The 101433-nt window shown below is 51.6% G+C and overlaps 1 protein-coding gene across 2 annotated transcripts; it reads left to right on the forward strand.

The window, feature by feature from the left end:
* Positions 1-494: 494 nt before the first annotated feature.
* Positions 495-89938, forward strand: ADAMTS14 (ADAM metallopeptidase with thrombospondin type 1 motif 14). 2 transcript variants are annotated; one of them, XM_066243632.1, is made up of 22 exons: positions 495-723; positions 2336-2781; positions 26524-26680; positions 35674-35864; positions 54895-54978; positions 55727-55874; positions 57870-57975; positions 59672-59815; positions 60404-60536; positions 61289-61402; positions 64226-64374; positions 66266-66441; positions 69138-69271; positions 69650-69773; positions 70771-70851; positions 75012-75175; positions 77833-78001; positions 78472-78604; positions 81071-81278; positions 84667-84796; positions 84932-84988; positions 88011-89938. In XM_066243632.1, exons 1-22 carry the CDS (start codon positions 642-644, stop codon positions 88505-88507), a joined length of 3627 nt encoding a protein of 1208 aa, XP_066099729.1. In that variant the 5' UTR covers positions 495-641; the 3' UTR covers positions 88508-89938. The 2 variants fall into 2 exon arrangements, with proteins under 2 accessions (XP_066099729.1, XP_066099730.1); XM_066243633.1 differs by having other exon boundaries at positions 518-723; positions 2339-2781; positions 84932-85042.
* The last annotated feature ends 11495 nt before the right edge of the window (positions 89939-101433 follow it).

Consider the following 101433-nt stretch of genomic DNA (forward strand, 5'->3'; position numbering starts at 1 on the left):
TCCCTGGGGAGTACTCACAGTCTCTTCACTCAAACGCAGTCGGACATCCCTCCTGCCTGTGGCTCTGGAGAGCTGCTCTGCGGTCAAGTAAGAGAAGCCGGGGAGCCAAAGAAAGCGGCTACGGGAAGAACCCCTGGGGAACCCAGGCAGCTGCTGGCGCCCGGATCCAGGGCGCTTGGAACCCCAACTGTGGCTCCGCGTGGCACTTCCGATCCAGCGGAGCCGCATGCCGCTGCACTCCCCAGCACCGCGCTGCGCCCCCAGCTCCAACCCGCGCCCGGCCCCGCCCCGCCAGTGTGCCCACCCCCGGCCCGCCCCGCCGCCCCCTCGCCCTGCTCCCGCGCGTCCCGGAGCGTCACGGCGCGGGCGAACGGACCCGCCGACAGTTGGCACCGAGGGCGATGGCACGTCGGCTGCTTCGCTCTCCCGCCAGCAGCCTCGGGCGCCCGGAGCCGGCGGCGGAGTGGCGCCGGGGACCGGGAGCAGGAGGGCGGGAGACGACGAAGCGGGAGGAGGCGGTGGCAGAGAAGGTGGAGGCCGGCCGGCCGGCGCTCGGGCAGTCCCGGGCGCGCCCTAGCCTCTCCCACAGCCCGGAGCTCTGGGCTCCAGCGCCCGCGAGGCCCACTTTCCCGCGCGGCCACATGGCTCCGCTCTGCGCGCTTCTGTCCTGCCTCCTGCCCCTGCACTGTGCGCTTTGCGCCACCGCAGGCAGCCGGACCCCAGGTGCGTGCGGGGCGGGCGCGCGAGAGCTCGTGGGGTCTGGGATGCACGCGGGTCAGGGTGACCCGCGGGTGCCAGAGGCGCGGGGCAGTGTTCTAGCGGGTGGGAGGGGCCGTGCACATGGGCGCTGAGCTTTCTTTTCTTGTGCTACCAACGCGGTCCCGCGATTTCTCTTTCTGTGTGGAGAGAGCCCCCAGGAGAGAATTTGGAGCCTGTTCTTAGGGATTGCGCATCTGTCTGTGGTTTTTGTTTTCTCTGTTTCACTCTCTCTCCTGTGTGTTTTTCTCTTTCAGTGCCTTCTCTGTCTCAAACTTGTATGCATGTGTGTGTACGTATGTTCAAGAGTCTTGTCACACAGAACCAGGTGGCAGGTGGTTACCCTACATCCCAGTGAACACTCCTGCACGGAAACACACATCCCTCTGCCCAGCTTTGTCACTCTATGCAGACACCCTGTCACACAGACCAGACACACTCCATCCTCACCTTACAGTGTAGGATGCCCTACTGGTGGCTCTGAACATGAGGAGGTGGCTCCCCTAATTTCTAGGCAGAGTGACTGCTTGTCTGTGAGCTCTGTTAATGTACCAAATGGATCTAATAGAAGCCTTGGGGTTCCTGTGCTGTGATGGGTAAACCAGGGGAGAGTTTGTATCCCCCCTCCCATAACTGCACTGGACGTGGGAGATTTTCAGGACACATTTTTTTCAGGTTTTATCAGTGCTGTGAAGGGGGTTAGAAAGGCAGGAGATAGAGTTGTGTGGAAATGAAAATTCCTCCCAAACTCATATCCATGAATCACCAGGCCTGGAAGCCAGGGAGCTGTCATTTCTGCCTGGCCTGGCTTGGGCTCAGAAGAGCTATGTGAGGACGGGGCCACTGGCATGCAGCCTGGAGTACGGGGCCATGACCTCACGCTTAATTCAGTCCGAGTGGGCAGGTCACCCTGTGTGTCTTTTTTTATTTTTGAAAATCTATACTTACTGGCTTGGGGCTGGGCCATGTAGAAATCTCAGCAGTCACTGTGCTGCTTTAAGAAAGTTTTCTTTCTAAACTTGGAAGAGTGTAGAACTTGTCCGCCCTCCCTTCCCTCTCCAGCTCCTCCTTTCTCCTTGACACGTGCCCAGGATCCCCTGAGTTTCTAGGTGTGTTTGTTTTGCCAGCTGCGTTCAGGAAGCTTGGCAAGGAGGGCCCTACCCCAGGCTGGTCTGGTGACTTCAGCACAGTGAGAATGTTTGGGCAGACGGTCTATTTGCCCTGGGGGCTTTCGGGGAATTTCAGTGCTCTCCTCGCCAGTGCCCAAGGTTGGAAGGCTTGTTGCTAGAGTGACAGGACTCCTTTTGGCATCGTTTGTTTTCTTATGCTAAGTTGAAAAAGGACCCGGGGACTCATAGGAACAATGTATGTCCACAAAGTACTTGAATACCATTTATCTGTGTGCAGAAATCCATGGGCTTAGGAAGCAAGAGATAGGAAATGGGTGAATTTGGGCTAGGGTGTCCCTTCAAGGTGATGCTAGAATTACAGATCGCACCCGCCCCAATGGGATTTCCGGCTTTCCCTTCCCTTCGCACCGCACCGCCTTGTACTGAAGTACCTCTTTCTTTACCTCCAGCAGAGCTGCGCTTCTCCAGAAGGCTCAGTGACTATGGTGTGACAGTGCCCTGCAACACAGACTTTCGGGGACGCTTCCTCTCCCATGTGGTGTCTGGCCCAGCAGCAGCCTCTGCGGGGAGTGTGGCAGTGGATAGGCCACCTGCACCACCCCCACACTCGGGTCACCTCCGAGTGGCCCGCAGCCCTCTGCTTCCCAAAGGAGCTACCCCGCAGCCTGGCCGGGTGGGCCACTACTCCCTCTACTTCAATGTTACTGTGTTTGGGGAGGAACTGCACTTGCACCTGCGGCCCAAATGGCGGCTGGTGGTGCCTGGAGCCTCTGTGGAGTGGCAGGAGGACTTTCAGGAGCTCTTCCGACAGCCCTTGCAGCAAGAGTGTGTCTATACAGGGAGTGTCACAGGCATGCCGGGAACAGCTGTTGCCATCAGCAACTGTGATGGATTGGTAAGGGAAAAACCTTTCCTCCAGCTGCATTTCGCCCCCTGTCCTCAGCCCTTGGCTACCCCAGTCCCTGAGCTGGGAAGACCTGGTTTCCTCCTTAGCTCCCCTGTGTGTGGGACTCCTGTGGGCACATTGTGCGGTCTGGGCTGTGCTGCTTTCCGGAGAGAACCCCACGTGCCCTGCTGGCACAGGTGTGTGCTCTGCCAGCTGGGTAGCGGCCCAGCTGGGACAATGACTTCTCTTGTCCATCTCTTTACCATCCATGAACACAATGGGACCACAAGTTACCCAGCAGGGATCTCTGAGCCCAGACACACGCAGGGGTGAGGAAGGTAGGGTTTGCTGGGATTGATTCTTGGCTGAGTCACTTACTAGCCACAAAGCTTTGGATAAGTTACTTACCCTGCCTGTGGTTCTTTTCTGGGTGTCAAGTGAGGATTTATTCATTCTGCACGTATTACTGCGTGGGTCTCATGTGCTCAGCTCTGTTCAGGCTCTGGGGCTACAGCAGCGCCTGAGGCAGACATGGTCCCTGCTCTCATGTTGCTGACCTGCTGGGGATGATCATATGACCTGCCTTACCGGGCAGCGCAGCTGGTAGTCAGCACCTGCCTGGCATGTGGTTAGCCTCTGTCAGTGTTAGCCGCTATTATTCTTCCTGTTCTGTCCCCCACTGTCTCTGGTCCCTGAAGCCAGCCTGCTTTGTCCCAGTGCGCCCCTCTGGGCATTCCCTTTCTTAGGACCTGCTCTCTCTACCCAGGCACCACTTTGCAAAACAGAAAGCCCTCAGAGACTTCTCTCGTTCTCACGCTCAATTCCTGCTGGAGCTCAGTCCCCTCACTGCACCTTCCTCAGTGTGTCGGACTCTCGTGAGCCTGTGAGGTGGCCTCAGAGCAGTGAGCACATTTCCTGGCCTCTACTTTGTCAGGTATAAGCTGATGTGTCCCAGGAAAGGACCAGCCTGCTCCCCTGCCCTCCAGCTTTAAGAAAAGGATGAGTCATGTTGAGGGGGAGGGTCTTTCCTAACTGGCAGGTCTGGGAGTGCTTCCTACCGGCTTCCCATCCTTTAGAGGTGTCTTTCTGCTCAGTGTCATGGCTGCCTTTGTCTAGGCCAGCTAATCTCAATCTTTCATTCATCACGTCCCCTCCCCACAAAGAGCCTCTTTAGACATTTTTCTTAATCACCACCACCCATGAAACTTTAATACCACAGATATACTGACTGTATATTTATAAACTGGATGTGTATCTGTGCTTTATAGATAAGGACTAATATTTTTGCCTTCCAAAGAATCAGAGTTTGCCCATTGGAAGTGATGGGGTCCCCACTGAGAGGCGTGGTCTAGGCAGCAGCTGGTTCTCTAAGCTGAGCATGTGCTGAGTCCCCTGGAATGCAAGGGTTCTGTGCAGCAGACTTGGAGAAACCCGGATGTAAGGACAGCTGGAGAAGGCTAAGACCTTGTCCCGATGCCAGGGCGAGCGCTGGCCGCCAGCCTGCCCTGGTTCAGCAGTTCTGTGCAGCAGGAGCCCTTGGTCTGCCTGCTGGCCAGCACTGTGGCCACAGCTTTTGGTTGAAAATCCAAGGTGATGTTTGGAATCACTCAGGGAGGCCGTGTTCGTGCAGATGGAGAGACAGAAAGCACTGGTGGCTTGGCTGCATGACGCAAGAACTCCTTCAACAGTCATCAGCCATGTTGGCTATGTGGTGATGGGGCTGGGTCTCCCAGTTCTTTTACTGCCTCCATAAATGTACACTGGGGACCTAAACGAAGGCGTCAGCGGGTGAGCGTCACCAGTAATAAGTAACTGTCTACCCCCTTTGCACCCTGAGAATTTCCTTATCATTTTACTAGTTCAGCAGCCCATTGATAAGTGGTTACTGACTAGTAGATGATGTAGAAATCAGGGTCACGGAGGACCCTGACCCAGCACCCATGAAGCAAGATTCCACAGCCACAGGCTGTGGTTTACAGTGACAAGCTGCACTCTGGATGTTGGGGTGGGAGGCTGCTCGGTGGGCCTGGGCCCAGGCATTGCTCAGCCGATGTTGCTGACTTTCGGTGGCCTCTGAGTAAATGTTCCCATCAGCTATGTGACCTGGGCAAGTCACATCCCATCTCTGCACTTTACTCTTCTCATTTCTCTGAAGAGGGACTACATTCAACACTCCCTGGCAGATGGAAATCTGAAGTGACATTTGCAGAAGCCATATCAGGTCTCGCAGGCTGTCACCTGGGTGGGCTTCCAGTAGCCTATTCTGCAATAGAACTGAGGCTCGCCTGGGTCCCCCTGTCCTTGGTGAAGGGTCAAAATGGACCTCAGAGGGCTGGGCCTCAGGCTGGGCTCCTGCTTACACCAAGCCACTGCTTGTGCCCTCAGTTGTCTGCACAGGCCTGCCTTCAGTCTGAATCCCAGGGGCCTCCCCATCCAGGTTCCTGACAAGGGCCACAGTCAAGCACTGGGGCCTCCCTGGGGAAGAGACGCCCTTTTGTAGTGCATTCCAGGAGCCTGTGCTGTGAGAGGGAAGGGGTGTTTACAGTGACCCAGCTGAGCCACCTTTGGACTTGAAGGCAGCATTTCGAGGATAAGATTTAACTGCATCTTCTTGTGGTCTCTGGATTTTAACCTCATTTTCTTCAACATCTCAAAGGCCAGAGTTATTCATTCCAAAAATATATGTACTGAGCAGTGGCTGTGAGCAAGGCCACAGTGAGATGTGAGAAAATGAAAGTGACACAGATAATGACAGCAGCAGGACCGAGTCCCTCACATGGCCCAGGCATAGCGGGCACACTGTCCCAGCACAGGGACTGCCATTGCATTTGCTAATGTCATCCATTGTGTAGATGCAGAAACAGCCAGGGGAGGAGATCTGAGGATAATGTAGATAGCTTCCAGTAGCACAGGACTTTATAGTTTGCACAGCCCTCTAGTTGTATGTGCTGTGCGGGCAGATGTTGTTATTACCCTGTTTTGTACAGAGTCAGGTCTCCGCCCTTGAGGAACTTGGGTGCCAGGCAGCAGGGACCCTACAAGTGGATTCAATATTACCTCGTTGGTTTTTCAGAACACAGTGGGATGGGTACTCAGTAAATAGGAGTGAGTGTCATCTATGGCAGTGGTCCCCAACCTTTTTTGGGCCACGGACCGGTTTAATGTCAGAAAATATTTTCATGGACCGGCCTTTAGGGTGGGATGGATAAATGTATCACGTGACTGAGACAAGCGTCAAGAGTGAGTCTTAGACGGATGTAACAAAGGGAATCTGGTCATTTTTAAAAAATAAAACATCATTCAGACTTAAATATAAATAAAACAGAAATAATATAAGTTATTTATTCTTTCTCTGCGGACTGGTACCAAATGGCCCACGGACTGGTACTGGTCCGTGGCCCAGGGGTTGGGGACCACTGATCTATGGTGTCAAAGAAGAGGATATTTGAACTAGGCCTTTAAGGAAGAGTAGAAGTTTGCTGGGTTCAAAGGGTAAGGCAGGCATTCTGGGAAGCCTGGTGAACTTGAGCAAGCGAATGAGGGAGCCCTGTGCTGGATGGGCCAGGGAGGGGACCTGAGAAGGCACGCTGGGCAGTTGGGCCTTGGTCTGACCACGAAGGAAGGGCAGGATGAGAGAGTGGGGCCAGGGCAGGGGTGAGGCAGCCTGCTATCTGAAAAGAATCTGGACTGGGAGTTGGGAGATATGGCTGTGTGACCCTGGGCAAGCTGCCTTCCTCCTCTGGGCCTTACATGCCTCTTCAGTATATTGCAGAGGTGGAAATTGATGGGTGAAGAGCCCCCTCTAGCTCTGGCATTGGCACTTGGTGACATGGGACAGGCCTTACTGGAGGAGTTTGAAGCCAGGACCTTGTAAACCTGTAACTAAGTCCTGCATTCCTAGTCAGTCCTGGGGCCTGGTGTGTGCCAGGCTGGGACCGGAGTGTAGTGCAGAGAGGAAAGACACCAGTCCTGAGCTGAGCAAACCTGCTGTGGTGAGACAGTCTGAACAGAGCTCTCTTGCCAGTGTTTGCAGCCATGTGGCATCTTGGCTGCTCTGGTGAGAAGCACTACATCTAAACTGGTGGCTCGATCCTCATTCCAACTGGAACCTGCAATGGGCAGCAGTGATCACCACCCCCCTTCTAATTCCTCTGCCGTCCACCTGGAGCACCTGGGACGGACGCTGGGAGCACTCTGCACTGCGGTTAGTTCATGCCCAGAACTGAGCAATGGCACTTGGCCTTACTTCCACCTGCTCTTCTGGAAGACCTGGTGTCACAGCTGAGAGAGGGGATAGGTGGGGATTCAGGATTGAGGAAGCTGGGACCCCTGTCCTGGATGAGTTTGTAGGCTAATGGGACCCAGATATCAGCACTGACAAATTAAAATCCTGTGTGAGGCAGCACCAGAAGAACCCATTTGTTTTGGTTAAGGCATCTAGGAAGACTCCCCAGAGGAGGTGGCATTGACTCAAGACTGTTTAAAGATTATGAACAGGGAAGAATGGCCCTGGCCGATTGGCTCAGTAGATGAGTATCAGCCCGGTGTGCGGACATCCTGGGTTTGATTCCCAGTCTGGGCACATGTGAGAAGCCACTATCTTCTTCTCTTCTTCTTCCTCTCCCCCTTCTCTCTCTCTCCCCTTCTGAGCATCAGCCTCAAGTGCTGAGGATAGCTCGGTTGATTTGAGCATCGATCCACTGCGGGGTGGATCCCGGTTAGGACACGTACGGGAGTCTGTCTCTCTATCTCCCCTCCTCTCACTTTAAAATAAATAAATAAAATAAATAAATAAATAAATAAAATCCAAATTAAACATTGTAAATAAGAAAGGAAGTGCGGGGCTCCTGGCCAGCTGAGAGAGCAACTGACTCACACAAGCTTGAGGATGTTTTGGAGAATGACATAAGGGGTGTGGGAGGCCAGGTCCCACTGCAGTGCTTCTCTGGGGCTGGGGGTGGCTGTTGGACCCAAGGGTTCCGGACTAGAAATGTACCCAGGCAACAGCGGCAGTCCGTACTCTTCAGGGCCTCCCTCAGGGAGCCTGACCGGTTGCTGCAGCGCCCTCTCAGTGCTCCTGTGACCACCCCGGACTTCTGGGGCCTGTGGGCAGGGAGAACCTGGGGCACCCCTGGCTGGGGGCCAGGTGCAAACAGCCCTCTGCTGGTGACTGTGCCTCTGAATTCCTGGGAGGAACGTGGAGGCCTGGGGTGGGTCCTACAGGGGTTCTGAGGTCCAGCACAGGGGTGAGTAGAGGGGGGTTCCTGCTTCTTGGAGGGGCTGTGTGTTCACTGTGCCCATCTTGAACCTGGACTGCCAGGCTTCTCTGCCTTCCTGGGTCCTGGGCCTTGCTTGGCCTGCACTGGGGTGGTGGTGGGTTGGCTGTGCCGCCTCTGTGAGTCACAGGCCTGGTGCGGAAGTGGCCGCACGTGTAAGATTTGTCACCATCTGGTTTCATTTTCCACCCTGCAGATGGTGCATTTTTAACGGGTTACACTGAGTAGATCCCTGGCAGATGGTGTGGGGAGGGAAGGAGAGGCGGAGTCCAGCCCTGCTGCTTACCTCTGTCTAATGTGTGCATGGCTCTCCGAGCCTCAGTCCTTTAGTTGTTAATATGGATTACAATAGGGTTGGGGGATTGGGATTAAAAACTAAAAAGATCAGGGGTATTTTTAAGGGGTGGTGACATGTTTTAAAATTGATTGTAGTGGTAATTGCCCAACTCTATGCATATAACTAAAAGCCATTGAATTCTGCACTTTAAATGAGTGAATTGTATGATGTGTGAATTGTATTTCAGTAAAACTGTTATGAAAAGTGCCTGACCCATAGAAAGGTCAATGGCAGTCATTGGTTGCAATGATTAAGAAGCTACAGTCTAGGATGGCAGGAAGCGTGGGGTCTCTGCTCTGATACAGACTGGCTGTGTGAGCTGAATGAGTTTCTAATCTCTCTGTGCTTAGACTCCTCCTCTGTGAGGAGAGGAGAACAGCAGTGATCTCTAGGGCTGTTCAGGGGATTAAACAAAATGTTCTAAAGGAGTGAGTGGCCTGGCATATGGTGGAGCCTTCAAAATGGGGATTATTATTAATAGTAATACTACTTTTTTACAGTAATGACTACAGTAATTATAGTTATTGTTGATAGTGAAAAATGCTGTAAGTATTGTTCGAGTCCCTTGTATTGCAACAGCATGTAGATTATCAGTGTCCTTGATGTGAGAGTGAGGCCCCTGAGGGTCCCAGGTTGGCCAAGGCCTGTTTTCTCGGCTGCAACAGCTTTCTCTGCAGAGTAGGCCAGATAGTGCTTGCTCAGAGCTTGGGAGTGTGAATTTTACAACATGTCTGTAATGCTCCAGATGCTTCCGGACAGGGGGATCCTGAGAGGCGCTAAGTGGGGGCAGTTCATTAACAATCTGCGGGGCCTTGCCTGGCCAGGCGCTTGACTAGGTCCTGGGAGACCAGGGACCAAACTCAACCCTCTCTCCCTGGACTCCAGAAGCCCACAGTTTAAAGAGAAGGCCAACACACAGTAGATATTGTGACACAGGACAGACCACACTAAACTGCAGTGTTTTGTGGAAATGCAGGGGAGCATAGTGCCCTCAGCGGGTGGCCAGAGGGGAATACTGGGAAGCAGTGCTTCCTAACAAGGAAGGCTCCCTGGGGGAGGAGGCATTTGGACCTTTTTTTTTTTTTAAGCATTGGTAGTTTTTAAAGCCAAGAAGAAGGAATTTCGGGCATTCTGCGGGGATGGAGATCCTGTGTCTTCCCAGGCGTCAGGGAATGGCAGGGCATTCCAGCTCTTACGGAAGAGGGGTGGTAATGGAAATGGAGTTTGGAAAATCTCTGCCTCATCATGGAGTCGAGACTTGCCCCTTGGCCATGGGGCGTAGGAGAGGTTTGTAAATAGGAGTCACGTTAGTATTGGGGCAAGTGTCCTTTCTGTTGCAGGCTAGTGGAGTGCTGATGTGACAGATGTGCATGTGGCTCATTGGTGTCCTTGTGCCCACACTGGTCCTTGCTTTGGGGGCTGCTCCATGTTGGCTGGGAGTGAATGGGCTGCCCTGATGGCTCCCTCGGAAACCCCGGCTCAGCTCTGCCCTGTGATCTGACCTTGTGCCTGGGGATATGGATTGTGAGGCCTGGAGTGTAAGTGGTTCCCTCATCGAACCACCTAGCTGACCTGTCCCCATAGCTCTTGGACTGTAGGCAGCCTGTCCTCACACCTCTATGCTGAGAACCCCGTGAGGGGCAGGGGTGTCTGGCTGCATATTAGTGTGGCCTCACCTGCTGACTCCGCCTGCATCTACAGCCTTGACGGTGGTAGGGTGGTGGCTCCCTGCCCCCACCCAACCAGGGCAGAGTGTTCATGCCTCACTTGGTGGCCCCTCTGCCTTTGTTCATTCTGTCCTCACCTCCCTGGGGCCCTTCCCCTGCTCTCTGCTTGCTGTACCCCCACCTTGGCCATTTGGTTTTCAGAAATCAGAGACTGTGTCTTAGATTTCTGCATATCTCTGAGCTCTGTGCACAGGGTTGGGCTTATGGCACATAAGAGGTCATGATTTCAGGTGCTTCCAGGAGCAGGGACTAACGCAAGAAAGAGAAGAGGTCCAGAACTGGCAGGGGGAGGTGGTACAGTGCAAACTGGAGAGGACAGTGCCCTCTCTATAGTGAGTGTCACTTTGGCATCACAAAATCTTTGACCATTTTAATATTTTTTTTTGACAGAGACAGAGAGAGGGACAGCCAGGGACAGACAGATAGGAAGAGAGAGAGAGAGATGAGAAGCATCAATTCTTCGTTGTGCCACCTTAGTTGTTCAATGATTGATTTCTCATACGTGCCTTGACCAGGGGCCTACAGCAGAGCGAGTGACCCCTTGCTTAAGCCAGTGACCTTGTGCTCAAGCCAGCGACCTTAGGCTTTAAGCTAGCAATCTTTGGGCTCAAGCCAGCGACCATGGGGTCCTGTCTATGATACCACGCCCAAGCCAGCGACCTGCGCTCAAGCTGGTGAGCCCGCGCTCAAGCCAGCGACCTCAGGGTTTGGCACCTGGGTCCTCTGTGTCCCAGTCTGATGCTCTATTCACTGTGCCACCACCTGTCAGGCTCTTTGACCATTTTAAGGAGCAATCAGAAATACGGATTTTTAAGCAAAGAATTCTGTTATTATTATTTTTAACATAGTGAGGCTGTTAGCTAGAGGCCTGGATTGCCCACATGAGCCTTGAGTGCCAGGGATGAGCATGGTCCCTGAAAGCAGACCACCAGAGTTGAGAGCCCAGCTCTCTTTTACATGCTCTGTGGCCTTGGGCAATTTCCAAATCTCTCTGTGCCTCGATTTCCTCATCTGTAAGGTGGACATTATAATAGTAGTCCCTTGATAGCACTGTCATGTGGAAAGGGCTGAGCTCAGTACTTGATCAGTTCCACAGCCTCCGTGATTGCCATTCAGTGGTGTGGGTTTACTGGTGGAGGCTGCTGTGCCTGAGGGATGGGTGGCAGGAAAGAACAGTTGGGGACACTGAGTGTGCTGCCACAGTGTCTGGAATAAGTGGTTGCTTTTAGTATTATTGTCGATCTCTTGGGATAAATATGGAAACTGAGGTGGGGCCCATGGTAGGCCTGTTGTTCCTCCTCCCTGCCTCACAGGAGGCCCCGTCCTGTCTAGGGCTCTGTCTGAGCCGACTAGATGGATTTCTGGGGCGAGGATGGTTTTCCAGGCTCGAGGTGGTCTGATCCTGCAGAGTTTCAGCTTCCTGGTCTCCCCACAGCTGTGTCTCGCTGGATTAATAACTTATTCATGATATGGAATAAAAGCCAGACACCACCTCACTGCCACTCCCCCCGAGCATAACCAGCCTTCCATTCCAGCGGGGGCTGGTCTGGGGCACATTCCAGTTCTCTTCCCTGACATCTCTGGGCTGGCTGGAGTGCCAGTGAGCGTGTGGGGGCTGCACTTGCCTCCCGTCTGCTTCCCAGCATCAGTGTCATACAGGCCGGGGCGGCAGGGAGTCTTGGTGAGGACTCGGGGAATCTCTGCATTCCCCAGACCCTGCAGTGGGAGGTTCCCAAACCATCTGCCAGGCCCAGCATTCCAGTTTCAGCATATGGGCCTTGCCCTGCCTTCAAAGCCTTAGAAACAGCAACGGCAACGATAATAGTAATATTTGCAGGCCGCCTCATCCCCGGCGGCTCCAAGGAGCTGCTTGTCAGCACAAATAAGACTCATGTGATCACCTCCAGTGGCGAATCCCAGCTGGCATCATTGCCATAGTTCACCCTGACTTTGGCCGGAGTGTGCACAGCTGCGGCTGGAAGAGGCTGGGGAGGCCTCTCGGTCCCCTCTTCACTCTCCAGACCAGAAAGCCAAGGCTCAGTGAGGGAAAGAGACTCACCCAGGGTCATGGGTAGGAGATTGTCAGGGCCAATGGAGTCTGGGTGCCTGACTCCCAGTCTAGGGCTCCCCATGATCCTATGTGGCATCTCTTGAGTCAGTGGAAAAAGACTGAGTAAATGTGAATAGTAACTCAAAGTCATAAGCCTTGCGACAGCTTGTAGCACAAATGCTAAAGAGATTGGTCCAGTGGTTGCCTGTGGGGCTGTCCTGAGAGTCCTTGGGCCTCGGTCCCAGGTGGAGGTATTTACGAGGCTCTCACTGTGAGGGTCATTGTCTTCCTAAAACTGTGAAGCCAACTAAGAAAAAAACAAATGTCAACAGCAGAGTTAGCAGGATTTGAAGCTCAGAAAGAACCTGGTGTTTCTTAGCCCCAGGTCAGTACTGCTGATGTTTTATCCATTTTCAAAATATTGCAGGGCAGTGGGCTGCTGGTACGCACACGCTACTTGTCATGGAACATTACAAGCTCTGCAGTCTCGTTTTCTTCTGCTTTCTGCAACACAGCTGAATGGCCCCTTTTTAGAGAAGCTTCTGAAGGTGGGAACGTTTGTCAGAACACGGCTGTCTGAATGCAAACCCTGTTCCCAGCAGGCTGCCTCAAGCCCTTTGTCAGCTTCTGCTTCTGGGCTAACCAGACATTTATACCTTTGATCTGTCCAGAAAACACCCATATCCCAAGCCACCCTGGCCCTCAGCAGAGGTTCATTTCTGCCCCTTGAGGCTGGCAGGGGCTCACACTCAAAATTACCTCCTCTAGCCCACAGAGGCCTTGTGTGCTGCAGCCCTGCCGGCTGCTGGCCCGGGAGCGCTGAGTGCTTAATATTTTGTCACCTCATAATTTACAGTCCCTGAATGGGGAGGCTGCAGTTAAAACGTGGGCCCCCTGAGCCATGGCCACATTTTGTGGGAAAGCAGATCTCTCATTAAGGACCATATGCCCAAAAGAGTTTGCGTTGGAGGTTTGGCGCCCAGGATGCCTATTTAATGTGGTTAAGTTGGTCACATGGCATGGGTCAGGACTTGTCCTCCTAAAGCTCATGTCTAGAAGAGGGACCGACAGACATACCTGGACAGGGGTGGAGCACCCACGAAGAGCTACTGGGAGCACGGAGGAGAGAGAGATAAAACGCTGTGACATTTGAGCTGGGCTGGAAGGACATTCCTGGCAGAGCGCACAGCAAGGGCCAAGGCCTGCTGCCCTGTGGACACCTGGGGTTCCAGGTGCAGAACCGGTCCTGTGCGGCTATACTGGAGGCATTTTTTTTGTTGCTATTAATTCCAGACAAACAAACAAACAGGGCTTAAGAAGAATCACAAGTGCTGTGGTGGTCCAAACCACCCTGCCCCCTCCGGGCGGTGGTCATGGCTCCCCAGCTGACCTCCCTGCCTCCGCCCTTCCATCTGTTTGCCAGCAGCAGCCAGAGAGTCTTGTTCAACCCAAGACCTCCCATAATACTTCCCGGGAGCAGCCAAGCAGGCCCTGGGAGTGGCCCCTCCTCACAGTCCTCCCGAGCCCCCCTCTGCTCCTGATGCCCTCTGTGCTGGGACCCCCTCCCCAGCTCTTGCCAGCACCTGCCCCTCATCTTCTTCAGGCCTTTGCTCAGATGTCACCTTCTCAGTGACATGTTCCCTAACCACCTTATTTAAAATTTCAACCCCCTCCTCTGCTTAATTTGTCTGCATGGCTATTTCCATTTGGTGTGCCATATTTTTACCAATTTCACCCTTCGGTAGAACATCAGCTCCAGGTGAGGAAGAATTTTTGGCTGTGTCCCAGCACCTAGAACAGGGCCTGCTAAGTGCATATCTGATGGATGAACGAATGAATGAGTAGATCAACAATATTGCAGACAGAGGTTTAGGAGAGGTAAAACTGCAGAGATAAGTGTGAACATGTAAAGTGGGTTGAGGACCTGGTGAATGGCCAGAGAGCCTGGGATGCGGGCATTGTGTTAATAGTAACTGACGGGGCTTAGCACAGACATGCTTTGATGAAGTGTCTGAGTTCTAAGAAATCTGGAAGACATGCTAATGGTGCTGCCCCCCCACCCCCCCAGCAGGATTATGGACAGTAAGATGCCTCATTTGATGGTGATTTCCAGCTACTTGTGGGCTCCTCCCCACTGTGCAAGGATGTGGTGATGCCTGCAGGGCGTGTGCTGTCAGGAGTTGTTCTGCAGAGCTGGGCCTGTCACAGGAATTCAGGCGGCCAGGTCTACTCCTCTCTGTCCCCCTGTGCACACCACCTTTTGTAGGGAAACTTCACCAGCCCCTCTGTCCCTCATTTATCACTCACTGCAGACCTGCCATGTGTCAGGCTAAGTGGGAAACATTTTACATGCATGATCTTGTGTGGGGGAGACATGGTTTAAAACCAAGTCAGCACTCCTCTGAGCCGGGCTGATGGATTAGAGGAGAGGCCTCGCTGGATCAAGTGACCTGGGACGAGTGACCTCAGCCCTGGGAGTGATGGCTGCATCTTTTCTCTAGAGCTCTCCCCTCATCAGCTGGCTTCCGAGCAGACTGCAAGGCCTCCATGCAGGGGACTGCTTCTCAGCTCCAGGCCTGGCAGCCACCGCCTGCTGGCCCATGAGGACTGCTTCCTGTCTCCCCGTCCTGAAGCCACCACCACTGCTGCCAGGACTCCAGGCCAAGCAGGGGGCCAGGCAGAGCTCCCGGCCCGAGCTTGGTGGGCCGCGGTGGTGATAGAGGGGGAAGCCTCAGAGCCATGTGGCTCCTGGGCACGGGGAATGGAAACTGGGGTGGCTGCCAGCCTGGCAAGGTCTGCCCTTGACTCTGGTTGGGCTCCAGGATGGGGGTTTGCAGCAGAGGGGCGTTGCTGAGACCTGCATTATGAGGCCTTGCCCTGCCCCTGGGCCAGCACCCCTGACACTGGGGGGGAGTCATGAAAACTGAGTTCTTTTCCTTTAAGAACGTTGATCAAACTTTTGAAGATCTAAACAACTGTGTTTTCCATGGGCCAGAGGACAGAATCAATCACCACTTTCAGCAGCAGCAGTATTGTTATAGAGGCACTGACCTGGGGACTCCTAGCTGGGGTTGCCGTGACACCATTGATTGCCATTGGCCACCTGGCAGATCACAGCCTCCCCCCACCAACTCCCCGCCCCCACCATGCTCAGGGAAGTTTGAGCGAATTATTAGTTACTCACAGTAGAGTTGCACCTTGACGGGAGAGGAGGGTTGGGTTCTTAGCGCCCCTGGCACAGGTCACATGTGGCCCAGAGGAGCCTGGGTCGTGTTCAGCCTGGAGAGATGCTCACGGTGGGAGAGGTGCTCAGCAACCCGGCCTTCCAGACTCCCTTCCCCAGGCCTCCGGTCGGGGCACGCCCACTCTCCTCTCGTTCCTGCTCGGCCTTTCTTGCCCATTTCGTGCGTCATGACAGACCCCATGCTACTTCTGCTCTCTTTGTGAAACATGGACGATCACTTCCTCTGAGTACCATTCCATTTTTTGGAAGCTTCCAGAGCTCAGATCATTGGTTCCAGACCTGGCTGCACGTTAGAATCATCCTCGGCAGCTTTGGGAAAATCCTGATGCCTGGACTCCACTCCCTGAGATTTGATTCTTAGGTCTGGGGTGTGGCCTGGGAGTTAGCCAGTTCTCCAGGTGATTCTAATGGACATCTAGGGGTAAGACCCTCTGCCATAGCCTTCTGGGTTTGATGGGAAAGTTGGGGTCAGGTTGTGGGGAACCAGGAGTGGCAGGTTGAAGAAGGAAGGAAAGGAAAAGGCCGCCCCTCCTGCTGCAGGCCAGGCCTCAGGAGGGGCAGTCCTCTTCACTGCTTCATTAAGTCTCCCAGCAACCCCTTGGTTCAGATGTGGAAGCTGAGGCTCAGAGAGGGCCTGTGCCACAACTGGGAAGGACGGGCTGGGTGGGGCCCCGGTGCCTCACTTTCAAGGAGTCTCTACAGCAGTGGTCCCCACCCCCGGGGCCAGGACCGGTACTGGTCCGTGGGCCATTTGGTACTGGTCTGCAGAGAAAGACTAAATAACTTACATTACATTTCCGGTTTATTTATATTTAAGTCTGAATGATATTTTATTTTTTAAAAATGACCAGATTCCCTCTGTTACATCCATCTAAGACTCACTCTTGACGTTTCTCTCGTAAGTTCGACAATTATATTTAAAAATACCGTAGTTTTTATGCCAGTTGCATAATTTTATTTTGTGCATTTATCCGTCCCACCGTAAAGGCTGGTCCGTGAAAATATTTTCTGACATTAAACTGGTCCGTGGCCCAAAAAAGGTTGGGGACCACTGCTCTATACCACTGTGCAGGGGTGTTGGATAACAGAAGGAGAGCTTCATGTTGCTTGTCTCCTTTTTAAAATTTTTTTGTCTAGCCCTGGCTGGTTGGCTCAGTGGTAGAGTGTTGGCCTAGTATGTGGAAGTCCGGGTTTGATTCCTGGCCTGGGAACATAGGAGAAGCAACCATTTGCTTCTTCCCCCACCCCCCTCTCTCTCTTCCCCTCCTGCAGCCATGGCTGGATTGATTTGAGCAAAGTTGGCCCGGGCACTGAGGATGGCTCCCTGGCCACCGCCTCAGGTGCTAAAAAAATGGCTCCATTGCTGAGCAATGGAGCAACGGCCCCATATGGGCAGAGCATCGCCCCCTAGTGGGCTTGCTGGGTGAATCCCAGTCGGTTGGGGTGCTTGGGGCAGTCTGTCTCTGTCTCCCCTCCTCTCATTTAAAAAAATTGTTTAAAAAGAACAGTTATGACCTGCTCACTGTACCAGGCAGACATTCTGGGCAAGACTGGCTTTCCTTTTCAGATAGGGGGATTATAGAAACATTAGCGAATATCTGAAAGTTTAAAGAGAAGGACTTGCGTACAATTCTGCCACCCAAGAGACAACTCTCCAACAAACGGATGCTTCCACCAACCTTTCATCTGTGCGTGTTCTTTCTTACTTTTAAAATTACCCGGAACCAGCCTGTTCTGGTAAAGGCTTTCCCCCTTAAGGATGCTCACTCAACTACTGGTATTATTTTCTCAGAGATTTTTTCCTGTTTACAGGCAGGGGGTATGAGCAGGTCAAAGCCAGGTCACAGTGGAGCCAGCAGTTAAAGACAAACCATCTGTGGTTCCAGAATGCTGCTTCCAACACCCTTTATGAGCCACTGGTGCTCCCAGACCCTCTGTGAACGAGTCACGGCGACCATGCAGCAAACCAGAACACGTGCACGGTCCTTGCCACCAGGTGGGACCATTGTAGGTCTAGGTGCTCTGTGTATATTTCTCAGAGCAACCCCACAAGATAGGTGTGTCGTAATCCTGAAGCACAGGGATGTTAAACGACTTGCCAAGATGACACAGTCTGAGAGTAGCAGAGCCCTGATTCTGGCTCTAGGGTCTTCACATTTACCCTAAGCCCCACCCAGCAGATCACTTCTTCCCCGAGAAGTATTGTTGCTGCAATGGACTGGGCCCAGCAAGACCTTAGTCACCTTTCACCCAGCACCTCCCAGGGTGTGGGGCCTGCAGAGGTCATGATCCCAGGAAGTGAGGCAAAGAGGTCATCCCACATAACTTCTTGCAGTTGGTGGAGGCTCTCTGCTTTGACCCGTTCTGGGAGTTCTAACACTGCTTGTGTGGGCATGGCAGGGTGTGCCAGTTGAAGACAAATAAGCCTGGCGGTTCTCATCTCCATCTTCCAAGAGCTCTTCCTCTTGCCTGTCCCCCAGTCTGCAGCTGGGGATGACTCAGCTTTCAGACTTGCCTCAGTGTGGGCCCAGGACTTGGCAGCCCAGCCTCCAGCAGAGCTCCTGTGGCCAGGGGCTTCCACATCAGGTTTGAATTATATGGAATCTCAGCATCCGCAGGCTTTCATCCCAGCTGTGCCGACTCATGCTTCGTGGGGGCGGACAGCCTGTGCGCCTTGTGTGTGTGTGCTGTCTGCCTGCACACGAGCTGTCTGTGTGTGCATGTTGTCTGTGTGTGTGTATGGGTTGTCTTTGTGTGTGACAACTCCCTGCATGTCGCATCTTTTTTTTTTGTAGCTTGATTGAAATATAATCACATGCCATGCAATTCACCCATTTAAATGGTGAAATACAGTGGATTTTTATCATATGCATGGAGTTGTGTAATTATTACCACATTCAATTTTAGAACTTTTTCCCATCTCAAAAAGAAGCCCTGAACTTGTTAGCTATCACCCCCTTACTCTATCACCCCAGACCCCAGCAACCATGAATCTACTTTCTATCTAGAGATTTTCCCCTATTCTGGACATTTCATATAACTGGAATAAATGGCTTTGGTGACTGGCTCCTTTCATTCCACAGAATGTTTTCATTATGTGATAGCATACGTCAGTACTTCATTCCTTTTTATGGCCAAATTATATTCCATTGTGTGATACACCACATTTTGTTTATGCATTCATCAGTTGACGGACATTTAAGTTGTTGCTACATTTTCGCTCTTGTGAGTAGTGCTGCAGTGAACATTTGTGTAAAAGTTTTTGTGTGTACCCATGTTTTTATTTCTCTTTAGTATATACCAAGGAGTAGAATTATCAGGCCACATGGCAACTCGGTTTAGTATTTGAGGACCTGCCAGACTGTTTTCCAGAGTGGTTGCATCACTTTACATTCCCACCAGCAGTGTGCAGGGGTTCTAATTTCTCCACATCCCTTGGTAAGACTTGTTACCTTTTTGATTCTAGCCATCCTAGTGGGTGTGAAGGGGTATGTCATTGTGGGGTATTTTTTTTCCTTTTCCAAATGAGAGGAGGGGAGTTAGAGAGACAGACTCCTGCATGTGCCCTGACCAGGGTCCACCCAGCAATTTGCATATGGGGCCATGCTTGCAACCCAGCTATTTTTAGCACCCCAAGGCAGAGGCTCCACAGCCATCCTCAGTGCCTGGGGCCAATATGCTCAAACTAATCAAGCCATGGCTGTGGGAGGTGGGCTGGGGGGAGGTGGAGAGAGAAGGGGGAGGGGTGGAGAAGCAGATGGTTGCTTCTCCTGTGTACCCTTACTGAGAATTGAACCCAGGACATCCATACACTGGGCTAACACTTTAACATTGAGCAAATGGCCAGGGCCATCATTGTGGTTTTGATTTGCATTTTCCTAAGGACAAATGATGTTGAACTTCTTTTCACATGCTCATCGGACATTTATGTATATTCCTTGGAGAAACATTTATTTATGATGCTTTTTCTATTTTTAAATTGGGTTCTTTTTCTTTTTAATATTGAATTGTATGCATTCTTTATATGTTCTAAATACAAGTCCCTTATCAGGAGAGCAGAGGCTGGCCTCTCATGTCCTTTGCACATCCCCAACCTTGTCATATTTAGCCTGCAGTAGATGTTTCATGAAGACACAGTACATATGGAGGAAGGAAAGGATCCGGGCCACATCAAAGAGTTTTGGAGGGAGTGGTGGTCCCGGAGTGTATGTGGTGTGAGGCTGGCCCCTCTCACTTGTCCTGACTTAGAGACAATGGCCCAGGATGACCCATCAGAGGGTCTAGTACTAGCAGGTTATACTGGCTGTGGCTTTCAGATGAATTGGCTTCAACAGAATGATGGATGGTGGGAGAGATGGGGGAAGAATTTGAAAAATCTCAATTCCTAGGCCTACTACTCCTCTTGCTTTTAACTTGAGTGGCTGGGAACATTATGGTTCCATTTTCTGGGATGGGGATTACAAAGGAGGAATAGGTCTGCTTTAAAGTTTGAGGTGGCCAGTGGAGGCCCATAGTCTTTATCAAGGAGACTATTGAACAATCCTACATTGAATTCTGGGAGGAGTCAGGGCTGAGGTTGTAATTTCGTTGTTATCCAAACGTACATGGTATTTAAGGCCACATGATCAGGGAAAATTCCCAGGGAGCTCGTGTGGCTGGAGGAGCTGAGTGAGAGCAGGACAAAGACCTGACTGCTGACTCTGGCCACATGAAGTCCCGGTGGCCCTGACAAGAGCAGTTCCTGGGAAGCGGCTCTAGAAGCCCTTGGGGGTGGGTAGATGAGACTTGGAGGTGGAGGTGGTGTGATGAGAGTAGGTAACTCTTTCTGCTTTGGAGGAGAGCAGAGGCCTGGCAATAGCTGGACGGGGCTGGCGGGAGGTTCACAGATGGGAAATCCTTGAGTGCATCTGAGCGTCAACGGGAATGATCAGCAAGAGAGGGAGAGCGGTGGTGCTGGAGAGAGGGTACTGACTGCCAGAGCCATGTCCCGGAGGAGGCGGAGGGAGGAGCTCCTGAGCACAGGGTGGTGGGAGGAGAGGGAGGGCGCAGCTGTGGAAATTCATAGGGTGGTAGGAGGACGGGGGGGAGCCTGCCTGATGGCTCCTGCTTTCTCTTTGAAGATGGGAAGGGGTGAGGGTGGGACAGTGTTGGAAGTCTAAGCCATTGGGAGGACTGGAATGCAGACATAACGGAGAGGTGCAGAGGAGCCCCCAGCCAGCATCACGCTCGCATGAGAGTTGTGATTGCTGACTTCAAGTGAGACCAGTGGGCATTGTGTGCATTTTCTCCATGTGAAGACATGGCACGCATGGCTGGTCAGGTTGAACCAGGGCAGAGGCTTCTCTGGGAAAGCAGGATGGAGGGGAAGGTGGAGAGAGTTGTATGTGTTTGCAGAATTATTATGTATCTAGACCAAGAAGTCCAAGATGGTGAGAAGGAGCGAGAGGACTTGGTGGCAGTGGGGGGGGGGGGGGGTGACAGTGATAAAGTGGCAGGGTCACACATTGGAGGTCTTGATGAATTTTAGTAATCACTAGAGCCAGCATGCTGGAGAGTTAAGTGAGCAGGACAGTGGAGGAAAGGAAAGAGACTGCTGCAATTGAGGTTTCTGAGGTTGGAGCAGGAGATGCTGTCTGGGGAGGGCTCCAGGGACAGAGTGGGGCTGCCCGCAGCTGGGACAGAAGCAGGTTACTGGGTTGGCGTGAACCTAGTGGAAGCCATTTGGATTCTCACGCCAGTCCCGTGTATGCATCCCCGCAGTCCCTACTGCTGGGCTTCCTTTCATTTCCTATAGTGGAACGGTGTCGAGCTGAATTTGCTGGAAGCCTAGAACCTGAGACAGCACAGCTGGCAGTAAAACTCTGGTAATGGAATTTGCAGAACAAGTTCAGGCCCAAGAATACGCTGTCCTTGGGAGGTGGTGGGATGGTTGGATGGGAGAGGCCTGCTCTGCTTCTTTGTCTTCTGAGAGGCCCCCCACACGCCAGTCTTGGAAGGAGAAGGAGGAGATCTGGCCCCACGGGAGCTGCTATCTTTCTGGACCAACAAAGGTTGGTGAATCTGTGATACAGCTTGTGGGTTCAGGATCCCCACGTCCCAGGGCCAAGCTGTCTTCTCAGAGCCCGTCACTTGCCCTGTCCCGACAGACCCCAGGCTGGGTCCTTGCCAGTTGTCTCTGCACTTGACTCAGCACAAAGTTGTCTCTGTACTTGACTCAGCACAAAGAGGGCCTCGCCCTTGTTCAAGCCTGGACTTTTGCACTAAGGACGTGTATTCTAGTCTGTAGGGGTTTCTTCCTAGCGATCTTTTTGTTGGCTTTTTTGTACCCTTGCCTCCCAATTTACGTGCAATTTAAAAATAAATATGTTTATACATAAACACGCACACATATCTACTAATTTCAAAATAATATGGTTTCAGTTATCTGCTAAAATATTTGAGACCTTACCCTGATGATAGCTACCAGTGACAACTGACCTTGGTCAGTTATGACCCAGGGGAACAAGGTGATTTCTAAGCCAGCAGTCACATCTCCTGTCATCATGTGACCCTGTTCCCTTCCTCTGCTCTGGAATTACACTCTGGAGCTGGAAAACCTCAATTAGCACGGCTGGAGGTCTCTGCATGGAGCTCAGTAGCAGGCAACGGAAACAATGTCACAGTTATGCTGGAAAAGTCAAACACATCCCCTCAACCAGCTTGTCACCTCTTAGGAAAGGCCCCTCAGAAAGAGTTCTAGTAAAGGCTCTTGAGCGTGGCTGAGGGGAACCAGGCCTGCCCATTGGAGAGTTTCCATTCAGGGAAATTGCCTGAGGGCCTGAACAGTATGTGGCTCAACCGGGTGTCATCAGCTATTTTCTGTTGTTTTTATTGCATGAAAGGCCTTCTAGTATATATTTGCTACTTGTTTCTTGTTTCCAGAAGAATAAGGTGAGGGTGAGAACAGATATGGCTGACATTTCTTTCCCAACTTAGCAGAGCTCCCCCCCCCTTCTTCTTATACAGAAATCTGATTTGATTTTAGAGCTTTAAAATTAGCTGCCACTTTTCAGAAACATAAACATCTCATAAATGAGAGACAGGGTGATTTGGCAAGGAGGCAGAGAGCCAGAGAGTTCCCGTTGCCAGTCTGTCTGCCCCGTGCGAGGCCTGGTTTCCTGGCCAGGGCAGAGCTGGAGGGGATTGTGGGCCAAATCCCTCGTGGTGGAGACGGGAAAACCGAGTGCCCCGGGGGAGAGACTGGCCCAGCCTGCTGCCTCATCTGGTGGCCGAGCCTGCCTTTCCATCCTCTCTCTAGGAGGAGGGTCTCAGAGGCTGATGAAGTACCCAGGCCTGAACAAGAACTGCCTGTCAAGACCGGACATGATGCACAAAATGGACAAGGAAAATTGTTGGGGAAGTTCTGCCCTTGATTCAGGGTGGGGCTGGCAGAACCCACAGTCACAAAGAGGCTTGAAACTTATTTTCCAGGTTGCATATTAGAGGGCTGTCTTTGCCCTAAACAGTTAAACTGGGGAAATGGGGGTTATTTTAACTCTTCGCTGGGGAGAGGCATGTGGGTGGCATGGGGTCTGGACCAGACTCAGGACTCCCGGGACATCCGCTCCGGTAGAGGAGTGCTGAGGGCGTGATGAGGATGGTGTGAGAGGTGAGAATCCTTTCCGGCCACGGTCAGGTCGTGGGGAAGTGAAGGGCTCTGCTCCTTTCAGGGCTGAAATTTCTCCTCATTCTCACGCCTTGGTGGGAGGAGGATTGCCATAGTGTTTTGTTTCCGGGTTTTTTTTTGCCCAGAGGTGGAAAGTGAACATCTTGCTTACTTTGCAAAGCCAGACCAGACTAGAGGCCCAGGGATTTGCAAATGGGACTATGAAAGAAAAGTTTCTTTGTTTCTAGTGGCCCCCAAGGGTAGAAGCAGGGCCCAGTAATGGCTTGAGGTAAATAGCCTGGTGGTTAAGAGCCACACAGAGCTGTGTTCTTGTTCCAGTCCTGTCACTTATTTGCTGGGTGACTTTGGGTAAGTTACTTAACCATTCTGAGCCTGGATTTCCTCATCCATGAAAAGAGTCTGATATTGAAATAAGATTTATAGATATAAATGGAAGATCCTGCTATTGTAATAAAGCTGTTTATAAAGGGCAGAATGTAGATAAGTGTCTTATGAGTGGCCCTACACACAAAAGATTATATCTTGAGGGAGGGAGCTCTCTGCCACTAGAGTCATCCAAACAAAAGTTAGAGGTTCCCTAAGGGGTGCTCTTGCAGTTTTGAAGAGCCAGATTAGGGCAGGCATGGTAATCTTGACAGGTTGGTGTGGTCCATGCCTCTGAGCTGAGAGGGGTGGGCTGGAAGGCAGTGCCTTGCGTCCTAGCCCTAGGCCATGTGGCTCATTTTGGAACCTGCGTGCCTCATGTGAGGCGCTGAGATCTGGTGGCCAAATCAAGTCACTGGGTGAGGTGGTAGGACATGACAGATTTGGAAGACTACTTCTTGTGCAGTTGGATAACCAAGTCTCAGATGGGGGAAAGGCATGCAAGGTGACCCAGTGTGCAGTGGTCACTGAGTGGGGTTCAGCCCTTGATCTGGAGAATTCTACTGCCAGGTTGCTTCTACAGGTGTGATAGACAAACACATACCTGTAATAAGCAAAGGTTGCAGCCCTCGGTGAGCCTGGTTCATATGACTTTGGCCTGGATGAAGCACAGGCCTTCTGAGTTGTGTTGTGAAGGTCTCTTGCTTTGCTTGGCCTTAAACAGAGCATGAACAGTCCCCTGGGTACCAGAGAGGGGTACAGCAAGAGGGACGAGAGGGGTGTGGGACTTGACTGGGAGTCCCCTCAGAAGCCCTTATAGCAGCAGAGCCGCAGTAGCTTTAGGGGGAATGACCTGGGCCCTCCTGCCTCACAACCCTTGTGTTCCCCGGAACACAGCCTTCCGTTGAGGACCCTGTTGGGCTGCAGTGGCCGAGGCCCTTTGATTTGGCCACACTTGTCCAGATTCTGGCTCAGCTTCTGCCCATGAGCCTGAATGCCTCCTGGGTCCCCACACTGCCCTCCGTGCTTTCACACCTTTGCCCAGGCCCCCACCTGCCGGCCCTTTCCAGCTCAGCTGGGCTTCTGCCACCTTCAGACCTTCTCCCTTCCAGTGCAGGCATGAGCCTTCCACTGGCCATGAGGGTCTAGCAGGAACTGTGAGTCCCGGGGCGCCCACGTGATGTGGGCTTGACCAGTCTCCCTTGGGCTGTTGCATATGGGACTATGTAAAGAAAATCCCTTGTCTCTGGTGTTTGCAAGAAGGGGTTGCCTAGCCTTGTCTGGGAGAGCAAAGCTGGTGCAGAGGGTGCTGAGAGGGGGAGTAGAGAGGGAGCTGAGGGCATGGGGTCCCTCACTTCTGGTGCCTGCCCCTGCCATGATTTGTCGTGGGGCCAATGCACTCCACTTAGGACCAAGCTTGTTGAATGTCTGCCCCTTGCACCCGAGAGCCTGACGGAGAGCTGTCCTTCAAGTATAACTACCGTAGCACCAAGCATGACACGTGGCCACGCTCCGCTCCTCGCGGGCCCTCCCCTCCAGGCAGTGAGCCACTCACAGCCAAAAGCTGGGCTTTATTTATTATGTTTCTCCCTGTCCTAGGCACATAGCAGGTGCAAAAGTAAAAAAGTGAAAGTGCTTTGAATGAAAGGAAGTATACAGAATGTGAAATCTGGTGTTGACATTTTAATAAGCAGACCAGAACTTTTGCAGACAATCGAGTATTGCCTTATAAAATTATTACCTTGGGAAGCCCCAAACCTACTCTAGTATAATGCTGCTATTTTCCGCTAGAACGTTTTTGGCCTCCTGACTGGGTCTGTTTATGAGACCCAAAAGGCAGCCATCTTGGTTTTGATCCAAAATGATGTTTTCAGTTTGAGCAACAGACCTAGCTGGAAAGGATGTGGGAAAGATTGGCCGCTGTTGGGAGTTCCATGGTGAGGGCCCCTCGGTCTTGCAAGGAGTCCCCTCAGAAGCAATCTCAAAACAAACTGAGGTGGGAAAATTGTAAAAATTGATGGGCTTTAGTTTCATACAGAGGCTGCTTATAAAAGAGGCACTCCTTCTGGGATGGGGGGTGGAGGTGAGGTCCGACGGATTTATGACAATGATTCCTTCATTCACTGCCTTCTGTTCATAGCTGTTTTCCCAGGGTCCACAGCAGTGCTGGTATGCAGTAGGCACTCAATAGATGTAGGTGAAGGAGTGAAGGAATTCAACAAATACATAGTTATTAAGGATTGCCTACTATTTTCAGGCACTGTGGTGGGGGGCTTGTCTTACCACTGTTATAGAGCTGACACGTGAGGGTGGGGGTGGAGGAGGGCTGTGCAGACATCCACGTACGTGTAGTTACAGGTTTCATTGCCCCTGGGGTTGCTGCCTTCGTCGGGCCTAAGAACATCTTGGCTGGGTATGGACAAGGTTGTATGTTTTTATTTCCAAGACCAATATCTGATTTTTTAAAGAGAATATTTTGATTCAGACAAAAAGTTAGCTTAAAAACAGAGCCTGTACTCCTGCGGCACTATCCTGGCTCATTTATCATCAGCAAGCAGCTGCTTTTCCTGCTTGGACACATGCACGCGTAAAATCTGAAATAATAGCATTTTGTACTGGAGCGAGGGTCCAGCTCCCACACTGGAGATAATTAAGCTCTACCGATAGGATTTTCCCCTGTCTGCCTGCAGGGACAGGCAAACCCGGGTGAGAGGGGCAGTGCTTTGGGGTGGAGCGTGGTGCCCTTGTGTGTGTGCATGTCCCTCACGGCAGTGCCTCCCCCTCCGTAAGCACTGGAACCCTTTCTTTACATGCAATGTTATGTAGAACCCTGTGAGTGCACAACACGAAGTGGGTCTGCTGTGCTTGAAACGGGCACCAGCTCCCTGGTGCAGCCTCCTTACAAACCCTCCCAGTCGCCTGCTGGGTCCCCAGAGTTCCCCAGACCCTGGGATAAGAGCCTGCACATGTGTGGCCACACATATGTGCTCACATACATGTGCATTCACAAATGCTCCCTTGCCTGTGCCATGTGTTCATGCCTCTTCTCTCTCTCCCTCTCCTTCTGCCCGCGGCGCCCCGGGTTCAGGCAGGCCTCATTCGTACAGCTGTCACCGACTACTTCATTGAGCCCCTGGAGTGGGGGCAGCAGGAGAAGGAGGCGAGTGGGAGGACGCATGTGGTGTACCGCCGGGAAGCCGTCCAGCAGCAGTGGGCAGAGCCTGCAGGGGACCTTCACAATGAAGGTAGGCGGCGGGCAGGGCCCCACGCTGGGCTTCTGGCCATACCTCTGGGGTTTTTTAGGTAACATCAGGCTTTAATCCTCTCAGTATGTAGCCTTATTCTTCTTGTCTGCAAAATGAGATTGGGCCATGTAGACCTACTGCAGCTACTGTACCCAGTGAGTTTCGGAGGTTATTGTAGCTGGCTGTAGGTGGGGGCCAGAGGAGCTACTTGTGCCCCTGAACTGTGGACCTGGGGCTCCAGAAGTCTCTGAGTGACTCAGTGTAGCTTTGCAAGGTTATTTCTCTGCCCGAGTAGTATGTGGAACGGCTGCAGTTAGCTGCTTCCCCTAATGCTCACCTCCACCTCCAGGAGCCACAGGAAGGAGTCCTTCAGGTGCCCGAAGGGAATCTGCCTGGTGTCAGACTGTCGGCTCAGACTGGCGTCCACTAGTTCATTTTAAAATCCTGTCTCCAATGCTGTCTACTGTGTGACCCTAAGCAAGTTATTTAATATCTCTGAGCCTCATTTTCTAATCTGTAAAGTGGGGGGTGATCATCGTTCACCTCTGAGATTATATGTATTAGTGATAGTGTGTGTGAGGGTCCCAGCATAGAGCTTGGCACGTTGGTGCTTGATGAAGAGTTGCTCTTATTCTGGCATTGTTATTAGGCCGACGACTGCCACGTCAGGGTGAGAGTTCCCGAGAGCAGGGCTGTCCCTGCACCCTGGTGACCAGCATAGTACTCAAGACCCATAGCTGAGTGAGTAAAGCAGTAGATGCGATATGTGCTGGTCCTGGGCCCGAGGCCAACTCCATGGTCCAAAGTAGCCTTGTCATGGAGGCTTTGGCCAAGAGGACATGAGAAAACCCCTGGGTGGAATCCCACCATGAGCAACCAAACCCTCCCGCCAGGGCCCTGGAGGGATTGAGCACAGTGTGAAGGAATGCCTGAAAACCAGTTGTCCCCGCACAGTGCCTCCTTTGCAGCTCCGGCTGCTCTCCATGCTGCCTGTAAGGAAAGCTGTGCCTCCTTTGCAGCTCTGGCTGCTCTCCATGCTGCCTGTAAGGAAAGCTGTGCCTCCTTTGCAGCTCCGGCTGCTCTCCATGCTGCCTGTAAGGAAAGCTGTGCCTCCTTTGCAGCTCCGGCTGCTCTCCATGCTGCCTGTAAGGAAAGCTGCAGCACCAAGACTAGCCAAGGGGAGGAGGCTCTGCAGTCCTGGGGTGGGGTGGGCAAGGGATGGGCGGAGCCTTGAGGTCAGGGTGGTGACTGGAATTGCTCTCTTCAGAGTGGCTGGGAAGAATGACAAGGCTTATTGGGCTTCATTTTATTTGAGGCCAATTCTGAATCAAAAGACCATAAATCCCCTTTTGGGGAGAGACCCTGGGGAAGTCCTGCTCACGGCTTTGAGCCTGGAACCAACCCTGAGTGCCGCAGTCTGTGGCTGGGAAGCCGAGACCACTGAGCTGGCGGAGTTGGAGCTCAGGCCCAGGACCCAGTGGGACTCCCTCTTGCACTGCCTGGTGGAACTGCGGTGGGGCTGCGGGCAGTGCCATGCCGTGGGCCCGTCTAGGTTCTTCCTTAGAAAGACAAGGGCAATAGAAGGCTTTCTTGGAAACCTGTGACTCTTTTTTTACTCACTCTATTATTTTGAATGGGTCTGAGCCCAGTGGGGAGAAGCGTTTCTGGGTGTGCCTGTCTCCATTTGACATTCTCGATTGAGACGAAAAGGTTTTACCTCACGCCTTTGAGTATACTTCTTAGTATACGGACAAACGTCTCAGGACCGGGCCAGCTGGTCAGCTCCTGCTGGCTGCAGTAAGTAGGCTTTTGAGGACTCCGCCCCAGTCTGAGCACCTTCTCACATCTCTGTCTGTCCCCATCTGCCCAGGTGTCAGCCCAGTTCAGGTGTCCCCCTCCTCCTGGATGCCTCAGTACCCTGGATTTCTCCTGGGACTGTCCCCTTCTTCTAAACAGGCCAGGTGGGGTTGTCTAAGAGGCCGGATGCCAAGTCAGTGATGTTTGTGTCACTCACATGAGCGGCACTGTTCCTCTTCAAGGAAGGAGAGGAGCTGTCAGAAGAGCCATCAGACTGATTTTCTGGCTGCTCCGCAGTAGAGGTGTCTGAGCTGCGCCAGTGAACTTGGGAGGCAGAGGGGACTCTTCTTGTTGGCACTCAGGGTATGGCCTTGGCTGCTGCTCCGTGCAGAGTGTGTACAGACCCCCCCCCCCAGACACACACCGACACTCACCTAGACACTCGCTCACTCACGTACAGCACAGCACAAGTCGTATACTCACACACTTCACAGTCACAGTATACAGTGTACACAGTCACTCACACTCATTCACATACTAATAGCCACTCACATCCCCACCCCCAGTTACACATCTCACACATTGACACTTGCCCACTCACATACACTCCACAGTTACCTTCACCTCCTCCACTCATACCCTTGCTGGGCTCCAAAGAAGAGTTAAGTGATTCTTTCCCAAGGGCTCTGGTGAGAACTCGAAGCTGTCCCAAGTCCTGGGTAGAAATTCCCTCGGCTAAACCTCCATGCGTGAGCTGGGCCTCTCCAGCCCCTCAGGGACTTACTTCCCTGTGGACCCTGCCTTGGCCTTGGAGGGTGTGCCCTGGACATTCCCACACTGCTAACGCTACCCTTTCCTTCCTCAACCCCTGGCCCTGCCCTCGGTCACCCTCTCCCACCCTCCCCTTCTGCTCTGAGTGCCAGTAGGCCGTGTGCACCCGGGCTGAGTCTCATCTCCTAGGCTGAGGAGGGCTCCAGACGCCTCGGTCACCCTCTCCCACCCTCCCTTCTGCTCTGAGTGCCAGTAGGCCGTGTGCACCCGGGCTGAGTCTCATCTCCTAGGCTGAGGAGGGCTCCAGACGCCTCGGTCACCCTCTCCCACCCTCCCCTTCTGTTCTGAGTGCCAGTAGGCCGTGTGCACCCGGGCTGAGTCTCATCTCCTAGGCTGAGGAGGGCTCCAGACGCCTCGGTCACCCTCTCCCACCCTCCCTTCTGCTCTGAGTGCCAGTAGGCCGTGTGCGCCCAGGCTGAGTCTCATCTCCTAGGCTGAGGAGGGCTCCAGACGCCTCGGTCACCCTCTCCCACCCTCCCTTCTGCTCTGAGTGCCAGTAGGCCGTGTGCGCCCAGGCTGAGTCTCATCTCCTAGGCTGAGGAGGGCTCCAGACGCCTCGGTCACCCTCTCCCACCCTCCCTTCTGCTCTGAGTGCCAGTAGGCCGTGTGCGCCCAGGCTGAGTCTCATCTCCTAGGCTGAGGAGGGCTCCAGACGCCTCGGTCACCCTCTCCCACCCTCCCCTTCTGCTCTGAGTGCCAGTAGGCCGTGTGCGCCCAGGCTGAGTCTCATCTCCTAGGCTGAGGAGGGCTCCAGACGCCTCGGTCACCCTCTCCCACCCTCCCTTCTGCTCTGAGTGCCAGTAGGCCGTGTGCGCCCAGGCTGAGTCTCATCTCCTAGGCTGAGGAGGGCTCCAGACGCCTCGGTCACCCTCTCCCACCCTCCCTTCTGCTCTGAGTGCCAGTAGGCCGTGTGCACCCGGGCTGAGTCTCATCTCCTAGGCTGAGGAGGGCTCCAGACGCCTCGGTCACCCTCTCCCACCCTCCCTTCTGCTCTGAGTGCCAGTAGGCCGTGTGCGCCCAGGCTGAGTCTCATCTCCTAGGCTGAGGAGGGCTCCAGACGCCTCGGTCACCCTCTCCCACCCTCCCTTCTGCTCTGAGTGCCAGTAGGCCGTGTGCGCCCAGGCTGAGTCTCATCTCCTAGGCTGAGGAGGGCTGCCAGACGCCAGGGCAGCCAGCCTGGCTGGGGCTTGGAGCTGCTGGTCTGTTTTTGTTGTTGTTAATTGAAATTAAATCCACCATATAAACCATTTTAAAGTGTACAATTCAGTGGTTTCTTACCATATTCACAATGTTGTGCAACCATCACCACTATCTAATTCTAGAACATTTCCATAATTCTTTTAAAAACTTCTGTACCCGTTAATTAGCATTCACTCCCATTTCCCTCCTCCCCAATTCCCTGCCAATTACTAATCTACCTTCCCTATCTAGATTTGCCTATTCTGGGCGTCTCACGTAAATGGAATTACACAATGTGTGGCCTCTTGTCACTGACTTCTTTCATTGAGCACATAAGTGTCATCTGTGTTGGAGCCTATATCAATGCTCCATTTCTTTTTATGCCAGAGTAATATTCCACTGTATGGATACACCACATTGTGTTTATTCACCAGTTGATGGACATTTAGGTTGTTTCCATAATTGTTTATCATGATCATGCTGCTAAGAACATTTGTATATAAATTCTTGTGGAACATATGTTTTCAATTCCTTTGGGCATATACCTAGGAGTGGAATTTCTGGGTCCTATGCTAATTCTATGTTTAACTTTTTGGGGAACTTCCAAACTGTTTTTCAAAGCAGCTGCATCATTTTATATTTTCATGAAGCTCCTTGGGTGGGCTCACTGAAAGCCTTCCAACAGCCTGCTGTACCTCCTCCACATTTTGAGGGTTACCTATTTTGGTCTGAAGGATAACAGACACATAGAAGAGGTTGTGGTCAGGACAGCTCCAGGGTCTGTGGCTGATGTCAGTAGGCCCTCCCCAGTTCGCCTCACTGTTTTTGCTGAGAGAGAAATTGGGTGGGTCTAACAGGGTGTGTGATAATGGGAGAGTGGCAGATCTGAGTTTACATTTTGGCCTTCTGCCATTAACATGCTGTGTGACCTGGAATGAGTCAGATAACCTCTCTGATCCTCCCTTTGACAGATCTGGCAGGGGGAGCTGTGAAGGTCAAGTTCCACATTTCACTTGCCGTTTGTGAATCTTTGGGAACTGCTCACAAGTTGGGAGTGACTGCTATTTGTTCTCCCCACTCCATGGAGAGAGCCCTAGTCCCTTCTCCCCTGTGGGAGTCTTCCCTCCTCTCTCCCAGGAGTTTGTCTGTGGGTTGCTGTACACACCACTGGGGTCAAGCACCCAGGCTGCCAGGAGGCCTTGTGCAGTGTGACCTGTGAAGAGAACTGGGACAAGCGGCAGCGACCCCAGCCTGAACCTCACTCACCAGGCTGTAGTCACCCAGAGGGCCTGGTGCCCTTTTCTGGCTTCCCCAGAAGTCCAGTGGTCTCACGTTTTTTAGCCCTTATGCCCGTGCTTTTCCCCCTCTGCACGTTAGCTCTCTAAGCAAAGGGAAAATGAAAAGACACTAGCACGAGTCCCACGGTGCCTGCTGCCCTGTCAGATTTCAGTTCCTGAAGAACCCAAATCAATAGAAGCTTAGAGGCACAACTGGGGTCTCTGCAAAGGCACCCTTGGTTCATCCCAACGGTCACCCACACAGTGGATGTGTCTCTACATACTTGCTCACAATGGGTTTTGCAAGTACAGTTTCCTCTGCTCGCCCTCTGTTCTCTATGCTCCCCGTGTGGCCCGGCTTAGATGTCCTCTTCCAGAAGCACCCCTCCCAACTCTCCCATCCTGGTTTGGGACTTGGTGTAAAAGCCTTTCCTAGTCAGTCCTACTGACCCCTTGACATTGCTGTATTGTTACAGTCTGATACCATATCTGTCACCTACACTAGGTGGTGGGCTTGAAGGCAGGGCCCCGCCTTCATCAGCCACCTGCCACCCATTCATAAGTATCGGGGCCCCTCCTGCAGCCACATCCTTGTTTACATGCTGGGAATGTAGTGGTGGCATCTTTACTCTCCTGGGGAAGGGGGGTGTTCTCAAATAACTGGATAAATGAATAGTCCTAAAAATCAATTGTATGAGTATCAGAACTTCAGTGTGGGATGGCAGGAAAATCAGTAAGGCTTTTAAGTTTTCTTGAGAGATCACAGGATTGTCTTGCTTTCTTAGCTTTCCCTATAGTTCCTCATTCTCCTTCACTTCACTGCCCCAACAAATGTTTCTTCAGTTTTCATCCAGGCCATGATATAAATGACTGATAACTAGGGTGGCGCCTTTATAGGTAGCAGTACCTATGGTGATATTTTAAAGCATGGTCTTTTGATTCAGGCAGACCTAGATAAGCTCCTTTGAACCTCAGTTTGTTTACCTGATAGGACAATAACTTGATAGAATTGTTACAAGGATTAGAGTGGATCAGATTAGATTAAATTAGATTGGATTCAAAATCAGAAAACTAAGGCTCATGGACCAGATATGGCCCACCGCTTGTTTTTGTCAGTAAAGTTTTATTGGAACACAGACACACTCATTTGTTTCTGTATTACACTGGGGAACAAAATTTTTGTTGCATCCACAACAACACTTGTTCTTACCTAATTCGAGTGTGCTTATCCCAAATCTGGCATTAGTTTTTCTCTGTAAGCTACAGTCTTGCAATTCAAGATTTTAGGTTTTTGTCTTATTGTAAAATTTTCAACATTTAGTTTAACATAATGAAGTAGAATGTCTTCTTGGGCATCATCTTTGTGAAAATATAATAATTTATATAATGCAGTAAATACACTAATATGCTAAAAGATATGATTGTATCAGAATTTGTCTACAATGTTGAAATAGAACATATTAAAACACTTATTTTAATCATAAAATTTGTGCAAAACTTATTTAAATTCTATTCAGGCAAAAATTGCTTTTGTAGCTCTTGCGTTTGTGTACTTGTTGAGGACAATCTCGTTTGATGCTCCAGCAGTAGTCTGCTCATCACTAACAGCTCCAAGATTTTCGGGAAACTTATCAAGGTGACTGTTCAGGAAGCGAATCTTAATGCTCATGCTACATCCAATGTCGCGGAAAGCCAACAGCATCCTTTGAACCAGAAGTTCATAGTTTTCTGCTTTTTTGTTGCCAAGGAAGTTCTTTGTAACTGCCATAAAAGACTGCCATGCTGCTTTCTCCTCCTTATTCATCTTCCTGGCAAATTCTTCATCACATATGAGGGTTCGAATCTGAGGTCCATTGAATACCTGCTTTTATCTTCTCGAAAGACAATGTAGGAAAAGCAGAAATAATATGTTGAAAGCATTCACTTTCTCTATTTAAAGCCTGAACAAACTGCTTCATTAAGCCAAGTTTGATGTGAAATGGGGGAAAAATGATCCTGTCTCGATTAACTACAGGTTCATTCAAAATATTTTGCATCCCTACTTCCAGAGCTTCATGTTTCAGCCACTCCTTCTGTGTCCAGTGTTTCTCCCAAGCTCGGCTGTCCCACAAACACAGAAAGCAAGGACACTTCGTGAAACCTCTCTGTTGTCCTAGCAGGAAATTTACCATTTTAAGATCCACACAAATGATCCAGTTATGCTCCTCATACTTCAGAAAGTCGAGGACAATTTATATGTCATTCTTACTAAGTCATTCAATTTGGGTTGGCTAAACTGCTGAGGGGTCAATGACTGCTTGGCATCAGAAGAAAACCCTTCAGATTCTACAACCATTTCCTCATGCATCTTATCAAAATACATTTGATCACCATGTTCACTTTTTTCATCCTTAGAAGAAATAAAGTCATTGAAAACTGGAACCAGGAGTGTCTCAGAGTGTGGGATAGGTCGTATTGCTGAAGCAATATTAGGATATGCGCTCATATGCTGTTTTTTTTTTTGCCAATGCCCTTTGTATGGATCAGACAGAAATAACAGCCACTGATGTGGTCCTTAGGTTCACATCAAACCATGGGAATACCAAAAGGCATTCCTTTGCGTTTTCCTTTTGTCCAGTCATGAAGCATTTCCTCACAATTTTGACACACAATATGAGGAGCCCAATTCTTGTCTTGATTGCCAAGGGGAACTTGAAAATAGGCAATATATGCACGTGTCACAAATGATGAAATATTGCACCTTTGATGTTAAAGTGTGTAATAGCCACATATATAACAGAAGGTGTCAGGACTATTCTTACATTTACACCTACTCCAAGAAGTCATGATTCAATCTTAAAACTAAATAAGAGGGTGTTTTTATCAGATAATAATTTTTTACATTTAAAAACAACTACAGGCCCTGGCCGGTTGGCTCAGTGGTAGAGTGTCGGCCTGGCGTGCAGAAGTCCCGGGTTCAATTCCCGGCCAGGGCATACAGGAGAAGCGCCCATCTGCTTCTCCACCCTTCCCCCTCTCCTTCCTCTCTGTCTCTCTCTTCCCCTCCCGCAGCCGAGGCTCCATTGGAGCAAAGATGGCCCGGGCGCTGGGGATGGCTCCTTGGCCTCTGCCCCAGGCGCTAGAGTGGCTCTGGTCGCAGCAGAGCGACGCCCCGGAGGGGCAGAGCATCGCCCCCTGGTGGGCAGAGCGTCGCCCCCTGGTGGGCGTGCCGGGTGGATCCTGGTCGGGCGCATGCGGGAGTCTGACTGTCTCTCCCCGTTTCTAGCTTCAGAAAAATACAAAAAAAAATAATAATAAAAAAATAAAAACAACTACAATTGTGTAAAAGTGATGTTTGTAAAACATTAATTGCCTTGTGATTGATGATGTTCAATCCAAGAGTCGTTGCCCTTTAACTCCAATTTAAAAACCAATGCATGCCATTAACTGTAACAAAAAGAAATTAAAATTGTGTAAAAACTAGAGCATTTCACCAAAAGACGGATTTGGAATCAGCGATGCAGAAATATATAGAAACAGTTCTAAAACCTCATGCAACAGAAAATGAAAAAAAATTGTTCCCCAGTGTTATCCACCCACGTGTCACAGGAGTGGAGATGGAGGTCAGAGAAGGGCAGGGACGGGCTTGGGTTGGGATACACAGTGAGATAGGACCGAGTAGGAACCGGAACTCAGGCCAGTGTTTACTTCTCTGCTGCCCATTGTCTCAAAGATAGCCATGCCCTGGTGCCAGGCAAAGGGTTCATGCTTGTGAATCACTTGGTGTGGAGCAAACCCTCGTGCTACCTTGGTTCACAGAAGCAGGAAAAGGGGATCATGTGACAGGGGCCAGGGGTGGGTTGATGGGCAGTATCACAGTGACAGCCGTTATGTGGATTTGACCTTGGTCTCTTCCCATCTTGGTTCCAGCCTTTGGCCTCGGCAACCTGCCCAACCTGCTGGGCCTGGTGGGGGGCCAGCTGGGAGAACAGGAGCGGAAGCGGCGACACGCCAAGCCGGGCAGTTACAGCATCGAGGTGCTGCTGGCAGTGGACGACTCAGTGGTGCGTTTCCATGGCAAGGAGCACGTGCAGAACTACGTCCTCACCCTCATGAACATTGTGAGTGTCCCCGAGTCTTGGGACTTGGGGGGTTGGGCAAGGGGTGGGGTGGGACCACTGGAATTGTTCTGAATGCACCATTTCTCTTTGTTCTGGTATCTTTTGGGTGGACTTGGGAGAGTCTGTTTGCTCCTTAGTCCAGCTGGACAGCGGGGTCCTTGGAGAAATGAGCCTGAGCTGGCCTGACACCCATCCCAGACTGCAGCCTGGCCTCCGCTGTACAGGCCTGTGCTGGGGTGCCCACAGGCCATCCGTGCTGGTCCCTGGCAAGCTGGAACATCCAGGCAGTGGGCTCTGGGTTTGGACACATAGAACCCAGGTCAGGTGTGGCTGAGACTTGCCTGAGACTTTGCATCTGGAGAGAATGTGCAGTGCCAGACTGGGGTGCCGGCTAGGCGTGCCAGTCTCCTGGGCGGAGGGTGGTTCCAGCCCCCAGTGTGGGTGCTGGTGTTCACCGAGACCATGAGGGTCACAGGCGTGGTGCCTGCCAGGGTGGGGGCGGTGCTCAGCTGCTGCTGCTGGCTGTGCTGCAGACATGCAAGACTCTCGTCACAGACAGGCCCTTTTCAAAAGTCAGAAATACAGTTGTTTTTAAGTGCTTTTTGTTTTTTAAACCTTTTATGGAAAATTTAGATCCAGTTATCTAAGTGAAACTTCCAATTTTTAAATGTTAAAAAAAATTAAAAACCTTTGTGAATGTTGAGCAGAATATCTCTACACACCCTGTTTGGCCCGTGGGCTGCTGGCGGACACCTCTGAGCTAAAGCAGCAGAGACAACAGAGACCAGGACGGGAAGGAGGGGGCTGTGTTAGAGGCAGCCCCGCCCTATTTCTCCTCTGGCAAGAGGCCTTTGTCAGAGGTGCCTGTGGCTATGGCTCTGGGAGGATGAGGACCGGTGTAGGTGGAAGTGGGAACTACGGTGGACACTGTGCGGGCCACCACCAGATGCTGGGGAGGGTGGACTGGACTTAGGTCCTCTCCTAGGAAGCTGGGTAGAGGGGTGACACGTTAGGGTCAGGTCCTGCTGCTGGGGTACTGAGGAGTCCAGGCAGGAGGAAGCAAGCAGTGGAGTGGGTGAGCGATGCCACATCAACAGGACACAATAGGGCAGGGCCTTCACCTCCTATAGATGACTAGACTTTCCCAAGTCCACCCAGGTCTGTAGATGACTCATCGTAGAGGCTCTTCATAAATATTCACCCAGAATACAAGAGCTGAGGAGGAAGATACATATCCCTGGTGTGTCCTGAAGATTTCGAGAGGGGTCTCTCAAAAGCCAAAGTTTCCAGCCCCTGTATGGGCCTCTCCTGGCCTTAAGGTTAGGGGCCTCTCCCTGAGGCCTGTGAGGAAGCTGGCTAGCTGCATTCTCATGCAGAACAAAAGATGACTGCAGGTGGGCCAGGGCTGGGATAGAATCCCCTTACACTCCGTCTGACATGGCAGTTCTTCATGCCTGCAATGGGTGTGCCGCTGATCCCAGGACTGCACGGAGAGGAACTTCAGTGAACTGGCTGAGAGCATGGGTTTGGGGGTCACACTGTCTGTTCTGGCCCTTCCTGTCTTTTGACCTCAGGGGCAAGTTTCTAATCTCAAAAGTCCTTTTCCCGCCCTGGCCGGTTGGCTCAGTGGTAGAGTGTCGGCCTGGCGTGCAGAAGTCCCGGGTTCAATTCCCAGCCAGGGCATACAGGAGAAGCGCCCATCTGCTTCTCCACCCCTCCCCCTCTCCTTCCTCTCTGTCTCTCTCTTCCCCTCCCGCAGCCGAGGCTCCACTGGAGCAAAGATGGCCCGGGCGCTGGGGATGGCTCCTTGGCCTCTGCCCCAGGCGCTAGAGTGGCTCTGGTCGCAACAAAGCGACACCCCGGAGGGGCAGAGCATCGCCCCTGGTGGGCAGAGCGTCACCCCCTGGTGGGCGTGCCGGGTGGATCCCGGTCAGGCGCATGAGGGAGTCTGTCTTACTGTCTTTCCCTGTTTCCGGCTTCAGAAAAATACAAGAAAAAATAAATATATATATATATATATATAAATAAAAAAAGTCCTTTTCCCACTTTTAAATCAGCATTAACAATACTTCTATGCAAGATTTTTGGGAAGATTAAATAGCACACATCATGGTAGCCTGCATAGCACAAGCTTTCAATAAGTGGTTTGTGATAATAACGATATGACTTTAATGAGGGGAATGGTAACACACGTCTGAGAACTCAACAGTTGATGAGCAGAAGGGTCATGCCAGTAACCCTGGAAACATTTGTAGGATAATAACACAGCATGACACTGCCTGTGCTGTCCAGTGTCCATCATCTGGCCACACGGTAGGTGAGGAGGCTGCTAGAAGGGCATGCAGTCAGCTTGTTAGCTGTGTGACCTTGCACAAAGGACCTACCTTGCTTAGGACTCGGTAGGTAGCAAATAGTGGAAAACCAACTCAAACTAGATCGAGAAAAACAGGGTAATTTATTGGCTCAGGGACCAAACTGTGGGAGGGACAGGATGGAGCTGGTTGTAAATGTAATTGGTACTAGAATCTTATGTGAACTCTTTTTAGGTTCCTTTTTCTCTGTGACATGCTAGTTCTCTCTGACTCACTTCTCTGTGTGACAGATTCTGGCCATCAACAGTAGCAGGCTGACTCCTATCTCCATAGCTCTGTGGCCAGAGGAAAAAGAAGTTTTCTCTCCAGTTCCCAGGTAAAAATTCCCAGGGCAGGACTCTGGCTTAACTTTAGGTCACATGAACCCCCTTGGAACCTGTCACTATATATTGGAGAAGGAGTTAGAGTTTCTTAAAGAAAGAGAGGGACTAAACATAGAATGACCCCTGGAAAAATTGTCCTGGGCTGGGAAGACACCCCAGCTTGTGTCAGCTGCAATATTTAACCTCTGAGAGCCTCCGTACTTTCATAATAATATCTGCTATTGGGTTTTTGTTGAAGGTTAACTATATATATAAAGAATTTAGCATATGCCTGGCATATAGTGAGTACTCAAGTAATGTATTCTATTGTTCTTCCAGCCATATTATTTGTCTTTATGTGTGTATATAAACGTTCTTTGTCTAAGTCTCTGAAGCTGAGGTAGGTCCTTGAGGGTGAGGACTTTTCTTCTATTTATTTTAACCCCAAAGGCACACAGCACAGTACCCAACACCTGATAGATGATCAGTAAATATGGAAGTTACTGGTGTCTGTGGGAGAAGCAGGAAGCCAGCATCTACTGAGATAGGGAAAGGGGAAGGCAGCAGAATTCTGTCTGAAATGCCAGCTTTAGGAAGAGGGCAGGGGTAGAAATCAGCTCCAACTACAGGTGCCCCAGGGAGGGGAGGGGCTTCCAGGAAGTTTGCCCCATGCCACCTCTTTATTTGGTTATTTAATTCTATTCCTTACATAGCATGTGGTTTTGGATTCAAAGAACAAAGACAACCATGGGGGCTGTTTGAGAAAGAGAGGGAGGGCAAGAGGGAGCATGATTATGCTATGAACACACCCACCTCACTGGAGCACTGGACCACCCACCCACACTCTATGAATAACTGGCCCAACCTAAGACCACACAGCTGAGTACTAATTGTATTAGTGGGAGCAGAAGGTTGTCCCTGGCAGCCAGCAGGTGGACAAGGTGGAGGAACAGGAGGTAGAGAGGGTAAGGAGGCTCTCTGGTGCTGGGAGCCTGGGTCCAAAGTTGGGGCTGAAGACCCTAAAATAAAAATGAGTGTGTGTTAAAGATTTTGCTCTACTCACTAGCTAATGACAGAGACAGACCGATGTTACAACCTGTTCAAGAGAACCTGAAGAACAGAAACATTTATAGATCAGAAATGTTGAAATGAATGTACAAATAGAGACAGTTTTGGTATTTTTTCAGAGTGGAAGAGAAGATAGAATTTGCATGTCTGCAGACAAGAAGTTTCCATTGCTATTAAATATCCACAGTGCTCTCAGTTGTAAATAAGTTTCCTAGAATCCGATTTAGGTGAGGCCGAAAAGTGTGCTGTGGACAGTGCATTGTTTCCATGGGAAGTGCTAGGCCTGGATAGGGTCCCAGGAAGAGCCCTCTTCATGGACAGCAGGGCAGCTGGCTGCCCATCTGGCCTACAGGCTCCACCCTGCTCCTGGAGCTAGAGGGGCAGCAGCCTCACTCAAGACACACCCCGGATTTTGGCTGCCTGATAGCCCTCAGCAACTGAATGGTGGGACCGTCTTCCTTTTCCTCCCCTCGCAAAGCTAGCCTCACTGTGGCCTCTCTCTGGATTCTGTCTGGGAGTGTGAGTGTGGAGAGAAGACTGGGGGTAGGGTGTGTTAAGCCTAATCCGGAGGGACTCGAAACATTGAAGACACGAACAAAATCCATTGATTCCACACCAAAGCTTTATTGTCTAGCTTGGCCAAGCCGTGGCAACTCCTACAGAAATCTGAGGGAGAGTGCGCCGGCCCTTTGTTCTACTTAGTTTTTATAGTTTTGCAAGTGGGGAAGTATAGAAGCAAAAATTGCAATTAGGTGCCCTTTACCACTATTGGTTATAGTCATATGTCCTTTAACATGATAGGACCATGTTCAATTTGCAAGCCATATATCATTTTGGAGAAGACAAAATTTACAAGTCAACACAATGGTAGAAAGATGTCTCTTTACATATTAAGACATTCCTATATTTTCTAATGTTTATCCGCCATCTCTATGTCCAGAGTCACACACATTAACTATATGCATTCATACGGGAGAGGTAGTTTCCGTGGGGACAAATGCCCGCAAATGGCTCATTGCTATAAGAAAAGGTTTATTTTGACTTTTCTCTTCCTGCACCTGGCTAGCCATTCACCCCTTTCCCCACAGGTGTGGTGGAATGTCAGGGAATCCATGTTTTCCTTCCCTTTGCATTTACAACACAATGCCAAGGGCCATTCTGGTTCTATGCCAATCACACAGTACAGAGATTATTCACAAAATTTCTCTGCACACCTTAACCCAAATTAATAAAATGCTCTTTAAACCTCCTAAAATATTAATATTGATTCTGTAGCTTTTGGTACTTTACAACACCTGCGGGTGAGGTGGCGCAGGGGCTCCTCGGGGCTCCTCAGCTGGTTGAGGGTGGGCAGTGTGAGCAAGGCCAGATTGCCTGGGGCCAGACGCTCCATCTTTCTCACATCTTTTGGAGAAACCAGCTGTCTGAGCCCTTCCATTGAGCACTCTTTGGCTCAGCTTCTCCTTAAATTTCTCTGTTGGTGTGAGAAGGTCTGCACATTCTGGAAGGGTGAACCAGGTCTCCTGGAGCCCCTTCGGCTGGCCTCGCCCCTGACTCGGCTATCATTTACTCACTTCTTCAAAGCTACCAAAGCGCTGCCTGGGTGGGCTCGATGGAGTGGGTGTTGGTCAGGGATCTGCTTCCAAGTGACAGAGACCCAACTCGCACTAGCTTAAGCCGAAGCAGTGATCTATTGGAAGGTGTAGGGCCAGAGGCTGCCGCCATGGCCATGCAGATACAGGTTCACGTTGGATTCAGGCAGACGCTATAGTAACTGTGGGGCCAGAAAATGGTGGGCCATTCCGTTTACTATTAGTCTTGTAATGGTAGATGAGCAAACAGGCAAGGAAGACCACTTCTTTCTATCTCAGCACCCACCAACCTCAGCAATCTCCAGCAAAACAGGCAGGGCAGAAATACCCCTTCTCTGGCAAACAATAGCAAACAGTTGCCCCTCTGGATGGCAGCAGGCAACCCGCAATTTGCAGTCTGCCGCCCCGAGGGTAGGCACCTGCAGCCCTCCATAGACCACACACCTGCAGCCTTCCGTAGACCACACACCTGCAGCCTTCCATAGACCACACACCTGCAGCCTTCCGTAGACCACACACCTGCAGCCTTCCATAGACCACACACCTGCAGCCTTCCGTAGACCACACACCTGCAGCCTTCCGTAGACCACACACCTGCACCCTCCGTAGACCACACACCTGCAGCCTTCCGTAGACCACACACCTGCAGCCTTCCGTAGACCACACACACATGACCCTGCCCTGCCTCAATGCAAAATACAAGTGAGCAAACCTAACACGTTTCACACTTGAAACACATTGGTTTGCCCAACAGAAGGAAGCCTACATGCCCGCAGAAGAGCTGCGGGACAGGGCAGCTTTAGGGACCACGGGGACTAGGGTCTCAGGTCCATTAGGGTACTCTCTCCTCACCCTCCCTTTCCCGTCTGTGCTTGGTGACATAAATGACAGGAGCCAGGCTTTCTCCCATGGTGGGAATTGGGGCTCCTGGCAACCCCAGATTCTGATGCTTCTGCTTTTAGGACCCAAAGGCAAAGGGATCCTTCCCTGCTATCCTAAAGAGGATTGGTCTGTCCTGTGACCATCCTGTGACTGGAGGGTCTGCTCTGGCCACAAGGACGAGGGAGCCTACTGATGTGTGGGGTGGGGGCGAGGCGGAGCGGGAGCTGTTCCCGCAGAGCAGGCAGCAGAAGTCCGTTTAACAGACATCCAAATCCGTAGAGAATTTTTATGAGCTTATTTGAGCCCAACTGATGACAATTGCCAGGAAACAAAATTTCTACGAGTTTGAGAAAATGTTCTGGAGAATGCAGTTCTGCAGCTTATTTTATACATGTCAATCAAAGGAGAGACGTAAAGAGGGCGGCATGAAAGCCACTGGTGGTCGATTCAAGGGAGGGAGGATGCAGCGTTGGGAGATCTCTGGAACTGGATAAAAAGTACATCAGAGAGATACACATACTTCTTTTACACAGGTGGGCACAGGACAGTTAACAGTGAACATTTACAGCAGACAGAGATGGTACGTGGGGAACAAGGTAACACTGAGGGGTTCTGTGGTCTGTGCTCACAGGTGGGCAGAGGACAGTTAACAGTGAACATTTACAGCAGACAGAGGTGGTACGTGGGGACAAGGTAACACCAAGGGGTTCTGTGGTCTGTGCTCACAGGTGGGCAGAGGACAGTTAACAGTGAACATTTACAGCAGACAGAGATGGTACGTGGGGAACAAGGTAACACTGAGGGGTTCTGTGGTCTGTGCTCACAGGTGGGCAGAGGACAGTTAACAGTGAACATTTACAGCAGACAGAGGTGGTACGTGGGGACAAGGTAACACCAAGGAGTTCTGTGGTCTGCGCTCAGCTGTGGTGGGTCTAGAAGGGAGGTTACTCTGACATTTTAAAGGTATGTTATCTTAGAAGCAAAAAGACAATAGGCTCAATTAATAAAGACTGACCTTTGTCAAGGAAGCTGCAGGCCAGGATGTGACCACCCGCCATGACTTACTTTGAGTTAGGAATTTTTATGTTCAGACCATCCTGTGTGGTGACTTCCTGTCTCTGAATTTGTAAGACCTGCCATGCAGGCCTCCCTTGAGCTCATCAGGTTTAGTGTGTGGCCCTGTTTTTCTTCACAGAAGCATGTAGACAGAAGAACAGCTTCCACAGTGGAGGGCTCAGAGTAGTGGAAAATGTGGTCCTTGCCCTTACAACATGTACACTGTATGTCCACAAACTACTGCAGTGGATGACACCACTGTAGAAATCATTGGAATCAATTTTTGAGTAACCACTGGGAGCCAGACTTCTTATAAGCATCACCTCATTTCTCCCCCGTGAGAGGTCTGAGTATCCCAGTGTCTCACGCAGACACTGGGGTGCAGAGAGCTGACTGTAACTTGCTCATCTCCAGTTGGTGAGCGTGGGGCTGGGGTGCAAGTGCTGCTCTGTTGGCTTTAGAGAGCTCACCCTCTTCCCCTTGCCTTTGCACAGAGGTCTGTAGCCTCATGCCAGGTGGTGCTGTCCATGGCTGGTGACTCAGGTGACAGGGAAGAAAAACAACTTTTCCTCTACCCTGTTAGGTTCTGTGTCTGGGGACCTGCTAATTTAACTGACAAAAGACAGATCAGCAAAAGAAAATAAGTTATTTGTGTGCTCAATGTGCATACCCATGGGAATGATCAGTGATGAGTAACTCAAAAGGGTGGTTAGAATTTGGGGCTTATTTATCTAACCTAATAAGGGAGAAAGAAGGGGAGACAAGTCTTCTATGGAAAGGACAAATAGGTTTCTTTGGAAAGACAAATTGTTTTTATGAGAACACACGGGAAATAAGAAAGTTTGTGATAATATTTGTTTATGCAGGTGCAAGTGGTCTTTGTCTCTTTTATGACCATGAACATTTCTTGAGGAAAGGATTTAAGGTAGCTCGTTTCCCAGAATTGGCTGCTTTGTCAGATAAGGGAATGTCTGAGAGAGCTTCTTTCTGCAACTGCTGGATCTGAAATAACTTCAGCTTAAGGTGATCTTTATCTCCACTCCATGGTTCTGAGTGATTCCCCAGATAGACCAGGGTCAGGCCCTCAGGAGCAACCGGGAAATGAGGGATTGTACATGTGCATGTCCCAAAGGGGCCGTGACCCTGGGCCAGTGCCTGAAATTCCTGCTTGTGGTGGAAACTACGTGCTGTACGTTCTGGGCCACTGTGTGCCTTGGTGAGGCCCCCACCAGGCCCACTGACTGGTCTAGTCTGACCCCGTCTAGAGAGGGTTCTGAGAGGTCAGCTCAGATGACCCGCAGGTTGGAGAGCCTTGGTAAAAGGTGAGCCCTGAGGTGTAGGTTTGAAGGCAGTGAAGTTAGGAAGGTAATGGGGAGAGTCAACAAGATCTTGTTCCCCAAGCAGAACATGGGGCCTTCCCTTGGAAACTAGAAGACGTCTTTTGATGGCTCGTACAAGGAGACATTCTTTCTGTAGAGAATTGTACTTTTGGAACTGGGTATTCCACTGCCTTGCCCATATTAAAATGTGATTAATTCAGGAGGTTCAGTTAAATCCCTCAGATCTGGAGCTATAAGGGACCATGTGGACAGTGGTGGGGAGCAGGTGGGAAGTCCTACCAAGTTCTTGAGGTTCGCGGTGTGGGGACCAGTTGCCCTCCAGTCCCTGGTGTCCATCCTCATGTCCTCAGAAATTTACTGTAGGAGAAGGGCGAGCCCATGACCTGTTTCAGTCCTCTCGGCCAAATTAACACGTTCTATTTCCTGACCCTTGAACTCTGACCCATGACTCACAGTGCTGGCCAAGGACTCCTCCATTTTGTCCTCACCAAAGGCTATGCCAGGACGGTGGCCTGTCTTGGGAACTGCTGTTTCCACAGTGTTGGTTGTACCTTCCTTCCTCTCACAATCTACCAGAAAGTAGGCGAGAAGGAGAGTAAATGTCTCCTCAGAGGTTCCAGAAGGGTGTTTGAGGCTGGCGGTACTCATTATTGGCTTGCCCTTGTGAGTATGAGAGCGGAAAGGGCCCTCGGATGTGTGAGGGGTGCAGTTGAGGTGGAGCTTTCCATGAGGGCCGGGTCCCCGGGGAAGAGAGGCTCACAGCGCTGAATGGCCACTCCCAGGGAACTGTTGCCTTGTGGATTTGCTGCTGCCATGGGGAAACGGGGAAAGCTGGTGGGCAGGGTCCGACTCCCCCGGGTTCAGAGGGTAGGCAGGGTCTGACTGCCCCAGGTTCAGAGGGTAGGCAGGGTCCGACTCCCCCAGGTTCAGAGGGTAGGCAGGGTCCGACTCCCCCGGGTTCAGAGGGTAGGCAGGGTCTGACTGCCCCGGGTTCAGAGGGTAGGCAGGGTCTGACTCCCCCGGGTTCAGAGGATAGGCAGGGTCCAACTCCCCCGGGTTCAGAGGGTAGGCAGGGTCTGACTGCCCCAGGTTCAGAGGGTAGGCAGGGTCCGACTCCCCCAGGTTCAGAGGGTAGGCAGCCTGCGAGGTCTGCCGAGGAGACGAGCGGATGGGCAGCCGACGGCCTCTCCTCCCGGGGGGCTGGCAGCTCATCCTGAGCATTGTGTGGGAACTTCTATTTGGCTGGGACGTTTAAAGCACTAATTCCCTTAGGGATTGCATGAAGCCAGTAAAAGGGTTCCCTTTGCTCTCCCCTCGGGATGCCTGGCTGTGACTGTTTCTGATCCTAATTTCTGAGGCCAGGGTTGGCTTGGCAGATCAGAGGGAGGAGATCCTGTTCCCAGGGTGATGGTCCCATTGTTCTAACCCAGGGAAGAGGGGGCAGGAGCTGCCAGTGAAAGGCTCAAGAAGACTACAGGCACTGGTCACTACAGCTCTCGGGGCTGGCCTGCCTCTCACTTTTCTTCTGCTTTAACCTGGACTGTGCTGTAAATATTCACACAACTCCAGATGGTGGGCAAGCACTCTCTCCCCAGCCCTCCCTCATAGCCTTTCTCTGTGCCTTGGTTTACTTGTGTGAAGTGGGTCACTCTCCGTAGGCTTCTTCAAATCTCAGGACTAGGGGACCATTTGAGAGCTTTGAAATATAATGGCAGTTGTGTTCAGCATTTCATGAGTGCCCGGCATGTGCCTAGTATGACACAGACTACTATTCTAGAAGTTTGATCTGGCTACAGAAACAAGCCTCAGTCCCATGGGAAGATTTGAGAACCATTGAAAACAGTATAGGAGCTTAGAGGAGGTGGCGGTCCTTGTGGACTGAGGGGGAGAGGAGAGCTTCCCGGTGGGGTTGGAGCTGATCCAACCTTAGGTGGAGGGGTGTTGGGGGAAGTGAAGAGCAGGCAGGGAGAGTGTGGTGGTGGGGCGGAGGCATGGCAGGTCATGGAAGCAGGAGTGGGAAGTTGTTCTGCGTGTGCAGGAAGGTGATGGGTACAGAGAAACCTCCGGGACTGGCTATGGCAGGACTTCCCATCAGGCAGTAGCATCGGCTCTTGTGTGGAGAAAGCGTATGAGGAACAGTACCTGAGGGTGGCACCCGCGGTGGTTGGGGGCAGAGAGGGGTGGACGCCAGCAGCTAGCAGAAGCTGTGATGGTCCAGCGGGCGAGCATTGAGACCCAGGAAGCAGGGACTCTCCCAGCGGTCTTGGATATCTCAAATGTCACAGGATCATTCCAGTACCTGCTGCATGTCAGGCATAGGGCTGGCCACTTTGCAGACGGGCTTCTTGAATCCTCACTGCAGCCTTACGAAGGAGACATTCCTTGGATCTCTGTGGCTCTGAGAAGCCAAGTGACTTGCTCATAATCTGCACAGCTAAGAGGTGACGGAGCCAGGATTTGATCCCCATATCTGTTCAGTTCCAAAGTCTGTGCTTTCCCCCACGGCTGCTGTGGCAGAACTTGGGGTGAGCAGCTCTGGGAAGCAGGAGGAAGTCCCTGGGCTCCCAGCTCGGGAGTGGAAGAGTGATGCCCCCTAATGGAGGACCCTCTCCCTGAGACGGGTCTCCCTGGCAGAGTTATGATCCTGAAGCTTCAGCTCTTTCCCTGGCAGCTGGGCCTGCCTGCCAGGGGGGACATGGTGAGGATCCCTCCTGTGTGGGCGACACGCTGAACCACTGGAACGGGAACTCCCTTGGACATGAGGCTCTGGGAATCCTCACAGGGCCTAGACCTGGGGCAGAGGGAGGCTGAGAAGAGACAAGAGGCCCTTTTGTCGTTCTTATGGAGCCAGTCTGAGGCCTGACCCCTCTTGGCAGCCCATCTGTCTGGGTGGGGCATCCCTGCCTACCCGTTCCTCACCCCGCCCCGCTAGGCTGACACTACAGAGGTTTTAGATGTGGCTGTCGGGGAGACATTGGCTGGTGCCTCTGTGAGGCTCCTACCAGCTCTGTCGCATCTCAGGGCCCCTTTTGGAGCACTGAGGCCTCCCAGATGTCCTGCCTGGGAAAGCTGGGTACTCCTAGGCCTGGGAGGTTTGGGTGCAGAAGGCTGTCAGACCAGGACCTTGGTGGCCTCAGCCTGGGAAGATAACATACTGGCACATAACATGTGTTAAAAATTCCTCATGAAGGCTACTTAGAAACCCATAGCAACTGCTTTCCTGCTCTCAGAGAATGCTGCTTTGCCAGACCTTTTCCTTTCGGGGCATTGAGCCTCCGAAGCAACTCGTCTCCTCTGCTCACCGGTGGGCGTGTCCTCCTCCTCCCTCTCTTTCTGGTTCTCTCTCTTTGGTTTTTCCCTGAAAAGCTCTCCACTGCTTTTAGGACACTCAGAGCCCCCCCCCCCCCAAAGCAAAAGATTACTTCTTTAAATTTTTTTTTAATTTTTTTTCTTTTTCTTTTTTTTTTTTTTTTTAATTTTTTTTTTTCCATTTTTCTGAAGCTGGAAACAGGGAGAGACAGTCAGACAGACTCCCGCATGCGCCCGACCGGGATCCATATTAATTTTTAGAGAGGAGAGAGAGTGAGTGAGAGAGAGAGAGAAGGGGGAGGGAGGAGCAGGAAGCATCAACTCCCATATGTGCCTTGACCAGGCAAGCCCAGGGTTTTGAACCGGCGACCTCAGTGTTCCAGGTCAACGTTTTATCCACTGCGCCACCACAGGTCAGGCAAGATTATTTCTTTAAGGCAGCAGTTCTTAACCCAGGGCAATTTTGCTGCCCAGGGATTATTCAGGGAGGTTTGGAGATGCTTTAGGGTTATCACAGCTGGAGGGGCGGCTGGTGCTGGCATCTAGTGGAGGAGGCCAGGGATGCTGCTAAACATCCCACAGTGCCCAGGGCAGCCCCCGAACAGAATCCCCAACGTCAAAGTGCCCCTCGTGGCCAGAGAACCCTGCCCTGAGGTGTCAGCTCCAGTTACCACACAGGGTATTGACATTTCCAGAGCAAGCCCACTGGGCAGAGGACAGTGTCTAACAGGAAAGGACGCATGCTGGGGTTCCTGGCAGGAGAGATGTAACAGTGAGTACACCTCATGTGCAAAGAGAGCTTTATGGTTCACAAAGCACTTTCATACCCTGCATCACACTAGACATAGTGGTCAGACTCCCCAAATCCTATTCCTGGGGTTACTCCTCAGCTCTGAAAATGGGAAGCAGCAGTTCCAAACTGACAGATGCTACTGACTGACAATTGCTCAGCTTCTGTTCTCAAGCTTCTGCAAGGTTTGTCTGCCCACACCCAGAAGAGCAAAGCGGGGCCCAATGGGGTGAGGTTACACAGCAGGGCTTGTGTCTTTCCAGGCCTCCACGCTGCCTCTTTTTACACACGGGCAGGCTGATGTGGGCTCTCAGCCTGCTGCCTTTTGGAAATTGGTCATGAGGTATAAATGCTGAGCATTGTGGACTCGTGAAAGGCACTCTGTTGGGCTGGGTGGTCTGTTCCTATGTACTCTGAGACATCAGGAGGGCGAGCCTCTTTTTCTGCCCCTTCTCCTGCTGAGTGGCCTCCTTGCCTGTTGCTTCCTGGCCCCTGGGCAATTCTCTCCTTCCCCATCCCTGACTTAGAAGGTGGTTCCCCCGTGTCACCCCACCCCAGCTCCCCACCCCTCCATAGCCTGCTCTGCTTAAGGTTCACCATCCCTGACTCCTTTGGCCTGCTCTAATCTTACCTCCATTGAACCTCCTCTTCAGATCTCACAGTGTAGCTCATATCTTCTTAGTAAGACTATAAATTATTTGAGGACAAGGCCTCTTTCATATTGCCACCCTAACAAGGGGGACGGCATTTTCTGGAGTACAGATGAGGAAATACGGATTGAAGGGTACAAGTGTGCTGATGGAGACAGAGTGTCTACAATCAGGGCTGCCTGGCGAACCCCAGCCCCCCAGGGGTTCAGTTTCTGTCTCTTGCCCACTGATGCCATGGTTGGCTGAGCCAGGCTTTATGGACTCAGGTGACCAGGGTGTCTGAAGGCCTGCTTTTTTCCTCGGAGTTGTAAATTTCCTCATCTTCTCTCTCGAACCAGAGAAAGTCCACTCCAGCTAGCCTGCCACGGAAGCTGGTTCTGGAGAGCAGCTGCATGTAGTAGCTGAGCCACAGGAACTGAGTTCAGATTCTGATCCTCCTGGTTTCCAGCTGCTGGTTACTTGACCTTTCTGAGCCTCAGATATTTTGCCTATGAAAGGGGAATCATTGCTGTCTCCAAGAGGTTCTCAGGAGATTATATGCCAAGCCCACAGCACAGCAAAACCTGGCACGTAGTAAGTATTCAGTGAATAGTAGCTTGTCCCTCCAACCATAGCACTTTCTAGCCCTCCACTTTTTTATTTTTTATTTTATTCAGTGAGAGAAGAAGAAGCAGAGACAGACTCCTGCATGCACCCTGACTGGGATCTACCCAGCAAGCCCACTAAGGGGTGATGCTCTGCACATTTGGGGCATTGCTCTGTTGCTCAGCAACTGAGCTCTTCTTAGCACCTGAGGCGGAGGCCATGGAGTCATCCTTAGCGCCTGGAGCCAACTTGCTCCAATTGAGCCATAGCTGCAGGAGGGGAAGAGAGAGAGAGAGAGAACCGAGAGGGGAGGGGTGGAGGGCGATTCTCCTGTGTGCCCTAACTGGGAATTGAACCCGAAACATCCACACGCTAGGCCAACGTCCTACCACTGAGCCAATCGGTCAGGGTCTAGCCCTCCACTTTCTTTTCCTGTTTTGTCTCCATTTGGACAGAGAGAGTCCTGGCCTTTGCTTGTTTTTCTGGTACATACCCAGTGGCCATCCCAGGCCAGTATGTGATGCCAAACCCTAACCTGGGGCTTGGCAGACCACTTTGAACTTGGCTGAGGCGTGGCAGCAAGGAGACCAGACATACTGTTCTTTTCTGCCCTGTGGGCGTGTCTTGAGGCTGCCATGCTTGTGCCCACTGCCATGTGAGGCAATTCCTGTTCCCCTTGAGCTGCCTCACTGGCCTCCCTCTGGTGTCGGGAGGCAGAGGCTGACGAAGCCAGCCCCTGGGTGCACAGCCAGGCTGGAGCCCGTCAGGGAGCTGCCTGTGTGTGCGTTCCAGGGCCCAGGGCCTCTCAGGTAGCTGCATTTCTTGGCTGTGGCTCCAGCACCAGTTTGGCACTGTGGGTGGAACCCATGTGCCAGGCAGCTTCTGTGGTTCCAGCTGGGCATGGCAGCCCTGACCAGCCTCCTCCTTGGCCTGTTCAAGGCCTCATGGCAGCTTCAGCTGAATCTAAGTGCTGAGGTCTCTACTGAAGGGTGATAGGGTTGTGTGCCCATGAGCGTGCCAGGGTCCTGAGACAGCCTGGACAAGGGCACTTGGAATGGCAGGGCCAACTCCACCTCTATATTTATTTATTTATTTATTTATTTTTTATTTTATTTTTTTTTTTTCATTTTTCTGAAGCTGGAAACAGGGAGAGACAGTCAGACAGACTCCCGCATGCGCCCGACCGGGATCCACCCGGCACGCCCACCAGGGGCGACGCTCTGCCCACCAGGGGGCGATGCTCTGCCCATCCTGGGCGTCGCCATGTTGCGACCAGAGCCACTCTAGCGCCTGAGGCAGAGGCCACAGAGCCATCCCCAGCGCCCGGGCCATCTTTGCTCCAATGGAGCCTTGGCTGCGGGAGGGGAGGAGAGAGACAGAGAGGAAAGCGCGGCGGAGGGGTGGAGAAGCAAATGGGCGCTTCTCCTGTGTGCCCTGGCCGGAATCGAACCCGGGTCCTCCGCACGCTAGGCCGACGCTCTACCGCTGAGCCAACCGGCCAGGGCTCCACCTCTATATTTATTTATCTATCTATCTATCTATCTATCTATCTATCTATCTATCTATCTATTTATTTATCTATTGAGAGAGGCAGGGAAAGACAAAGACAGGAACATCGAACTGCTCCTGTATGTGCCCTGACCAGGAAATCAAACTGACAACCTTCACGTTCCTGAATGATGCTCCAACCAATTGAAGTATCCGGCTAGGGCTTAATTTTTATTGATTTTTAGAAAGAGATAGAGAAAGAAAGGGAGAGAGAGGAGAAGGGGAAGGGAAGCATTTTCTGTTCCACTCAGTCGTGCATTTTTGTGTGCTTCCTGTGTGTGCCCTGACCAGGGATCGAACCTTCAACCTTGTTTCAGGATAACACTCTTAACTGACTGAGCTCACTGGCCAGGGCCCCCACCTTTATTTTTAATGGAAGAATAGGAAAAAATAATAGATCTACATCACTTTTATTATCCTTATTTAGTATAAGAAAACACCAGACTGTCTCATTGCTGAAACCTGCTTCTACCACAACCTCAAAACTGTTCATCCATTCTTGTACCTTAGAGCCCCTTTTTGGAGTCATTTTTTCTCTTCCTTTCTGCAGACCCTCTAGCGAGATCTGTGTAACTATTTCAGTTTTTTTTTTAATTTGTTTTTTTTTAAAGCATTTCTTTGACATGATTGCACTTATTTTATTTTATTTATTCATTTTTAGAGAGGAGAGAGAGACAGAGAGGGAGAGAGAGGAGAGAGAGACAAAGAGAGAGAAGGGGGAGGAGCTGGAAGCATCAACTCCCCTATGTGCCTTGACCAGGCAAGCCCAGGGTTTCGAATGGGCGACCTCAGCATTTCCAGGTCGACGCTTTATCCACTGCACCACCACAGGTCAGGCCTATTTTTTAATTTGTTAATGCCTTCATTTCATCATGGTTCTTAAAAGATGGTTGGCTGGGACCATGAATTCAGGTCGGTGGTTTCTTTATCTTGGTGTTTTGATGGTGCCGCTTCAGGCTCTCCCCGTGTGACTACTGAAAACTGTCCTCAACCCGCTGGTTGTTTCCTTGGTGAGTAATCTGTCTTCTCTCTCGCTGCTTGTAAGATTTTCTCTTTGACTGATGTGAGCTTGGAGAAAAGTTCCTGAGAGACTGGTCACCATCTGTCCCCAGGAATGGAACAGTTGTGCCCAGTGGAACTTTAAGAGGGAGCCTGCGGCCAGCAGAGGCGGTGGACGGGAAGGCTGAATGGGGCTCGCGGCACAGGGAGCATCCTATCACTGGAAGTGTGTGAGCACGGGCCGGGAAGATATTCCTCGTCACATGGCTCAGTTACCTTGATTGCCAAGGACCCTGGAGGTCTTAGTGGCTCTGCCTTCCCTTCCCCTGCACTAGACCTCGGACCATCTCCTTTGAAGGGACCGTGACCTTTTCAATCCAGGTCATTCCGGCTCCTCCAGCGAGATGTCCCTGATCCCTGACGGCCACACTCCACCATCTCATGTCCCCTCAGCTCCTCGAGTGCGGTGCAGGGTCCCGCTGCAGAGCCTCGCACACCCGTCACTGGCAGCCTTGGGTCCCCAGGGTATTTCCGAGTGCTGAGTGGTCTCCACAGGTGGCGTGTCCTTTTCTGCATTTAGTCCAGATACGGGGAGTCAGAGGCAGTCAGGAGGCCCCACTCCACCTACCACTGGTGTTGGACACTCAGGTTCTGATTCTACCCCCTGCTCAGCTGCTTCCTCCCCAGTCCCACTGTGAGGACCTCCCAGTGTCCTGGGGTAGAGACGGCAACCATTGAAGCAGGGTCACTGGACGCCTTGTAGGTGGACTTGGCCTGCTGAATGTGGGGACAGAACTGAGTAACATAGCAGGATTCTGGCAGCAATTTGCCTGGTCCATTTTGGAAAGAGACAAAGGCAGGAAGGTTCTTCCAAATACCAGAGGCCTTGCAGATGAGCCCCCCTCAAAGTATCCCAGTGACCACTCTCTTCCCCTGCCCCTGGGCAGCTGGTGGGTTTCATGTGTATATGTGGGTACAGATGTGGCTATGTAGAGCATTTGTTGCCCATGACCCTGTCTTTGGTCTGCATGACTACAGGGCATGTCAGGGAGGTGAGATATTGACCCCACCCCTGCGTAGAAGGAAGGTCATGTTCCATACTGTTGGAGGGGTTATTTAAGAGTCATTCTAGTTCAGATCAGTGATCATTTCTACAGATCAGCAAAGAATCCTTAGGGTAGAATTCTGTTAGGGAGAAACTGTGTGTGAGGCTGATTGGGCCCCCATACTCTACTTGGCAGTTCTAGGATAAGTCAGGAGCATGTGGGTTGGGAAGGACATCATCTCTTTATGCATTTGAGCACTTTGCTTTCGTGATGTCTTTGCTCCTGCTGGGGAAAAGAGGAGGGGAGGGGAGGAGCACTGCCAACCACTGGACTTCCTGTCATTCCCTGTGGTGGTGTTTGGGGGGGACCTCCTGTCCCACAGTAGGCAGTGGTCTTTGACCTCAGTTTGGTCCAGACATGAACGCCAGGCAGACCCTGGCGGAAGGCTCATGCTTGCAGCTCTTGAGTCTGCACGCTCACGAGTTGGGGCAGCTGCCAGTTCTGGGCACTGGTAGAGTGGGCGAGGCTCTGCTGCGCCTGTAGCTTTTGCTGCTGCAGCCCTGCACGCACAGCCTAGCTCTGTCCTTGGCTGGCCCTGAAGGGGTGTGTCAGCACAGGAGCAGACCTCCAGTTCCCCTCCTGGTCTTCTCCTCCCTGAGGGACTCTCACATGTAGGGTTGGCCTCGCTGTACCTCTCCACTTGGTGGACAGCAGTCCCTTTGTGGGTTGTAAGCTGGTTACTTTGCTCATAAGCTGAAGGGCATGGAGAGACAGAAGTGGTGAGAAGAGGGGAGTGGAGAGGACTGCGTTTTTTGATCAATTGTGCAAGCACTGCCCCACAGGTCCCCAGGCTATGGGACAAGGCAGCTGTCTGACGCAGTGCTCCTAAACTTGACTGAGCCTGAGAAGCCCTGGGGATCATGTGCACACGCAGGCTTTGACTTGGGAGGTGGGCCTGAGACTCTGTATTTCTGATAAGCTCCAAGTGGTGCTGATGCTGCTGGGCCAGCGTCCTAGAGTGCTCCCCTGGACTGGCCCTGGAGGAGTGCCCAGACACCACGGGCAGACAGGTGATGCCAGTGGCAGTTGGCAAAGTACACAGCATGTGAAAACGAGCGACCTGACCCAGATGACATGTCCTGAAGGGGTCTTCAGAGCTGTGGAAAGATGAGAGTCCTCATCAGAGTGGCTGAGCTTGAGCCCAGATCCCTCCCGCTTTGGTTGGAAGAGAGAGCTCATGGTTGGAATTATTTAGAATTTGAACCCCAGCTCTGCAGCCCATTTTCTGCATGGCCTTGGGCAGGTCATTTTGCCTCTCTTTGCCTCAGTTTCTTCATCTGTAAAGTAAGGATAAAAATGCCTGCCCAAAAGGCCATGATGAGAATGAAATGGGATAAAGAATGTCAGGTGCTTGGCCCGGTACTTGTCACACAGTAGGCCCTCAGTGAACTTTTGCGTCCCCTAACACCGCACACGCTTCTCTCCTTACAGGTGGATGAAATTTACCACGATGAGTCTCTAGGAGCCCACATTAACATTGCCCTTGTCCGCTTGATCATGGTTGGCTACCGACAGGTAACCCCCCCCCCCGCCCCCCATCAGCAGGCAGGCTTCAGAAAGAGGAGCGATGTGGGGCCAGAGAACACTCTGGCTACAGTGGGGGGGGGGCGGAGGAGAGGGACCGCATCTAGGGAACATTTGTCTTCTGAATCAGAACCCTGAGACCATTAACATTGAGGCTTCAGTGGCAGAGGCGTTTGGGAGTGATAAACAGGGACTTCTGGGTTCCCTCCAGTCTGATATATGGACAGTCCTGTCTCCTTACAGCTGAAGGCCCCTCTCCCCGAGGACTGATGGGGAAAGTGGGGCTTAGGGAGGGGCAAGTGACCAGCACAAGTCCTACTAGGGTTGGACCTGGGGCCCTGGGCTCTGCCATCTTAGACCAGTTGCTTTTTGTCCCCCAAAGTGGGTAACAACAAAATTTTCCTCAAGGGTCTATTGTGAAGATTAAACAAGACACCAAAATATTAAAGGAAATGTTCAGAATCACCTTGTGGGTTAGTTGAGGGATGAGAGATAACATGTGTCCAGTTCTTAGCAGACAAGTGTCCCTACACAGGGCTGGACATTCTCTAGAGTAGAAGAGTTATATGTCAGCAGCAACCAGAGTCAGTGACCTTGGGACAGCTAGTGGCCTTGCGACAGGCACTGTAGTCCCCTGGGCCTCCGTGTTCTCCTCTGCCAGTGGGAGGGAGTGTCGGGTGCCCACTGCATCTGGGGGCTCCGACCAACCACTCCGCTTTACTACTCTCCGGCCCTGCAGTCCCTGAGCCTGATTGAGCAGGGGAACCCCTCTCGCAGCCTGGAGCAGGTGTGCCGCTGGGCACACTTTCAGCAGCGCCAGGACCCTGGCCATGCAGAGCACCACGACCACGTCATCTTTCTCACCCGGCAGGACTTTGGGCCCTCAGGTATGCAAGGTACTGTATTTGCCTTGGCCAGGTGTGTGCAGCTGCAGGGCAGAGGCTGAGGCTTGGGGCTGTGCTTGCTCCGGGGCAGCACCCTGAGAGGTGCAGATGCCAGGTTTCCTGTCAGCACAGAAGTCCATGGGACTTCAGAGTCAGGACCTGCATGGACAGGTGGGCAAGCCTTGCAGTGACTTCTTGGGGATCAGGAGGAGGGTCCCTACTCGGGTCCCTGCTGTCCTGGTGGAGACTGCAGGTGGCTCTGTGCTTGCCTTCCCAGAGCCCGGCTGTTTGCAGACCCTCAGTGATCTTTAAGATGCTTCTGCCCACACTGTACTCATCTGCCCTTGTCGCAGATCATGGGCACCAACTGGGGCTTGTGTGGAATTTGGAAAGGAGGTCCATGCTTTACCCACAGCTGCACGCCTCTCTAGCCCAGTGAACCAGCTCACTTCATCTCCCTGGGCTCCCCTAGCTTTCGAATGGGAAAAATTATAGTATTTACCTTCCTCCAATCCAGGGTTGCTACAAGGGCAGGTGCAGGGGGGTGGGTGGAGGTATGTGAAATGTCTGTGGCAGAGTGTGACTGGAAGCATTCTGCAAACACGTGAAGCTTTGACTACCCCCAGTTTTCCACATGGGGAAACTGAGGCACGGTAGTGAAGAGGCTTGCCCATGTCCCACTGTAGAAAGGAGGCAGATCTGATACTCAGCCTAGATGTCTAGGCTTCAAGTTTAGGGCTCTCTTGTTTTTTCTGGTTTGATGCTAGAAGTCAGCCAGCCATGCCTCCAGCCAAGGGTTTCTTGTCAGCATTCCTGAAGCCACAGTGTGGGCTTGCATGCACACCTACAGATACAGATACACACATGTGTGAACACAGCTACACATGCACATGTACACCTACCCCTGTACGTGTGTGTACCTGCACCCCATAGAGAGCACACCTCAGGTCTTGAGGACAGCAGAGTTCCCAGGAGCCTCCTTCCCACCGCAGCCTCTCATTATTTGTCACTAGCCCCATCCACCTCCAATAAGAGAGCATTCCTGCAGTTCCAAGACAGGGCCTTGCTGTCCTGTCAGCTGCGGCCCAGGCAGGGAGCACTCTCACATCACCTCCTCCTCAGAGGCCTTCCCCAGCCAAGTCTGTCCCCCAGCCCATCACTGGGCCCAGGGAGACTGAGAAGCAGGCCCCTCACAACACGGGCCTCACGCACACCTGCAGCTTAGCGGTGCTGGCCTGGCTGTAGCTGGTACTGCCGGCCCCTCTGCGTTGCCGTGGCTCCTGAGGCCGCGCAGCTGTGCTGCACCTTCACTGTGCTCTCCCCACCCCGTGCCCTCTCCCCCGCTCTGGAGCGTTGTCTCACCTGTCCTCTGGGCCCTGCCCTGTGCCACCTGAGTCATTGCTGGTCCCCTCACCCCCCCTCAGCTGCCTCCATTCCCTTCCTCCACGTCACCCCTGTACTGCTCCCTGTACCCCTGGACTCTGGCCCTGCAGCCACGCCTCAGCTGCCCTCTAACCCCAAGTCTCCCTGCAAAGCCTCCGCTCCCTATGTGTGGGTGTCTGGCAGTGAGGGGTAGGGCGTTTGGCCCTGGCTCCTCTGTTTTCCCCATAGAATTTAACACAGTGCCACCCCATCCCTACATTTTTTTAAAAAAGCTTATTTGCTGACTGACCAACTGACTGGCTGGCTGGAGGGATGGGGAAGTTGGGCATGGGCAGGCTTGCCCCTGTTTGGAGAGCCCCTGCCTGGTTTAGAGGAGGGGCCGGCAGGTGCAGGGAGGGGGCAGGCCCGGGAGAAGCGTGCAGCCTTAGGACAGGCGGCAGCTGGGCCCTGGTTGCTCTGCAGCAGGTGTGACTTTACAAGAATCCTTCTTACTCCAAGGCCCCTCCAGCAGTGGCCAGGTCAGGATGTCCCTGTGGGACTGCTGGGCACAGGCCTCGGGTGTCTTACCTCACTGTGTGTTACTGTTCTCTCTGCCCTCTCTCCTCCTCCCCACAGGGTATGCACCTGTCACGGGCATGTGCCACCCCTTGAGGAGCTGTGCCCTTAACCATGAGGACGGCTTCTCTTCAGCCTTCGTGGTGGCCCATGAGACTGGTCATGTGTAAGTGGCACAAGAGGGATGGCTGTGCTGTGAGCTCAGAGGGGTCTGTGGGGGTGGGAGGCTTTGCCCGGATCAGGCTCTAGTCCCAGTGTTTCGGGGGTGCCAAAGGAGCCGCCTTAGTGAGGCTGTACCCTGATAGGTGAGAGCCCAGGGCCCAGCCCCCAAATCCTGGGGAAATGGCGGACCCAATATGGCCCTGTGCTTGGGCAGGCCAGTGGAAGTGTCCCCAGGAGGCAGTGATCAGCATTCTGAGTAGTCTCTGTTTCTTCATCCCATCCACCCCTCGAGACCCCTCTGAGACCCGTTCCACATGGTGCTCAGCACACACGGAGTGCTGCTAGGCCTGCAAACAAGCACACTTAGACTCAGGCCACCAGCCAGGCTGGTGGCCGGCTTGCTTGATCTTTGAGCCTGGATTTTGTATATAGCATACTCATTCATTCATTCATCCAGTATTTTTTGAGTTCCATGAGACAGACCCAGTTCTAAGAATGGGGCCTCGGTGGAGAACAGGACAGAGATGCACCCAGTGGTTACATGCGGAGAGAAAGCCAGAAAGCCTCCATACAGTGTGCCAGATGGTGACACACACATGCCACTGTCATGTCTCCCAGCCTTGTCTGTCCATAAGGACAGAGCTAAGGGACATCCTCTCCTGCCCATACTCAAAGTGAGAGGCATGGGAAGGAGAGGGGTGGGCCATCCTAAGAGGGTGGGCCTGCTGTCCATGGTCTCTGTGCCCCTCTCCGCATCAACCTGTCAGTACAGGAGGCCTGTGCAGATTTCATCCCAGCTCTGCCCCTCACTGGGCAGGTGGCACCTACTCTCTGGCGCTTGGTTTTCTCATCTGCAACATGGAGGCTGACAGTAGATCCACCTCTGCGGTCCCTTCCTCCCCTGGAAACTGATGGTGCCACATTCTGGAACCAGGAGTCTGCCTTCTTTTGGGGGGGGGTAGGAGGCAAGGAATACCCACATTTCTCTGAGCAGAGGCCCCTCCATGTGGAAAAATAAGGTCAAGCTTAGAGGACCATGGGTCTGTCTAGTGGTCAAGGCCACTTAAATACTCCCAAGTGGAAGTATTTAAGAAGTTAGAACTTTGGGCTTTGGCATTAAATAGTAAGTACAAAGAGCAAACGTTAAAATTTAGACTATCATATGGCAGGTATGTGCCATAGGCAAAACTCTGTGCTGAGTATGGTGGGGGGTGGAGCAGCTTGAGCACAGAGGCGCTCAGCAAATGAGGCTGACCTAAACGGAATGAGACCTGGCCTTGTACTCAAAGGCCTCGGGCCTGGTGAGAGCTCATGGCACGCAAGCTGTCCATGGGGTATGGGCGGCTCCTGCTGGGAGAAGTCAGCTCATGGGCTGACAGCCAGGGAGGGTGTTCCGGGGCCAGAATGGGGCTTGCTCTGACCTTGGAAGCTGGAAAGATGTGGGTCGGGTTTGAGGAGGGGCAGAGTGTCTGGGAGTAGAGAACAGCAGGGGTGAGGCTTTCCGGGAAGAATGAGTCTGGCCCTATTGAGGGACAGAGTGGGGCCTCCGCTTCTGTCCAGAGGGGTGGTCTTCCCACTGCACGGTTGGGAAACTACACAGCATGAAGCCTGGTGAGGGCAGGCTTTCCCACTGCTGGCCCACCTGCCTGTGGGGGCCCCCCGGGTGTGACCCGAGGCTCCCCTCTGTCTCCCCCACCCAGGCTCGGCATGGAGCACGACGGTCAGGGGAACGGCTGTGCCGACGAGACCAGCCTGGGCAGCGTCATGGCGCCCCTGGTGCAGGCCGCCTTCCACCGCTTCCACTGGTCCCGCTGCAGCAGGCTGGGGCTCAGCCGCCACCTCCCGTAGGTCACCTCCACCTCTGGGGCCCGCGATGGGGGCGCATGTGGCCTGCCACTTCATCTCCCCCAAGTCGTCTCCCTTCACAATACTGCCTCTGAAGCACTCACTTCAAAGCTTTGCTCATTAGCTCCCGGGCCTCCAGTCCAGGACAGTGTTAGATTCACGGGTGCAGTGCTGAGAATGGGCACAGAGTGGGTTTGGGCGGGGCAGGTGCAGGTGAGATACTGTCACCAACCTGACATGGCCCGGGACCAGCATCCTGCATCCCGCATGGCAGGCTGACTGTTTTCTACCCTCTGTGCAGTGAGCCCTCAGATGGTTCATGAACCAGCCCTTAATCTTACCCACAGCGTGTTCCTCTACCATGGCCCAAACTGGCCTGTACGAGAGTTACAAGCTGAGCCCCTCACCCCGACCTTGGGTGCTCTTGCCCTGGGGCACCCTCACACAGGCGTTGGTGGGCATGAGGCCCTGGATCAGATGACAGACACAGCAAGGGGCAGCAGGGTGGATTTCTGCAAAACTTTCTGCTCCGTAAACCTTGGGAATTCCCGCCTCAGCCTGGTTCACCTCCCTGTCTTCACCGGCAGCTCCTACGACTGCCTCCTTGACGACCCCTTTGCACCCGCCTGGCCCCAGCCCCCGGAGCTGCCTGGCGTTGACTACTCAATGGACGAGCAGTGCCGCTTTGACTTCGGCACTGGGTACCACACCTGCTCTGCGGTGAGTTCCCACGGGCCTCTGTGACCCAGCCTGGTCATTCACAGAGCACCTTCTGCACAGCCAGGCTGGTTCTGGAGGTGGGCCCAAAGGCTGGGTTCCATCAGGGAGATTCAGGGTGACCGAGGCCCAGGCCCTGCCACCTTCTGCCACATACCTGGCTTACTCAGTCCCACCTGGAGGGGTGGGCATGTGCAGTGGCTGGAGAATGCTTTCGCCCTGGGATAAATGGGAACAGTCACTAACCAGAGCCCAGGCAGAGGCCCAGAGAAGGAGACATCCCAGGGCAGGGGGCTTTCTGAGGGATCAGGCCTTGGTGACTCACTGTACTGAGTGCCTCCCCACCCCCATCCAGGACTGTAGCCCCCTCCTCAGTTCTGTGGATCAGGAGGCTCTGTGCAGGGTCAACTTCCCCACTGCCCAGGCCACACTGGGACCTGTGGTCTGTGCTTTGGGGGTGGAGAAACAGCCTGAGATGTGGGATTTCAATGCCGAAATGCTGTATTTGTAAGGAAAGTTGTGTCTGGCGGGGGACGATAGGAGAGAAAAGGAAATTGGGCCTTTCCAGGTAATCTGAAACATAGTCACCAGTGCATGGCTGGGTGAGACTGGAGGGAGACGACAGTCCAACCTTGCCTGGGTGCCGTGGGGTCTGGGCGGGACCAGCAGACTCCTCAATAGCCCCCGCATGCACAGGGCTCAGGGGCCTCCAGGGGCCTAGTCCAGCTGGGTGACCCCATGCCCTTGCCACACAGTTCACGACCTTTGATCCCTGCAAGCAGCTGTGGTGCAGCCACCCAGACAACCCGCACTTCTGCAAGACCAAGAAGGGGCCCCCCCTGGACGGGACTGCGTGTGCGCCAGGCAAGGTACCTGCAGCAAGCGCGACCTTCCTAGGTCAGGCCCCGGGGAACCCCTGCCTTGTCACTAGGTGTGTAATGAATGTGTATGCGGAGGGTGGGGCTAGAGGACAGACACGAGCCCTGTGGTCATGGAGGCCTCCCACAAATTCCCAGCGCTCATGTCCTTCCTCCTCCCGTGCCACAGCCTTTGCTTCCACAGTTGGCAGAATTTGGCATCATCTCATAGCCCATCCAGCAGAAATGCTCACTCCCATTTCACAGACTGGAAGAGTGAGGCCCAGGCAGGTTAAGGAACTTGTGGAGGTCACACAGGGAGTGGTTAGCAGAGCAGGGATGAAGGGAGGAGTCCAGGTGTCCTGCCTACTGCCCCCCACCATGCTGTTTTTTCCACACATGTTCTTCCCCCACAAACCTGACCTTCACATATTTTCCTGGTGGGTGTTTGCTCCCTGATGCACATGTGTGGGCCAAAGCTTTCTTTGTCAGAGGGACCATGTGGTCAGATGTGATAGCCCTGAGCTGGGTTCTGAAACCCACCTCTGCTCTATTGCTGGCCCTGCCCAAATCGTCAGGTGACCTTGGGCCATTTATTGAACTTCTCTGGCCCCCGCTAGCCTGTGACCACATGCACTTCCCACCCTTTATGTGTTTCTGAAGTTACTGAGTCATGTCAAAACGAGTGACAGAGCTCGGAAGAAGCATGGCATCGAGAGGTGTGACGGTGACTCAGCCTCAGCTGTGAGCCCAGCCCCTGGGGGCCACTCCCACCAGCCTGTCCTCTGTCTTCGGTGCTCTGCCCTCGGCCCCAGGCTCTTCCCATCCACACCTGGGGCCTCCTCTACCTTGTACAGGCCCAGTCGGCTCCAAACCGGGCAGGCCTTCATGCTGGAGACCGAGTGCCTGCTGCGCGGTTTCAGTGTTTCCCTCTCCTGTCGCAACTTCATGTAACAGCTCATCAGCGGTTCTCAGTTTTGGCTACATTGGAACCATCTGGGGAGATTTAAAAGTCCCCACCCCCAGAACAGGGAGTGACTGCATATGGGGATGAGCTACCTCTTTAGGGTGATGGAAATGTTCTAAAATTGGATTGTGGTGACGGTTGCACAATGCTGTAAATTTATGAGAATTCATTGAATTGTCCACTTGAAATGAGTGAATTTTATGGTATGTATAATATACATCTTGTTATGGCTTTTTTTATTTTTATTTTTTAATTTTATTTATTTATTTATGTATTTTTTACAGAGACAGAAAGTGAGTCAGACAAGAGGGATAGACAGGGACAGACAGGAACGGAGAGAGATGAGAAGCATCAATCATTAGTTTTTCATTGTGCGTTGCGACACCTTAGTTGTTCATTGATTGCTTTCTCATATGTGCCTTGACTGCAGGCCTTCAGCAGACCGAGTAACCACTTGTTGGACCCAGCGACCTTGGGTTCAAGCTGGTAGGCTTTGGCTCAAACCAGATGAGCCCATGCTCAATCTGGCGACCTCGGGGTCTCGAACCTGGGTCCTCTGCATCCCAGTCCGATGCTCTATCCACTGCGCCACCGCCTGGTCAGGCTTGTTATGGCTTCTTTGAAAATATCCCTTCCCCTAGAGATTCTGATTCAGTTGGTTTGGGGTGAAGCCAAGGCATCTGGGGTTTTGAAAGTTCCCTAGCTCAGTGTTTTTCAACTAACAGCCCATAGACTGGTACTGATCCACCAGAATCATTGGGTCTGTAATCTTCATACAACATCAGGACTGGCACAACATTTCTGGTGGACCGGCAGTTGAAAAAAACACTGCCCTGGGTGACTCCAAGGCTGAGCACCACTGAGTTATCCTTGAAAAAGACTCAAGAGAGCTTTGCTGTATTTCTCTGTAGTTGTCTTAGAGGAGAAGGGCAGGGAGTTATTTTTGGTTGAGCCCTCCTTTGTGCCTGGCCCTGTACTCAGGCCTTTGTAGGTGTTACTGCCTTCAGTTCTTAAAACAGCTTCATGTAACAGGTGACCAAACTGGGGTGTCAAGGTGAAGTTAGGCCAAAGCCACACACAGCCAGCCACGGCCAAGCTGGGATTCCAGCCTGGGCCTCTCAGACCTGGTGCACACGCTCCTTCATCGGCATGGATGGCTGTCTCCGCGGGGTGGGCCTGCACACAGCCAGCCACAGCCAAGCTGGGATTCCAGCCTGCGCCTCTCAGACCTGGTGCACACACTCCTTCATCGGCATGGAGGGCTGTCTCCGCGGGGTGGGCCTGCACACAGCCAGCCACGGCCGAGCTGGGATTCCAGCCTGGGCCTCTCAGACCTGGTGCACACACTCCTTCATTGGCATGGATGGCTCTCTCCACGGGGTGGGCCTGCCTCCCATGAACGCACCTGCTCATGGCCCTGGCTGGTGATTTTCGGGTAGGGACGAGATGGACTCTAGATAATCTAGTGTAGGAAGATGTGTCCTCTCTCCTTTATCAGCCCTTTTTTCCCCCCTGATGGCTGAACAAATAACTGCATAGTTATTATCACCATTAATTGTGCTACCGCCATTTCCAGAGGGCTGTGTGTGCCAGGCGTTATCTCACCGAATGCTCATGGCAGCCCTGTGGGTGGGTGCTGTTACCCACGTGGCACAGCTGAGGAACAGGCCAGAAAGGGGAACCCTTTTGCTGAACATCACTCAGCTCCTGGCAGAGCTGGGATTCTGTGTAACCTGAGGCTTGTGCTCTTAATGACCCTCTCTTTGGTGGTGCCCTGCAGCTGTGCCATGTGCCTAGTTGGGCACTCTCCATGGCAGGGTAGGTGGCAGCGACCCCAGGGTGACCTCATGTCCTCTGCTCCATCCCAGTGGTGCTTCAAAGGTCACTGCATCTGGAAGTCACCAGAGCAGACTTATGGCCAGGATGGTGGCTGGAGCTCCTGGACCAACTTTGGGTCATGTTCACGGTCGTGCGGGGGCGGAGTGCGATCCCGCAGCCGAAACTGCGACAATCCATTGTGAGTATGCTTGGCTGGGGTGGGACCCTCACCTTAGGCCTGAGGGGCTTGTAAGGGAAGGCACTGGGGGGTAGGGCACAAGAAAGAAGGACCCCTGCAGTGGTTGTGCATTCTAGTGGATGAGGACCCAAAATTGTCAGTGGGGGTGGGGTCTGGGGTGGGGGAGGTGGATCACTCCCACCTGGGTCTGACATCTTCCGTTAGGTCTGGCATCTGAGAATGGGTTTGAACCAGTGATTTTCAAACTCGTGTGCAGAAGTTTTCCTGGAGAGTCTGGGGGTCCCAAGATTCTGTTTAACAACCCTTCCTGTGACCCCAATCCTCTGGCTAAACTTTGAGAAAATCTAAATTGCTTGGTAGCCATGTCTTGGAAGAATAAATTCCCCAAGTTTGTTTTCTACCACATGACCACATGAAATAAAACTTTCTTTAATTTTTCTTAACTTACCTCTTCCTGATACCAAATCTCCCTTCTCATCCCCAACCCAACTTCCAGCATTCAGGAGGAGCATCCTGTTTCTCCCTTATTGCCCCCTTGGTGGGGACCCCTCCCGTGGTTTTGGAACTGCTGAGTGCCAGCTCTGCAGGGACTCCTTCTCCCCGTGGGAGCAGCCTGTGCACAACAGCCTTATTCGAGATGGGGGCTGATGTGGGCCCGCTGGCCCAGGAGCCAGGGATTCTGAAGCTTTTCAGGGAAGGCCCTGCCCCACCCCCCACGCAATGAGTGGTGGTGTGAGACTGTAGGACGGCAGGTCTAGCATCGCAGGGGCTCAGCGGCAGTCATCCCCCGCCCCCAGCGGCCTCACGATAGGTCCTACATACGCTGCTGTTTATCTCCGGGGATGGGAAGCTCAGTACCTCCTGGGGCAGCCTGTTCCCTTGTAGGTGGCTGTACTGACCTTTCACACATATGGGCCAAAACAAACTGCCCTGTAACTTCCACCTGCTGGGGGTATGGAAGCTGGGGTGAGAGCAAGGCCCACCGGGCCCACTCTGAGTAACCACCTTCCAGTCATGATGGATAGCTATCCCCTTGATCAAAGCCACCAGTTATTGACTCCTCTGTAATAATAACTTTATTTTACAAGGCTTAAATGAAATAATATGTGTATTCTCAGCACCATACCCAGCACAGATGAAGCATTAATAAACGACAGCTGCTATTATAATTATTACAGTCTATGGAACACTTTCTCTGTGCCAGGTGGGATGCTAAGCGCTCTCCTGCATACACCCCCGTCATTCTCCCAGCACCTCTGAGCAGAGCTCCAGTACCTAGTGCACTCGAATACTTTGTATTCATAACCTTTACTGAACCTGAATTTAATGGAGAAGAGAATACAGATGGCTTTAAAATACCTTTTCTTATTTATTCTTCATGGACACACCAGGAGGTGGGTAAAATAGGAGGTGTTATGGTCCTTCCCTTAAAGGGAAAATTAAGGCATATCAAACTAAGTGACTTACCCAGACTGCACAGTCAGGACTTGGGGTTGTAGGCGTACTTGACTCATTTATTGAGTCCATACTGTCTGACAGGCCCTATGTAATAGCTGAAGGGATGTGGTACAAGATGAAGAGGACTGATTTCTCTTCCAGCCCAGTCGGGAGGGTTAGTTATTCCCCTTTCCCCGGCTTTTGTCCATCTCTTTCCCCTTTTCTACCCCCCGCCCCAGTCAGCAGAATAGGTGGCATGTGCTTGAAGGATGGAGCCTGCCAGTGAACCCACGGGCTCTTAGCTCAGTGGCCTCATGGTGGGGGACTCTCTATGGTTCTCAGTTGTAGACCCCCCTTTTAAGCTAGTCTAAAATGCTGAGCACCAGGTAAGAATCCCAGCCCTCCCCAGCCTCCCCTGCCAGCAAGGTCACCGGTCTCCCTGTGCCTGCCCTAGCCCAGCCTACGGAGGCCGCATGTGCTCAGGGCCCACGTTCCAGTACCAGATCTGCAACGGCGAGGAGTGTCCGGGGCCCTACGAGGACTTCCGGGCCCAGCAGTGTGCCAAGCGCAACTCCTACTACATCCATCAGAATGCCAAGCACAGCTGGGTCCCCCATGAGCCGGAGGACGGTGAGTGGGCCCTGCTCCCTCTCCCCATACCCTTGAGCATCTGCTGCGTCCATGTCTTGCCAGGCAGGGCCTGCCAGGCCTGGGCCCACCAGTGAAGGTAGCGGAACAGTGGGGGCACCAAAGGGACATCGCAGTCGGCAGGCTTGCCACATACATCTGCGTAGACCAGGGGTCCCCAAACTTTTTACACAGGGGGCCAGTTCACTGTCCCTCAGACCATTGGAGGGCTGGACTATAAAAAAAACTATGAACAAATTCCTATGCACACTGCACATATCTTATTTTAAAGTAAAAAAACAAAACGGGAACAAATACAATATTTAAAATAAAGAACAAGTTAATTTAAATGAACAAACTGACCAGTATTTCAATGGGAACTATGCTCCTCTCACTGACCACCAATGAAAGAGGTGCCCTTCCAGAAGTGCGGCGGGGGCCGGAAAAATGGCCTCAGGGGGCCGCATGTGGCCTGCGGGCCGTAGTTTGGGGACCCCTGGCATAGGCCTTTGGTGTTGGGTACCTTTGGGGAGGGGGCACCATCCTCATGTGGTTATCCCTGATTTTTTTAAAAAGACTTTATTTATCGATTTTAGAAAGAGGAGAGAGAGAGATAAAGGTGTGGGGGAGGAGCAAGAAGCATGAACTCATAGTTGCTTCTTGTATGTGCCCAGACCAGGCAAGCCTGGTGTTTCGAACTGGCGACCTTAGCACTCCAGGTCGATGACTTATCCACTGCATCACCACAGGTCAGGCAGTTATCCCTGATTTATATACTTCCGATGACTGCCTCCTGGAGATGCAAGGAAAACGTGTTGAGCAAGGGCACTTCACGCAGAGGCGTGTGAGGCTGGCAGCTGTGCTGGTTGCGGGGTTGGTGCACAGTATAGGTGCAGGCACCCGTGCTTTGCAAAACCAGCGTCCTGAGAAACTCAGCCCCATCACATGCCATGGTTTTAGGTTTTACTGATTGTGCTACGATTTTGGCGGTTAATGAAAATGATTTGAAAGGCAGGCAGAGGGGAAGCTATGGGATCCTCATGCAGACACCCTCCAGGCTGCCCTGGGACAGACACAGGCCTTGGGACTCATGGAGAGAGGACCAAGGCAGTGCAAGTGCCTGCCTGCTGTGGAGCATTGGCGAGGCCAAGGGAAGCCAGCGAGGGGCCGGGATTCACAGGGCTTTAGAGCCAGCAGTCCTCTGAGGCCACCTCCCCTTGCGCTGCTCTCCCTGGTCCTTCCACGGACTGATGCTCGCCCCTGCTGCGCAGCTCTTGGCCTCAGACAGTGCCGATTCGAACAGCCTTTCCTCTCTAAGCCCCGGCTACTGCTTTGTAGGCTTGGTTCCGGAGTATCAGCTGCAGGACCCTCAGCTCTTCAGCTCACATTTAGAAGGAGTCTTCAAGTTGGAAGGGACCTCTGAGGCCTGTTGCCTGCCAGTCAGTACACTTACCCCTCTGGAACATGTTTACAGGGAGTGTCTTCTCCCTGCTTGGAGTTCTGCTCTGGGGAGCTCACTACCCCCTTGCCACGGTAGGCTGGCTTCCCTGGCTGCCCTGGGGCCCACCTGCCTGGGGCCTGGTGCTCAGGGCTATACATCTTTGAGATGGTTGGAGCCCCCACTCTTTGGCTCCCCCGGGCCCCACCTGGAATCTGGCCCCTGTATGTGAAATCCAAGTGGTTTCGGATGTTCTGGCTCTGGACTCAAGTCCTGAGTGCTGGGTTGTGATGTCACTAGGCGCCCTGGGAGCCCAGGGACCAGGGCAGGACCTGATGTTTCCTTAGAAATTTGGATGAGTGAGCAGCTTGCTTTGCAAGTCTTGCAAGTCCAGTCAGAACCAAACAAGCCCCTGTTGCATGGAGGGAGGGGCTTTGAGTTTGGTGAGGCTGCTGGGGCAGCTGGACTTTGGGTTTTCCCAGGATTTTCAGACAAATTCCAGGAAGTTAGCTAAGCCCCAACTTCCCATTTTCTAAGAATCACAGTGAGTGTTTATATGGTCTCTGGGACCTCTTTTTTCAGACATTAATAGCCCAGATAATAGAGCATTTTATTGTTAGAACTAGAAAGGACCCCTTTCCCTTCCTCACTGTTGCTCCACTTACAAACCCAAACGCAGGCCGTAGTTCTGCCTGCCTTTCACGCAGCCCTGTAACGTTTACAAGTGTGTTAAGATACACCAGTGTGACTGGTGAGATGTATGTAAAAGTCAGGGCAGATTGCCTGGGTTAGAATCCTGGCTCTCCCACATATTGTGCGGCTTTGAGCAAATGCCTTAACCTCCCTGGTGCTTAATTTCCTCCTCTATAATGTAAGAACCTACTTCCTTAGGGTATTGAGAGTTTTAAATGAGTTAATTCACAAAAAGCATTTAAAGCTGTATGTCAGGAGTGTGTAAAGTTTTGGAGGTACCTGGTACATTGCAAGTATTCACTACTGAGTTGGTTTATTATTATCGTTGTTACTCTTATCACTTGATTTTTCTCAAGAACCTGATGTGACATTTTACTGATCAAGAATAATAAATAAAACACTGAGGCTCAAATGGGGTCAGATAATTTGCCCAGGTCACATGGCTAATAAATGACTGACAGCCCCTTCTATGGCCCTGGAGCTTCCTGCTCAGGCCTTGTGCTCATGTCCTGGCTTAGCCCACTTTCTCTGAGCCCAGCTGGGCTCAGCATGGCCCCTCTTCCCACAGACACCCAGAAGTGTGAGCTTATCTGCAAGTCAGAGGACACCGGGGATGTGGTCTTCATGAACCAGGTGGTCCACGATGGCACACGCTGCAGCTACCGGGACCCCTACAACGTCTGTGCCCGTGGCGAGTGTGTGGTAGGTTACCCCTTCCGGGCCACCCACTCTGCCAGCCCCAGGGAATTGGAGGGTTCCCCTGCCTGCCCTTCCACTCCCTGCAAAGAGAAGCATTGCTTCACTGTCCCCAGCCATGACACCCTTTGGTGCTCAAAACAGCCCTGGAATGCTGGAAAGGGGTTACTGCCTAGCCCCATTCAAGAGGAGAGGAGTGGGCTAGTTTTAAGACCTTGCCCATGTCACATGTAAGTCTATGACAGAGCCCTGTCCGGGAATGCCTATTGGTTCAGGGTCCTTGTGTCAGGGTCCTGGAGACCAGGGAAGGGGCCACAGGCCACTGGTTCCAGGGTGGTGACGGGTGTGGGGACCTCCTCTCACTGACCCCACCTCTGGCCTCAGCCCGTCGGCTGTGACAAAGAGGTGGGGTCCATGCGGGCAGACGACAAGTGTGGGGTCTGTGGCGGCGACAACTCCCACTGCCGGACTGTGAAGGGGACACTGGGCAAGGCCTCCAAGCAGTCAGGTAAGCAGGCTGGGGCTGGAGGGGTGACCAGGAATGGCTGGGGTTTTAGCCCCGCCAGGGTCCGAGAGCCTGAGCTGTTTCTCAGGTGGGCCCGTCCTCCTTGAGTTTGGGCTACAGTTTGTGGGGGGGAGAGAGAGCCTTAGAGCCTGTGTCCAGACCTTCCCAGGCTGCCCAGGGCTGGAGAGGCAGAAAGTGTAGCTGCTCACCTCATTCCAGGTGACCTGCTGCCTGTATTTGGGGTCTGGAGCTCAGAAGCATTCTCCTGCTAGGCAGTGTGTAGTGATGGGGGGCAGCCAGCTCTTGGCTCTGGGACTGTTGGCGGGAGTGAGGAGTAAGGAGATAGACAGGTATGAAAGTGTGGCCCAGATTGAACTGGTCTTTTTCTTTTCTGTCTCCCATCTCACTTTAAAAACACCTGTGATGCCTCCTCTTTGAACTCCTGGTACTTTTGAGTTTCTTGGCTTCTCTCTCCATCTTCAATCTCACCTAACTTTCTGTTGCGAAGGCCAGATATTCGTTCTTTACATTTTAGTATGAACTAGATTCATTTCCCCTGGGGGTGAGGGGGTGTTACACCTCGGCTCTCCTTGTTGGGCGAAAATTGGTGGCTCTGAGTAAGGTTTGTTCCTAGGCCGAGGGCTGGGAGGGCCCGAGGGCCCCGGGCAGCCAGATCTTCACAGCCTGCTTCATCTAAATCCCCACAGTGGCTTCAGGTGTGAGAAGAAGGTGGGGAGGGAAAATCAGGAGAGGAGGGTCAAGAACGAGGGAAATAATAGCAAGTAGCACACAGAGCTCCTTGGAGTTCACCCAGCATTTTGAGCTGCCGCAGCTCATTTGATCCTGTCACACCTTGTAGGGAAGGGCCCGTGCCTGTTTTACAGATCAGGAAACTGAGGTTCCTGGGTGCCTGCTGGAGTGGGGGCAAGTTGGGGAGCTGAGCTGGGCCGTGGGGCCACAGCTCACAACGCTCACGTCTCTCCTGGATCCTCCCCTGCAGGAGCTCTCAAACTGGTGCAGATCCCAGCGGGTGCCAGGCACATCCAGATCGAGGAGCTGGAGAAGGCCCCCCACCGCATTGGTGAGTGTGGGGTGCTGGGAGAGGGGCTGCTGCGGTGTGGGCAAGCTGGGAGAGCAGAGGGGGTTCTAATGCAGGAGGATTTCACAGATTTGAGTAACAGCAGAGAACCCCTTTCTGTTTTATTTTTCTGTGACCCAGCAGTTTAGGCTGAGCTCACCTGGGTGCTGTTTGTACCACATTGCCTAGCCCCACTCAGGCAAATACAGTCAGCTGGTGGGTCTGTAGGGACCTGGTTGGTACTGGCCATCATGGGGGTCCTGGGGGTAGCAGGGCCATATCCCCAGGGTGCTAGCCCAGGATCATATGATTGTGTCTCTCTGTCACATAGACTTCAGGAGTGGCGAGAGTGAACAAGCCTGGTGTGCAGGAAGGTGCTTTTTAAGTCTTTGCTTGAGTCACGCTTTCTAATGGCCCGTTGGCCAAGCGAGTCTGTGGCCAAGCCCATACTCAAGGTGTAGAAACAGACCATCTCTTGATGGGAAACATGACAGAGTCATAGTGCAAAGGGGCATATGTATAGCAATCAGAGGAATTTGTAGCCATTTTTTCAGTCTACCACATGGACCCTTAAATTGTTCTCATTATAGTGACAAACACAGTCACTAAACTACATGCCTCTCCTTTATAACAGTCATACAACTGTAGCCAAGGAACATTAAAAATTGGAGCCTCCAAGTAAATCAATAAAATTCAAGTGAAAAAACAGTAATGGGAGAGAATTTTTGTTGGTTTGTTTGCTCTATTCTGTTTTTGCTGAAACTAAGTTGGCAGTCAAGAAATGAACGTGTCCAGAAGAGGCGAATCCATAGAGATAGAAGATAGATTAGTGATGGTCAGGGGCTGAGGGAGGGGTGGGGAGTGACTGCTGATGGGTCTCAGATTTCTTCTGGGATGATGAAGATGTTCTGGAATTAGATGATTGCGCAACCTTGCAAATATACTAAAAACCACTAAATCACACACTGAATTGGGTGGTATGTGAGTTATGTTTGAGTTTAAAAAGCATAAGCATGGTTTAGACCAGGGTCCTGACAGGGAGGTGGGCAGCGGGCAGCTGCCTGCACTCTGAGCAATGGCTGGCTCTCTCATACTTCTCTGTGTTCTGACCCGTAACAGAGGCCACACGGGCTACAGTGTCACTTAGGCCCCTCATACATCTGCCCACAAAGTCACACTGCTTGGGCCCAACTCCCATAAACACAAACACAAAACATAGCATCTCTTGGCAGGCTTGTATATCACAAAAATGCTGGCTTTTATATTTTTAGATAGTCCTCAAAGAAATACAAACATTAAAAAAAAATCTCCTGAAGAAGTTATCTCTCCTGGAAAATGCATCCACGTGAGCACAGCTGTAACCGACCTGGAAGGCACCTCGAGGGTGCAGTCCAAACAGGCAATAGGCACAGGGGAGACTGAACCCAGCGTGGGCTGCGGTCCCACTGTGTGCCGTGGTCCACCAGCAGCGTGAGCCCGTCCGGGCCTGGGCCTCCCATCTGCCCGGGCCCTGTCACTCTACATGGGGAGTGCAAGGGTGGAAGGCTTCGGCTTGGCCACGTCCCTGCTCACACACCTGGGGAATCCTGCTGGAACAGGGCAAGGAGAGAAGGGTCGTTTCCTCCGGAAAGAGGATGGCGCTCCCAGGCTACCGTTGCACCCCTGCGGATGATTCTGTAATAGCAGCAGGCCTCCTCGGCCAGCTCCTCTGCCCCTGTCTCCAGAAGTCCAGCACCTTGAGACTCCGTATGTAGGGAGGGGTCCAGGCAGCTTCTGTAGAGGCGGGGTAGAGTTGGTGAGTTTCTGAAGGGCTGGAGCTCTGCCAGAGAAAGGACAAGGCGGAGATTGAAATTTGGCACTGGCACAAGTTTTGCGATTCTACGTGTGTGAGGTACATGGTGGGCCTTCAGTAAAAATGTGTAGACCATGTATGTGTATGTGTGCATGTGTGTGTGTGTGTGTATGTGCACATGCACACGGGCCCCTGTACATACGTGCCTGTGGATGCCTGACAGGGTATGTGCTCTCTGGGGAAGCCCAAGAGAGGTGGCAGCCTTGGCAGTGAAGGTCAAGGCCCTGTCCAAATTCATCAGACTCTCCTGGAATTGGGGATGTGAACTCTTTAAAAGGAAGAGAAATCATGCTGTCATACTGACATGCACTGGGCCTTGGGCTGGCACTCTTCATACGTATCTCGTTTCAGCCTCATGACAAGCCATGAAAGCTCTTATATCCCATTTGTGGTAAGGAAGGAGGCTCTGAGGGGTTAAGAGAGTTGCCTTAGGTATGGAGCGGGTCAGTGGTGGGGACAGGACTCAGAACTAGGCCCGGATGGTAGAGTCCATGCTGAGTCCAGCGCATTGCCCCTGAGAACAAGCCTTGTACAGTAGGGGCGGGGCCAGCGGCTGCTGTGAGCTGTGGGAGCACACTAGGGTGGCAGAAGATTCGAGGCTGGGCCCTGCCTGGGGAGCTGCCCAGCTCTAGCCTGGACTCTGGCGATTCTGAAGGCCGAGAGATATCAGAGATGAGGGAGCATCTCTCTTCCTCCTGCTCAGCAGGGAGGCTGGTCCCCTAAGAACTGGGCCACCAGCCCACTGCCCCTCTCGGAGTCTCTGGTTCCCCATCTGGATTAATAATGACATGAACCTCAGAGTGTGTGTGAGGATTCCACTGAGGCAGTAAGCAGAGTGCCCAGCATGTGGTTAGTGCTCGGGGTTGCTGGCTCTTCTATTGCAGTTACGTTGTATGGCTTTAATCTGCATGGAGGGGCCACCCCAGGGCTCTGGAGCCTTTGCCTGCCCCACCTGGTGAGGGGCTCAGGTCCCAGGTTGCAGCCCTTCCGTCCCCTGCCCATTTCAGGGCAGCTGAGGCTGCAGCTCAGGACTTTGCCAGGGTGACTGCATCTGCACACCCCTCCCTGGCACCTTTAATTAACAAGTTGTGAGTTGCTCACAGACTGGGGCTTTAAGGGGTAGAAATTTACAGATGTTTTATAAACTCCCGCTCTGTGCTGGGCTATGTGCTGAGCCAAGGACACCGAGAAAAAGGAGACGAGCAGGCAGGCTACAGGCGACATGAGACAGCTCTATAATCACCACAGTGCTAAAGGTCAGGTGCTTTTCTGATAATAGTAACACTGCTTACCACTTATTAACTGCCTCCTGCATGCCATGCTCTCTCTTCCTAGTTCTTTTTTTTTTTTTTTTTGTATTTTTCCGAAGCTGGAGACGGGGAGAGACAGTCAGACAGACTCCCACATGCGCCCGACCAGGATCCACCCAGCACGCCCACCAGGGGGCGACGCTCTGCCCACTAGGGGGCGATGCTCTGCCCCTCCGGGGCGTCGCTCTGTTGCGACTAGAGCCACTCTAGCGCCTGGGGCAGAGGCCAAGGAGCCATCCCCAGCGCCCGGGCCATCTTTGCTCCAATGGAGCCTTGCTGCGGGAGGGGAGGAGAGAGACAGAGAGGAAGGAGAGGGGGAGGGGTGGAGAGGCAAATGGGCATCTCTCCTGTGTGCCCTGGCTGGGAATTGAACCCAGGACTTCTGCACGCCAGGCCGACGCTCTACCACTGAGCCAACCGGCCAGGGCTCTCTTCCTAGTTCTTTACATATAAACTCTTTTAACTGTCCCAAGAACTCCATGCGGGGGGGGGGGGGGGGCAGATACTGTGAATATCCTCATTGGGCAGCAGCTCTGTGAGCTAAGTACAGTCATCATTCCCATTTTACAAATGGTGAAACAACACGGGGAGGCTAAGGAACTTCCCCACAATCAATCTGATTTTAGAACCTGTACTCTTAGCTTCTGTGCTCTGCTATAGAAGTCCTAGGTAGGGTAACTCCCTGAAGACTGGACAATCAAAGAAGGCTTTCTGGAGGAGGAAATTGTGCTCGCCTTAAATATGGGTGGAAATGAGTCAGGCAGGAAGAAGGGAAGAGAGTGAGGATGGTAGGAATGAATGATGAGCACCAGGGTCCAGAGGCAGGCACACTGTGGGGCACTGTGGTGACCCGTTTGACTGGGAAAGGCTCAGGTTGGAAGGAGTACTCCGTAGACAGGGAGCCCTAAGAGGTCCACTGGCAAGGTCTGCCCTTGAAGAGGTCTGGCTTGTGCTCCTGTGGAGGGGAACAGAAATCTGTGTGTCTCTCTCTCTCTGGCCAGCGGTGAAGAACCAAGTCACAGGCAGCTTCGTCCTCAACCCCAAGGGCAAGGAAGACACTAGCAGGACCTTCACTGCAATGGGCCTGGAGTGGGAGTACACAGTGGAGGATACCAAAGAAAGCCTCAGGACCAGTGGGCCACTGCCTGAAGCCATCGCTGTCCTGGTGAGTCCCTGCCCTGCACTGGGGCTCCTTCTCAACCCCGTGCTGCCCAGTGGGCCTCCTAGCGCACTGTCTCCATTGCAAAACCAGCACAGCCTGGTGGAAATCTCCCCTTCCACTGTCATCAGGAACCTGAGCAAGGTCAAGGTGCCCTCGGTCCGAGGCCAGCTCTTCACTGGCTGGCAGGACGGCAATGAGGGAAAAAACAAACAGCTGTCACATGTCAGACCAGAGACAGCATGCATAGGGAGTTCGTTCTTCTTAATGTAGAGTCAGAAATGGGGAAGGAGCGGGCGGGAGCTTGCTCGGTTTGTTTCTCTCTTGTCCTCGCATCGTCCAGCAACAGCACAAGTGTGGCATTGCCAAATGAGTTGGCAGTTGACCTGGGGGTGTCGTCTGGCACTGCTGGCTTCCTGAGAAAGGAACAGGGCCACTGTCCTGGCTGTGATCTCTCTGCCCAGCCCTTCTTCCTAGACCACAGGCCAGAGTGTAAGGAGCAGGGATTGTTAACCCAGGAAACCAGAGGGGTTCTGTTCGTAGTGCCGTTGGCTCTGGCTGGTTGCAGGGGACCTTGGCCAGGCTTTGCTCCTGGTGCTGCCCTCCCTGGTCAGAGAAGTCCTGGAGGGAAGGATCTATGGTCTACTGATGCCAGCATATTAATTCAATCCAACATGTATTTTCTATTCACCCTGTATTTATTGACCACCCATATACCTATAGGCAATTAATTTTCAACAAAGGTACCCAGACCACTCAATGGGGAAAGAATAATCTCTTAAACTAGTGGTGCTGGGTCAACTGGATATCCATAGGTAAAAGAATGAAAGTTAGGCCCTGGCCGGTTGGCTCAGTGGTAGAACGTTGGCCTGGCATGCAGAAGTCCCGGATTCGATTCCTGGCCAGGGCACACAGGAGAAGCGCCCATCTGCTTCTCCACCCCTCCCCCTCTCCTTCCTCTCTGTCTCTCTCTTCCCCTCCCACAGCCGAGGCTCCACTGGAGCAAAGATGGCCCGGGCGCTGGGGATGGCTCCTCAGCCTCTGTCCCAGGCACTAGAGTGGCTCTGGTCATGGCAGAGCGACGCCCCGGAGGGGCAGAGCATCGCCCCCTGGTGGGCAGAGCTTCACCCCTGGTGGGCGTGCCGGGTGGATCCTGGTTGGGCGCATGCGGGAGTCTGACTGTCTCTCCCCGTTTCCGGCTTCAGAAAAATACAGGAAAAAAAAAAAATGAAAGTTAGACCCTTACCTGACATCAAGCATAAAAATTAGCTCAAAATAGATTAAAGATCTAAATACAAGAGCTCAAACCATAGAACTCTTATAAACAGAGCTAAATCTCATGAGATTGAATTCTTAGGTATGACACTGAAAGCAGGAGCAACAAAAGAAAAAATAGATAAATTGGTTTTTATGAAAATTGAAAACTTTTATTCATCAAAGAACATTATCAAGAAAATGAAGCTTGCCCTGGCTGGCTGACTGTGGTAGAGCGTCATCCTGGCATGTTGATATCCCAGGTTTGATTCCCAGTCAGGGCACACAGGAGAAGCAACCATCTGCTTCTCTACCCCTCCCCCTCTTGTTTTTTCCCACTCTCTCTCTTTCCCTCCTGCAGCCATAGCTAAATTGGAACAAGTTGGTTCCGGGCACTGAGGAAGGCTCCATGGCCTTCACCTCAGACCCTAAGAAGAGCTCAGTTGTTGAGCAATGGAGCAATACCCAAGATGGGCAGCACATTGCCTCCTAGTGGGCTTGCTGGGTGGATCCCGTTCTGGGCAGGGCACATTTGGGAGTCTGTCTTTGCCTTCTCTCCTCTCACTGAATAAAAAAATAAGAAGAAGAAAGAGAAGCCAGACCAGTGGTGCCTCAGTGGATAGAGTGTTGAACTGGGACAGTGAGGTCCCAGGTTTGAAATCTTGAGATCACCAGCTTTAGCGTGGGCTCACCAGTTTGAGCGCAGGGTCACCAGCTTGAGCATGAGATCATTGACATGATCCCTTGGTTGCTGGCATGAGCCCAAAAAGGCTGCTGACTTGAGCCTAAAGGTCGCTAGCTTGAAGCCCAGGGTCACTGGCTTGAGCAAAGGGTCACTGGTTTGAGCAAAGGGTCACTGGCTCGGCTGGAGGCCCTGGTCAAGGCACATGTGAGAAGCAATCAATGAATAACTAAAATGCCACAACTCTGAGTTGATGCTCATCTTTCTCCCTTCATGTCCCTCTGTCTCTCCTTCTTTCTCTTGCAATAATACCAATAATAATAATAATAAAAAGAAAAGAAAAAAGAAAGTGAAAAGACAACCTATAGAAAAGGAGAAAATATTTGTAATCACACAGCTGGTAAAAGCCCAGTACCCAGTCTATATTTATTTTCCACTAGACTCAGAGTGTGGGTGATCTGGTGAGCAGGGAAGACCAACAGACATGGCTCCGGCCCTTGTTAGAGCTCAGGTCGGCAGGAGAAGGGAGCACACAGGCTGTGCTTGGATCTGCAGGCAGTAGGCGCTTAGCCTGAGTTTGCTGCCTCGCTGCTGGGCTGGTTGGCCTCCCCAGGCCACACTGGGTGCTGTCCTCCTGACTTGCACCAGTTCTGTTTCTGACCCCTCCCCCATGTGACCTTGCTTCTCTGCCCTCCAGTCCTGTGCTATCTCCTCCATTTCCCCTCAGGTTCTCCCCCCAGCTGAGGGTGGCCCCCGCAGCAGCCTGGCCTACAAGTATGTCATCCATGAGGACCTGCTGCCCCTTATTGGGAGCAACAACGTTCTCCTGGAAGAGACGGATACCTACGAATGGGCGCTCAAGAGCTGGGCCCCCTGCACCAAGGCCTGTGGAGGAGGTACTGCCCGCTTGTCCCGGCTGCCCTGGCCGTCCGCTCCCGTGTGGAGGCAGCCCAGCACCTCTCAGAAGGAGGGGAGCAGGCGTGGCAGAGGGCTGACACTGTCTCCACCTGAGGTGTGCCCCGCTCATGCCTCAGTTGCTCTCTGAAGATCTGCAGGGTGTGCAGGCCTGCCTGGGTGGCGTCTTGGGGATGGGCTGGGGTGCTAGAGCAGTATCTAGGGCAGGGTCTCTGTGCAGAGACGTGGCCATCCAAAGCTATGTCCCCACCCATGCTACACCTGGGGTACAAGAGGTAGGCTGACCAAGGAAGGCTTCCTTAGAAAGTGATGTGAGCAGGAGGGAGTACAAAGGGGCAGAGGGAGGTGGGATTGGGCCACTAGGCTCTCCAGAGCTTACTGTCCCCAGAGCCCAGGCAGGGCAGTGGGGGCCTGGCAGGACCAGTCCCGTGGCAGCCTGCCCTCCCCACAGGTATCCAGTTCACCAAATATGGCTGTCGGCGCCGACGAGACCACCACATGGTACAGCGGCACCTGTGTGACTACAGGAAGAGGCCCAAGCCCATCCGGCGGCGCTGCAACCAGCAGCAGTGTCCCCAGCCTGAGTGAGTGCTCTGGGAGGGCTGGTCTCCCACCTGCCCGGGACGCTGCGACCAGCAGCAGTGTCCCCAGCCTGAGTGAGTGCTCTGGGAGGGCTGGTCTCCCACCTGCCCGGGACACTGCGACCAGCAGCAGTGTCCCCAGCCTGAGTGAGTGCTCTGGGAGGGCTGGTCTCCCACCTGCCCGGGACGCTGCGACCAGCAGCAGTGTCCCCAGCCTGAGTGAGTGCTCTGGGAGGGCTGAGCTCCCACCTGCCCGGGACGCTGCGACCAGCAGCAGTGTCCCCAGCCTGAGTGAGTGCTCTGGGAGGGCTGGTCTCCCACCTGCCCGGGACACTGCGACCAGCAGCAGTGTCCCCAGCCTGAGTGAGTGCTCTGGGAGGGCTGGTCTCCCACCTGCCCGGGACACTGCGACCAGCAGCAGTGTCCCCAGCCTGAGTGAGTGCTCTGGGAGGGCTGAGCTCCCACCTGCCCGGGACGCTGCGACCAGCAGCAGTGTCCCCAGCCTGAGTGAGTGCTCTGGGAGGGCTGGTCTCCCCCCTGCCCGGGACACTGCGACCAGCAGCAGTGTCCCCAGCCTGAGTGAGTGCTCTGGGAGGGCTGAGCTCCCACCTGCCCGGGACGCTGCGACCAGCAGCAGTGTCCCCAGCCTGAGTGAGTGCTCTGGGAGGGCTGGTCTCCCACCTGCCCGGGACACTGCAACCAGCAGCAGTGTCCCCAGCCTGAGTGAGTGCTCTGGGAGGGCTGGTCTCCCACCTGCCCGGGACGCTGCGACCAGCAGCAGTGTCCCCAGCCTGAGTGAGTGCTCTGGGAGGGCTGGTCTCCCACCTGCCCCAGACGCTGCGACCAGCAGCAGTGTCCCCAGCCTGAGTGAGTGCTCTGGGAGGGCTGGTCTCCCACCTGCCCGGGACACTGCGACCAGCAGCAGTGTCCCCAGCCTGAGTGAGTGCTCTGGGAGGGCTGAGCTCCCACCTGCCCGGGACACTGCAGACCTCCTCTCAGCCTGGGCCTTGGAGGAGGGGCTGAGAGCCTGCTTCCTCCAGCCCTCAGCCTGGGACACGGCCCTGGCAGGCAGGGCTCCCTGAGTGGGAAGGAGCCCACTCTGGGCTCAGCCATGGCCAAGCTGCCCGCCTGTCCCGTCTGGGTTTCTGGGTTAACTTCCACTCCTGGAGGAAGATGCTTCCTTTTTCTGTCACTCCCAGCATTCCTTTACAGAGGGAGAAACTAGGCCCAGTTTGGGGACATAGCTTACCCTCCACGATCTGGGAGATCCATGGGTGTAGGTCTCAGTGCTGCCCCAGGCCCCAGGCCAGGACGCTGTCCACCAGCTCTTCTCTGCCTGGTCATCTGGGCCATGGACTTGGCCTGGCCTACTAGCTCCAGTTGTGGTCTAACCCCTGACTGGAGTCCCCTGGCCTGAGGATCCCCTCTTTTGAGCATAAGGCCACGTTCTTGGGGTTATTTGTAGGGAACTTTGAGGAAAGGAAAGAGCTGTGTCTTCTGGAGGAGTCAAGGTCAGAGCCAGACCACGACTTCCTCAGCCCCCGGCAGGGCTGAGGGCAGCTGCCCAGTAGGAAACCAAAGAGCCAATTCCATCTCCTGCCTTCCCAGGAGCCCTCCGAGGGTGGAGGCAGTGCTGACGGGCCTTGCTGATCCATAGCAGCTCCTGCTTCCTCGGGTCAGGGGAGCTCCGGGGCTAGAGCTGGAGCTGGGGACTAGCACTAGAGCCCGCCATGGCTCCCTGTGCTGGCCCAGGCTGTCACCCCCAGCCCTCAGCCCTTATTCGAGCCAGTTTCCCCACAAATGTCTCTGATCAGAGAGCATGCAAGGCTAATACATCACCTACCCTAGCTTGTCTATAAAATTGCCCAATAAAGTATAGGGGCTTTTTATTTTTTAAAGGAAGGGATTGGCTAAAAGAGACCTGGTTTACCACTAGCTAGCTGACAGTGATAGTAGTAGTGCCTGCATTTATTATATGCCTATTGTATACCATCCACCCTGCCAGATGACTTATGTGTATCAAGTCCTTTAATTGTCCCATGAACCCCATGGGAGGGCTTCTGTTAATGCAAGCTGTGACTCACATCTGTTTTCTGCACTGTCATAGCTCAGCACCTAGAACAGTACTTTCACGTAGTAGACATTCAAATACTTAGGTGTCGAAAGGCTCCTGACTGACGTAAAGATGGGATAACTGAGGCTTAGAGGAATGAATAGCTTGCCCAAGGATATGCAGGGTACCGGGCTTTAAATATGCATTATACCCATTTTTCAGGTGAGGAGACAGAGGAGAGATTAAGTGGCCTCCTTGAGGCCACACAGCCTGGCAGCTGCAGAGCCAGAGGGACAGCTGTGTTGGCCCCATGCCCAGACCCACTCTCTGGCTCCTGCCTGCTCACAGGTGGAAACGGCTCTGGGAGGAAACGACCCCGCGGTCACACCTCCCCTCCATTTCTGCCCTGTCTTCAGGTGGGTGATAGAGGACTGGGGCACCTGCAGCCGGAGCTGTGGGAAGCTGGGGGTGCAGACTCGGGGAGTGCAGTGCCTGCTGCCCCTCTCCAACGGCACCCACAAGGCCATGCCAGCCAAAGCCTGCCCTGGGGACCGGCCCGAGGCCCGGCGGCCCTGCCTCCGAGTGCCATGCCCGGCCCAGTGGCGGACGGGAGCCTGGTCCCAGGTGAGTGTCCTCAAAGGGCGGGAGGAGCTGGGCCAGTGGGGCACCTTCTCGGGGTAGTCATGGAGGAAGTGGGTCTGGATAGGGCAACTATCTGGTGCTCCCCGCAGGCAGACCAGACTTTCTAGCTGACTTTTTCCCCTTATCTGATTTGGTTTTTCTCAAAACTAAGTGGAACAGTTTTCATGTATGCTGGCCCATGGCTCTGGGCTAGGCCTTTATACCCATTCACTGCTTGCCTGGACTTTCATGCAGTGCTAGGAGACAGGGGCTAATAGCTCCATGTTACAGATGAGCAAACTGAGACACTTTCCTTCATTCAAGAAATATTTACTAGGTGCCAACTATGTGCCAGGCACACTGAACTAGAAATGCAGGAATCCAGCACTAGCCAGACAAACCTGACTCTTGTGCCTATGAAGCTTACAGTCCGGGGGGAAGGGGGGGGGAACATATGGGACAAATAAAATAACAGGTTGCAATTGGAGCTGTGTGAGAAGTGAATGGCTTAATGTATCGGGGACAGCCTCTCTGAGGAGGTGACCTTTGAGCTAAGACCTTAGGGATGAGCCACGGGAAGCTCCCAATGCAGGAGCAACCTTGCCACATTCCAGAAACTAAGAATAAGTGGGACTGGAGCTTAATGAGTAGGACAAGGCTGCAGGGGGACATTGGAAAGGAGGCCAGGGCTTTATGAAGAGTTAGAACGTGTTCTCAGAGCAGTGGGAAACCACCCTGGCCGGTTGGCTCACTGGTAGCTCATTGGCCTGGTGTGCAGGAGTCCCGGGTTCGATTCCTGGCCAGGGCACACAGGAGAAGCACCCATCTGCTTCTCCACCCCTCCCCCTCTCCTTCCTCTCTGTCTCTCTCTTCCCCTCCTGCAGCCAAGGCTCCATTGGAGCAAAGTTGGCCCGGGCACTGGGGATGGCTCTATGGCCTCTGCCTTAGGTGCTAGAATGGCTCTGGTTACAACAGAGCAACGCCCCAGATGAGCAGAGCATTGCCCCCTTGTGGGCATGCTGGGTGGATCCCGGTCGGTCGCATACGGGAGTCTGTCTGACTGCCTCCCCGTTTCCAACTTCAGAAAAATACAAAAAAAAAAAAAAAAAAGGGAAAAAAAAGGCAGCGGGAAACCATTGAAGAGTTTGTATGTTGGGTGTTATAAGCTCTGATTTCAGATTTAAGGGCTCGCTCTGGCAACTCAGTAGCAAGTGCCTTGTGGGAAGGCAGAGTAGAAAAAGGGAAATAGTAAAAACTTTGTGAAATAGTCCAGGTGCTCATGGGTAAGCCCTCGAAGTGGACATAGGATTTTCTTTTCATTTCTTGGGTCTTCTCTTAATTCATTTGCTATGAACCTTGAAGACATCATGCTAAGTCAAATAAACCAGTCAGAAATGACACATACTATATGATTCTACTTATATGAGGTAGCTAGCATAGTCAAATCCATAAAGACAGAAGGTAGAATGGCGGTTCAGGGTTTGTGGGGGGTGCTGGGAGCTAGTATTTAATGGAGACAGAGTGTCAGTTTGGAAAGATGAAAAGAGTCCTGGAGACGGATGGTGGTGCGGGTTGCACAACAACGTGAATATACTTAATTCCACAGGACTGTGTTATTAAAAATGGTAGAATGGTAAACTTTATGTGATATATATTTTACCACAATTTTCAAAACTCATTTGATCAAGGAGATAAGTACAAGGATGCTTATCATAATAGCAAAAAAAAAAAAAAAGGAAATATCCTAAAGGTTTATCTGTTGGAGATTGGGAAAAAATCAAGGTCTGTTCATACAATAAAATACTAGATAACAGGAAAAACAAATAAGCCTGACCAGGTGGTGACACAGTGGATAGAGCGTTGGCCTGGGACACTGAGGACCCAGGTTTGAAACCCGAGGTTGCTAGCTTGAGCACAGGCTCACCAGCTTGAGTCCAAGGTCACTGACTTGAGCAAGGAATCGGTGGCTCGGCTAGAGCCACCCCGGTCAAGGCATGTATGAGAAAGCAAGCAATGAACAGCTAAGGTGCCGCAATTATGAGTTGATGCTTCTCGTCTCTCTCCCTTCCTTGTCTGTCCGTCCCTATCTGTCCCTCTCTCGCTAAAAACAAAAACTAATTAAGCTTGAACTGTGCATATCAGTGTAAACCTCAGAAAAATAAATAAAGATGAGGAAAAGCACTGAAATATGAAACAAAAAGCACTTCCAATTTACTTAAAGTTTAAAAAGGTGCAAACACAATATTTGAAAATATGCCAGAATGCTGATTTATTAAAGCTGGTGGTGGTATTTGAACAGGTTTTCATTGTACAACTTCCATGTACTTTTCTGTATGCTTGAAATATTACACAATAAAGAGTAGTTTGAAAAAAACAAATATCACACAACTTAAAGGTTTTATATTCTCCACAATACATAGATTTATTTGTTTTAATATAAAACAGAATGATTGCTGGTCCCACAAGAGACCCCAGAGATAAATTTAACAGAAAAGTGACAGGTAGTGGGAGACAGTTTCCCTTAAAAGACTGACAAGCATTTGAGAACAATTGTTGGTAATTATTCATCCCAAGAGGATGAGCCATCTTTGTCCCATGGTTTGTGTGGCCGGTGACCCTCATGTCTCCCTTGGGTCATCCCCATGTGCCCTATGAGGGGTGGATCCCTTCAAGTCCTTCCTCATCCCGCTAGGAGAGGCTGTGGTCAGTGCCTTCGACTCAGTGACCTGGTCACACGGGGCAGGAGGCTGCTCCCACACCTCCGTTTATCACAGGAAAGTGTGAGGCGCGGGATGCTGTGCACAGTAGCGCTTGCAGTGTTCGCCATCTTCTGCTCCTTGCACCCTCGTCTTTCCCTCTTGGGAAAGAAGACACTTGAACATGCCTCTGTGAGCTGAGTTTTGGTAAATTGAGCCACAAAATCATTAACTGTCAGAGCTAGAAGGGTCTCAGGCCGCCCTGTCACCCAGCTCTCTGTTTAACAGATGCCACAATCCAGGTCCCTGCATCCTATCACCAAGTAAATGGGCTAATGGATCAAACTGGGGAGTTTGCCAGGGTGATACACACATTATTTAAGTTACCCAGACAGAGTGGGCACAGGCAGTAGTGCAGGAATGGGGTCCTGAGCCAGGTTAACTATTTAGCTGGCAGGTTCCATGGTGTTTCAGCTCAGCTTAGTGGCTTCTACCACCCAGGACAGAACTGTTTGAGTCCTGGTGAGGCTGTTTAGAAGCAGTCCTTGCGAGTCTCTCTGATCAAGTGGGGACTTCATACCTTTCTCTGTACCTGTTCTGTCCTGGGTATTGGCTGGATTGGAGCTCATTGCCCCCTTCTTCTGTCTCTCCACCTGCCCTTCCTCTGTCTCCTGGCCCTGGCTGTCCTGTGGCAGTGCTCTGCCACCTGTGGAGAGGGCATCCAGCAGCGGCAGGTGGTGTGCCGGACCACTGCCAACAGTCTCGGGCAGTGCGAGGGGGACAAGCCAGATACCGTCCAGGTTTGCAGCATGCCTGCCTGCAGAGGTGAGCCAGACAGAGGGGGGTGAGGGGTGGGGGGCAGACAGGCCCCGCTCTCCTGGCTTAGACCTGAGACCAGCCCATCCTGTATCCTAGCTCCCTAGAGATCCCAATGTCAGAGCTGCTTCTCCCTGTTCACAGGAAGTCTCCAGAACTCCACAGTGAGCGCTGACGTCCGGGAACTTGTGACCCCAGAAGGTCAGTGGATGTCACAATCTGGGCCCCTACATCCTATTAACAAGATATCATCAAGTGAGTGTATTTCTGGGCCCTAGACCCTCCCCCAAATTCCCAGTGTCAGTGTCACAAGCATGGGCCATGCCGTGGAGCAGATCCAGCCTCCAATCCATGTGACCATGGCCTCCAGAAGCCTCGGGTTCCTTACTGCATGTGCTGGTCTGGGATGCCTTATCTGCCAGTCTAAAATGTTGAAAGCTGCAAATGTTTCCCTAAATTTGGTGCATACTCATTTGGCAGCAAATCTGACCTGAACTAACAAAAAAGAGATGAATTATTCTGCTATAAAAACATGTCATATTTAGTTCCAAGATGATGTCCCAATCTCCACTGGGGATGTTATATAATGAATTAGTGAATAGCACTTTTCTAACCTCAAAAGTTCTGAATTATGAGTCATATCTGGTTCCAAGATTTTTGGATAAGCCATTGTAGGTCTTAGCTGCCTTCACAGGGCTGTTGAAAGAATTAAATGAGATAATGCATGCACACCTAAGCAGCTGTTAGCTAACAACAACCAAAATATACTGTTTACAAAAATTAGGGGATATTTTATCGCTTCATATTCATTTTGAAATATCCCCCAATTTTTGTGAGCAGTATAGTTTCTCTCTGCCTCATGATCAGTTCTTCCTCCCACACATCCTTATCCATCCACCCACCCATCTATCCATCCTTCCATTCATCAATAAATATTGACTAAGCACCTGCTGTGTACCAGGATCAAGTGCCTTTCCTAGATTCCTTCTCTTTCCTTTCCTCACCTTCCCAAGGATCAGGGTCTGAGAAGATGAGTAGAGAAGCAGAAAGATCACAGACCCTAACTCCTAGTTGAAGGACCAGTTGGCTGTGTGACCTTGTGCAAATCCCTGAACCTTCCTGAGCTCAGCAACCTCATCTGTAAAATAAAGGGATGTGACTAGGTGTCCTCAGAGGATTTCCTAGCTCTAGCTTTGGTGCTTCTCTGCTCCTGGGCTGAATCTTAGGCTGTGCAAGTCCGGTTTTCCTTCCCTTTTCCTCTCCTGAACAGAGTGGGGCTTTGATTCTGGTATTGGAATTCTGGCGCCATCTAGAGGCTGTGCAAGTCCCTGGATTTCCTTCCCTTTTCCTCTCTGAACAGAGTGGGGCTTTGATTCTGGTATTGGAATTCTGGCGCCATCTAGAGGCCACAAAACTCCTTCCTTCATGTTCTGTTGGCTCAGAAATGAAAACATTCTTAGATGATATTTTAACCAAACGAACCTGGCATAGTGTACTAGTACCCTTCTATGTCAGGACCTTTAGAAATGTCACTTCTAATGTTATTACTCATTGGTAAATGTCAGAATTATTCCTATTTTACAGGTGAAGAAACTGAGGGTTGGAGATTGATTGATTGCCCAAGGCCTCATAGCTTTTAAATGGTAGAGCCTTTATTAGAACCTAGATTTGGTTGAGTCCAAACTTATTGGTGAAAGGCTTAAGTGTTCCAAATTATCTGCCTGTGGCAGGATGTTTGATCAGCTTGTCACAAGTGTGACTTACCTGGGCATTTGCCTGGGCTGGCTGGAGTGGATCAGACTCCTTTGGGTTGATTGGGAGGAGGATAGGGATCCCACTTTCATCCAGAGCATGGTTCACAAGCTCTGCTACAGGTTAGACCCCCCCAGTGCCCAGGACACACCGAGACTGTCCAGTCTCCCTGGGTGTAGGAGCTAGGCAGTGTCCATTTGTAAAGCTCTCCACGTGATTCCAGTTGGCAGCCAAGTCTGACAACTAATGATGTGGGGCCGTGGTTCTCAGAGGCTCCCATGCACTGGCATCACCTTGAAGGTCTCATTAAAACACGGAGCTGGGCCCTGGCCGGTTGGCTCAGCGGTAGAGCGTCGGCCTGGCATGTGGGGGACCCAGGTTCGATTCCCGGCCAGGGCACACAGGAGAAGCACCCATTTGCTTCTCCACCCACCCCCTCCTTCCTCTCTGTCTCTCTCTTCCCCTCCCGCAGCCAAGGCTCCATCGGAGCAAAGATGGCCCGGGCGCTGGGGATGGCTCCTTGGCCTCTGCCCCAGCCGCTAGAGTGGCTCTGGTCGCAACAGAGCGACGCCCCAGAGGGGCAGAGCATCGCCCCCTGGTGGGCAGAGCGTAGCCCCTGGTGGGTGTGCCGGGTGGATCCCGGTCAGGCGCATGCGGGAGTCTGTCTGACTGTCTCTCCCCGTTTCCAGCTTCAGAAAAATACAAAAAAAAAAAAAAAAAATTAACAAACAAACAAACACGGAGCTGGCCTGACCAGTGGTGGCACAGTGGATAGAGCATCGACTTGGGATGCTGAGGTGCCAGGTTCGAAACCCCAAGGTCACTGGCTTGAGAATGGACTCATCCAGCTTGAGCATCGGGTCACTGGCTTGAGTGTCGGATCGTGGACATGATCCCATGGTCACTGGCTTGAGCCCAAGCTCGCTGTCTTGAGCAAGGGGTCACTGGCTTAGCTGGAGCCCCCTGGTCAAAGAATGTATGAGAAGCATACAACTAAAGTGCCACAACAGCAAGTTGATACTTCTCATCTCTCTCCCTTCCTGTCTCTCTCTCTATCTCTTTCTCTCGCTCTCACACTCTCTTGGGAAAATACAAAACAAAACAAACAAACAAAAAACCACAGAGCTGGGCCCCACCCCCAGGCCTCTGATTTGGGAGGCCTGGATGAGGCCTGCAACTTAGCATTTCCAACAGCTTTGAAGTGATGCTGATGCTGCCGGTGAGGGACCCTGCTTTAAGAACCGCTGCCCTGGGGTTTAGTCCCTTGCCACATAATAAGGGCTGTTACTCAGCCCTGTCTCTCCTGTCAGGCAGCCCTGTGTCTCCATCTGAATAAAAGCTTTATAGTGAGTCCTGCCAGAGCAGGAGAGGAAGGGCCTGCAGCTGGTAGGCTGAGTGGGAGGGGGGTTGTGTCCTGTGTCACCCAGCTGATGGATGTCCTCCCGCCTCGGTCCTTGTGCTGTGTGTGCAGCAGAGCCCTGCGTGGGGGACAGGTCCTTTATCTGTCAAATGGAAGTGCACGACCGCTACTGCGCCATCCTGGGCTACCGCCGGCTGTGCTGTAAGGCCTGTACCAGGAAAGCCTCGGGCCCTGACACCAACCCGGACCCTGGCCTGGTCTCACCACCACCCTTCTCCACTTCTGGAAGCCCCTCATCTGGAGCCAAGACCCCTCCAGTTGCCATGGAGCTCACTGTGGGGCCAACGGGCTCGGACGACCGTCCACATGACCAACCCACGCAGCTATCAGGACCTCTGGGAACAAGCCCCTCAGTGACCCAGCGGCGCTTCACTCCCCAGAAACTGAGCACTGGGACATTCTGGGGTACTTCTCCTGGCGCCACCCAGTGGCTGCCCTGGGGCTGGACCGCTAGCCCGTCTCTGCCAGCCTCTAGGGACAAAGGGCAGCTCAGGGAGGACCAGAAACACCCGGGCACCAGCCTTCCCACCACCTCCCCGGAGATATGAGCCCTGTCTTGCCTGTCCCTCCAGTCAAGTTTACACTCTGTGAGCCCAAGACCCCTGGCTCACAGGATATACCACAGGCCAGGGGCAAGCACAGACTTCCTTTTAAATTATTTGCCTTCTTGTTCTAGTTTTAGGCTGTGATACTTTTCACCCATGAAGTGGGTGTGTGAGGAAGAAAAGAATCAGGGAAAGCCCTAACCTGAGATACCTCAGCAAGCAGCCCAGGTGACCAAGGTAAACCTCTCAGGGGCTCCTGTCTCTCTCCCCTGCCACGACTGAGGGCCAGCCAATGGCCTGTCCTCACAGCCACTGGGTCCCACGCTGGACCCATCTGGCTGCCTGCCTTCGCCAGAACTTGTGAGACCCCTGTGTAGGCCCTGTCTACTTGGCTTCTCAGCCTGAAGAGGCAAAGCAGGGCCAGAGAAGGTGAGGGGTGCCCACAGGGCAGTTAGAGGGGAGGGGAGCTGGGGGTGAGTGGGGGTGAGAAGCTGGCTGCAGGGTTGGGCAGGTGGGAGGCAGGTTCATCTCAGGCCCAGCTTTTCGTAGCAAGAGCTCCATGCAGCTCTTCTGGCCAAGGCCAAGAGGTAAGGTCCAGCTGAAACCTTCTGTTACTTCTGGGGCCTCCAGTCTGCAGGTGAGCCTCCCAGCCTCACTCTAGCTCACCTAAGAGCGAGTTCACCCAGGAGTTTCCCAACTGGTGCTAGAGTCCTGACTAGACCAGAAATGCAACTTTGTCATCACTCCGGGGCGTGAAGGGAGATGGCCTAGAAGGGGACTTTGTGGGACACAGAGGGAGACGTGAGTTCTTAGGCTGTGCCCCATCAATCATTGCCCTTTGCCAAAGACCACTCCTACTGTTAGGGGTCTACTTTTTCCACCAGGCTCCAGCTGGGCCAGAGGTTTGTGGTGCTGATGAGAGAGGGGGTGGTTAGGCCCCAGGGCTGAGGATCGGCAATGACAGGGGCTGCCCTGGGCAGATAAGAGCCTCTGCCCCACTCTAGGGGGGCGTAGACACTGACCTACAGTGCTATGGTGCTTCAGCCACCCCTACCCCCCTTACCTCCAAGGTCAAGTAACTTCCCTCTGGCCCTCTGGAAGCCACCTGAGTCCCTAACACCCCTCCCAGGGGTCCTCACTTCAAGTTGTACAGAGGATCTCCCAGACTCCAGGAGGTGATAGAAAGGCTTGCTGCTGCTTCTTTCCCCAGGGCGAGGGGCTGTTCTGAGCCATGCTAGAGACATAGGAGCAGGGCCCGGCCTGTGTCTGGAGAAGAGAGCCCCAGGGGCTCCCTGGTGCCCTCCACCTGCTGCCTGCCCCTCCCTGGGTGCTGGGGACACACTGAATCATTCCTGAGACCTAGCCTGCCTGTGTTGAGGGCTGTAAACTCTGCCTTGAGATCCAGATCTTTAAATTTTTATATATTTATTAATATTGTCCTTGGCGTTTTGTTTTGGACCCCAAAATGTTGTGTTGTGTTTTTCTTTTCTCTCTTTTAGATGACAGGGATGCCGAAGGCAGTACTCTAACATGTTGGGCTGGGCTACAGCCAGATGATTGGGGGTGGGGTGGACAGAGAGATGCTGAAGACACAGGAAGACCTGGCCCTCAGCCTCCCTGCCTTGGCCTCACTGGCTCTGGGGCTCCTCTGAGCATAAACCCAGGGCTGAGAGGGAAGGACAGGGCTGGGGACCCCACTCAGGCTTCTTTACCAAGTAGCTGTGAGACCTTGGGCAAGTCATCATCCAGAATTCGGTCCCAAGGGGAGAAGTGCCCGAGAAGTAGCTTTGGGGTCCACATAACAAAGAACATTCTAATTAGCAAATCTGTCCAAACATGCATGGGTGTTTTCTTTGGAAAATGGTGAGTACTCACTCTTTCCCTGCAAAAGTCTGAATGGAATGTGGGACGTGGACAGGTGATGGAAGGAATGGGATGCATTTTATTGGTCAGGGAGGCTGAGATGAATCCTGTGCTGTACAATTTAAAATTGCCAATCCTACCCTGGTCAGATAGCTTGGTTGGTTAGAGCATCATCCCAAAGCACAGAGGTTGATGGTTCGATCCCCAGTCAGGGCACATACAGAAACAGATCGATGTCTCTCTCTCTCTCTCTCTCTCTCTAATGAAATAAAATGAAATAAATTTAATTTAATTTAATTAATCCACACCTAACTCCCTGCTGAGTCAGATATTACTAATCCATCACTAAGTGTATGGATTAGTGTGTTGTAGGCCCCTCCCTGCCATTGGGGGGCCCAGGATGGCACAGAGAACCCCTCCAGGGACCTCACATACCTGTGACAGCATTCTAGCCCTCAAATTCAAGCTCCTTTTACATCTCCCTGCAAACAGCCATCCCTTGGAAACTACTCTTTTTAAACAGCTACCACGTGGGCCTAGAAATGTACCCATGGTAACCCAGTCACACCTTAGGGGGACTGACCTAGCACAGGCCCCAGAACTGTACTCAGGATTGTTCAGATAGGGAATTCTGTGGGCCCAGGTACCCAGAAGGTAGCCCATAAAGTGGAGAACCATGGGCCCCAGGCGGACACAAGCCCTTGGTGCATGTAGTCCTTGCCATGGTTGGCAGTATGGGCAGAGTGGGCCCTCTGAGAGCCTTAGCACCCGGCTCTAACAACAGCTTTGGCACACTCCATGTGCCAGATGGGCACAGGTACATAGTACCCATTGTATGACTAAACAACCATTTATTTAACCAAATCGACTAGTACTGTAAATTTAAGTGGTTTCTAAATTTTGGTATCATAAACAATGATGTGAGGTAAATCTTTTCATTTTTACCTGGTTTTTCTGAACAGCTTTTCAGAGTGGATTGGAGCGGAAAATGTACCCAAACCACATTTTGAAGGCACTTTTGAGATATATTTCCCAGTTACTTTCCAGAAAAGTTGCTCTTTCCAATGATAATAGTATTGTAGCCCAAATCTTAAAAATTTTGGTTTTCATCATCTCTCAAAACACAGAAGTCTTGGGCATCCAAACAGATGGCATGTTTTGAATTTGCTGTCTGTATGGCAAGAATTGGCATTCATAATGATGTCCCCCAGAGCCTAGGATATTTGAGGGGACTTCTGAATAATCTCAGCTATAGTCAGCTAAGTAGTCATCAGGGTGGAGGGGGCAGAACATTGGTCTGGGGGCAGAAGATCCAGGTTCTAGCCCAACTCTGTATCCTTCGTGTCTGACCATCAGCGCTTCTCTTGACCTACCACCTGTAAGACAGGAACCTCGTCTCTGGCCTCATCCTTTTGTGGGGCAGTTGTGAAGATAGTGTGGGAGAGTAGTCATGAAATCCATTTGCAAGTGTTAGCCTGGCCCCCGAATAAAGAGTAGGTAAGGTAATAGTAATGTGGCTTTCATTCTAGACTAATTTCTGGAAATGGGTGCTTGAGTTTAGGGGAATATGTTGCTAGCATTTATTGAACACATACTATGTGCCAGGCTCTGTGCTATGCCCTTCACCTAATATCTCTTTAAACCCTTACAACAACGCCAGAAGTCGATGCTATTATTATCACCATTTCACAGTTGAAGAAATTGAGGCTCAGAGAGATTGAGTCACTTGCCTAAAGTCACACCTCTAGCCAAAGGTAGACAATCTCTCAACAAGCAGCTGAAGGGAGATCACACAGTTCACAAAACACACACCACGAATTCTATATATAGGACAGCCACTGTTACCTGGCAATGACAGTGTTTACAAAAAGAAAAGGGCTTGCCTGACCAGGTGGTGGCGCAGTGGATAGAGCATCGGACTGGGATGCAGAGGACCCAGGTTCAAGATCCCGAGGTCATCAGCTTGAGTGCAGGCTCATCTGGTTTGAGCAAAAGCTCACCAGCTTGGACCCAAGGTCACTGGCTTAAGCAAGGGGTTACTCGGTCTGCTGTAGCCCCACGGTCAAGGTACATATGAGAAAGCAATCAATGAACAACTAAGGTGTCGCAACAAAAAACTAATGATTGATGCTTCTCATCTCTCTCCGTTCCTGTCTGTCTCTATCTATCCCTCTCTTTGACTCTCTCTGTCTCTGTGAAAAAAAAGAAAAGGGCTTGAAGTTCTTAGTATTGAAACCAGAGTCCTGCTAATCTACTTACTGATGAAGCTAATGCTCTGGCTGGGAAGGATTCTCATATAAAAGCAGAAGCCAAGGCTTGGAACTGCTGCAGGTGACACAGGGAGTGGCTGAGCCTGGCTGTAAAGCCACCAAGTCCTCCCACTCTGCCAAGTAACTGCAGAACTAGAGTGTGGTCAGGGCACAATCATCCCGGCCAGTAGGTAAAACTAAGCTGTCAATCAACATCTCTTGCAGTGAATGGAATTAGATTCCCTACTAACATTCTGTAACTTAGAATGCAATAAAATATTGTATACTTCACAAAGAAATTCCCTTTATCTGTGACCAGGCAAAACCTTTTCCTTTCTAGGGCTCAGCTGCTACTGAAAAATAGGTGATGAACTAAGTGCTCATTGGGCAGTTGTTTCAGCCAAGGACCAGTCAGATTGTCTCAGAGTCTTGAGGCCATTGATACGGGGCTGTGAAGCTTCAGGGGCAGAGAGAGCAGGAGAGCGGATGCAGTGGACACGAGTCAGCTAGACCTTGCCACAAATGGACAGCACGTGTGTCCAGAGCGGTACTCTCAGACTCCAGGCAAATCTTGTAAAGGAAGGTGCAGACTATAGTGAATGAGAGCTTATTCCAGGAACAGGATCTGGGGTTTCCATAGCTTCTGATCTATTAAGAGAAATCTTAAGTCCTGAATTTTAAATGTTAAAAAAATATTGCAAAGCTCAAATGAAACATTTTCCTCTGGCTGCCTGCCGCCTCTGGTCTGTGGAGCTGGACCAGGGGTGAGCTGATCTGGACCCTCCCAGAGCCCCAGCACAGCATCTTTGCTTGGAGCTCCTCCTTCCCCCTCCTTCCCCTTTTTCTGGACTGTGCTGCTCCAGGTCAGGTTGCTTTAAAGAGCCAGGATCCCACAAAGAGAACCCTCCCTTTGCCCTGGCTAGACTGATTTGAAGGGGATGTTGCTAGCAGTTCTACAAAGAGAAGTCAGAGGAGGGTCCTGGCCTGGAAGCCAGGGACCTGGGTTTTGGTCATCTGACTGCAGGGAGTCATGTCTAGCTCTGTGCCTTGGTTTCTTTTTGATTTCTCCGTGATACTTAGAGAAGTAGTATGCTATGCTGATTACATTCACAGTTGCCCCTTACTAGCTATGACTAGTTACTTAACCTCTCTTTGCCTAAAAAAAAAAAAGATGGGAATGATAGTATTATTTAATTTCATTGTGAGAACAAACTGGGATAATATATATTAAATGCTAAGCAGTGTCAGGGACATCAAAAACCTTTAACAAATGTTAGTGATTTTTATTATTGGGATTCCCACTTAATTCTATAGTTTGGATTTAGAATCGCAGACCGTCCAAGTAAGAAAAGGGGCCTCAGTGAGCTGAGGGGTGACCCAATACCCAAAGAGAGGAGGGACTTCCTCTGGGACAGATGGCTTTCTGGGGGCAGGGCTAAGTGCCACCGTGGCTGTTCCCTGGCAGGATATGAAGAGAGACCCTGAGATATGCACACTGATCATTGGACCTTCACAGAAGTGCTGTCCATGGCTGGGACTGGACAGTTGCCCACCTCCTGCATGGCAGCCATGTTTGGGGGCCCACCCTATCTTAGAAGAAGTGGACATAACTGGGAGAGCTGCTAATAGGCACTATTGTCCCCCTTTCCTGAAACTGGCAGGAAGAAAACACCTACACCGCCATTTCCCTGGGTTAAGTATCTCTCATGGCAAACAATGGAAAAAGCAGATCTGGGCGACATCACTTTATTACCAGCTCTTAAAGGCTGAACAGCCAAAGACTACAGAGTACAGCTTATGTGTCAACAGAATCAAATTTATTGACTTGGTGCAGCGAGGAGCCATGGAGTACTGACCGGGAGGGGTATCTTTTCTAAGGTCTGGAGTCCCACTGAAGGCATCAGTTCTGGACTGTGCCTTTCTGAGGCAGGATTAGGGGAGGTGAGGATTGATGGGGAATCAGGTGCTGTCAGGAGGCCAGGGTGGTTTAGCAATTAGGTATTTCCAGGAATAAATCAAAGAGCGACAGGGCTCTGGAGATCTCACTGGTAAGAAAGCAACAGTTACTTAAAGAGTGGGTGATTATGGCATTTTACAACTGCTGCAGGACCTGTGGGGAAAACAGCATTTCCTGTTAACCTTGCAGCTGGCTTTGTCTGTGTCTGTATCTATATCTGTCCCCCCCCCCCCCCAATAGCAGGGTTGTGTGTATGTTTTTCAGTCTGAGTTGATTTCTGTGCTCGTATCCTATTCAGGGTTTTACTGCTTTACCACTAAGTCGGCCAAAATTAAAACACAATTACTATTACAGCATCTTTGTTGTTATTTTAATTTCCTTTTGCATGTTTCAGTGGCCCAGAGGAAATAAAAATAGCAAGGAATGGGTCACTAATGTAGAAACCTGGGAAGAGTTTCAACCAGAAGCATAGCCTCAGGAAGATCCACCTGGAGGTGCCACAACTGAAGCCATAAAAGGCTCCAGGAAGGAACATGTGCTTTGTTCCTGGAGAGTAGTACAATGATAGCAGCTGGGCCAAGAGAAGTCTAGAACCCTCACAGGTTCCCTCCAATCTGGTGGGAAAGGGACTGTGAGTTTAGGGGTGCCCAGATGGGCACTAGAGCACCTGGTACTTATCTCCCAGTAGGGATATAGAGCATCTCAGATGGAGATGGAAGAATTGCTACTACAGGAGTCCCTGGGTTACAGCAGGGACTTTGAGTTTACGACAGTCTCATAAAAACTTTTAAAAAATTGAGACTTGAGTGTTTCAGCTTATGCTGTTTGCGTCATACTTACAGACTATGTGGTCCTCTGCTGAGGACCTCATTCAGCTGCAGAAGCAGCTGATTGAAGAGGAAGAGATAGAAACCCCAGAACTCAAGAGATTTGCTACCAAGGGTTTGGCAGAAGGTTTTTCTATGGTAGAGGATGGGTTGGCAAAATTTTGGGCTGAGGACCCCAGCGATGACAGATTCAGTAAGGTCCACAGAGCTGTTATCGATGCTGTAATGCAATAGATAGATTTTGGGAGAGAAGAAGTCATCAATCTTCTAGACTAGCCTGGAACAATTCTTTAGGAAGGCAGAGAGGTCTGCAACAGATCCTGTGCCCTCTACATCAGCTGCTTCTCGAGATGAAACACCTGTAGTGCAGGTAGAATCATCTCCAGCGTCTCCTGCATGTTCCTTAGGCAATCCTGATTCACCTGACCCAGTATCTCTAGCACCTTCTGCAGGTTCTCCTGCCTCTCCAGCTTCCTCATCCCAATAGGTCACTCTCTCCTACCTTGCAATGCCCCTTCTAATAATGTGCAAGCCAACCACAGGAATAAAGGTAAGGAATTTTTTTACACTAATTTTTTGTCATTTTTTTTTGTTACTGCAATATAGTGTACAGTACAGTATATTTCTGTACTTTTCCTTTTTCTGTGGCTTAGTTGTGTTTTTATGTTCTAGATTATGATTTTACCACTGTGTTGGGATAGGTAAGTGACTTAGGCTAGAGTGTGTTTCGACTTACACCGAAATTCGGGTAACATCACTGTCATAGGAAAGGAACTGTGTCGTAACCCAAGGACCCCCTGTATGCACTTTCCTCCCTCCCAGCTGGCAGGGTGTAAGCAAACATTACTCTCCATTAATACTCTTGGGTGGCAATCAAAGGCTTAGGTGGAAAGAATGCAGCAAACATAAACAAAAAATTGAGGTTCTCAGGCCAACACGGATGGTGGGCTATACTTGCAGGGTAGGCCTGTAGAACTAGGAGAGTCCCAGATGGGATAGAGAGCCCTCATACACAAAACAGGATTCTTCTGTGTTTAAAGCAAAATTATATCTGAATAAAATTTCTTCAAAGTGGATACACAAATGGCCAATAAGCTCACAAAAAGGTGTTCAATACCATAATGTGCCATCCAGGAAAGGCACATGAAAACCACAGTGAGGTGTCACTTCGTACCCACTAGAATGGCTATAATTTTAAAAAGATAGATACTGGCAAGTGTTGGCAAGATGTGGAGAAATTCAAACCCTCATACACTGCTAGTGGGAATGTAAAATTGTGCAGTTGCTTTGGGAAACAGTCTAACCATCTCTTCAAACAGCTAAACATGGTGTTATCATAGGACCCAGCAATTCCACTCTAGGTATGTACCCATGAGAATTGAAAACATATTCCCACAGAAAAATGTATGCACAAGTGCTCATAACAGCTATATTCACAATAGCCCAAAGGTAGAAACAACCCAAATGTCCATCAGCTGATGAATGGATAAACAAAATTGGTATGTCCATATAATGGAACACTGATAAATGTTACAACATGGATGGACCTTGAGAATGTTTTGCTGAATGAAAGATTCCAGTCAGAAAAACATATATTGTACGATTCCATTTATATGAAATGGCCGGAAGGGGCAAATTCACAGAGGCAGAAAATAGCTAGTGGGGACATGGGGCAAGGAAAGCTTCGAGGTCACTGGAAAGTGAGTTACGGGTGTGAGAAACCCGTTGCAGACCTACTATGAATGGGGAGACTTGCCGGGGTCCAGCCCCGGGGGGAATCCAGGGGTCCCACAGGAGGAGACGGCGTCGGCGAAAATCGAGTGAGAGAGCCGAATTCTTTTCTTTCTCTTTATTCTCTAGTTAGCATTTACTGCCAGGCATCTCTACCAAATGCTAGTACAGCTCCTTTTTTATACACACACACCAAGTTACAATTATATGGTATTAATCATTGCTTCTGTTTCACTATGTTTACATGTTTCCAGATAACAATTAATTTATATCTATAAACTACAAATCAGGTGGCAAATCATTCAAAGTACAATTAAAAAATAACTTGAATAGCGATAACATTGGTGAAAGCTTTTAAAGGATTAGTACTAATTAATAACTCAACTTTACTGTTGTTGTGAGTCAAGGGGCAGAGAGAGATTAACAGACAAAATCATTAGGGAGTAGCAAAGGACCACCGCTTGCTCAGGCAAATGGCCTTGAGTTTATGCCGTGTCCTGACTTTTCTCACAAGATAACAAAAGGCTTGCCCATTAAGAAATTGACATATCATTAAGAGTAACTTTTACTTAAAGATATATAGAATGCACTCGCAAGATAGCTTAGTAGCAACATAATTTCAGAAGACATTAATTGCTATTGCTTCTATGGAAGCCCCCTCATACCTCTCATTAACTGAAGAAAGAATTTTTGGGAAAATATATAAATTTCATGAGAGTGTCTCACTGAGAAAACCCAGCAACTGCCTTTAGTCATAAAACAAGTCTCTTAACAAAACATTCTTACTAGCCAGCTGCACTCTTATCCAAGGCCACGCAACAGGCCACTCCACTCCACTTTACCTAAGATTCTAATGTCTAGTTAAACTTTATTTATTTACTATATTCATGCACTAGTAAATTCTAACTATATTCTTCTTAGAGTGTTCCACTATCTGCAGATTAAATAAGCAAGAAGAAAGGAAAGCTTCTCTACTCTATCACATGAAAAGGCTAGGGAGGAAAAATGATGAATTAAGTGAAGGCCAAAAGGTGCTCTGTGCACAGCCACTGCCTTCTACCCATTCACAAGTCACAATCTATTCTTTCTAACATGATTAAGAAGAAATTCTTCTACAAACTTAACCCTTTACGAGGGATATCATAGCCAGCTTCTTATGTTTACGAGCCCAGATTAAGGGGCTTACAGGCTTTTCCGTGGAACTTACACCTTCTGTCTCATTTCCAAAGAAATTACTACGAATCTACAGGGAAAGCACGGTACTATTATCCCTGTGCCACAAATAATAGCACACACCCAGAAAAAGGGGGGATATAAGGCCAGATTAATTCAAAAGATTAAAAGGGGAGGTATCGTTGTGCCTTTCCTTGCGGTGACTTTGTCAACCTGCAGCTGTTGGTCTTTACTGCGGTGACTCTATCTTCTTTTGCTGTGACTTTGTCAACCAGCAGTTGTGGATCTTCTGCTGTGACCTAGTTAGCCAGCATTAGTGGATCGGCTCCCGACAGAGACTCCTCGTGGAGATTGGGGTTTCTCTTTGGAGTGATGAAAATGTGGAATTGACTGTATTTGCCCAACTCTGTGAATGCTAAAACCATTGAATTGTACACTTTAAATGGGTGGATTTTATGGTGTGTGAATTAGATCTCAATAAAGCCATTATATATTTTAAAATAGTGGGGGAGACTGGGTGTGGGATATGTAGGAACTCATACTATTTTCATGTGTTTTTCTGCAAATCTAAAACAGTTCTAAAATTAACATTTTATTTTAAAAAGTTATAAAGAGACACAGTTGATTCCTAGCTTCCCAGGACCCAGTCTTCTCCAGCCCCTCTGTCTCAGGCAGCTGAAGAGGAAACGGAGAATACAACCCCGCCACACTCAGCTCTCAGGCTGATGTCTGGGGGGAGGGCACGTACCAGACTCAGAGAAACAAAGAGGAGGATCAAGAAGCCATGGTTTGTTGCAAAAAAGTCTATAGGGAAAAAGGAAGAAGGAAGGAATCAAAGGAAGGAAAGGGAGAGAGGAAAAGAGCATGCAAAAGAAAGATGAAGCATTTTGGAAGAAGACACCCCTGTGAAGAGAAGAAAATATATAAGAAATGTTTTGCATTCTCAAGAAATTAAAGACAACTTAAACTATTTGAAATAACAGTGCAAAGTTGAAAATAGAATGAATTGCCGAAGAGGTTGTGTGGACTAAGGAAAGAAGCCAAGGACAGAATACACCACGGCAGAGTCAGTGAATACAGTAGAGTGGTATCAAGGGAACAGCTGACATGATAGGAAACCAAGGCAGTGAAATGGAAGACGGATTTGAGAAAAATCCCAGAGCACACAGAAGAAATTAACCCAATGTGCAGTAGAGGTGAACTCTAAGACTATGCTATCAGCCCATGAGAAGCAATCTTGTCAGCTGTTTGAGCTTGGACCTATCACTTAACCTTTCTTCTGAACTCTCATCTATGAAGCTGCGCTAATAATATCTACCACATGGAGTTATGGGCGTACAGGGTCAAGAGGATGGGCTCTGCCCACTCAGGCTGTCAGATTTGAATTCTGAATCTGCTTCTTATTTCTAAATATGACCTTGAGCAAAGTACTTTTTCAGCTCCTTATCTGCCAAATTGTCATAATGATAGTATCTACTTCATAAGGTTTCTGTGTGGATTAAACTTCAGAATTGGAGGCTACTTCTTGACATAACTTCATAACTATGTGACTATTTTAGTTTATATATATTTAATATATAAATAATCAACTTATGTTTAATGGTGAAAAATCAGAGGCATTTCCATTAAAAATATCAAAATGCTCACTAGCATTATTGTTATTTAACATGATTCTTTGAAAGCATTAGCTAATGCAATCAGTCCAGAAAAAAGTATAAAAGATTTGAAAGGAGCTGTGGTCTAATTGAGACTTATAGGAAAGTTTTGACACAAGCAAAATTTGATAGCCTGGGGAAGAAGGAAAGACTTGATCATTGTGGCTCTAAGGTTTGAGCAGCCAGGAAAGGTAGTAAGATCTCTGCTACTGTAGATGTCTAAACTGAAGTTGGACACCATGTTGTGGATGCTATAGTAGGTTTCCCAGAAGGGTGCTAGAGAGCTTCTGAGGGATATCCCAACAATGGGATTCTAAGGTTCTAGCAGTGAAGCCACAACCTTCCTGCCCTGCCTTTGCTGAAATGGGTCTCTAGCTTATTCTCATGTATTCAAGTGGAATGGGTGGGGCGGGAGATTACTGGTGAGCCAGCAAACTGGGCAGGGAGAAGATGACCCCTATGTGTGTCCTTAAGCTAAGAGTCCTGGAGTGGCTCTCTCATCTTCAAATTGCAATCTGTTCTAGTGACCATTTCTCATGGTATGCTAAATATACTCTGGTGATACACTAGATGAACTTAGGTGGCACACGGAGGAACGATTTAATGCAATACAGTTATATTTATCTTCATGTTTATGAGAAACTTTTATCATATAAATAACACATCAAGACCATGATGCCATGGATATAATTGAAAGGGAAAATCTGTCTTCATGCTTCAGGCAGAGAAGCAGAGGGTAAGAAGAGAAATTCCAGGTCCTGGATTTAAGGAAAAGGGAAAACTTAGGAGTGACCCAGAAGTGGCCACAGCATCCTGACACCCTACAGAAGTCAAGTGGGGACCGAGCCACTGAGACAGGAAGTGCTGCTAAGCAGAGTAGAGACTCTGCAAAGCCAGACAGGCCTATGGCCACAGCTCAGGAACCAGCTTGGTGTCCAGCCTGCACAGGATCAGAGGGACACCGATGGCCCAGTGCAGGTGATGAGGAAGGCAGGCCCAACACCACTGGCATTTCCAGGAAGGCCAGTGACAACGCTGACCAGTGCTTTTTCAGGTGTTTGGAACCTTCAGATCCCCTCCAGCTGGCTGTCTTCCTGAAATTTAACAATGACCCCCTTCAAACATGGACAGAGGATACTTCCCTCTTGGGAGAAATTGAAGAGGGCCGGGGAGTCAGAGCCAACTGTACCTTGCTCCATATCTCTGATGTGGGGAGGAGGAACCAGGAGAAAGAGGGGTGATATGGCTAGAAATGAGAAGAGTTCATTTCCTCGGAGACAGTAGATTTGGGGAGTGGCCTGCAGGAAGGCAGTGCCTCAGGAAGAGCACTGGTGGGCTGTATGGCCAGTAGTCATGGCTGTCGTGGCCGTGCACATGCAGGTTCTCAATGAATTTGGGCAGGTAGAGAAACAGTGGGGCAAGAAATGGTGGGTCATTCTGTTTATTAAAGTCTCGTACCTGCAGATGAGCAAAC

This window comes from Saccopteryx bilineata, chromosome 9 (genome assembly GCF_036850765.1).
Source record: "Saccopteryx bilineata isolate mSacBil1 chromosome 9, mSacBil1_pri_phased_curated, whole genome shotgun sequence".
NCBI classification, from domain to species: Eukaryota; Metazoa; Chordata; class Mammalia; order Chiroptera; family Emballonuridae; genus Saccopteryx; species Saccopteryx bilineata.

Excerpts from the sequence above, each read along its gene's own strand:
- ADAMTS14 (XM_066243633.1), top strand. The coding sequence starts at position 642 with ATGGCTCCGCTCTGCGCGCTTCTGTCCTGCCTCCTGCCCCTGCACTGT. Across the intron at positions 35,865-54,894 it reads TCCTCACCCTCATGAACATT|GTGGATGAAATTTACCACGA; the intron begins GTGAGTGTCCCC and ends CTCTCCTTACAG. Across the intron at positions 55,875-57,869 it reads GCAGGACTTTGGGCCCTCAG|GGTATGCACCTGTCACGGGC; the intron begins GTATGCAAGGTA and ends TCCTCCCCACAG.